Source organism: Dufourea novaeangliae, unplaced genomic scaffold (genome assembly GCF_001272555.1).
Source record: "Dufourea novaeangliae isolate 0120121106 unplaced genomic scaffold, ASM127255v1 scaffold65, whole genome shotgun sequence".
In the NCBI taxonomy this organism is placed as follows: Eukaryota; Metazoa; Arthropoda; class Insecta; order Hymenoptera; family Halictidae; genus Dufourea; species Dufourea novaeangliae.
In genome coordinates, this window is record NW_015373961.1 from 1,037,026 (window position 1) to 1,181,204 (window position 144,179).

The following is a 144,179-nucleotide window of genomic DNA, read 5'->3' on the forward strand; positions in this document are numbered from 1 at the left end:
CCCTCCCTGTTCCCCTTCGAACGCTCGGCGAACCCTTTCATGGGTAATTGCCTCAGGACTCTCTCGAAGTAGATGCTTTAGACACTAAACAATTTATGGACTATTTCCGAAATCTAGAAAAATTGATATTAGAGAATTAGTAAACTTGATGAAGATCTAGCCGAAATTACAGATTAATCGGTACTTACCACAATACTTTCGTTTCTCACAAACCCTACCGTAACTTATCTCTGTCAATAATTCACTCGTCGGATTTGTGATTAAAATAACAGCTGCTGTGTCACCTCGATTCCCATCATCCTATCACTACAATTTCCTCTGTCCCACAACTCCTGATATTATTTCCTCAAGCACCCACTACAATTTCATCTCAAGTATACATACGACACTAAGAACCAACTGCACAAATTTCCATAACAAACATTAATTCTGTAAAAGAAACATGGCACCATACGAAACGAAAGATCATTAAAACCAACGCGAAATCGAACATCCCACCCCGTAACCACCCTCCTCGTAGAAACCAGGGAGTAGAGAGGTATAGTGGGCCAGGAGAGTGTCGTTGTTCACCGCGAAAAATGTGGGAATTAAAGGGTTAACCGCAGCAGGTCGATTCGCATAGCCACCGCGAACGAATACAATAACGCGATACTGGCCGGTGTTACGGGGGTCCGGTACCGAATAGGAGGAAGGGAACGCGAGAGGGTGTAGAGGCGGCGAGTATACGCGAAGAACGGAGCGAAGTGTGGGGGTACGAGGGTGAGTGAGGAGGTGGAGGACGAGGTAGGGCAAGGGTCAGGGGGGGGGGGTCAGTCGTATTAATATCGCATATCGGACAACCCATGGACGCAGAGAAGGGCGGGGGACGTCGGTGGTCCAACAGGCCGATATGAAATCATCGCGCTGGACCGAGGGAGTGCTTCGCAAATAGTACGGCATAATTGGAATCCATCCGGCAAACACGGGATCCGGCCGTTGCTCCAATCAATCTGTCGCCGATGCATTCCTTGGGGTTCGGGCATCGGGTCGCTCGTAAAAACCTCCAGAGAAAGAGAGAGAAAATGAACGCTGTCGCGGAGGAAACCGCGACCAGATGAGATTGGTAATTAATCGGCAGGGCAAGACCTCTGCGAGACGGGAAGGACAGAGCTCGATCTTGGCCCTATGAATTTTATGACAAGCAATAAAGATTGCGCTGCGAACGTGACGAGATATATCCCGTGGGTAGACGATTTCGGGGGAGCTCCATGAACGACGGTCGTTGTCGGATCACGACGATATATCTATCGTCGGGCGGGGACCAGGCGCGCGATGGATACCCCCTTGAACCTCGCGCGCGTCCACCCGCGATCGTGTTCTTATAACGTCTTCCTTTCTCAGCGATTCCCGAAATTAATAGCCGGCTAAGTGGCGGTTAAATTATTGCCTCGTAAATATCTCCGCGACCCTCCGGCGCGAGCGGTCCCCGAGTTTCCGTTTCTGTCGGCGACGGGGGTGCGAACGGTTCACCACCTCACCCCCTTCTTTTACCAATTGTGCTTACTCCACAGTGACGTCTTTCTGTTCGATGCTTGGGGAGAGCTTTGGGATGGTAACTAGAGACTGTCGTATCTAGGGACAGGACTGGTTGGGATACGTGAGGAGAGATCGTGTTACTTTGATAAAACATTTTCGTGAGGGTTTATCACGGAGTTTGGGTTTCTTTCTGTGCTTTGGTGTTCCTTGGTTTTTTGTGCGGTATCGTTTAGAGATGCTTAAATATGGGGTAATAAAGAGGGTAATAAAAAGATTCGTGTCGTGACAAGTGAGAAAGCTTCTCAAATCACCGAATCGGTGTTTGAGTGTATTAACTGGCGCCAAGAAGGTCACATTGGGTGAAGCTGATATTGAAAATATTGTTACAGAGTAACCGGAGAAAAAACGATCCGAAGACCCTCTACAAAAACACTAGAAGTATCAGAATACAATAGAACCCTATTAAAATATACTAAATCTGTTTGAAAACTATGTCTTGATTACTCTATTTAACCGAATATGTTACAATAAGTATCTATGACGTCGTTAATTATCCCCAGAATCGGAAAAGAACTGCAGAAACGCTGGACAAAGCCTACCAAACGTTCATACGTAACCAACGGAATCGAAGGCCTGTGAGACCCGCGTTATCTCCGTCGCGTATATTAAAGCATCCTTTTTTTACCAAGCGAACCAATTAGATCGAGTGCTCCGGGTAACGCCGGCTTAATTATCTCCGTTTCGTTCGATGCTTTACAATCGGTTCACGTGCACGCCGCGTCGGCTCGAAAATGCTACTCTCGCACAACAGACGAGGGGGCACAATGGCCCCGGTTATGAGCGTACCGCCGGTGCTCCGAAAGGAAAACCACTTATTATCTTACTGTCAGGAGGGTCGTCGATTGCCACCGCATCGGCAGGGAACGGTAACGAGCGCAGCAATTACCGCACTCTTTCATAGACCGATAGCGAGAGAGCACCAGAAAGCCGGCCGTCTCTTGGCAGAACAATGGCCGGGCGTTTCGAGCTTACGGGCTCGCTATCGAGATAATTCCTTCCGTCGCTGCCACGCACCCGAGGCTTGCCTTGGCTGTCCGACATTTTCTCGGTACCACCGTCACGGTAATTTCAACAATTATTCCCCGCCTTCTTCTCGCTCCTGTGATAAAGTATTTCTCGATATGAAATTTCACACTGACTCGTGGAATCTTGGCGATTACCATCGGCTTATAAAATGATCGAAGAGGGTGTTCATCGTTTTTTCAGACTGTCGAGTGTTCTGTAGACTATACGTGATAATACACGATTATACATTTTCTATTAATGGAAGTTAGTCGAGGTCTTGAACGTTAATGTGAATTCCTTCGTCAATAATTATCTTGAATCCTATTTCAAAGTTAATTACTCGATCAATTTCATTTACGAATCTGTAGATTTGTCGATTTGTAAATTATGCGACTGATTGTATGCTGTATCTTGTTATTTTGAAGTTGAAAATATTCTTAATTAAATCGAACTATTTTTTTTACTTTTTTTGAAACAACAACTTGAATTTTTCAACCGAAAACGTTGAGGTCTTCTACTCCACTATCAGTGAAACTCTGTGAACTGAATCCTTGCTGACAAAGTTAGATATTAACCGACGACAGAATTTGACGCGCATTTAAAACGAGGGTTGCACAACACTGGCGGTTAAGAAAGATTAACCGCGTGGATCAATAACGTTCAGCATAAACACCGATATAAAAAAACACGCACGAGTGATCCGCCACCCTGAAATAAATACCTCAGGATCCCTCGAAGGGAGAATCCCCCGATCTTCCCACAAGTTTCCCCGACAAAGCAGGCCGTAGAGCGCCTTAAAATCCGCGAGCCCTCAATTACACGCGAGTCGACAGCAGAGCCTCTCCGCGCTGGTCGTCGCGCGGCGTCTCGTGAATATCGCGAGCCGGAGGCGGCTCCTCTCCACCCCCTTTGTGCGGCTGTGGCGGCGTCGTCGCCTTCGCCAGTGGTTTTCTTACGGCGCAACGAAGAGAGGAGGGGAGGGGAAGGGACAATAATTCCAACAATTAGATCGCGGCTATACGTTACGAGCTTTTTTCCAGCGCGAGGGTGGCCAAGAGTAAAGCAGCAGCAGCGACGAGGAACGCGGTGGCGTCGGTAGGGGGAGGAGGGTTCCGGGGAGAGACCGTGGCGCAAGGGGGATGGGGAACATGGCCGCACAGGCTCGACGTCTCCACCTTTTTATTGTGAGCGCCAGAGGCAGAAGGCAGAATGTCTGTCTGCTGCTGCGGGCACACGCTTGTATATATACTCTCTATACGTGTACGGGCGCGTCTCTATGTACGCGCCCCAGGGAGAACGAGAAAGAAAGACAGAGGGAGAGGGACACGATGGGCACACACCATCGCGAGAGGGAATGAGTATCGGGTCGGAAGAAGAGGGAAAGCGTCGAGAAAGTGAAGCGGAACGCCGCCAGCGGGAGCAAGACACACACACACACATACAGATCGAGTAGAAAGAGGACTTTACGGAGAGGAGGCTGTGGCAGCCCCCAGCACCTCTGACTGGCTGGTCGGGGCCACGGAACAGTCCTCCTGCACACTTATTCGCCTGGTCGTGCCGCGGTAGTCGCGTTTATTTATCGGCGGTTGCCGTTGAGTGGCGCTAGCGCGGCATTTTAATTGCGCTCTTATACCACCACCGGAGGCAACGGGGGCCCTCCAGGGCGGCGGTGGCCCCACAGGGCCCCACCTCCCCTCCCTGCCCCCTAACCCCTTTTCGAGCTACCATCCAAGCCGCCTCCGCCGCGACCTCCACACGGTGTCCCCCGGTACGCTTTTATGCGTTCCGTCCCCCTATACCAAATCACCTACTCGGTTCGTTCTCTCCACCTTAGGCCAGTCGCGTATTTCTCTCCTCAGCTTCCTCCGACGTTGCTCGCATTTTTCCTTTCCCGTCCTTCTCGACTGACCGCCGCCGCTTCTGCGCCACTTCGCGACGTGGGAAATTAAGCTGCCGGATCGACAATGGACAACAGAGAGACGGACCGAATTACCGAGTTTTTTTTCTCTTACTCTCCGGTGACTCCACTGGCGCCTCGCACCCGATCGCCCGCGTGTTTGCTCGAATCTTGTCAACCCTGATGCGGTGTCTTGACCGCGTGGTCGTTGCTCCGGGAACTTTCGGAAGGAGGTCTGCGGTTGCGTTGATACATATCTGGTACAGGAGATCGGTAATGCAATTTTTGTGGATTTCGTGTTAATCGAATCGTGGGAAAATCCTCGTGAAGTTTTATGTATTGGATAGCTCGAGCTGCTCATTTTCTAGGCTTAGATATTTGCAACATTTTAACTAGACGTCCATTCCAAACCAACAGACATTAGAAATTCTGTCTTGTGTTATAAATAGTCTGCGGATTAAAATATGCTATCATCCGAAGTTTAGTACAGTAAGAGGGTTTAGAAAGTTTATTTCGAACCTATTAGAACACTTAATAGGGTTAATAATTTTCTTCTCGTTTCCAATTTCCACAAATTAATCCATAAAATTCCACGATCTGCATCAACCTCCCACAGTCGTGGAGGTTAGCGTTAACCACTGCACCTTTACCTTAAAAGTGCACATGCTGGACAATTGACCCCCGGTGACCTCAAACTCGAAACATCTATTGACCTTACGAATATAATTATAGAAGCATTTTGTGAACTTTAATATTGGTACTCTCAGGTAGAATAGTTGAGATTAAACAAAAAATAAATTATGGTAACAAAAAACTTGTTTAAAGTGAAGATATTTTCAAAAATCGAGGTCTAACCTTGGAACAGGGGTTATTTATCGTTTCTATTCACTGTTTACATCAAAAGATCTATCATACAAGCGTCCCTATTTCAATTTAAAGTGTATCAAACTTCCAGAATCACAGGCAACATTCTAATCCGAATTGACAGATTCCTGAAAAAAATCTGGCGAGTAAGTCCTGACCCCAAGCCTATTCCTTTCGCAGCCCTCGTCCATCATCCTCCAGCGGGAGTCACTCGCGTAGGTGTTCACGCTCCTTTCCCTTCTTTCCACGATCGACCGTGTATACCACGGTTCACTCCCCGAAGGCCTGTGTCCGGCGTATTTCAGCCGGGTTATCATCGCCAGATCTACAGGGACTACGCGAGAAATTATTTATTAGCACGGGACACCTCCTTCGTCACCACCGGCCTGAGAGGGAGGGAGGCTAGGGCAGAGAGTTCCTTCCGTCGTAAAAAAGATTAACGAGCGTCCGACGAACCCTGACGAGAGGGAAAAGGACCCCGCGCGGAGATCACGTTGGAAGGGGCCCACTGAACGCGAGCCGAAGACGCGGGGCGCGTCGACTCAAGAGGTCCATTGGGCCCCGCGATTTCCTGATTTCTCGCGATGAATGGAGACGTTCGAGAGGTGACATGGTTATTTCGAAGACGAGATCACGTTGGAAGGGGCCCACTGAACGCGAGCCGAAGACGCGGGGCGCGCCGACTCAAGAGGTCCATTGGGCTCCGCGATTTCCTGATTTCTCGCGATGAATGAAGACGTTCGAGAGGTGACATGGTTATTTCGAAGGGACACGATATGCTCGAGGTTCGTAGGTCGTATATGATTGTTTAAACTTTAGGGTACAAAAATATTTAACGAAGTTCAATGGAGTTTTATTTAGGGTATACAAATATTTAATGAATTGTAATGGGGTTTTCGGTTTATTTGGAACCTTATAGAATATTTAACACAGTGAAGGTGTTTCAGTTTTGATATCACGTTTTGTAAAATAAACAAGACAAATCACAGATATATAACACACCAGAGCCTTCGATTTACTCTTCTCCGATATTTATGCCGATAGAATTGCAAAAATCCAGTAGAAAAAAAGTAACCACCCAAAGATACGCGTGTGTCAGCACAGTCGAAAGCTTATCTTTTACGCCTGGGAAAGTCTGCCGAAAGTTGTTTCACCTTGCGCATCGAGGCACCAGCGGTCGGCCGCTCGAAAGAGGGTGGACAGAGTTGTTTAAAACGTCTCGCGCTTGTGCGCACGGTAATCCCGGTCCCGGAGCATTATCGTCACCCCCGAGGGGGGATGTTCGACGCCCGGGGCAAGAATTTCGTCGAAGGAAAATATTTGTCGGGCGTGTCCGGCATCGTGTATAAACAGATCGACGCCGATGGAAATGCGATTGTGACGGACAGGTACTACCCGCCCGGTAATGTCGCCGTTCATTGTTCCCCTTGTTGTCGACACTGCGTCTTAAAACGGACTATTCCGGCCCATCGACTAAGCCACCTCTGTGAAGGCACTTTAGCTGTTTTTCGAAGTTTTGCAAGAATACATCGGACTCGATTAATTCGTCGACGCGTACTCGAATTCGCCTGAAATAACTTCGGACAGTCCTGAACGGAGATTTTCACTTTGTGCAGCGATTTAGAGATTCAAGATAAGCAGATCATTACGTTGAAATGGAAATACAACGATTTAATTCATTTGCGAAAATTTTTATGCACAAGTCAGGTTGCGAAAATTCTTTGAACGTGTAAAGAGGCCTTAGGCCGAGGGTCGTGCATAGAATACCGTCTTTAGAAAAGGAATCATCGTTTTGATTGACTAACATCATCAGAAAACAAAAAAAATTTCGTTATTACATACCTGCGATGAAGTGTTAAATTGTGATCGTTTATTTTAAACGACTCGTGTCTTTATGTTAAACTTACAAACGAACATTGAATCCTCGGCTCGATTAATGAGTGATTTACTGCACCTAGTGCATCACGCTGGAAGAAATTGTAGAATTGGTATGCTAATGAAAGCAATAGCAACTTCACCGAATATTTGATCGTGCTACTGAATAGACTTGTCTCGAGAAAGCTTCCGGGGACGTTTCCAAGATTCCTCGAACGGTTCCGGTAGGATCGTTAGCTGGTTACGGGAGATAGAATTGTCGCGTCGGGAGTGTGTTTTAACGAGGAAACGCGCGAGATGTGTTACGAGGCATCGGGACTCGCTCGTACGTGGCGCTGGGCTGAATCCTATTAATGTACTTGACTACCTCGATTATAGTCCTCCCGTCGTTCCCGACGATGAATTACAATTATTCCGTGAAAGTACCGTGAAGTGGTAACTGCATTACGGAAACTGGGTGTATAATCTTGGACGAGAGTTGAAAGTACAGGTGTTCATTCGAAGGGAAAATAGACGGAATTCTTCGTGTTCATCCTAATGACTACGAAGACGTTATCGAAATTCTGCTCTCCGGCTTGAATACAATCTTTCCGGATACTTTAAGCTTCCACTTGCTTGTGCATACAAACCTATTCAGATTTATTTCACGCATGTATATTCAGTATATGATTATTCGCGTCATTTATCGTTAAATTATTTAACATACAATTATTCGCCTCAGTACGTGAAATAACGTAGCTTTAGGTTTTTGAAAATATTCTTATGTCTCAATTAGAGTTCTATCGATCATAATCACCTCGGTAGATTCCTCTTCCATTAATCCCACTTACACTCTAAAAATTCAGTACAAATTGAACAAAAGACGTGGTACAAAATCTCAAGTTTACTCCAACAGTGTCAGCCGTCGGTCACCAAAATGGCGGCCGCGCGGCACATGCGAACGAAGCCTCGTTCCACGTCTACCCAGCGTGAAATAAAAAAAAATCAGTCGAAAGGGAGCGTCTCCTCTGCGCCAGTAATTTTCAATCCCAAGCGATCGGAGGGAAACGAACGAGCCTCGAAATTGGGTATCGGATCGTGGGAGCGTCGCAGGAGGATCCTCCCGGCGTGTCTTATAGATCGGTGGACGTATCTCCGAAGCAGGCTGTGACGAGCCGTCAAACATTCCTAGGCGTCCTCTGAACGCCTCTTTTCTCCTCTCTTTGTGAGGGGCGCGCGGTCGCGCGCTACAAATCCGGCAAACTCTCGCGAACGACGTCTCTTGAATAATTCAGCGAGACCGGTCGCGGTGTCCTACGGGAGCAGCCGTTGATTGCCTCGGGAGAGCGTCATCGGCAGGAAATTCTCCACCAAGATCCTCCCCCTTCCACCCCCCACCCCCTGCTACTGCTTCGGAGACCGTTTCAAAAGAATTCGAATTGGGGTACGTGGCGAATTGGGAACCTTTCAGCCATCTTACTCGTCGATTGGGTGTATGGTAATTGTCTGGCGATGAGTTCTTGATCTTCTACATCTATATTTCCGTTATATTTTCCAACGGATAAGTAATTAATGATGGCATGATATATTTCGAAGCATAAGTAGAGGCCTAAAAGACTTTATCGTTAATCTGTGTTTAATATTGCAATGTGGAACTTATACAGTGACATATTTCATATGAAATTGTAAATAATATTGTTAGGCAACACTCGTAATACTCGTTTTTGTTAAGGTTTTTCTTGCGTTCAAGTGTTTAATGAGAACCTAACTTGGGTTATAAATAAGTGTTTATGACTTAGAGATTTGTATTATTGTCTTAAGGAATTTGCAATCTATCTAAAGACAGTGTAAAACTTTACTGAACATATTTACTGTATTTTTCCGACTTCGGTAATGTATCTACACAATACTATTCACGTAACGTGAAACTCTCACGAAGGTAATGCACATTTCTAGTAGACTCCAACCTATCCACCGAACCTCTAAAAACACTGCCTATAAATTTATCAAATCTGTACCGTAAAATCTTCCAAAAATCCAAAAGAACCGCCAAGTCAATCACCGCAGAGACTTCCTCTTCCTCCAACCCTAAAAAATCTCTAAAACCATAACGAACACAAAATCTGAATCTCACAATCCTCCGGAAAAGCAGAAAGATCACTGAATCGATCCCCTAGAAATTTTCTTCTTCTTCAATCACCTCGAAGCACTAAAAACAAAAGTCAATCACCTTGGAGACTTCATTTTCCTTCGGTCTCCCGGGAGGCAGGTTCACCGCACCCGCCTCCACATCAACCCCCGTTTACAATTCCGCCCAGACGGTGCTGTCCGCATGGTTAACTAGGATAATCGTTCGCGAAACGCCCCACGGCACCTGGCTAGGCACCGAAGAAGCCGGTTTCCGTGTCACGCCATGCGATTTTCCCGAAAAGGCGACCTATGAATACAATCGTATCTCTCGCGCGGCAGCTAGGCGCGCGCTCTTCTCGAAAGGGGAGAGCGTGTGATCCGTGAATCCCTGTGACAGAGTGTGGAAAGTAAGGTCGCGGTGGATCGCGAGCTCGATCACGGTTCGTTTGCAATTCTCGAGGGAACGATGCGGAATCCGCGAGATATTTTTCCGCGCTGCTTAACCGCGACGGAATTTGCATTCTGCCGCACAGTTACCAAAGCCTCTCTCGCGATCATCGAATCTACATAATATAGCCTCCGTGTGGCGGATCGAGGCTTAATTTTTTTTCTAACACGTGTAATTCCATAGCCAGGACCGGCGTTAATGGACGTCCCACGTTGTAACGCCGTATGCAGATTCTCGGAAGGAAGCCGATCGCTCCGCTCGCCGGAACGATCTTCGGCCCGAGGGGGGGATCGAGAGACCAGTCCTTCCTGTCAGGGCCCTCCCGTCACGGATCCGTCGATCTGACTAAGCGCTGATTAGCCTCCCCACGCCCCTCATCCCCCGTCGCAGAAATAGAACCGGGTTACACGCTTCCTCGAACGAGTCCTTTCTGGCTGGATTTGATTACCGAAGCGGAAGCAACGCCGTTGCTCTTTCCACGCCGAGGAGATAAAATGACGGGAACCTTGGGTGGTTTAATGAAAATTTGAAAAATCACTGGAGAATTGAAGTTTTAGTAGACTAATAGGGCGTATGGTTTGTATCGGTTCTAATGGGATTGTTCATATAAAGAATTAGAAATGTTGATTTGAATTTTTTCAATATAATTATGTGAACAGCATTCTATTATAGAGATGTTGATGGTTGATCGTTTACAATTTAATGACCAGACTGCGGACGTTTATGCATTTATAGCATCCCTTACTTGGAAAATGCAATGAAGTAAGGATTTTAGTACAGTTTAATACCATTTGTGTGTTTATTATTAACGTAGTGAAGTCTCTAGTACCATATTCAAAATTATGTCCCATTCGAATCTTTAGATATTCGTACCTGAAATTGTTAATTTGCATATAAACTTCTGCGGTTTATTAATCACGTAACGATCGAAATAAAAATACAGTTATTTATTCGTTCGTGTGTTCAGGTGAAAGAGGAGGTCCAGAGGGTGTTGCCGATTGGGGATCGATTCTTCTTATCCTCGTTCACTTTAACGAGATAAGAGAACACTTCCGAGTATCGAGAGGACAAAGAGGTTTCAGCATCAGCTGTTCCATCGTCAACAAGAGTATGATAAAGTTGCTTTGATGGGCGGCCGTAAAAGAAAAAAAAAGTGTCTTGCGTGTCTAATGGACTTCCCCCGCTGGACCGTTATCGCATGGTTTCAATCTTATATTAACTCCTAAAGTATAAATTACGGAAGCAATCGCGAACGATCTTCGAGCCTCGCACGCTTCGTTGCCGTCCTACGCCGCGTAATTTATGGCGCATCGGCTCGCGATTTATCGCGATTTTATGGTTCACCGAGACGACGTTGATCGCGACCCACCGGCGAGTCCAGCTCGCGTTACCCCCAAGGGAAAAACAATTAACCTTAATGACGGTAATAACACGGTTGCACTCTGTACCGTGCAACGGGTCCATTCCGTTGACACTTCTCGGACCGGTATTCCAACGGATATTTGCACCGTGACTCAGTCTCGTTAGATTGTTTACAATTCAGATCGATCGTAACGATACCTTACACGACATATTTTTCTAACTTTAAACTTGAATGAGTAAGTATTTAAGTTCAACATTATTGATGGAACGTGAACAACACTTTTTAAGTAATACTTTAAAAAGAGGTCTTTATTCGTAATGGAGCATTAAACGTAAGCGTGACAAGAATTGATCTGTTTATAAAATTGCATAGGGCCTTATATACCATCGCTCTGTGGGAGGGGGAGGATGCTTGTGGGCCTTCGTACGGGACGAGTATGTAGAAATTGGGACTTAGAGAAAAATAAGATGATTAACTTGTTTGGGACTTGAATGAATCAAAGCCAATAGGCACCTAGGTTGATTATGCAACATTACTATAGGTTCATTGATCGAGAATGAATCATGAGACAGATCAAGAAAATCTTCCCTGCTACGTTACGCCCTTGTTATTGGCTGTAATAGTTATCAATTTGCGTGACACCTCTTTCGTTTCCTTTTTGATCCATTAATACTCGCGCTATCCTGTAGTTGTACACTCGGTGACCAAACCTATCGCAACTTTTAGTCAAAGTTTCATAGTATGTACTTCAGAAGTACTGTCTCTAGACTGTAGAACTCTATGCATTTACCTACCCACAGACTCCAACACTAGCATGATAAACCCATAACAATAAATACTACACAAAAATTCTAATCAACTATTTCATCAGGAATTCGCGATTCGAAAAATTCCACCTACAGCCCTTCAGAAACACCCCGCAGTAAATGTCCCAAATTCCGATCAATTAATAGATCAATTCAAACCAGTTCCATCCTCGATCGAAAGAAACATAATTTCCCAATTCACCAGAGTCCCCAAAAGGACGTCGTCGAGAATCCGTTTACATCGGCGTCGCGATCTCCTCGGGATGATCTAGTCGCCGCTAGAACGCAGGAATATTTCGCGCTAATTGTCAGAAGGTTATCGTCAATCTCATTATACGCATACCAGCTGCGTGTATCCGTTGCGTTACGCGGCCCCGTCCTGCTGGGCCGTCGACGTCGGGCCCTCGTCGTAAGGAAAGAGGGGAGAGGGCCTGGCCCGAGGACGAGCCTGACGGGGGTAGGGTGGAGGGGAGGACAGGGAGCTTGGTGGAGGCGAGCAGGGAGGTTTTACACGGCGAACGTTCCCTACGCTCGTTTAGTTGGTTCGCGCGAACGAGGGTGATGTCACCGTGCCTGTTCGATCCGCTATCGCGAATTTTAATGATGGTGCAAATGTCTCGGCGGACCGGCGCTATATTATCTTGGAGTTTAGGCCGGATGCGAGGCCGCCCACGCTTTGCTCCTCGGCCCTCCATTCCACCGCTACTTACACTCGCGCCACCAGGAATTTCGGCCTTTGTCTCCGTGGACTGGCCGATCCCCTCTATTTTCATCCCCCCTCAACCCGCCGTGAATTTTCGCGCGGACTCGTCCCATCCGATCACCTTTCCGGCTGTGTTGGTTTAATCTTCGCGGATTGTATGTCGCTTTCGAGACCTCGTTCACTTTTGTCTTCTTCTTTACCTCGTTCCACTACCCGATACCCATCCTTCGTACCATTCTTTGTCTTCTGAGTCGTCTTCTTCTTGTATCTCGTCTTCATCCCGCTGCGAGATATGCCACAGGATCTTTTCTTGCTTTGTTCCTGTCTCCTCGGGACTTTACTTCTTTTGCTCTCGCCGATTCTTTCTTCGAGCTTATCGTAAGTTCCTTTAGTTGGCCTCTGTGTTCGTCTTCTGAGATCTGGTTCGTTTTTGTTTTCTTTGGTCCCCTTGATGAAGCAATAATCGACAGTGAGTGTTCGTTATACAGCCGTGAATTGAGTAGACTTCGCGTATGATTATCATGACATAAATATACCATTGAAATATCCAATAACATAAGTACAAACTGTAAGTTCAGGTAATCAGTTCCATTTTGCAAAACAATGACAACAGTCATGTTCTCCAAAGATCCATCCTCAAACATCCATCAGATTAATTTCTTACTTATCCAAACCTGCAAAATCACAGCCAAATGAAATTGATTCCACAAAATCAACACGACCTAACCCCGCGAAACAGTCCATTCGATCGAATCGTCTCAGGCATCTTCGAACGAATCTTCCTCAGGATCCGTCTTCTGCGGACTCTGAAGCGTTGAAATCGTCCTTAATAAGGTATTCTCTCTTCCACTCTTCGCGTTCCTCTATCCACAGCCATACACGAAGACGGTCTCCGTTTCCGGTCGAGAGCACAGAGTGGACGAAGAAGAAGTTGCACAACAATGCAGCGGATGCCAGGAGGGATTAACAATGGGGATAAACTGTCCGCGGGGGCTAAGAGGAAGGTCAGCAGCAGCAACCGATCCTCGGTGACGCCGCGGGCCCGATTACGGGTGACGTTAATTTACCCCCGGGTGAAACGTGTGTACGAAACGAGAATTACGAGGCACGAGAAGGTGCTGAATGAAAAGGGACGAAGAGGCGTATACTATACTCGAGATTCTTCACCGCGATCGTGCCGGGGGCCGAGCGGCCCGCGAAAAACGACCACGAGGACGGACGGCCCTATCACGCGATTCCACCGGCAACTTCGTAAATTTCAATTTATACCCGTGTCCGCTGGTTCAGTTCATCCGTTTAAGTGCCACGCGAACAGCCGCTACTAACGCGCGAACCGAAAGCAGGTGATTCCTCGGAGAGCCTACGAGACATGCTCGACCAAATTCGGTATTGTTGTTTTTATTATTTATCGAGCTTTTGGACACCAAGCGTTTGCATAATGGAAGGTATTGTTCGATACAGTACGATCGTCGGAATTACAGTGATGATCGAAAGGAGATTTTCAAAATTTTATTCTGGTATCACTCCTGGTGAGAAGTAGAGGAAAGGTGTCTAAGACGATCCCTTTAAGGCGTAATTTATATAAAAAGTACGAATGCTCGTTATTTAAATAAGAAGTAAAGTAGTTTTTGTAAGTTAGTTTTTTGATGATCGCTACCATGTACAGTAAATACACAGTAGCCTGCTAAGGGGTCCTATTATTTCCTTGATCGGTAGTCTGAGAAACTGATCAGACCCACGAAGCAATTCAACACACATAAATAACCAGTTCGCAAACCTACAGTCCACCATTAGCAAAATCAGATCTAAAAGCGTCCGACATATAAACTGGACTTAAACACCTGGCCGAGACCAGAAAAGATCCTTCAAGACAATTTAAGCTACCGATCCCCAGGATTCCTTTAAACGACAGACACATTATCGATCGATTTGGACGCCAGAATTGTATCCATAGTGATAACGACTGGGTAATAAAACCTTGATTAAAAACCGATGTCTATAAAAAGTCTATATGAAATACGAAGTCCGCGAAGATTGTACCAAAGTGACGATAAAAGACAGACCCAGTGGTGTGCAGGTGAGAATCCATCAGAATCGTAATTACAATGAATCGGGGTCCACTGGTCACGAAATCGCCTATGGGAGGGGGAGGGGGAAAAATGAAATCTACGATTACACTCTGTGCCAGGTGCTTCGCGGTGACATCGAAACGACACGATTGCGCGGAATGTCTCGTTTAATCAAGGCCGAATGTTTTACGCGCGATCATTAAAGCCGAGTAACCGCGGCCTTGTTATACGCGGATGCATAAACCCAAACGGGAAGGGGCGACACCCGGGGGCTTTACGTCGGTTTTATTTAAATAAACTTTCCGCGCCGTATGGCGACCTCGTCGCGAGCAGGTCGACGATTCTTCGCGGCAGTAATACGTTTTCACCACGGGACAACTCGTCGTGTTGACGAGTAACCCTAGGAAACGAGGCTTCCACGCGAAACGTCAGTAAAAGCTTTTTCTCTGTACACCAACTATCGGTACTCTTCGAGTTTATAATTCTTGACTGAATCGGCTTCTTTTATTTTGATCACGTCGTGTTACTCGCATGTCAAATCGATTGTTATTGCTTTGGGTGAAATAAGAATAGGGGTGGTTTTTCCCTAGACACTAGAGTCCCTACTTTGATTAGAAAAAACATGGAGTAATAAGTTGTATTTCGGAAGCTAATTGAAGAATTATGCAAATTACCTGGTCAAATTTTTTGGAATGGTAATTTATCAAAGGTCATTGTACTGGTACGAAAAGTAAATGAACTTCACCATATCCCCATGAACATAAGATACGTTTGTTCGAGGAGAATTTCCCCAGATTTCACACCACTCCTATTACGTTGACCTAACTATCACCTAATAATCTCTCCTAGTGCCTACACAGTGTTTATTCAAGATCGTCAATAATCTCGTACTATTTACCATAGAATGTTCTTCGATGAAACGTCACGTTCGTAACGCAAACGGCGCCTCAATCGCGAATAACGTTTAATGGTGAAACCATGAAGCTGATCGACGACACGATGAGTAAGAGACCGAGGTCCCAGGCTCCACTTCCCAGGGACCTACGTCGCTGAATTCGCAATGAGAGAAAAATGTCCCCGCACGTCGCGTTCGCGCTAATAATGCCCGGACAGGCCCCGTTTATCGACGATATCGATCAGCACGATCTAACGCTCTGCTCGCTTGTCGCATAAGTAGTCGCCTTTAATACACACGCGACTCTGAGCGTACACGCGTACGGATTTATGCTAAACCCGTTAACGTCACGGTAAGAACTGTATTTCGTACCGATCGCGTCGTTGCCCCGCGTTCTATTCCGCGGGATCGACGTTCCCCATGCAAGAGACACGCTGAATAATTCCGTGTTCTTGCTCGCGATTAATGCAGGAATCCTAGCGGTTTTCTGTTCTGTCGGCGTACCGGAGGAAATCGACGGGAAAGAGGGACTTCTGGTAACCGAGGACTCGGCGAGACAACTTCGGTATAACGATGCGAACTCCGTCGGGGTACATCGAGGCGTGGTGTTTTCAGATTGTATGGAAATCAGTGGAAACGTGTCGAATAGAGGGCATAGAATGTGATCTGGAAGAAGATACAACCCCTCGGGGAATCATAGATCTATCTTGTACGCGATGGTTCGAGAACAGAGTACACGCGAATAATCCTGGAAACAGCTTAACAATTGGAGAAAGGATCTCTCGTAACGACTGTGGGTATATTTGGATCGGCTGTTTATGAAAGTTGAACTCATTTACCCTGAGGCCGACTGGGTCCTGCAAATGGTCCCTCGAAGGACCATGATTTCAGTGATCACAGTTACAACAACAATTACGATTTCTTTGCAGTCATTGAGTGACGATAGTCACTGTCACAGCTGAGTTACAAACTATTAACACTTTCACTGCGGATATCGTATATCCACTGGGGCCCAGAAAATGTACATACAATACAAATACACTGCAACAGAAGAGACTTCCATCCCCGTCTCTATTAAATGTCCAACGAATGAAATTTACATAGTCTTTACCGAAAATGTGCTTAGTTCTTTCTCAAATATATAATTACTGTAGGAACGTTAGAAAAATGAGAGGGCCCAAACGGGATTCGAACTCACGACCCCCGGCGCCGAAAACAGAGACTTACCCACTGCTCCACGGAACCCTCCTATTTTCCAATGACGATATTTACTCGTTTGTTGAGTATGGAGGTCCCGATCCCACAAATATCACCCCACGGCAAGGGTGTTAAAAATGGCACCTCCCATCACAAAGTGTCCAATCATCCACCCAAGAAACTGACCCAAGCGTAAGAACTAGTTAATTCCGCGCAGCACGAGCTAAAAGAAGACAATAAATTCCGTATCAAAAGTCAGTATCGGCGTCGAAATAGATCCGAGACACGTCATTAACGTCACGTCGACGGAACGAAGCCAGAAGGGGTGAGGGATCAGGTTGTTCGTCCAGGCACGGTGACGGACGAACGGACAGTCTCCGGGGCGAGGTCCGCGAGCGAACAAGAAGAGAAACGAACGCGGTATAACTCGCGTGAACCGCGTAGGCCGCTTAACGAGCTCTCCAGGCCCCGCTGGAAGATGTGTACGACGTTCAACCACGGCATGCTCTCGTTAACCAGAGCCCACGGAGGCCCCGACGGTGCAAAACGTGCGTGTGTCCGCCGCGCGTTCCGGGCCCTCTCTCGTGCCCGTTAAAGAGTGACTTAATCACCGGTTCGCATCTGCGGGGCCCAGGGAGAAAAATCTCCTGTTAAAGGTCGCGATCCGTCCGCAACCAACCTGGGCCGAGCCTTTTCTTCTCGATCGGAGAATGGGCAGATAGTTGAAATGTTTGTTAAATAACAGTTGAAAATAGGGTTGGAATTAGGAGGCAAACGAGAGATCAGGGTAATGCTTTCAAATTTGAAAATATAGCGAAGTATGAGTGTTAGGAAGCTTCTTGGCACTGACAAGGAGAGGTCCTCGGGGGTAATTGTTACTTTTTAATGAGCTTTAGTACTGTAAGAGGACTTGGCATTAGTTTATGAAATATTTAATATTCAGAGCCTTCGAACACTCACCGATGATTTACTGTAGATTCAGTAATAGGAGCTTGGCTATACGAAAGGATTGAGCCATAACGTTACACTGTAACAATTCCACCTTCATCGAACGAATCGATTAATCCGCAATCAAAAGATCATAAACCACGCAATTTCCAAAACTGAGGAACGATATAAACCGAAAGGTAACAATAATTTCCTTCCGTCACAATCGCAAGAAGCATTCAATCCCTTTTCTATCTTCTACACCCATCATCTTACCTCTTTTCGATCTCGTCTAGCACCCCCGCAATTACATCGTAAAGAATCTTATTCTTACACGTTTCCAAAAACCTCAGGAAACCAATTTTGCCCAACCAGAGAAACACTCGGTCTGAAGTTGGATACGTGCACCTCAGATAAGGTGGGCCGATAACGAGACCCTAACGCGTCTTTCTGCATCTGGTCCTCGCGTCGGATGCGACGATTATCCTCGCCGATACACCGAGTCGATCGTTAAGGTGATGTCGGGCTCGGCCGTTCGTGGAAACAGCTCTCTCTCCCTCGCGCCCGGGCATGAATTCTTCTCTATACATCGAGAGAGTCGCATCGCGGGGACACACGGTGGCGAACGCGCGCTACCGTTGATTGGATGCAGATTACGGCCGATGGAGTTGTGCCGAGGGACCATCTCCGATAGAGGTGTCGGTTATGAAAGCGATGATGCGAGTCCACGGGATTTTAGCCTTGCAAATGACGATGGGACTGACCCTGTGATGGAAGCATTACTAGCTACCGTCAAAGGGGCCATCCGGGGACCGGTTGTTTGTTTTTTATTCTTTGAAACTTTGACTGCCTTGTCTGTGCACGTATCAGTAATGGAAGATTCGGTTGGGTGTTGATAATGGATCTTTGCGAGGAAATATTAGTGAAAGCATAGGAAGCTGGAGTTTATGAGGTTCTGAAAAATTAAATCAGGTACAAAAAGTGATGTCCAAATAATAAACATGGTAGCCACTTGGATATTCTATATCAATTTTGTCCAGAGAATAAAAAGTGTTTATGGAACACCGTTCCAGTACACAGTCGATACTAGTATCCAGACCTCGAGATTGCTTTCGTCCTAGATATCGGTCACCGTTCTAGATTTCGGGGGTGCTGGTAGAACGAAGCCACCTACCGTCTGCACCGCAATCGAAGTCTTTTCTTCCTGTGCTGGGGGGATGGTGGGTGGGCCTCCTCCCGCGTAATCAGGTGGTAAGCAGAGGGTCACAGGAGAGGATCGTCATTATTTATAATTTTCCGCTTCGTCGAGCTCGGCCGAGGTGGGGAACGCCCTTCTGTTTCCGCGAACTTGAAAGAATAGGTAAGGTAGGGGTGAAGGAGTCCGGATCCTTTTTCTTCTCCGCGATTCGTCGTTTCGTTCCTCGAGAGAGGTCGAACGACGAGGCTGGAGCAGCGACAGTCGCGTTGACGGGCACGAGAGAACGAAAAAACGCGCTGGAACGAACGGATAAAAAGACGACAGGGGGGAGGGCAGTGAGGAGGTAGGATAAGAGAGAGAAAAAAAAAGAGATGAGGAAGCAGGGGGAGGACGAAGAGTCCCGTTCGCCCCCGCAACTGGCAAGAGGCGTCGAGAGATGCCCGTCTCGATAATACCTGAGACAATGACCGACCGGCATCGTTACTCGGCTTGGAAACGCGCATTCGCGAGAGGACTCCAGGGGGGACACTCTCTTACACCTGGAATCAATTTATCAAAGACCGAACTACGGGGACTGGCGAGGCCAGGGCGTCGTCAACGGGATTCCAAGTTCTTTCGCGTGCGTATTGTTCGAGGCCGGTAACGATGGCGAACGCTCAATAGATAGAATCATGGAGGAGGAAGGGGGAACCGTTTCCTTGTTGCTTCCGACGCCTTGACGCGACGGTAGGGGATACAGACTGTATTGACGAACGAAATGCTATCGTCTTGTGACTTACCATTGATATGGGACCCTCTTTACTCTTGAAGAGTTTCATCTTCTTGCGAGCAGTTCTAAGAGTATCTTCTGTGGGAGCTTTATTATATTGGGTCGTTAAGTGTGACACTTGACAAATGTCACAACGCACACTTCGACTTTTATTATGGCTATTGCTTCCCGTGAAATTTCAGTATCAGGTTAGTTTGAAAGATGCATCTTTGGTCTTCGTAAGCCATATTTGTTTGCTGAGATACCTTTATTAGTTTCATTGGTTGAGCAATTTTTATATAGATGCATATAGTAATGTCAACGCTGTGTTGGTAAAGGATCCACTACTAAAGCCACGGTGAACAATTGGATCAAAAAATTCAAAGACTGGATTGTCAACCACACCAATGAGTGACGTGGAAGATCAGAGTCGAAGATCGATAGTGATCTGTGTCTCCCATACCCACCACATTGGCTCATTTGACTCAAGTCGGTAAAGTAAAAGCGTTACGTTCTATTTGTCAAGTTCCATACTTAACGACCCAATATTATCCTGTAACTAAAGCTTCGAATAGAAGATCCTGCGAAAATTTCTGCATTGTTGAGAAACCCTGACGCGAGTAGGTAACTCGTAATGTGGAACTCTGACCGATTAAGTCTCAATCCTTACCGTTCGCCAACAGTGTCGTAAACTCTCTCGGATCTTATATCGAAGGAATTTTTTCAAGAAGCAAATCGAAGAAATTGTAGATAAGGTGAATCGAGAAATACGTCGGAGATATCAGACGTTGCCTCAATACGCGAAACCTCCGATGTATTAACACGAAACGATGACGATTCATTTTGAAATATACGAATCCGAAAGGAAATATTCCAGAAGCAATCGTGCGATAAACGCTCGTCGCGAACGACGTCGATACAAATTCTCCATTAACCGATCTGGTAACGGTACGCGCACCTCGGGTTTACGCGTTTCTCGCGTTTCACGACCGCCTCGGTATCGCGTTAATTAATCTCGACCACTTAGTGTCTTCGCGTTAAGTCGTTCTTCAAATTGTCGCGCTTATCTCCCGTTATTCTCCGCGGAGCTTTCGGTCTCTGTTATCATTTACAGAAAGGACGTGTCGCGTACATACAGCCACGAATCGGATTCGATTGCGATTCCTTTCTATAAAGAGATTCCAGTCGGGGGAGCGAAATCGGTTGTATATCACCGCGCCACGGAATAATCGCTCTACACACGTAACACCGGCTATAATACGGTCGCTTATCAAATCACGAATACGAGGTGTCGTCCCAGCTGCCGTAGATGGTGACTCGACCGTTCCGTGAAGCTATCCTCGTTATTTCGACCGATTATCGAGTGTCCCCGTTGATGATCGCAAAAACGTATCCCCCCTCCCAGTTTCTTTCGCCATTTCTCCGAGGCATCTCAATACCGCTACAAAGAAAACTATCGGTTCGAACTAATTAGAGTCATCACGGCCGACACACGATACACCGGGGATATTGCTCCTGTTTTTTGAGTCTGAAGCTGATCCAGCCTCGTTCGTACTGTCGGCCGGGGATAAGAAATTCTTGGTCAAAGTTACGAGGTGGAGGCTCGAACCGTTAAGGAAGTAATGGCGCTGCTGTCGCCTTCGGACGCGGCGCTCCCGACGTATAATAGCTACCACATACCTTATTAGATATCATTAGTGAGTAAATATTCTTGAGATTGAATTTAATACAATACATGAAATTTTACTTAAGTATTTATCTTTCGTTCAATTTAATCGCTGAGAAGATATTTTCTTGTTCGAGTGAGAAATCTGCACGATACGGCACGGGCTTATCAACGACCGCACCGCGAGAACGGCACTTTAATTTGGGCGAACGTATCCAGAAAGAAACGTGAATAAGGGGACAAAGGGGAAACCGAAGAAACACGATTACAAGCCGCGTTAATGCTGTGTCGCTAACGAATCCAAGGCAACGAACAGCCTCTGGGTCGCCGCGCCCGCTCGTTTTCGGGCACCGAACGGATGAAAAATTAATGAACGGTCGCGCGGAGGAATACCGATCCTCTGGGCATACGGAGGCCGCCGGGAAAAATAAAAGTCCGCTCGGAGGGCCCGTGTCATGTAATCTTAATCGGTAAATGAGACATAACCAGTTCGAGGGCGGTGTTTGTGTCCATTAACCGCATACCCCGGCCATTAAGCCGTGCCCATAAAGGTCTCCGAAACCTCGGCGTATTTCCTCGAAACCAGAGACCGAGCGAAACATGCTCGAAGAGGCAGAAGACCACGTCCGCGGAGGAGGAGGCGCGTCGGTGAAAAGGAGAACGTGGTCGAGGAGATACAGCCTCTCGTCGGCTGTGTTCCCGTGTAACCGGGCCTGATCGCCTTAAAAAAATATTTAGAGACTCTATCCGAGATCCGAACGTTAATGTCCCACCGATCGCGACCAGTTTACCCTGGTAGTAGTGATAAACTTTCGAGAAACACTGAACAGTTATTCGTACATCGGGCGTAGTAGCAGAAAGTATTGTAAGTTCGGATCAATTTACTCACGCCTCGAAGGCAAACGTATCGATTCTTCGAGTATATAAGATACTTACGAACCGGAGATCTGTAGCAATCAGACCGATCTGATCTGGTTGCCGCGACAAATTCCTCGCGATAAATTTTCCCATCACTTCACGGTATCGGAAGAAGCTGGGCGATACGTTAAACGATAAGGACAAATAACGATGAGGTCGTGACGAAAGACCGCAGAAAAGGACAAAACCTGAGACCGGCTACGCGACTCTACCCCGGGAACAAAGCGAACTCCTCCGGACATAGCCACTCTCTCGGATAGATTCCGATACACACAGGGCGTACAAGGTTCGGACGCAAGTAGCAGGAGTCCCAACGATGCGATGTTTCGCATTTATAACGAAAGACGTCGCGAAAGCAGCAAGGTCACATCGAAGGGGGAGGGAAGGGAAGGAGGAAAAGTCCCCGAATACACAGGGGCCAGCAAGCCGTCGTCCCAGCAGTTGCAACCACTCGCCGATAGAGGATGTACCCTCCCTCTTCTGGCACTACTCGCTGGTGATCGGACACCGGGAGTATCCGGCGAGAGGTATTCGAGACTCTTGTAGCCTGTCCCCGGTGGATGGACCACGGGGAAGAACACGACGGTGGTTGAGCACCGAGGCGAAGGTGGAGGGAAGCAGTCGCGGCGCCATCAAAAGACGCCGCCACCAGGATATAGGGTTACCGACTCGCCATAGGTCCAGGTTATTCCTCCTAATAGCCTGTATTGGGTTAGGACGGCTGTATATAGTAGTTTCAAAGCTTGGCCTCTTCGATTCTACCGTTCCTCCCTCCTCTTCACTCCGCCCAACTCTGGACAGCATCCGTCGTCGTTCTATCTAGCCCTCCTGTCCCTCTTCTAGTTTCTTGCCTCCGGGCCCCCGCGGGTATACGCGCGCACGAGACCTAAAGCGAAAAGTAACCTTCTCTCTGCCCCCTTCCTTCTCCACCCAAGGTTTGTATCCGACGAAGCGTGAGCTGTAGACACGACGCGACGCTGGCCCCGACAATGGACCCTTACGAAAGCGTACACCTACTCGGACAGGGCCCCGAGGCCCCTCGACCGCGGCAACCACGGTATATCCACCGGACGGATTTTTTCGGGCGTTCGATGGAAACTCCGGATCAGGTGATTTTCGAACAGGTGTCGAGATTACGCGCGGCCTCTTTCAACGACACTGGTTCCTTTGTCGGGACGATTCCACCGGGGGAGGATGATGGTTTTATCACGGATTATGAATCCGGGTGTCGTGAACAGCGGTCTGGTTTTTGTCGTTGCTATGGCTAGCTTGACGAAGGTTATGCAGCTTGCTTGTTTAACTGTATCGTTAAGAAAATACCGTGCGTTAATTAATTAAATGTTTAATAATATCACGAAGACAACGATACTCGTTCCTTTTACGTCAAATCAACAAAAAACAATGTAACCCCGTACGATTGTCGCGATCCAGTCGCCGACAATTAGTCGCGCGCATCATAATCCCGAACCGGGACCGGTTCACCGGGTTCAATTAACGCTATTTAATAATTCACTCGCGGTGAAAGAAATCCAACCGGTGTGTACGACGATTCCCGTGCGATCTCGATCGAGTCTGCTGTATTTCATTACGCCAGAAGAGAAAGAAAACGCTGGTGTCCGCCGCGTTGCTTACCGATACAGAGGCCACTGATTGATCGGCCGCGGTCAGGCTTGTCGCTGCACCCTTACAAGACGTACAAAAATAGATTACGCTCATTAGATGTATTAGGCCCGATTGTAAGTCACCCGACTTGCGGTTACGGGGACCGCGAGCAACTATTTATTAGCTTCTAGAATCCCCCATCGTCGCCCGTTTACGCCGTTTATGGGAAAGACTTGTGTCACTCGCGGGTGGCTGGGAATTCCTTTCAACGATACTTCGTTTCGACATCGGACAGGCCTTACCGAGGATTCTTCTCACGGAATCTGTTTAAAGCGTTACCCCTTTTCGTGAAATTTTTGCAACGCGGGACCTGATGACGAGTGGAATCTTCAAGGAGATCGGATACTATTTGCGACGGGATACTTGTTCGTTTTTACCATTATCCGTTACTGGTGGTATTCTTTCGATTTGAATACAGAAAGAGAAATTACTTTGATCGGAAGTTATATCGAAATCGGGTGATATTGTCACCGCTAACATCGATGGTCGATTGAATTATAGTTTTTTATCGCAAGAATCGCTTAACAATTTTTAGGCAACTTCGATCTTGCAAAAAAAGACGTAAAAGGACCACAAGCAATTTAACACAATATAGCAATGGAAAATGATCCAAAAAGTTGCTTTGTTCCACAAACCTTCCACAATGGAACGCAACTGCCTGCAAAAATGATCAAGATAGCCCACAGCATCGTCAATACCACGGAATCCATTGGAGGAAGTCTTCAATCGTGCCAAGGAAACCGTACCTAGAAAAGAATGTCGGTAGGTAGAAGTTTCGGGGCCAGGACACCAGATTCGCAGACTCTCCCAGGTGACCAATCTAAATTTAAAGTTCGCTGGATCGTTCGGCGGCGACGTTCGATTTCACGGTGGTCCCCGACCTGGAATTAGTCGAACAATTCAACCAGGCTACACGGTTCGCGCTTCTTCGGTGTCAGCCCGGATAAATTAAAGCGGGCCGAGGACACGGGAAAGAAGTCCGATGGTGTGCCGTCTACTTCCATCCAGGGGCGACCGAATCGTTGTGTTAGAATGACGGATCCCTTCGAGGGGCCATTTAGTCTAGCAGATACCGATCTCGATGGTGTGGCACCCGGGTTCTCTCTCTCTTTCTTCACCCTATCGGTGGAATCTTAGGCGACGAAGGTGCTTTCTGATGTGAACCGCCGCGCCTCTTCCTGGCGACCGTGTTCCTATCGTCCCTCGATGGAATCGAACCGTCGCGGCTCGGATCGACTGGAAAATTTTTCACCTTTGCTGGTTCGATACGGTTCCGAAACTGGACAAATTGGAGGGTTCTCCGTGACCGGATGTCTCAAGGATATTCGTTTCGAACGTCTAACGCGTTCGGGTACGCTTTGTCTTGAACTCTGTTACCGTAACTGCACGAATCACGATGAGACACAGGGACATAGTAATTGCATGGTGTATAGTTTATTATGGGAGAGGGTACGTTAAAACATTTATCGAGGGAATGCATGGACATGGAGAATCGAATAGTCACAGCAGAGGAAATGCAAAAGTAGATAAATCTAAAACTAGAAATGTAGACAGACGAAAGAAGGCCGGAATGATGAAGGATGAATGGGATGAGGAGTGCATGAATGAATTTCGATGAGGGGAGATTGTAAACCAAGTCAATTTTATAACCAGTGAGGCCAAGATAAATGTATATATAATTTATTCAAATAATTTCTTACTACAGTCAATGTCTCACGATAAAAGTAGAGATCTTGCAATATTTGTCTGCCAAAGAATGGCTTTCTGGAGAGGATAACCTTTGATCCTTACAATAATTCCTACGAATATACAAAGTGATAGCACAAGATAAAATTATTTTCCCCGACCCTTTTCGTCATTCAACGTACATCATCAAGAAGTTGATTGTTACCAGTTCTGTTCCAACAAAGCCTGCTGACAACAGCTCGCGATATTCCAAATTAATTGCCGTAAATTCTTATTTATCCGGTAGGAAACGTAGGAAAGATTAGCCAAGGTGCGGGGAGAGAAGGTATAACGATTCTCCCCCGACTTAACCCGAGTTTTACGCACGGCTTTAGGTAAGACAATGGGCGAGGTTCTAGGTTTACATTATTTAATGTGCTGGGCGTCGGGGCGGTGGCGGTGCTCGGGGAAGGGCGTTAATTAGGCGGCGCTCATATGCTAATACGCGGGACTAAGCTCCGCTTATTCGCATAGTAGCTGCCGTGAGCCGCGTACAAGCATACTGCGCTCACTTGGTTACTCGGTTATGGTACACGGTAACCGCCCGCACCCCCGACCCCTACGTGCCCCTGCGTCGCTCGATCCGAAACTAACACGTACACGGTGACACCTATGGGCTCCTCTTCGGTGGAGAAGGCACCTACACTCGCGCCGCGTTATTTGTCCCGCTAATATCTCACCACCGAGCCTTCTATTCCACGCTCGCTCAAAGGGAACACGGGTATAACCAGCCCTTCTTATGCTCGAGAAAGGGACTTGTTAGGCAATTTCAATGTGTCTTGCAAGATTACATGTGCTGTAAATGCATAAATATCCACTGTCTACTTGTGAGTTAATCGACTAATATATTGAAGATTATAGTATTATATTTTCTGGGACACCTGGATAGGAAAGTGTAACAAAATTGCATTAATGCAGAGGCTATGTAATTATAAATTCATGTAGATTGTACGATTACATTTGATGGTGTAGAACAGTACTTTATCACCTCTTGTACTTCTTATTCGTACAAATCTACACACTGCAGTAGACGCATATTATTACCCAAGAATACTAAAAATTTGAATTATACATAATGTGAGTGAATAAGATTAACGAATCCTAAAGTCACCCTTGCAAATAATTCCCAAAGAAGCTCCAATATATTTATACCAATGACTAATAAACAAATTCAAGTACCATACATGTAACATAATTATAACAAATTTGATAAAAAGATATCCTGAATATCAAAGGTCGCAGAAACCAGAGCACCATCCTATAAGAAGAATTCCCCACCCCCTACCAAAAGACACATCCCCTTCGACCGCGTACCGCGAATAAAAAAGTAAAACCGTCAGAATACGATAATTTCTTGAGACCGAAAAATCAATCATTTCTCTCTTTCCGGAGGCGGGTGTGTATTACAAGTCGACGAGTGGTCCCGCGACTCGGTCGATTTTGAAAGTTCGTCGCAGGGCGTCGGGTTGAACTGGTCGCGGCGGCGGCGTCGGCGGCATATTGTCAGGCGATAAAACGAAGCTGGCAGAAGGCGGCGGGAATAAATTTATGAATGCTGGAACCCGAGGCTGGCTGCATTCCACGCGGCCTGTGCTCGACACACTGAATTGTCGCTCTCATTAGCGACTCGGCCCGGTTCTCTTTCTCCTCCGTTCGACTGCTCTTTCTCTCACTCGTTCCATCGCTCCGTCTCTCTTTTATTCACGTTCGTCCTTCTTCCCACATTCGGTTAGCCGTTCGCCGCATCCCTGTCGTCCCTTTGGCCCGACAACCGATTGATATGCGTCGCGCGGCCTTTCGAGTCCATTTCCAGAACCGCACTAATCTCGCCGGCTTTAATGAATTTTAATCGGGTCCTGGCGACCCGTTGCGTCAAGAGATCAGCGCCACGATCGCGATGAGAGCCTGGCTCCCGTGTTAATTGGCTCCCCCCCACCCCCGCCTCCTGCTACCCATTCGACGGGGTGGTACCGCGTGGGCGTATCGCTTCGGTAAATATGAGAGCGAGGGAATGTCGCGGGAACTGCGTGACAAGACCCGCAAGATTGGAGAGGAGGCGATGGTCCCCAGGGGACCGATGGGAGGAAGACGTACATATCTGGGTGACTCTACCATCTCTCGGACTCTCCTGTTCGCGCCAATAAGATTATCGTGTATTAAAATGACGATCAAAGTGACCGATAACGCGTGAACCGGAAATCCAGACGCAGAGGTCACCAGGTGTAGCGCCTGGTATTTTAATGAGGTTCACCTCGGAATTCTCTTCTTGATAGTTCTAGTGTTAACTGAAACAGCGATAGTCTTAAATGTACCAAATTCTTATTACTATTTCAAAGTACGAATCCTATTAACGTTAGAAACACCTGCGTTATAATATGCGTATCGGCCAGGTGGAACAAAAAAAACGATCGTACGAAATATGACGACAGGGGCGATTTATCGATGACGCGTCGCGAGCCGTCGCAAATCTTTGGAAAACGGGGCCGGACAATTTAGAGACGGCCGAGGGATGGCGAACGAGCGTACGAAACGAAACGAACGGAACCCGCGCGTAGAGGCACGCGCAGAATGTTTCGTGTCGAACGAAGCAACCGTACATGGAAAACCATCGACGGTGCAATCTCCGCCATTGTCTGCCCGCCACACGGACCGTGTTACACCGGGCGCAATACACTTCTATAGTCGCGTATGAATTATAGCCGAACAAGAGGCCGTTCCTCGCGGTTTTTGTTTGCTCCTACGGGGCTTTTACACGGAATTCGGCCCGATGGCGTTTCGACGCGCGGCCGGATAATCCCCGGTTTTTCCCCGGTTTCCGCGCGAAACGCGTCCGATCGATCGCGTACACGGGGACGTTATGGCGATGACTTTGTGACAGAAGTCGCGTGATTCGATTTGCTTTAATTAATGGCTTGTCAGGAACCGATTTTTGAAGCAATTAGGTAGATTCTGTAGTCTTAACCCCTTCAATTTACAAGGTATTTAACTTTCTTTTGCTTTTTCTGGAGGGTTGTATAATTTTGTTTTTGTGACAGATTTAAAATCCATTCCTGGATATTGAGCGAAACTAGCACATGCGTTACCGGCCAGAAGTTCATGATCGACGGAACAATAATTTATCACAAATTATTACCAGTCAGTTTCAGCACAATACCTTTATCAAATGTTTTTCTCTTTTTCTCTAAATGATATAACGAACGAGATTTTTTCGATCTCCATATTCGCAATCTCATATTTGTTCAATTAACAGACGCAGTTAAATAACCAGTTCGACGAAGCCTCTTAACTCATCATAAGACGGGAATATCTTGGGGCGAAACGAATGTTCGATCGGGCAGTTTCATCGAATATGCAAATACCCGTGGGGATATCGGGGCACATTGTGCCCGGGCTGCTTTAAAAAACAACCGTGTACAAACCAGTTCCGGTGGAGGTCTACGTGCGCGCATACACACCTGTGCCGGTGGGGGCCGAGGCGATAAAACTTTCGCTCGATAAGTTCCGGCGTTAATTCCGTTACGTATTCGACGACGACTCGTACGAATAAATACGAAAGAACCGATACCGTGGGGTCCCGGGGGTTTAACGGGGGCGCTTTAATAAACTGCGAAAAATCCAAACGGCCAATATTCCCGTGGCCTTTTGCCTCCTTTGAAAAAAAAAGAAAAAATTAAAAAAAACGGGAGATCGCACGCTTAGCCTGAATGCTCGATCGGTGAATAGAATCGTTCTCTCGCGGATATCGGTTTTAACAACCGCGAGACTGTTCAATGAAAACTTATATTCCCGTGTTGTTTAGTGGGTCGAGTAGTCGCGCACACACGCATCGAGTTCAAAGAGCAAAAATCGCCGATATCGTCTCGCTGGGGAATAACTTTCGCTAAAGGGTGGGGGAGAAACGCAAGAAAGATCGGTCGACGGAGATTTGCTCGAAAGAATCAAATAATAGGAGTGAAAAGAAGGTTTCTCCACAAGATGGAGGCGCTTCTGCAGAATGATCGAGGATCAATTACATAGGCGTGATATCAGGATCCCCCGGCGAAAGAAAATCGCCTCGTCTCGCTTTCTAAGCAGGGACCAAAATGGCGTCGCGATTTTCTCGCGGAATAATGCGACTTTCTCCAATGGCGTCTCTTTTTTCATGTACGAAGCTACAATTTACTTGTACTATTATTTATTCAACGATAAACATAAGCTTAGTGCTAAAAACTTGATGAAAAAAAACCAGGATATATTCCTTCTAAAACTTTTGCTATTTATCCAAATAGCAAACGACACACGTACACTAACAGTAAAACGGACGGTAAAATCGCGGTGGAATCGACGACGGTTGCGTCGCCGCGACGTTTCGAATTTGGCAAGGGAGGCCTTGGGGCGCGGACGTGCAGCCGCGAACAGAGGTACACTTCCTCCGGCTGCGGCGAACATCGAATACCTAATCGTACGCCACGTCGACACGGTCCTCCTCTTCGTTCTCGCGCTGGTAGGTGCCAGCGCGCGTTAATGACGCGTGTGTGTATTAAAAACGCGGCCGACTTAAAATAAACGGGCCCTGCGAGCGCGGTGATTGATGAGAGAGGGAACGCCGCGACGACCCCTTTGCGCCGCGACCCTCCCCATCGTGCCAGAAGACGAGTCGAACGGACTAAATCCTGCGCGGGTAAAAGTAAGGGAACGGGGGCGGAGGGATACCCTCGACGATTTGTGCTCGGCTCGTTTGCGCGAGGAACGCACAAAGCGAGGCGACATCGCTCTGGGAATCCTCGTTTTGGCGCGGAGAGACGAGAGATCACAGGAGCTCCGTGAGTCAGCTTGGGTGAAAAGTGAGACCGGTTTCGCGAAGCCGTGTTACTTTGTCTGATAATTGCCCGTTCCGTGGAAGCTTCTCTCGATGTTCGATCTCTGTCTACGACGGGTTTGTCTGTTGGTGATCTTGAAAATTTCGTCGAGCTTTTGGCAGAATTGACGATCTTTAGGTGCGTTTAACTCCTCGGATGGTAAGGTGGGATTTAAGGTCGTGCTTGGTTAGGTGGGGTCGGATCCGAGCTCTTTTTGCTATTTGTAAACATGTAAAAGGTAATTATTATCTTGAACTTGTATTTTTGATTATTTAGATAATAGAGAATAATAATTGAGGGATGTAACATGTAATGGGTATAATGAAACGATATTAATACAAAAATAGAATGGGGACAGTATCATCTTCGGTACTGTGAAGACCGTTAGTTTATTCCGGCGATAGACAAACGATTTGTATGATTTTTTATTTCACATGTGTAAAGATACTTGCACGTGAACTTGCTTGTGTATCTTGTTTTCCGTGTGAAAAATGTGTATATGGGATTACACGCTATTGATACGCCATGACGAGTCTTTGAAACACATGCTTGTCTTGTTGAATTCTGGAATACATACTTGTCTTCTAATGGATTATGCTGTTAACTTACTTCTTGATCTAAATGACTTGAAACTTTCGAAAGTTGGTACGCATCGTAGATAATCCCAAAGAAATTATAGTATTAGCTGTATAAAGAATCAGTTATCGCGAATTTGTCGCGGAAAAGGAAAGCCTCGTGTACTGGGCGCAAACCTGCTCGACCACACTCTATCTTCAAACATGCAGCAACGGTAATTAACACAGAGAAAATTAATGCCACTTAATTTCATGCATTACACACTTCTTAACAAATCTTCTGTATCCTCTTCCCATACTTGCATTCATATGTTGTTGCGATACCAAGAAAAGACGTTCTGCATTCCAGTGGAAACCTGTCTTTTATTAAAAGAGTGAAACGACCTTTATGATCTAACAGAATCTGACTGAAGCCGGTTAAGTCGAAGCAGTCGTTAAGAGAAGATTATTTAACAGGTTTGACAAGGGAGTGTCTCTTCTGGTGATTCTTTGAATACGGACCTTGCTCGTGTCTCTCGTATTTAATTATCTTGTATAAGATTCTGTGAATAAATAGTTTATCGTGTTGGGTTACAACTTTAAATAAGAGAAATAAAATGTCTCTCCATAACGATAATCGAATGATTGAAATTTGGGTCGGGTAATCAGTCGACGGAAGGGGGATGGCCGCGTGGGTGAATCGAAAGGCGCCACCACGTTACTTCCGTCGAGCGTAGGAGCCCACGTATCCGTCAACGTAACGATCTTGGTGACGCGTCGTCCGTTCTTCCTGTTGCCGAAGACGAAGTAGTACGACAGAGGACAGTCGTTTGTCTGGCAGCAATCGTTAGGGCAAAGCCCTCGTGGCTGTCACGAATTATCCCGGATATTTTAACGAATACCCGTCTAATTATTTATAATTAATTGCCAACGGACCGCGTCCGGGTCGAAACGACGGATCGACCGTCGCGAGATCCATCTGTGGTGTGCATCGCCGATATCGCGCGTAATTTGTAACGTCGATCGGCCGCGCGCGAGTCGTGGCCTCCGTAAAGCGCATTAATCTTCCAGCTTTTTATGACGACCGTCCATAGAAAAAAGTCTCGTGGGAGGAACGAATACGTTCCGGTTTATGAAACGGTTCACTATTCTTTTTTTCTTCTGCTTCTCGTTCCGCGGAAGTGCTGATGAATTCTCTGGGTCGATTATTTTGTGCTCCCACGACACCCAAGTGTTCTTATTATTTTCCTGATTACGATGTTCGTTAAGATGATTGATACAATAAGCGTACAACTGGTAACCATTTGTAGGCAGAAACGGTGGTGCACCACTTTGAATAGTCAATGAATCATTTCTTTATGGAGGCAGGATCTATTAGTCGTGTGATGCACATTGGTGGGATTACTACCACGTGGCGATGGAAGAATATTTATAATCGAATAGATCGAAAATAAGAGGAAAGGCACCATAATATTCTACTGGCCTCCAAGAAGATCCGAATGTGACGGTTTCTTCGGAGTTCCGATAAAACTCGAAGAATTAAATCGTCCACGGATGGATTTCTCGTTCGACTTCCATTCATCTCGCGCGGATCGACCAATGTTGATTTATTTAGACGATCTATTTCGCGTGGCTCATACATTTTAACGCGTGCATCGTTCACCATCGACCGGTCGATCCGTCATGCTCCGTGGATCAATGCGATTCCGTTCGCGGTTTCTGTCGACCACTTCACGGAACAACTTCCGAAAACTTTTGAGAAGCTTTGGAACACTCGATAAAGTGTATATATTCCGACTGAAGTTCATCGTTTTTAGGATTTCTGCAAAAGAAACCTATATCACGTAGAGTAAACAATCAATCTGGAGTTTATTAATGTACATTTCAAGATGTGAAATAATTTTATTTTATATTATTTGTGACGTTAAGAAGAAACACACGTCTGAAATCAAAAAACGAAAGTTCTTCGTAAAACTCATAAAGATGATTATCGTATCAAGCTGATTCAAAACACTTTTATTTAACATTTTTTATGAAAAGATTCCCTATTTCTGGAACACACACAAAAATCATCGAGTTTCCATTATTTCTCAACAAAGGTACGATAACCATTCTAATAACTTTTACCTTAGAACGATTAAGAGAATCATGATCCAATTCGAATGTGGAATCTCCCTTCGTTCGCGAATTTCACCGAACCACTAAGAAAATCGCTACGAAAACAGGAAAAGAGGCGCCCCAAGGGGGGGCCTAACGACACGATTCGTTGAAAACGGTCGCGGCTCGTACGAGCAGGTCCCAAGAGGAACGACATCAAAGGCGAACCAGTCTCTCCCCGGTCGGTTTCGTGTGTGGATCGCGCTGCGTCCAGGCCGTTGTGGGAAAATATCATAAATCCACTTTGACGCTTCGCGCCTCGACGCTGTTGTGACGCTCCGATGTCGTCCTCCCTTCCCCTTCGTCGTCGTGTCTCCCTCTCGCTCACTCTGACGATTCTCTCATAATAAACGTCATTTATTTATACACGCCGCGGGGCCGTGAACGCGAGGGTGGAGGAAAGATCGACGGCTACACACACCTCGACGTTCGGCGGACAAAAAAATGCGATGCGACCGTAAATCGCGGCCGGTTTGATATATATTGTGCGGGCGGCGGCACGTGGAAAACAAACATTAATAGAACGACTGTTAGTCACCCTCGAGCGATATACAACATCCACCTACTCCACCCCCACCACCGCCACGTCCACCGGTGTGTTATTACTAATTATGTTACGATACGATTGCGGTGGCGCGCGATCAAAGCGCGACCAAACGGCCCTACGGGGCCCGATGTAACGGCTCTGTTTCGCCAACGAATTCGCTCGACCAGTTAGTTTTGTCGTTTCGTAACCAACGAAACTGTTGTAGCTACCGCGAATTTATGAATATTCCGGGAAAGCATGAATTATATTTACCATTTTACGAGGGAAATGTAACCGTGTGTGCTTACTGTAATTACACAAAAGATCCTGTATTTACCTACGAAGAGCACCGTCACGGACGAGATATAAGGATAGACCTAACATGCAATGTAATTTTCTGTCCCATGCTTCGAGGGCGTTAGAAGTCCCCGTACCATTTCAGAATTCCATTCCTTGCTAGCGAAACCGGGGCAATAATGTATGCATGTGTGCTGTGCGTTATCACGATGTCGAATGTAATTTCTGATATCGGAAACTTTTATGTAGGGGTGCGCTCTAACCAGCGTGATTTTCGTGGGACACCAAGTCCCATAAGATATTATGTCTATTCTTATATCTCGTCTGTGCCATCGTCTCTGTTAAAAGCAATCTAACACAATCCTCCAAAACAAACGCCATACAAGTGACAATAATTCAAAAGAATACGACACAAAAAGAAACACTCGTCTTTCAATTTCCCAAATAAGTATCGATCCACGTCGCGAACAGCCACCGCAGCGTCTCGATAAATAACAAGTCTCAGCGGGGACCGATCCGCTATCTAAATTGTCAGGGAATTAGCATCGGGTTAATCGCGCGGTATCGCATAAGAATCGAAAAGAAACCGCGGAGCTGGACGTAGACGGACGCCGCCGCGATCCTTTAATTGCGCTTTTTACGGTCAATTATCTCGTTAGACGACGGTGTCCTGCTGCTTTCAGAATGTTAATCCAGGGGAGCGATCGGGGACCGATGGCTGGGGTACCGCGAGAACGCAGACGGGTAGTAGCGTCGAGCGTTTCTTTTCTCGATATCGTGGTCCCATAATCGACGGCCAGCGACTAACATGGACCAGGAAGGGGACGAAGGGAAAGGGGGAGGGAAGAGAGAGAGAGAGAGAGAGGGAGAAGGAGCCGAGATCGGAACGAGAACTTTTTCACCTGGGCCCGAACGGAACACCGGGAACCCCGCTGGCGTAATTAACATTCGGCACGTTTAGCCAGTCCTCGAGGAGCTTCTTGCCACCGCCTCGTCCTCTCCGCCCTTGCCCCTCCCCTACGCGATCCCAGTCCTGGCCAGAGACACTGATTGAGACGTGACCGAGGGGATGACGTGCCGACGACTTATACGCTCCTCTGGGTCCTCTAGTCGCGTGTTTATATCCTCTCGCGAAGACAGCTTTCCGGGTCGATGACCATCGCCTATCCTTGAGCCTTTCGGATGTACGCGGGGGAACACACGATTCTGGAGAACACGTGGAATAAATTGTTGATCCTTTGTTCGGTGATGCCCACCACGTATATGGATGAGTGGGAGGGGGGGGGGCGTTAATTGGTAGTATAAATGCGATGATTGTAGGCGATGCTTGGTTGTTCGAATCGGTTCTGCATATATTGATGGGAGACGTGTGAATGATTACGGGGCCGAGATGTTTGAATTCGATTGAATGTAATTGGCGTGTGCGTGGCGAAGTGATGGATTACCTACGTGTGCCAGATTGGTGAATGGAGGATGGAGTTCGTTTGTGCGGTGAGTTTTGTATAGAAAGTTTGTGGTAAAGAGTCTAGAGAGAGGAATGCAGATTTGTAAAGGTGTTGCGACACGAGGATTGTCGTTTGTTTGGTGTGGCGGGGGTACAATTTAATCCGATGACATTGCTACGCGTATCTCCTTATTTAGAAGGTGTCTTTCTAGCTTCGGAGGAAGGGGATCTCGATTACGTGTCGGTATAATCGAGACCCAGTGAGTCAGTGTTCTTTTAATCAGCATCCAGATAACTGGTGTCCTACTGCGCTTATGGCGCGACCAAGGAGAGGCCACGTGTTGTATCTAGGAGATTGTATAACATTTCGAAGCAGTAGTATAAAAACTAGAAGTTATAATTGATTAGATCTATATTCCATTCATGATGATCGGTTAAAGTACGATTCCCCGATTAATTACGAATTCTGTGGAGTAGGACATGTTAAGTCAACGCCAGATCTCGCTGGAACACGTGGATCCTTTTCACTTGTGCCCAAAACAGGAAAAGATTTGGGTTTTTTTTTCCCCGATGCTTCGAGTTGTAACACGAGAAAAAAAGCAGCGCTTAAGGACGGTATTTTGTCCCTTCGTAATGTTCCAGGCATAATGTTTCGTAACTTGACCTGGTCTCCCTCGGTCCCTCTAGGAGGAATGCACGTCTGTTCTTCGTCTATGGTGTCCACATGCCAACGATCGTTGTCTGTTGCTCGCCAACAAAACAGTTCCAAGAACCCTGTGCATCGTCTGTTAAAAAACTGCTCTCGAACTGCGTCACGTAGAAGGAAGCAATAATCTTACTCCAATTCTCGAATGATTTCTAATACTGTTATTTAAACAACTTCACCTAAATTGATATTCTTCGAGCTCGACTGCCAAATCATTATTGTTTATCGGTAATTTCGATACACCAATGGTCCATTACTAACTCCCAAAGCCCACAATTCGAATCTAATACACAAAAACAATTTTATCTTATCCAACGCAAATATATAACAACATACAACAATTCACCACTTATATCAGACCATTCTCGTGTGCCAAATACGTCTAACGGATCGTCTATGAATACTACTGTGCATCGTGATTTCACCTACAGACACAAAGGGACAAAATAGCCCGCTCATAATTCTCAAACGATATTTCTGACCCAGGAAATATAATTGGGAACCCACTATAAACTACACCCATAATGCCCAAATAATATCTTCTAACACCAGCCTCTCAGCATCGAAATAATCACGATCAATTTGAAAATTGATTCAAGCCCTATCAGCCTAAACATCGTCCACACTCGCTACCAAAACGTTTGTTTCGTTTTCATTCCGTCGCGAGTTTTCCGCGAATCAGCCGTCGCTTCCCGGGAGTGGTCGATCGAAGAGGGAAACGATCGGACACGCGCTGCCACTAATTATATCGGCGACTCGTGTTCGCGTTCCAGGAAGCCCGACGGAGGCTGGCCAACTCTACGCTCTCGTGTCCCCCCTTTTGATTTATTTGCCGGCGTTCGCCGGTCGCGGTTCTCCCTCTCGATCGACGGTCCCAGCGGGCCGCCGCGGATTCGGCGGGCAACGGTCTGAAAAAGTGTATTTAATTAAACGACGACTCGGGGATCGATGCGACGACTCCGGGACAAGAACACGAAAACTACGACGTGGAAGATGACTGGTGACTAGTCGGGGGATCGCGGGCAAAAACAGGCTAGCCGCGGGCCCCGATGGATGACGAATCAATCCTCGAGACGTCCACTGCTCCAACGATCCAGGTTGTGCCACCGCTTCGTTGATCAGGGGGACGGTGGGACCTTCGGGATAGCTACCTCCGCCTCTGTGGGGGTCGAAACTCTGGGCGAAAGTAGTACAAAGAATTGAACGTTGCCGATACAAGCTTGGATATACTGGAAGAATGAATTGAATGATTCGATATACAAGCTGGGAATATTATTAATCAGTTGCTGTAAATGAACCGAAATTTCGGAGTATATCGATGAATAATTCAGGATCATTTTTTATTAAAATTAAAACTGATTAGCTTATTTATAGATTGTGCACATCTGCAGGTGGTGTAGAATACACAGGGGAAATATTCTTTAACGTGGCAGTCGTTCCGAGTAGAAAAGAACCGTGAACGATAGAAATTGCGTAAGAGGACAATAGATTGCGCACCAAAGACCCGGGTATTAGGGAATCTTTGACATTTGGAGTAATGGAAGGAACCGCGTCCAGCGTAGGAGTTTATAAAAGTTCGAAAGAGATTAAAAGTCCCCCCCGGTTGTCAGGCTCGCCTCAAAACAGGGAGCCGTCCCACGGGGTCGTTATAATGATTGATGTCTTTCATATCCAAAACCGTCTCCGACGAATGTTCTAATGCCTCGCCTCGCCAGACATCGCTTTACACGCTGCACTGTCCCTTAGGCCTAATCTATGCGCGGCAAAAAGAGGGAAAGCATTAGGTGGCCGGATCTCAATATGTATAACAGAAAAGTCCTAACATATTCGTCGTCGCTGGGACGGAATTAATCTTCACCTCGAAACGATTTATTATAAATGTCAGGAAACGTACCTGGTAACTTCGAAACCTACATTCCTAAATTTCATAACAACGTAGCATAGAGGTAAATTTTCCTAAAAAGAAAAGGTAATTCCTAAAAAAACACACATTTATTTCAAAAGCTTCGAGGAGTATCAATTATAAAACAGTAACGTCAAACCTTATTGGACAACTATGATCAACACTTACCCCGTATCAGTAAACTTCGAATACCTAACAAATCTCCAATTAACGCTACTTCGTTAATTTATTTCAAGCACAACAATCGAATCAGACACCAAACAACCAACCCAATACAGTTCACTTAGATTTCGATTCGCGTCAAACTCCCATGTCCTCCAACTACCACGACAAACCACCAAAACAAAAAACCCCCAAACACGTCGTAAAAATCATCAAACCATTCAGCGCAATCTACTTGCACTTAAGGTCCAGATAAGGTGGTCAGCTTTATAATCCAAGTGTTATGTCTGCAAGTTATTGAACCATTAGAAGCATCCATCTACCCATTAAGATGACCGAGACATCATTATCAGGTTCAAGCGCGTATCCACAGTCCCCCTAAAAACCATCCCAACCCAGCAACACCGAGAAACCCGTCAGCGAAGCGATGGACACATCGGGCACTCTCGCGCGGTTAGGTCGCGCGACGAGTGACAAGTGCATCGACGTCTCGTTAAAAGCCACGACCGGCCATATACCGCGGCCGTGTTCTCGTAAATCGAGGCTAGCCTCGTCGTGCCCGTAACCTGGCAAACATCCGTGGAAGCCTCGACGTTCCACCCCGGACGATTAAATAAGTCATATCGTCGCGGCTCCTAACGAACCGCGCCGCGGCATCCTCTCGCGCTGTTGCCTACGGCCTCGTCGCTCGACGTCGTCTGTCGCGGCTTCTTTTTCCTGCTCTCTCCGTTCTTACACCCTCCCAAGACACCCCCGTGTCCCCACCAACCCCCCCCCCTTCTGCACAGCCGCGTGCTCCAGACGCAGTATTTATAAACAAGCACGAGAGAGATCCGTAGCACGCGGATGGAACTCCGTAACGATACTTCTGCCCACCCCCCTCCATCACTCGACCAGATGCAGTGGGATAGGAGCGATTTTTATGAAGAAGAAATTGTGACTCGACTTTGTAAATGCACGTAGAGGATGGTCATTTGCAAGGGAATGGATAGCTACTGGCATTTTTTTGGCAGTAAAGGAGGAACGTCTTCTTCTTTTATTTTCTAGTTCGAGATGGTGGGGTGGTATTGAGGGATGCTGGACGAACTTCTGATTCGATGTATCTCCGGAAATGTAGAAACTTCGGGGCTGAATGGGATTAAACCTACGCGTCCCAGAATGTACAGTCGATTTTCCTTGAATACGGTGACTGCCACAGTGGAAAAGGTCGTGCCTAGCCAGACACCGTTTATTTCACTTTTTATGTCGTCGATAATATAATAGAGGCTCTTGGTTTCGTTTTTAATTATATCACGATATTAATTTTATGCAAATAGTTTGTAACTATATTTAAATAATCCAGGCTCTTTGCAATGTATGTGCCATACATATTTAGGTGACGTGGTAGTCGAAGTGTTAATAAGAAATCGCGAGATTATTATAATCATTTAACATTCACAACTTTGCCAGTGTACACATTGCATATTTTCTATCAGCGTCCACAACTTTGAAACAGCACCTTTAATTCGATGAAAGTAACGATTCACTAGGATCCGAACCATGTTCCTTATTTTCCAGATTTTCCATTCGATCTCACACCACTCCCCGTTTCTAATCTCAACCGACTACAAAGCACCAGCGTGTAACCACGAGCGATCACAATTTACACTCAATTAGAGACTTCTGTGAACCCATTCGACATCCTTTGACCGCTCGAGACGTTTTACGATCGGGCCGCTGCTGCGCCCGCCGTGCACCTAACTACAGGTTGCGTTATTAAACATTCACCGTCGACACACGCGAAATAATAACAACCCCGGCGGAGATTAGTTCCCATAAAACCGTCCCCCATTCTCCCGAATCACCGTTCTAACCGCAATTGAGCCGTCCAACGTGCGACTCGACGGACAGTATCCCCCTCTAAAACCTAATATCCGAACAGCCGGCCGAACAATTACAGTGACGTAACAATGCTGTCTCGTTGCCGCGGCGTTATCGCTGTCGGTCGTTAATTCAGCTTTTAACGTCCGACGTGTTTCCCATCGTGGAATCCAGATGAAAGAGAGAGAGAGAGAAAGATAGACAGGTGACCAGTTAGACAGGCCGTTAACCGCTTAAAAATTGATTCTATACCAGTGGTCTCCAGGGATCCACAGCGACGGCAGCGTTCCTCTAAACTGTAGCCGCTTTGACAGACTGCCGGCTGGCGTGAAAACGCTCGCCAATTAACTCGCGGTGAATTATGCACCGTCCCTTGCCCACTAATTTAGTAGGTGACTTATGTCGTACTTGCCAGCCGACAAGGCACGGGACGAATTCGAGTACCTCGCTGAACGGTGGAGCCTTCCCTCTTCCTTTTCTTCTTCTTCTTCTTCTTCTTCTTCTTCTTCTTCTTCTTCTACTCCCTGCGTCTCTCCTTCTGGATCGTCCCTCTTTCTCTTCGGTCGTTTCTTCGTTCTTCTACGTCCCAGTCGTACGACGAAGTGGCCACGTAAGAACAGCCGGACATCCGGGCAACCCGCGAAAACCCTCCCTTTGATGTCTTTGAGCGAACCGAATCCTCTTGCAGTGATCGTACGCCGAATGAAATATCGCCGTTGGCCCCTACTGCCACACGTCGTCAACGGAACGCGCTATCTCACTGATGTTCCATACGAGGTCCCGGATACACGGGCCAAGACGGCTCGCGAAGGATTAGTTGGACCCGCAATCGGTTTATTGCTCGGCGAATCTCGCTGGCTTTCGACGCCGAGGCCTCTCGTGACGCGTCTTTGGATTGGGGATCGGGTTTCCGCGAACGGGCTCGCGAATTTGCTTTGCGACGTTTGGGGAAATTGGGAAGATTGATTTGCAGGATTGAAATTTGTGGGGAATGCTTTCTGTGTATTCTCTGTAATACCTTTAATATGTATTAATTATTGTTGATACAAAGAGCGAGAGGATTAACACTGGAATTACCGACTACAAAAACGCATATTTGTTTTGATCGGTTGATAAACGTGACAAACTTTTGAAAATTTACAAATTTATGCATTGAGTGATTTATTCACTTTCGTATTGTAATACAAGTTGCCAAAGATATAGAAGAATGTATTTAAAAATGCATCCGGAATACGTCAAGGAAAACTTAATAATAATGTTACATTTAATCGTAATATAATTATTTTATTGAGTTTCACAAATTTATATGTATTATAGATGAACATAATCTATAGTATATTCGTAACACTCTGCCAACTCCTGGAATGCTGCTTTTGAAGGTCTCGATGACGTAATGGTCCCATCTATCATTAGCAAAGACATAAGTCAAAAGGGATTTCTTTCGCGTGTCTAACGTCGACCCAGGTTTTGTGCAAATATCCTTTTCACGTATGTGTCTGACGTCAGTTCTTGGCTTACTTATCTGGATCCACTTTTAGTTTCGGGCCTAGAGCTCGCAAAATACTCCTTCGTGTATCTAGCTACCTCGGTAACTTATTATTTATCATTTTCGTCGTTCCTCACTTTTTTTTCTAATAACACATAGTCTCTACATCTTTTTCTCTGTACCATTCCACCTATCTACTTCATGGATTCAGTTGAACCATCCTCATGGATGGCTTCCCAAAAGTTCTATTTCTCTTTAATAACACAGTCCCTACATCCTTTTCTCTGTACCGTTCCACCTATCTTCTTCATGGATTCAGTTGAACCATCCTCATGGAAGGCTTCCCAAAAGTTCTACTCCACTCAGACCGCATAAAACAAAATAATTACTTCCCGAAGAGCTTGAATTACCCCGAACAAAGTACGAGCAAAACAGTGAAACGATAAAACCGCGTCTCGATCTATGATCGCCAGGTGAAACACGCAGGAACGAATGGTTTAGGAATGGTCGTTGGAGGATGCTCGTTGTAAAACACGTAACCTATCCGGTCCTTTTTCCTATATCTTCGCGCGACCGCCGCGTCCCGTGTGTCGAAAGGTAGCGTACCCGTGTAGGAGGTGAATAATGAATGGCAGCGTCGAAACAACTTGCTGGACCAGCGTCGAGGACGCGGATCAGAAGGACGGCACAGACCGTTGTGGAGGAACGAAGAGGGGGGAGGTTGGACGCGGGTTACAGCGTGAGTTCCGGGTGAAACGACATGAAAAATTAACGGGCTCGCGTTTTGACGTTGCGTCAAACTTTCGTTGTACGAGTGATAGATCGTCCCGCGACCCGTGTAGATTACTCTCCGGCCGCGGATCGGCCCGACGGAGAACAAGAGAGAGAAAGAGATAGACCGGGAATACAGTGGGAGAACGAGAGGGGAAAAGACGGTTTTGAATTTCTCTCTTAACGACCATCGGACAAATCCGAATTTTACGAGCGACACTCTCCTCGCCGTTGTCCGCTACCTGTCCACTCCACCGACGAATCTGCTCCGTATCCGGCTAAGTATTTACGGGAAGATTTATTGCCGCGCTGGGACAAAAGTCCTGCTTTCCTAGCGGACACGGGATTCTAACGTCGTTTATGCAAGTTTGTAATTGATTTTAAGCGGGAATTTCAAGCGCGATGGATGAAACGTTGACGTATATTTTCCTATTGATTTTTTGTGTATCTGGTCTAGTTCTGCGTCGCATGAATTATGTAGTTTAATATGATATGTATAGATAAATGGAGGAAATTTGTACGTTCAGCCTTTAAACTGAATATTCAGTGTCAAAACGTCGCTCATGATCATTGGTACAGCATAATATATTGGAAGGAAAGATAAACGAGAATATTTATCAAATTATAAAAGATGATCAAAGTAAGACAAATTGGTCCAAATGGGAAGATCGGAATATTAGTGTCGAAAACAAGTTGCGTATTAATTATAAAAGCATAAGACTGAACATCTACTCGGTGAGTTTAAAACGTTCAATGCATCAAGAGATAAAGAGGCCACAGGGAAATTCCATCTCGGCGAACGAGATCGCGAGCTTTTCCTTTTTTTTTTCTTCCATTCTTTCTGGTCCCTCGATGCTCGAGTAACAGCAGCTGAATCGGTAAAGAACACCGGGGACGTCCGTGACGATCATAATATATCGTCGACGTCTGCCTTTCCGATTTGTGGCCTCGGGTATCGAATGTTTGATGCGGCCGCTCCTCTTCGACGTAGGTCCCGGATACTGCGGACTATCTATTGTTCCTGAATAAACCATCGTATGGCCGAATACCAACGGCAGGCAGTAACTCTTCGACTTCCTGCGCGCGATTACTTGAAAAAGTCGCGTGTCCGTTCCCTTCCGTTCCGCTTCTTCGATCGTTCGTGAGTCCGCGAGCCGGCTGAAACCCGCCTGCCGTCGAACCTTATTTTATTTATTGCCCTGTAAAATGTACCTTTAGCCTTATTACATCGTGAAATTTCGTATTCGTTCGACTGCGTTCAAGCCCTACATCCGAACACGATGTACAGAAACCGGAAACCTCGTGTTTTTTGTCATTATTTTCTTCGTTTGAATGACCTTTCATATGTCAATTCAATTTCGAAATTTTTATTAACATCTATTTCGGACTTCTTATTCAAGCATCTTCTTGAGGATAGATATAAACATTCGTGTCTCACCATACTGGATTAGAGAGTCCCAAGTAATACTGATTTAGAATTTATTTAAAGAAGAAGATAAAAAAGAAAACGAGAAATCCACTAATAAATTTCAATTTATTCGTCTTTTGCAGAAAGTGTTGGTACCCAACAAGTTCACAGGTTCAGACCCCCGACGAGTACCAACCCCCCGAGTCCGTCCAATAGGCGAAGCACGTCGCGAGCCCGAACCCTCGATTAAACTACCCAATAAAAAAGAGTTGAAAAGACGCGGAAGCCTAATAAAAATCTTTTCCCGCCCACGACTCCGTTAATTACCATAAGTTAATTACAACGACGTGAAAGCTTCGTCAGGCATCCCCCACCCCTTCCCTCTGGTCGCTCCTCGGCGCACTTCCACCCTTCCCGCACACGTACACACACAAATCCCGCACACAATCAACGCTAAAACGTATACACACAGGTTGCAACCGATCCCCGAGAGCTTGCCATTTGGTTCCCGCACCCCCTCCTCCTCTCCCCCGTTATATTTACGAGGCGAACTTTGCTTTAAGCCTGCCGATGTTTTAACTTTATCGCGACCGAAGTATGATTTTACGAGACGCCCGCGGGCTAAATATGCCCGCGTCGTAAAATTAACGGCGTTTCCATAAAGGAATCCGGTGTGCTTGCGTTAAAACTCGATAAAAGCCAATAAAGCATCGCCACGAGAGGCGCGCAGTTTAGTATAGTTTATCGCCGTTCCCCCGGAGATCACGGTAGAGGCGTCTCACGGGGCTGACCGTCTGCCAACCTGCGCGCCCATTTGCAGTGTCCTTCTCGGATAAGACTTACGAGGATTCCGCGGAAACCACGGGTTCGAGGACCTCGCGACCCGATCCCTTCTGTTATTCGACAACCGGCTTTTAATTTTTATCGCCTGACAACGAACATTGGTTCTCGAAACGTGGGAGTTTAACGGCGAGAGTCCTCGAGACGTCCAGGATCTAGCGATTCCCTGGGTCCATTGGATGGACTTTTCTCTGATTTAGTTAGACGTAGCATCGTTCTTGATTTGAACTTGATTCGATAACCTAGAATAAACTAGAATCGTGTCAGCTGGAGGTACGGGGAATTGGGATTCAATGGATTTCTCGAAACAAGATACCTCTAGCTGCGTTTATTTTCCTACTACAATACCTTGCTACTTTCATAACTGCAGGACAATTGCTCGACAAACCAATTATACAAGATCGACCAATCGGAACTCTAGTGCAACAGTGTTCGTAGAACTTTCCAAATAAATTAAGTGGATAAGTACCAGGCCCTTGCAAAGAAAGCTTTCAGCACAAGAATCGCAGTTAAATTGTACAAAGTGGTTGGTGAACACACCAAAGAATTTAAATTTGAAATTAATCTGCCACCAAAAATACAGCCTCTGTATAGCTGAACAATTCATTCCCAGAATGATGGTGAACAAATGTCAGAAAGATCGACAGGCTACAGAGACCGCATGGGACGATGGGAAGCCATTAATCGTATGTTCCATCGATTCTCAGCACGCTCTAAGGGTGTTCCCACAGTATCCGCGTGTGTACTCGCGAGATAAGCGGTCGATTATCGTTCCTCCCCGTTACACGGTTAACGCCGCTAAAAACTGCATCCCCGTTGGCGGTAGATAGTGTTGTCTCGGTCGGAACCTCCGCGACACGATCATTTTACAACTGGGCTACTATATTGGTAATGGGTCGGTTTATCTGCGACCGGGGTAACTGGTCGCCCATGGACAGGATACGCAACGCCGCCTTCGACGTGCGTCCCGTGTATATATACACCTGCATTTTTCCACATCAGGGGGGGTATCTTTACGGCGGTATAAAACGAGTTTACCGGGCAATTTAAATGCCGTTCGCCGCATTAACGCTGCGTCGTAACACATTTTTGTAATTCTAAAATTAGACGTATATTACGCCACCCCCGCGGGGGTAATGCGCAACGACAAATTAATTCAGCTCGACTCCGTGAACGCGACCGGAGAACCGATTGTTATCCTACTGGCTGTACTTGAAATTCTTGTCTGAGATGGGAGTTCTTGTAATATATAGTTCTAGATATTACAAATAAGGTAACGAAACTGTTGATTCGATACGATCAATATAAAAATAATTCGAGAAAGTGATCCAAAGGTACGAAGTATTAATAAAAAGTACGGTAGATGGACCCAGAAACAACAACGTGTACCGTTCGAGCAACCGGGCAAGAAACTAAACCCGATCGAGTATAGAAACGGTATTCTTCGGTCACATGTAGACAATTCAATTGTCGAGGAGAACATTTATGGTCGACTGGATACGTCAGGCAGAAAGATCGAAATTGAAATATCATTCGAGCCGTGTCCCAACAGCGATTTCCCCCTGACTTCCCGTGGTCCGAAGCGTCCCGTTTTTGGACGTCCGTGGAAGCCACAAGTCCAACGTCGGGAACGATCAGGGGGCACCAGGAGGGGCACGGGTGTCCGCATAACTCTGGGGAATCTATCGGAGAGGGGACGAGAAGGACGGACCCGCACAACCCTTTGAAGGTTTATGCCGATTCAGGAACGAGGTTGATTCATGAAGACGGGATGGACCTCCTTGGGATCCGCGGCTCGGTGCCCCCAAGGCCGTGGCGGGTGGTCCCGCGGCTTGATTTCTTGTTTCCTCCACCACGACCGATCCTCCGGGCCCTGGCGTCGTCGTTTCTCCTTCCTTCTATCCGGGCCCGTGCGAGACGGAACAGAGACGGAGGGAACAACGGGTGGGACAACGACAGAGGTAGTCGTAGCCCGTGAGATGGCAAAGAAGGGAACAAGCTGGCATTCCCTCCGATGTCCCTGGGTATACCTATAGCGATTGTCGATTTAAATGTTTACTAATAACCAAGCTTGTCCCGCAACCACCCAGAAGTCGGTCGCTTTGCATTTTTATAAGTACATCTTACGGGCAGGGTTCCGAGAACGAGGGGGGGACGACGTTTCATATTCATCCGCCCGCCGCCCGCCGTTGACCGGCTGGCTGGGACCTGTGTGTCCCCCGCGTTGCACGGAGGAGGAACGGTCCCCGGGTCCCGCGTATTGTCTCCTACGTTCGGGATGCATGGGGCCCCGCGATTAGGCGGACAACGGCATAATGATTCCGCGGACGAGCACGGTATATACCGGTTGTTAATCGAGTATCTGTGTTTCGTTGATCGTGTGCGCGGAGGATGGAACACGGTGATTGTATTTTAGTGTCTTTGGAGATACGATGGGCATAATGTGAATTAGCTTTCGTGAATGAAGACCTAGAAATTAGCTAGGATACCTAGAATAGTTTTTACTTCAATGTAAGTACAGTTTTGTCACCGAAGAAGTTTTATAAAGTTAATGAGGGATTTAGGATCATTTCACTTCCTATGGATTTTTGTTAGGACGGAGATTGTTTATTTATGATATTCTTCGTCATGTTGAGTGTGAATATCATCACGGAACGGCTTATGTTTGCATGTAAAAATGGGAGCTGGGAAGATGGCAATCGGCTCTAATTGGATGTAGCGCAATGGGATAACTTTCCGCTTGGCAACTTCTCAGCTCCGTATAATACGTACAACGAAGACTGTTCTTGTCGTACTAGGTAGAGATTATCGTTCCATGCGCATGGTTTAAGGAAGATAGATCATCTAATGGACAACTATCATAATACTCTGAGAACGTGATTCTTCGCAGGTTTACTTTCACACATTATTTCTCATGGAACAAGATAAAACGAAGTAGACAATTACGGTAAAAAAAAAAACTGCAAAAAAACCAATTTCATAAAAATTAAATCCTCGGTATAGAACTTTCTAACGGCACCGGTAGGCGTTCCACGTCAACGTACAATAGAACAAAGAAACCGGGAACATTGTCTTCAAGATTACTCACCCTTTTCCGTCCAGAGTCGCTTCTTTTTCTCACCGATCGAAGGGTGATCGATCAAACGCGCCGATGGGGCGAGGAAAGGGGGCGAATGAATGACGAAGCTTCCAACTGTATATTTTTTTTTTATATAATGATTCGTTTATTGCGAAAGGACACAGTCTGCGAGCCATCTGCCAATGTGGCATCAGCGAGCTCGCGTGAAATTTTGGACACGAATGACTAAAAGGTGATGGCGATCGTTCACTCTCGACATGACATGATATGTTGACGGTCGCTGCGCCCCAGCCTGGTGTCGCGACCCACCTCACTCTCTTTCTTTCTCTCTCTCAGGACCTTTTCTTCGATTCTGTTTATTATAGTACGTCTTCCGTAGATGGTGTCTTCTGTGAGCTCTCCCAGAGTAGCTCGGGGAGAGCACTCGCGACAGCGGGGCGCAACGGGCATTCCAAGTTCTGGTGGATTACGGACGAATCTGGGCGCGTTCGACGGGGGAACCCGGTCGCGTGTGTGAACCAGTGGAAATAGATGAAAGGAAAAATTAAAAGGAGGAGGAGGAGAGATCCTTTGGACGTCGACAGCGCCTCGCCTCGGAAACAACGAGTCTCAGATTTCTCAGACGGGGCGGTAGCGTGATCGAGCGAAATAAATAAATAATACTTACGAACGGGGGGAGAGGGAGGGAACCCGAGTCTCTCGCGTCGATCAAACACGTCGATCCACCGGCTGTTCGCCCGTAATCCGTCCCCAGCGATCCAACGATCCATACCTCGTCATGATCGACCGAGTTCGACGTGAATCGATAATATTATAAACATTGCAATAACAATAATAATAATCATAATCATAATCATATAATAATAATAATAATCATCGTTCGTCGTTAGTATGAATTATGATCTCAAATATTATTAATAATAATATCGTTACCTACGTCTACATACAATACATACACTGGCCGGACGCTCTCTACTGGGCCCTCTCTACTATTTACAAACGCATAAATAATTATTATTATTATCGTGTATTTATATATATAGTACTTTATGTATAATATTACTGTCGGAGTCGACGCCTAGGATAGTGTTTTTCCTTTTTTTTCTTTTCTTTTAAACCGCGATATAGCTGCTGCTGCTACGGTGAGGGGAAAGGAGGGTATGGGAGGGGGGGGGGCTACGAGATTTCATGATTCCCAGGACATAGAGGACCGTGGAGGGAGGGATACGAAGGGTGACGAATAAGATCAGGAAGAACCAGGATAAGGACCGACGGGAGGGGCAGGGGGGGGTACCCGAAGAAGAGACTAGGAAATAGGCAGAGAATCCAAGGAGAAGGACTAACGGGGGCTGGGGGCAGTATATCTCGTTCTGTCGTTCTTCGGTCCGTTACTGTACACTAATTACAAGATCGTAGTCTCTTATTATTGTCATCCACACCACACAGAGATGCCGCGTTCGAGCGCGGCGATTCCGTCCTCCAAGTTCGCGATCTAATCGATTCCGAATTCGTTTCGGTCCACGCGGAATCACACCCCCCGGCCCGGGGACTTTAGCTCCTGCGTCGGAGGCAGGCCGCCGCTCGGGTGGGGCGACTGATCGGACCCGCCGGACGAAGCGGTCGACGAGGAGGACGGGGACAGGCCGGAGCATCCGTTGATCGTGAACGGTTTCACGGTGCCGGTGGCCACGGCCTCCGTCGAGACGGAGGACGTCAGTATGCTAGGGGCGGTCGAGGGTGGCATTACGCCGCTTAGCCCGCCCAGGGTCCTCGAGTAGGTCTCCAACAGAGACATATCGCCGGATCCAAGATGGGAGGCGCCGTACAGGTTACGATAGAAGTCCGGATGCGGCCTGACGAACTGCGTTCCCGTGTGCATCGCGGGGTACAGGGGATGATGGGGTGGCAAACGACTCGCCAGAGGACTCACCAGTTTTCCACCGCTGCCACCGCCGCCGCCCCCGCTGCTACCGCTGTAAGGGGACGAGAGCCCGGTGACCGTCGTCGGCGTTGGACTCGGCTGATCGCCGTCTTTGCTCGCCATGTCCGCGAGCGACCAGATCCTCGGCTTGGTGGTCACCCCGCTAACGGTCGACGGCGCACTCGTGCTCGGCGGAAGATGATGACTACTCGGCGACGTGCTCTCCGGCGAGGGATGACGCAGCAATCGACCGTGACTGGAGGCCAGATACGCGGGATGTTGGAGTTGAAGGGGATGCCTGGGCTCCCTTTGGTCGTACAGACACTCGGGACTGTCCGGGCCACTGTCCGCCCGTGACTCGCTCCACTCGCTCTCGGTTCTACCCTGCACACCGCCGGAACCGCCGCTGGTACCGAGCAGCTCCATCCGGTGCGCGGGTCGTTCACCGTCCTCGCTTGAACCGGTACCCGAATCTTTGGAGTCTGGAACAGAGAAGGGAATTCGTCTTTTAGGGGACGAACTGGGCTCGAGGATACGATGAGTTCTTGTTTCGAGGAAACGGAGAACGATACTGCGTAAGATACGGTTATTTTGTATAGTACGCTGAATTTAATTTAAGGCAGTTTCCGTGTACAGTTTATCCACGATTAGTGTCCGAAAGCTCCTAATATATGGGGATATTGCCTTGTCGGTGGCGAGAAGCCTTCGAAGACTCATCGAGAATTTACTGTAATGTATCTATAACTTTGAATGTTTTTTTTTAGAAAACAGCCGAGACTCACCTAGTCGATCCTTCTCGTCCACGCTCTTCACCCTATTTCTAGGCTCCCACGTCATCTTATTCTCCTTCTTCAGACGTCTCCGCGCGTTTGCGAACCACGTCGACACCTGCGTTAACGTCATCTTCGTGATAATGGCCAGCATGATCTTTTCTCCCTTGGTCGGATACGGGTTCTTCTTGTGCTCGTTCAACCAGGCTTTCAGTGTACTCGTTGTCTCCCGTGTTGCATTTTTCCGTCTCGCGCCATTGAGGTCCATACCATAACTAAAATACACAAAGGAAGGACGTTCGTTGAGTAACAGAATTCTGTGAAAGTTCAATGAACATTGCAGTCGATGAATTTAATTATTAGTTCCGAGAAAAAAATATTTCCCAATACTATTCTTGCCTGTAGAATCTCCATTATCCGAACGCCCACGTCGAACGGTTCAGAAATCGCCGGTATCCCCACGGATGTATAAATAAAATAACTTAACATTCCTCGATTCCTGTAAAGACAAGGTCCAGCCCCAAATTGAACGCATTAACCTTCAGCTCGGTAAAGATAGAAGTGCCCAATATCGCGAAGCGAATCGAGGCGGCGAACTGAACAATGTCTTTAATGGAAACGCTCCGTGAGGAGAGCAAGAGGGGTAAGGGAGATGGGAGGAAGTGGAGGAGGAGTCTATCCTTTTATTAAGTCCTTCGACGTTGGCCGTTCTCATCGTCGTAGGATGCACGTGACCCGGATATAAGGCGGTCGGGGACGTACACAAGTCGCGATACGTTATACGAGCAAACTGGATAAAGGAGACACCGCGAGCTGCGGCCGACGGTGGGGGAGATAGGGACGTGGATGAAGGAAACGAGGAAGATGGCAAAGCTTCCGGGTGGAAGCTCGTGTCGGGAAACTTATCCAATCGTGAGGCTCGTTACGCCTTCCCCCACCCCCACCCCCCCCGTCTCTTTGCCCCTGGTATAAAAGTCCGAGTCCTGCTCGGTTGGAGGAACGATATAAGCGGGTAGCTACTACTTTCATCCCGAGAGCAGATCTCTATCTAACGGTTTAAGCTCCTTTCCTTCCATCCTTGGCCAAAGGAGTGGAGTGGAAAGGAGTCGAGAGAGAGCGGAGTGTCCCCCCACCCCCTCGCTCCTCCTTCTTCCCCCCACGCGCCTCGCCCAGCGTGGACCAGAGCGACCGACCCCCTGGGATCCCATTACTAAAAGACTAACCCTTATCAAAGATTAAACTTCGGTATAACTGCTGAATCGACGGGATCGAAATTAAATTTTCCACCGGCGCGGCCCGACTCCGAGGACTCCGGAGATGCTTACTCCCCCTCTTTACGTTTTTTTCCCTTGTTCCACCTCCACTCGACTTCCCTTCTTCTTCGTTGCGGTCCTCTTTTCACATTTTTAACTCTCCCCCCTTTTCCCCCACCGACCAACCGAATGATTCTGTTACTACCCTCCCGCATGAGTTTCTTACTTTAACCCCTTTCCGTTCCTAGACATCCAATTACGGTGGACGCGGTATACTGGGCTCTTAGATGGTACTGGACGGAATGTTTGTTAAAGATGAGTAATAACCGAGGATAATAATAAGTACCACTGGTGTGATGGTTATATAAATTCATATTCTGATTCCACCAGATCTGCTGGAAAGAAATGAACTTGGATAAAAATCGCTCAGGCCATATCAAAATACTAGTTAGAATATTCAAAGCACGAGTTAAGGAAGCACAGGTACCGAAACTTCAATCCAGAATACCGATCTCCAAACAGGAGACATCAAAAGATCGAGTTAGAGCCAGGTCTACGATGTCTAAAAGGGTGAAACTTCGAAACCACATCGATGTACGGTATCGAACTTCCGACCATTTCCAGAAAAATCCCACCCCCCTGCCGTCACGAAGCAACATCCTGAACGACGAGATATCGTTGATCCAAATCCCCTCGGAGTCGACTCGGAAGCGCACCTTTGTCGAGGGCTCCGTGACGGGTAGCCGCCATTATTGAGCTTTATTTTCACCCTCTTTCGTTCCAGCCGTGTAGACTAGGAGGGATAGCATCGGGGGAAAGGGGGATGGGGGGGGGGGCGGGTGTGGACGCGCGCGAGTGACGGTTCCCGGTGTCGGTGGATCGAGGGGGTGGCCGCGCGGCGGAGATGGGAAATTAATAAAACTGTCACTTATCTACCCTTCCCCGGGGCAGGCCTACAACGCGGGTATCTCCCCGGCGCTCCTCTATCTTCCCTTCTATCCCCCCCCACCCCCCTATCTTTCCGTACCGGTTGTTCCGTTCGCGGCCTCCATCTGTCTTTGTTTCTCCCGACGGTGGCGCGCGGGACTCGCAGCAGCTGAAACGAGGCGCTAAACATTTCAATTTGGCATCAGCCGCTTCTATCGGGGGGGATGTAGAGAGACGTTGCTCCTGCTCACACGCGCGTTTCTTCTCCCCTCCAACCCCCATCCAAACCCGCGGTGTTCCTCCCCTTTGCTCTCCAGCCATGGCCGCAGTGGTATCCATCCAGGGGCACGCGGAGGGTCGAAGGCTGTGTGCGAGGAGCACGCGCGCAAAGAGAGCGAAAGAGCCCCCATGGAAGCAAGAGAGAAACCCTGGGAGCCGTTGAAACAGAGAGGAGATGGGAACAGGAAGAAGAGATAGGAAAGAGCCGAGGAGGGCGAGGAGAGAGGAGAGGATGGCTTAACCCCGGTCTGTTTGCGAGGAGCAAATGGCGTTCTGCAGTTATTTTAAAATTCAGCCGGTGGCAGGGGGCGCGGATCGGATTAAAAAATCAGAGTGGAAGCTTGTTTCTCATGATAACAGCCAGCCGCCCCCGAGAACGGGAACTGCTGCTGCTGCTTTCTACCGATTCCGTCTCCACACCCCCCAGCCCACCCCCGCAACCCTTCGCGTGTCGAGTCTCTATCTCTCCGCCTCTTCCGCGTCTACCTATACCCTCGATCCTCTTTTCTCTATCGTTCTCCTTTATCCACCACCGTTCCCCTTTCTACCGGTGGAGTTTTTCGTTCTCTTTCACCGCGTGTGCCGTTCCTCCGACCGATGTCCTATCTCTCACCCAGCCTCCACGATATCGCCGCAACACCGGCATCCTCGACAGCTTTAAATACGCCGGCTGGCATGGTCAAGCCGCTGGGAATACGGACCTGTCGTCTGTCGTATGTAGAAATTGCATTGTAGAAGGTACATACGCGACCTACCGATCGCACGCGCGCAACTGCATTTCCGACGGTCCTTTCTAGCCTCGCGTCATAGACACGATTGCGTTAAAGGATTTGACATTAAGTGTCCATTGAGTTTCATACTTTCTTGACTTTGCTAAGAGTTTCAGAAGAAATTCGATGAATGCTTTTTTCGAGGGGGTGAGTCTGTACACGGGTAGATTTTCGTAGTGAATTATATTTAATGTGTGACATTCGCTTCCTTTGTTCCACTGGCGGAAACAACTCATTAAACAAAAATCGTCAATGTTCTAATTACTCTAGTATCAATTTTTACGCGATCTAAACAAATTTATTAGAATTAATATTAGATGAAAATTAACACACTTCCTACCGGATGCTATTTAATAGGTTTAGTAGATCCAACGACAAAGAGCCAAGTCACTACAAATTACTAAACAGTTCAATCACAGTAACAAATTACAATCATAAAAAATAGCAACAGCTCCATAAAATAACGTAACAATTCCTTCTTTAACTCCGTTCTAAGGGTAAATTCATAGGCCCCTTATCTACAAGCAATGAAATCTATCAACAGGCTTCCGGTCAGTAAACTGTAAAAAAAAGAAATATCCCTAACAGCTAAAATTCCCTCCCTCGAGATCTTCCCCAAACCCAGACCTCCCAAAATCCTCTATACATTCACTCCTCCTCAAACCCAACAACCCCAAACGAGATAACAAATAATTACCCCCATAACACTACGTATCCACCCCACGGTGTTAACGTCAAAACAACTCTTCCAATAATAAGATACAAGCACCCCCCGAAGCACCAGAAGCGATCGACCATCAAAGCCCACCGAAACGGCCATTCCCAGCGAGTCTCTTCCCCCTTCGTACGCGTTTAACGTAAACGCGTCTGTCAAGGCGTAGCCTTTAAGGTGGACAAAACCAAGGGCAGAGGGGGGGGGGGGGAGGGGGGGGGGAAAAGGGTGAGTGACCATGGCCAGTTCGAAACAAGCCAGGTGTGCGGCTCGCACGACTCCGCCCCTCGTTACCACTCGTAACTAGGGGTGATATCCGACTTCTTTCGTCCCTCTCCTCTCTCACTCTCTCTCTCTCACCCTACCGTTCGTACGATCTATCCATCCCCCTTGCTCGCCCTTCGAGCAGCGCACACCTTTCCAGGTAGGGTGGTCGCGGGGTTCGCGCGCTTTTATCAACGCGCAAAGGTGTGCAGCCATTTCGTTGACGGCAGCGCCATCTTCCCTTCAGCAGCAGATACATATGTGAAGGTATACCTGTGTGTGTTCACGCACATCAGTTCGTTCAAGTTCCTCCTGCCTCGTGGTCGCGTTTCGGTTTAATCAACCGCGAAGCCTCCGCCAGCCTTCCGCGGCTCCTTTCATCTCTCCGTCCTCCTGATCCCGCGCCTCCTTGTCGTTACAATTCGAGTCCGGGAGTCATCCCGTTCCCCCTCCTCCCACAGTGTATACTTGATCCACGGGCACGGTCAATTCGAACGTGGCGTACCCCGATTGTTTTAGCAGACAGCGAATTTGAGGCTTCGCTGAACTCACTCGTCGTGCACCACGGTGCTCATTCGTTCGGATGATGAGCCGAGGCACAGTTGGCCCTGAGAATCTGGGTGATGTATGGGTGGTTGTCAACCGATACATATTGGGAATCATTCGAACGCTGAGAATCTTCGAAATACCGATACACTTTTGAGCAGGAAATCACGTAGGTATACTTTATACGATTGTACATCTTTATTGATATTGTCACCGATATCACTAGTAATATAAATTCCGACAAGTATAGTGTTAACCCTTTGCACTCGGAATTTCTAATTTTACATTCATTTTGTCGCTTCAGAGGAGACAGTCGAGTGCAAAGGGTTAACACTGCCACAGAAATCAGGTGTTAACGATTACTAATTAAAACCCTATTAAGATAGTCTTCAATCCAAGCAGTAGTATACTGACCAAAACATGAAGTAATGCTGCTTCAAACTCCTACAATACAAACCTTAAAACCTACCCATCAAAGATCCCAATAAACCAAAAACTCAAGATCATCGAGTCAACCCTTTCAAAAGGTTGCACAATCCACAGAAAACAAAATTCCACCGATCAATTTCTAACCGCCACAGTCACCAGACATTCGTTCACCCCGAATACCCGTTTCCCGGAGGACTCGTTCGCTCGTCAAACTTGAAAACGATCCCTCCTCCTCCCCGTTCCGAGCGCTGGCAAGAGGAATATCCAGGGCTAATGAGTCGGGCCGCAGCGGCGTTCAGGCTCCACGGATGTGTCACGTCCCACCGATGATGTACGGCCGTTTAATGACCCGGTTTTAGTCCTACGGGGGGTGAGGGAGGAAGGGGTGACAGGGTGTGCTTTTTGTTCCCCAGGGGGTGTGCGCGGCAAGGGTTGGAGCGGCGACGTTGGCCGAGTGAAAAGTCAGCGACACGCGTTTTTCGTTAGGCGTCCGCGTACCAGAGGCCTTCGACATGCAGATGACAGCGGTTCGTCGGGGACTGCGGCGAGGCTCACCTCTCTCGCGATTTTCCCATTAGCCTTAATGGAGGCAGATTAGTCCTGTCGGGCGAGCGCAAAGATTTAATGACTCGGCCGCGCCCCTCGTCTCTCTTTCTAGCTCGGCCGACACTCGTGTTAAGGTGAACGCTTTTACGGGATAACGCGTGGCGACCGAAAAGGTCACGCCGCGCGCACAGATACCGCGGGGGAAAAATTGGCCATGGGAATTGTGATTTATTCGCCGGTCGTGTTTTAATGAACTTTGCGCGCTGGTTGCCGCTGCACTGCTTCTCTGTGCAGGAGCAAAATGGAGCATATTCTTTGGATTCTTGTGGATACGGGATCCTTGAATTACGATTCTTGTTCATTGACTTTAATCATTGACTTGAGAATTGGAAATACGAGCGAGTTGTTCGGAACGTAATTATAGGGATGGATCTGTCGAGTTACGTGAAACGACGATAGATGAGTAGACTTTCTTTGAATTTTCTGCAGCTACAAACATCACTACCGTAAGTTTCCTCGATTAATCGTTTTCGTTTTTCTTGCCATTTTCCGAAAATTACAACGACGGACACGCTATTTCTCCGGTGTCGTTTTAACTCGAAATAAACAAACGATTTATCGGTGTATTTTATACAACAGAATTTCTGAGAAGCAGAAGAAAATCGACATAAAATAATATAAACACGGTAATGTATCCAGAACATAACAACCTAATAATTCATATTGATAAATTTCATTTGAAATTCCCGGTACACGATACTATTTCCCTCAGCTTTCGAATGTTTTTCTCTACTCGGTAAGGTGGTTGTTCCGCTCCAAGAACGTCTATCACATGAACGATATGTATCACTGTGAAATCTATACCTCTAAATAAAAGAAAATATTGAATGAAACATAATTTAACATTACCAGCGTCTCGATTTCAAGTGCCACGACAAAGTGTTCTTCCGAGAACATTTGTCCAGGACTCCACAGAGACACACGCACTACCGACCCAGCCCATACACATTGAACGTCGGTTTCTTTATCGAGCGATAAAGGTTCCTGGGGCGCGCTGAAACGGTAGAACAGGGGGACAAGTGTAACACCGGAACGTTACACGGCTCGCGCAGACCGGCGCTCTATCATTCAGGTTTTGTAAATTTTCACGAGTTAGCCATAACAGCCGCGGTCCCGCGTAATCTCGGCTAACGATAATTCAGCGGTTCGCTGACTTTAATCGCGGCTGCTCCGTTCGGGCCCTCTGGTGCCTCTCGAGATGAATTTAAACGATCGTATGACAAAGTAGCGAAACGTGTATCATTTTATATAAACTCTGTTACGTTTACCGGCCGACTGAGCGAGAAAGAGAGAACGAGCCTCGTTGTATAATCTCTGGACCCGTCGGGGCTGAGAGACAAACGGGCTCTTTGTATGGGTGCACGTACGGATCGTGTCACCATGAGTGTTTCTACTCCGACGACGCTCGTATATACACTGGCAGAGACAACCGTGCACCGAGAGGACACACAGAGGCAAAGGGAAGTTTACGATCGATCTGTCACGTTGCAACCAACTGGTAATAAAGTTGGATACGGAACAACCGACTGTCACCACGGTCGCAAAACTTCCTCGCGACGCGTCACGCGCCTCGAGGAGCTTTACAGACGATACGGTGCGCGTGGTGTGTACCGAAGCCACGGTATGTGTAAATCCAGTGACTGAGATTCGTGAACGTTTTTCTGGTTTTTTTTTGTTCAGGGATATAGTAAGAGGATCTGGGAATAGGTCCAATAGGTGTTAGGCAAAGTTTGAAAGAGATGGATGAATTAGTTACCGATGCTCTTGGTGCTTCGTTATCGATAATGACAGCTTCGAAGCAGTTACTGTTCTGGGTTGTTTGAAAAATCATACCTCTGAATCGTGAAGTCCTATTGAATCTTGATCATTGGCAAGAAATTTCTCTGGTCACAGTGATCATTTTCGTTGGACATCTATCGTCTGTCATATGTTCATTACGTTTAAATCTGCCTCGTCGGAAGGGTTAAGTAATGAAAGTCAAAGGACTAATCACCAGTTCCACCCCTAAGTGTTTCTCCACGACCGTAAACGGACATCAACGCCGACAGATCGACGATCCCAGTCGGATAAACGAATCAGTTGCCCCAAGACTCGATACAATTCCATCCCCGAAGACAGCAAATATTTGGCGAGTCGTTCAGAAAGGGGTTGTTGGCAGCGTGCTCGGAACCGTAAATCAAATAAGCGATCTTATCGTCGGAATGTACACTGCTCGTTGGCGACATTAAATGGCCTACGATAGGATCGACCAAGTATTATTTTACTGGGTTGGTAAATAACAGGCACCAATATCGTCGCTGGTAACTTTCGTGCGCACCCCCATCCTTCGAAGCGGGTAGCTTTTTCGCGACGGGTGTGTTGTGAATTTTTTTTTGTGTACGAAAAAAAAGGAGGCTTTATTTAGTCTTATCGGATTCTAGGGAAACAGATACAGCTGTCGATGAAAATCAATTCGACTAAGAGGCAATTTCTGTCGCGAGCAAACACCGAACCCCTCGTAATAACTCGTCCCGCGTTAATTTGGTATCGAACGCAGCCATCGAGAGAAGCAGAACACTCTCTCCTCCCCTTTGATCTAACGATGGGAACCAATGTGTGTGGCTCGTGTGTTTAATATCAGTCTCGATCAGCTGAAATCCCCGAAGGACTGATGTTGACAATCTGGTGTACTTTTAGAATAACCGGAGACTATAAAAATTGTTCGTTAATGTATTTTCCGTATCCTCTTTTAAGGTACACGCGAAATAGGAAGTATCTGAATCGGTTGACGTATTTAAACTGTATTTGCAGGTGTACACGTTGAAATAGAATTAGTTAAGGCTATAGATAGAGAGCTTCATTTGCATGAAAAAAGAAACAAAGACAAATGTATATCTGTAGGAAAAATGTCATATGCGCGGTAGTACAGACGACAACATATTAGTTTTGCTAAACAGTGCTTATCCACGACATGCTTCTACCGAACAATCGTTCGAATTAACCTTCCATTATGTACTTTGTAGCCACGGAACGATAAAGTGACACAAAATGGGTCATTTACTGATCGCCACTGTTTCCTATGGCATTAAAATGGACGTTAAATATTAATGACACGTTGCGCACGGACGCTCGATACTCTATGTCTCTTTCCTTGGTCGAAATCAACTCCGATAATATCGTTCGCTTCGTTGCCGTAAATAGACGTTCGTATTTAATTCTCGATAAGTGATTGCTTCAATCAATGTATCCATAACAATTGAGACCTTCTGACAATGATGTCCTTAAAAATACAATTTCCTGCACAACTATCGTACCTTTATTTAAAGAAAAATTCAGTAACGTTTCCGGAACGAATTAAAAAATAAAGTCAAGGGACAAGTTTCATACGACTGTTAATGTACACGAAGGAATTTCTCAATTTTATGGATTAGGTATTTATTACTAACCACCCAAGTATTTACACGCTAACACGAACGCTCATTGCTTTCATTATTAACTCTACCACTATTCATAAAACGTTAAACATTCCTGTTTAGAAATTCAACGTTCCTTCCTGTAACTTAATGGCGCTTACGACCTCCACATGTTAACACATATCAACTGCCCCGTCGCCCAAATACAGGTGCCACGCACCTACATTCGAAAAAGGTATGATTTAAACACCGTAAAAAAAAAAAAAAAAAAAACCAATAAACTGTGTCTGGCTACAAACGTCCTTTTCCACTGTCGCAACCAACGTGTCAAAGCTCTCAAACATTCATAACATTTATATACAAGAACGAAATCCCAATCTTCACATAACTCTTCTGACATAAAACAGAAACGTTCAACAAAAAGCAACAACGATCGTCGAATAAAAATTCAAGCAGAATGACGTTGTTAACAAACAACTCCAAGTGGGTTCCGACACCCGTCACACGCTTTGATTTCCACGGTGTTCCTCGCAGCTGCGCGGCGACGGTCTACGATTACAATTCACGTGGCGTCGCGACGTCCTTAAACGCGCTCGAGGATCGTTGAGCGTGTGCCGACACATCGGTCGTTGTACGGACACACTTAATAATACGTGTCGACGATCGGCCGTCGACGCGGAGGAAGCGTTAATCCGGACGAGCCGAGGAGCCTACGTAAGGCGGCCCTGGTCATTGTGGTGGTGGTGGTTCGTAACAACGTTAGCCGCGCCAGAGAGCCCGATACACAACCGGGCCGGTTGTTTCTTATTGTTTACCCTATATGTCCCCGGAAGCAGGGCCAATCCGCCGGAAAGACGGGACCGTTAACCCGCACGATCCCGAGACCTCGCGGCCGTGCATGCCAACTCTGCATTATTGGCTTTTTATATGTTAAGCAACCGTGCGCGAGCTCGGCCGAGCATAATGTTCGCGGATCCAAGCACACCTCGTCGATTTTGCACCTTGGGTATATCTGATCGTGGCGGATCATCCACTTCCGTTGAGGATTTCGTGTCTGCAACGTGAGTTATCGTCGATCACCCACACTGGTCACGTTGATTAAAATATTTTGAAGATTGTCGTGGTTTATAGAAAGATGAATACGATGAACTGCAGCGATGAATGTTTAGGGTAATTTTAATATTGTTAATTTTTGTGTTTGACGTAGGGTCACAATCGTTATGAGAATTTATATTCGAAAATTTGTATTCGACGAGTTCTACTCGGTTCTGGGGGCAGGGTAATAGGCAGAGTTACTTCACAAGGTTGTTGATAGTATGTTTAATAGCCGCACGGTGAGTACAATTGTGTTTGAGTCTATTTAGAAACTTCCTTCTGATAATGGGTACAGTTTGTTATACATTTTAATGGAAATGATTGCTAGTTTCAACGTGTTAAACGCGGAGCTAACATTGTTTTACTTTTCATTTACGTGACTGTATAGATATATGTAGCTAGATATGGCACCAAGGAGGTGATAACCTATTGTAGTAATTATACAGGAAAGCCTCATTTTTGTTTCAAACGTTTCAGAAATATCCACTAAAAAAGTGTAAACCTATTTTTTAATATTACGTGGATTATAATATATTATTTTTTAAATTTGATACTGTTGGTCTCCGGGGACCGACATCGCCTAAACGGAAAGTTTATACCAAATATATTAATATAGCGATTAACGTGTCAAATCAGTTACCGAAAGCATACAAGTTACAATTGTGGCCCGAACAGACCCAAAATATACCAAAGCAACAGAATATTTAAGTTCCATCGTCCCCGTCAGACATGTTTGAACCAACAGTACAAGTAGCATATATTATACCGAATTTGTAATTTACTTGGAGCCCAAGTGTCTTCGGTATCAATTCCATCCCATCGTACAAAGTTTCGACCATCAACCAAAACAAGAGAAATCATGTGCACGTATCTTGTAGCTTTCCCCGAAAGATCGTTCTCAATTGCTCAGATATCCTTTTACTTCGAACTTATCGATACACACTTATCGATTATATGTTAATCGTGATTATTAAGTGGTTCGCCGTTCCGCGTTACAAATGCGAATTCTGTCCATACACGATTCGATAAGAGGTTCGCGTTGTTCGCGCGATTATTTCGAAGTACACAGACATATACGCGTTACGTAAGCGCGAGCCGCGAGCGATAGGTCGAGCGTAGTTACGAATTATCGATGCAACAAATGTTGCCGGCTCGGTATTAACGCGTTATCGAGGGAAGTTCGAGGACAACCGTGATCCCCTTAAAACCGTGCACACACAAACACACATACACACCGTCGGGAATGGAACCGAGCGGAAAAACTGAAAAATCGTCGCACGAAACAAAGTACGAATACAATAATTTCCGTGGTCGCGATGTACGCTGGATGTCGGAGGCGCGAAAAAGCTTGTTAATCTCGCGCGACACGCAGGACATAAATCTCGTGCTCGTGGCTTTTTATTATTCCCGAAGAGGAGAAAAAAAGCTTCGATAACGTATCGGCCGGGCTGCGTCGACAAATAGACGGGCATGCAAAACGATTCGCGAAAACGAGAAAAGACACGTCTGCGTTCGTCGTATCGACTCCGATGGTTTCTCGCGGCTATGAAACCGTCGCGGTTATCAGCTCCGAAAAGAAGGCTAGAGTATCCTCTTTTTTAAAATTCGTTTCACGCTCTTTATACGATGCTTGTGACTTCTGGCCCCAAAATAGCAAAGGTGGCTGTTTCACGTTAAATTAATATACGTTTGTTGGAATAAGGTGTTTAAAATATACTTCATTAATAATAATAATAATACACGTATTCTAGCACGAAGTGGAAAAACTGTCTATAGTTTGAAAAAGCAAAAGTGTCTACTAGCTCTTGGCGGCGGTTCAGTCCGGACGCAACTAACTGCGTTGGTTCGTGACATCCCTGGGTCCCTTCCCTCAAGTGGGGGTGCAATAAAAGTCCCGGCTAAGGGAACGGTTGTATTCCATGCTTGTAGAGCTCCGTCTCAGGGCGCATATTATCGGTGGATTCCAACAACGTTTATAAATATACTTTCGATAGAAAATACATCTGAATTATATTACTAATAATAAACGTCGTACAGGAAGGCCCTAGCCTAGCTAAGAAACACAACAGATCGATGTCGCTCGTCGCGGATATGATTGCATATCCGCGTTCAACGTACTCGTCAAATTAAGCACGTAGGTATACATTCGTACGAAGTCCGATTCGCGAAACTTCCTCTTGCGCGTAACAGCTCGGAACAGGTACAGGTGTCTCGACGAGAGGTGTACGTATATCCGTACGATAACACGTAACAGAGCTTATCTCCTGTTTAATAAAAATTCCCCCGTCGCGGTGGATATTCGAAAGACTTGAAAGATCCGAATTGGATCGAACGAAACGGCAGGAACGGCGAGTGAAAGAGGATCGACAGACGATGTCGGTCGGTCGGCCGATATCGCGCAGGGATCTCGAGGCGGGTCGCGCAGGTGCATCTTCCGGTAATTGTGAGCGAGGTAGGAGCCGCGGGTTCCGGTTTGGACCGGGGCGGTAGGTCCCCGTTAAAGGAAGACACCGATGCCCCCGCCCGCGAACAACCGACTAGACCGAATGGATGCTAAGCAAGCTGTAGTACCCGATCGCTTCCTTGCATACGAAGCAGTATCCAGCGGAAGTGCGTCACGCCGCCACTGCCGCTCTATAGGCGTCCATGAGGTGACCCACACGGATCGTGTGTGCGTGTGTGTCGGTGTGTCGTCGTGGCACATCGACCACCGGGTCGACGGATACGTGACCGGGCCCCGGGGTTTTCTTCGGACCAGATAACGAATATTAGAAAAATCGATCGAAACCGCTGATACGATAAAGCCACGTCGGAGAAGAACGCATTATCGCGCTCCGCGGTGGTTTTATCGGAACGTCGAAGAAAAAGGAACAAGGGAAGAACACGCGTAATGTTATATTTGTAGTGGTTTGCATGCGATTTGTTCGCGGAGGAATTGTGTGTTTATTGAATATACGAATCTAACGATTAAATCGCATTGCAACTGTAGACGTAGGCTTTCAGATAACGATTTCATAGAGACCACGCTGTTTTGGCTTTCGTAATCGGGATGATGGTTCTGTAGAAATGTACTTGGACGATAAAAATCGTCGGTTTTTCGAGGAAATCTTATCGACGCGATGTGGGTTGTAACGTTGGTGTTAATGAAAAGTGTCTGCTTTTGATATATGTTCGAGAGGAGAATATACGTGAGATGGAAAATTGAATTACTTTAGGCTTTCGTTTTGTGTCTCTGGGAAGAAGAAAAGTGGTAGAGATTCTATCTCTGCCTGAAAAGTTCGACCGAATGAGTACTAATATAGAGGGTCATTATTAAGTTCTCTGTACCTACTGTATAATCTAATCAATTACAAGCGATTGGAACGTCTTTACTTTCTCTCTACATTCCTGTAACAATTGTCGCTGAAAAATATAATTCACAAATAATCTGTAACTATATACACTTACCCTAAAAGTTAAATATAAAAATCAACAAAATACCATTTCATTTCGACTTAAAGAAAAACTGATAATACTCATGTTCGCTAAATTCCGTTTGAAACCAACTCATCGTTACAAGGCAAAGGGTTAACAACACGGATTTTCAATTCCCTAGATACACGGGTGACGCAGAGTTCCGCGAGTACACGTGTCTCTGTAATGCACGCCTGAAAACCATGACCTCTACCGGAAACGCAGACACAGTGTCTAATTATCGGCTCACCTCGCCGGTTGCCACCTTCGGGATCCACTCGGCCCCGAAATCCCCCTTAATCTCGGCCACGACAACATTACGGATCCCCGATTTATCAAAACGGGCGAGACCTTTCGCCGGTCGCTACGTGACATGCGTTGACCGATTACAGAGCCGCGTAGCGCGAGAATAAAAACGCCCAAGGCGACAGTCCCGGGTCAACGGAGCGCTAATTTATTGGAATGTTTATGTGTTTCTCTCGCTCGTTATCGAGCCGCCGCGCCGCGAGCCGCGCGGGCACATCGTCCGCGCGAACAAACTGACGAACGGACGATCGCCGCCGCCAGCGGTGGCACGTAAGATGTAAATCGGGGATCGGTCTTTTACTGGGCGGAGAAAACATGGAGATTCGTCGAGCGTGTGCTCCGGAGATAATTTCAAAACCGTGGAGAGAAAACTTTCCGCCCGATGTCACATCGCCCGGTGACTAATTTCTCGTCGAACGTCCTCTCCGATCGAAGCATCTAGCCGTCTGGCGTTCGAGATTCGCGGCAGCCTTTTGCGAGGCGAATCGCTCTATTTTCCGTTCCCCAATCTTTTGATCTTTTGTATATCTTGTAATGTAAAAACTACTTCTCAAGCTACGTAATTTTTGCTGATTTTTTTGCTTAGAAGATTATATTTCATTGTTATTCGATGTTTCTGAAGGCTCCTTGATCTTTGGATCATGGGACTTGCGATAGAAAGCTTATTATTTCTTAGATAGGACGTATTCGATTACTCATATATAGTTACTTGTATGTGTTATTTTACAGAGTCGCGTTGTTTGCATGCTTGAAGGCATGCAGTTGGAATAATTATGGTGCAGAGTATATACAGTAACGCTGCAACTTTCATAAATATTACCCGGAATAGATCAAAGGTTTTGCTGTTCTGTGCTAGAACTTGCGTGTTGGAGGAAGTTATTATATTAAATATGAACTGCTTCAGTTGCGTCTTATTCGCTGTTTCTTCAAATCGTGAATGGATGAAAAAAAAAAAAACAGATAACTTATGCAATCTGCAGATTGCTGGAAATCGGTAGACGGTATCTGTTCTACTGACATCACGCGGTATAAAATAGACATAGAATGAAACCGCTGTTTCATTAACGGGAAAATATTTTTCCCAATCTCTCGAACGTCTGAGAAATTGCAAATGTACATAAGATATACGCTGCTCGAAATACTAATAAAACACAAAGTAAATGATCTTTCCACGGGAACTCGGGAATAAACGACTAATTTCGTGTTTCCGTTCAGTTTATTCTTAACATTTCAAAGACAAACTCTGCCTTATCTTGAACCCGTTAGAATAAGACACTTGACTGACGGACACATTCATCCTGAATCTCCTTAACGACAGGAAACCAAAATTTAAACGTCGCGTGGTTAATTACGAAGCCGTCAAGAATAATAATTTCGCTGCTCTTTTGCATGAAACCAAGCTCTTTCCATGTCAATTAATTTCGAATATTACGGTTAAAAATTACCTTAAGCTGAACTTCTTAGAAACGGGACCATTTCACTGATCGGATAGTCTCGATCCGAATATAATGACCTCGTGCAAGAATACGCGATTGAACTATGCAGTTTGTCTTAATTATTCTTGGACATGTAGAATCTGTCTAATGAGTGTATCAAAATATTTCGGTAACTCACCCGTTGAAGGGGTAGCTGGCGAAAGCGGCGTCGTAAGGGTGGTAGACCGATGGATAAGGCCACGCGGCGGCTCCAGCTCCGAGGTTTTCCTTCAGATCCAGACCAGCAGCCTGCAACACAGGGTAATTATACTTGTTAATAACATGGCCAACGCCTTGCAATTAGCTGCAACGTGTACAAGAAAACACACGAATTCCACGGTGGCCCAGTAAGCTGTTCAAAACCGGAGAACTCGTTCCGAAACTGATTACCGGTGAATCGCCAGAAAAACACGAAATCGTTCGTTTGCTCTTCGAACCCGGAGCCCGACTCCCGGTCAAATTAGTCTCTCGTTGAAGTTTTTAATTAACAGTTTGACGCACAGCCCGCAAAATGGGAACAATACCATCGTAATCTCTGCTTCCGCAGTCGCTGGAAAAATCCATTTTTCGATGATCGAGCGTTCCAGTTAATTGGCGTTGCCACCGCCCTCCCCCATCTCTCCAATTCATCGTCGATAATGAGAAAAATAGCTGGCAAAGCGGCGATAATAATAATTAGAATCGATGTGCGCTGCCGGGTCTCTTGTTTGCTTCTCTAACCCGTAACCCCCCGGCACACGGTACGACTCTCGTCGTTCGGCCGACGAGCGTTTCAACCTCCATCAACCGGTGGAATAATAGAACCATAGAACGCGGTCCCCTTGTCCCGCCCTTCCCCACCCACCCATCAGCCACTCTTCTATATGCATTAGTCTTGCATTAATGGCATTAATTATACACCGTGTTCGAATCGCGCAGTCATCGCTGGGCCCGACTGTAATTAGCAGCCGAAAATAGTCAGCGTTGTACGTCAGCTTCGCGAGCGAAAAAGCATGGATTTGAACGGCAGTGAGATATTCCGGGAATATACGGTTCGTTGGCTAATGTGAGAGCTGAATTCCTGGATTCGACAGATTTATTCAACACTCGAACTCGACAGTGTGCTCAAACTGAACATGGAACACACGTCGAATGTTTCTTTTGTTGCCCGGTGATTTGAATATTGAGGGAATGGAATAAGCCCTTTAACGCCAGGACCCTTAAATCGTTGTTTCAAAATTATGAGATTGATATTTATCGTATTATTTTGAAGTCGAAAATATCGATATTACAATAACCAATTATTTTTCATTTATTTCTAGAGGGAACGCTTGAATTTCTCAACCGAAAACGTTGGCGTTCAACTTCAGACAAAAATTACATCCTAACTGGCGACAGAATTTGATGCATTTATTAAAACGAGTGTTGCACCGGTGAAACACTGGGAGTTAATAATTAACAACCGACCGAATCATAATTTTTTAAAGCTTCCAAAATCCCCCGACACGACGTTAAATACGAGGGGAATTGAATAGCGCCACGAATCCGAAATAAACGAAATGAAGTTTCGTCGAGGCAACGAAGAATCGTGGGGGGTCTCTGGCCCCGGTTAGACGAACGTTCCCCACTAAAACGGATACTTAATGACATTGTACGCGATGTATACATACAAACGAAGAGCGAAGGTAGCCCGCCGCGGAAATAGGGAACCTGCGCAATCTGGTGCCTCGTAACGAGGAGAGGCCGCCGCGGCCATACGCTCTCGCCCCTTAAAGCTCGATCATAAAGACCGACGATAACAGGGCCGCGGGGCTCAGCGACGGCTACGAGTGCACGACAGTGTCCCACTGTTACAGCCGGGGACGACGGATTCATAAATTTACGCTTCGCGGCTATTTTCTTCGCGTATGCGCTTTGTGTGTGGTCCGATAACCTCTGTCCTGGCCGTACGAATACACGCGATGCCGATCCGTTTCCTCCCTCTTGCCCCCACTCCTCTCGCGTATATTAACATCACTGTCTCTGAACCTTTAGCCGCGATAACATCTCGATTATTATAGATATAATGCATCGTATCGTTGGATACAACGTCAGAGACAAACCAGCGAATTTTGCGAGGCAACTCGACGTGGAAAAAATCGCGATGAAACGTTCGCAGGTTCTGATATCCGTTTAGTAGAGATCGGTAGAATCACCAGTTTTGTGTTCGTTGGGCAATCGACGATCTTCTTCCTTATCGCGACGGTGAGACCGCGGACGCGAGATAACCGGCCGATTCCTGTGGCAGTTTAACAACGGCTTAAGGCTCGATCGGTGGAGTTTATATGTATTTCGCGGTGGATCGGATAAAAATACGCCTGAGATACGTGTCCCCTCTCAACCTCCCCTCGATGGAATTGCTCAGCGACGACGATCCCCGGGGGTAATAAAGAGGAAAGGATCCTCTTTCGACGCAGTAAAATTAACTTTTAAGACTGCCGAGTGAAACGTTCCGCGGGTACGCATGAACATCCTGAACCGCGTCCCACGGTGACGTTTATTACGCGGTTACGCACGCTCGCGCGAACGGTGATAGCATAATTAAACCGGAGCGCGGGGGAATCGGGCGGAGTGTAAAGATCTGGTGGATTGAATTTCGGAGATATATCTGTGGTTGTCAGGAAAAACGTAGAACGTGTCACGTGTCTGCACTTGTGAGATATCGTCGTTTAAACTTCCGAACACCGATTCTACTTATTAACAATACTTCTTTGTTTTCTTTTCACGATATAAATGTATATTTCCTTCACTTTGTATAATATTCATTTGTGCATTGACGTCGGTTCTTTTTTTTTTTTTTTGTGAAATGCAAGTTACATATGCGGCGTGTTTTCTTACAGCCACAGATATGATGCCGCGTACCCGATCGTTTAGTCGAGATCGCGGTGAATCGTTGATTTCACTATCTGCACACGAGGTTCGTTCGATTTTTCCGTACTGATCAAGGTCGGCGCATTACCGATGTTAATGGTATCGTTACGTTCCAACTAACAGTCGATTGTAGTCGTGTTTCGCGTTTCCGTTGTTAAAAAAACATACATAAGTTTTATCATGCATATTCAAAGTCCAATTATCGAATTTATTACGCCTTCGACGGGGACTATCTGTTTCGCTTTCCTGCCGCTTCCTTCGATATATAATTAACACTTAATGAAACATCGTGTCTTACAACTCAGATTACATAGTCTCGAGTTAATTCAACTCGAGCTGCAATTTACAATCACATTGCATGAAAACACATCGATTAATCGAACTAGCTAGATCAATATCTACCATTATTATAAGAACCGATAATTCTTCCAAGATACAAGAGACAATGGACAAAGAAATTTCCGTAAATTCAATCCTATTACTTTAAATTTGCATCACATAACGTTCACCTACGTTAATAACACAAAGTTCTCTGTTGGCCACAGGTGATCCAACCAGTGCAGCAAATAAGTAGCTCGAATATTGAAAACCCCCTTCACAATAACGTAAATCACGATACAGTAAATCCTCGACAACTGTTCGAAGGTTCCTCGACACGAGACATTAAATATTTCATAAACTAATGGACATACACGACTAAAACAATTATTATTGGCTTCAAAATTCCAAGCTCACATGGTAGAACTCGCGTCGTCAGTGCCCAGAGGATTCTCCGAGCATTCATCGAGGATTTACTGTAATTAAAGATTCTGTTGTCGACTCACCGTGGGCGTGTAGAAGGGCGCCTGTTCGGCACCCAGGCTAGGAAAGTACGCGGCCATTCCCTCGGAGGCGGCTGCCGCGGCCGCAGCCGCGTACGGCGCGCTGTACATCGAGAGCGCGGCCGTCGGTAGCGCGCCGAGCCGCTGATAACCGCCGAGCAATTCGTACTGGCAGGAGCAGACGGTCTGGCCCGTCAACGGGTCCGTGAAGATCGGTCGTCCCGTGTCGCAGCACCGTCCGGTTGGCGTTGGTCCGCCGCCGGTCGTCGGCGGTGGATGACCCTGGGACGGGCTCACCGACGTGGTCGGGCTACCTGGCGGCCTCACCACCGCGCTGGTCACCGCCATCCTCGCGTTCGACAAGCCAGCTACGCTCAGGGGATGATTCGTGGTCGTGCTCGCTGCGCTGACCAGCGAGGAACCGCCTGCGCTAAGGATCGTACCGGAAACCGGCGAGGCCGAGGACGACGCCAACGACGAGCTCACTGTCACAGGACACTGAAACATAGCAATAAGAATTTTTTTAGGTTTGTTGTTTCCTGTTTGCTCTTAACATTTTTATATGAACATTTCATATTCGATAGACGGGCCTTTATTGTTTGAAGACAGTTGGTGGGGGGTTTTAGAACGTCTGAAGAAAGAGGCTTTTGGATGAGGGTCAGAGGATTTCTTGGAGGAATATATGTGCAGGTATTTTTGTTCACTTCCTTTCAAATATACATACGTTGTGTGGCACTGAATGTGTACTACACTCAATAACCTGTCACAAAGTTATGCAGATTTATATATTAATTCGGTATTTAAGTTGAATCTAGGTAGTAGATGTGAAAAGTGACGTCTACCGAAAGACGTATCAGATTTGTTGCTCGACAGTTTGTGTGGGCTTCGAGTAGGCACCATAGTTGTTGAATCTATACGATTCAGTAATATCTAGAGTTACATAACGTGTAGCGTCGTGGTTAAATCGGCATGCATCCGTGAAAGATACATCGCAAGAACGAAAAATTCGATTAGTAGCGTTAAATATTTTCCTGTTGCTGAATAAACGACAGGTTCCCGAGCTTTAGCTCCGAACATCACGTAATGCTATGTCAACTATTAAATGACGCGGTGCTACGTCATCGGTGGTGGTACACGGATTAACACTTGTACGGCTTTTTCATCGGTCCCGTTATCAACACCGGCGACTCGAACACGAAACGCGTTTTGACCGAACAATTCGTTACATTCTGTCGGTATCAAATACAGACGTCAGAGAAAGGAACGGAGATTAGTTCTCGCATATACTCACGAAAAGAGTACATACATATCGGGTTATTTTTCAATAGGTGGTTATATCAACATTTTTTAACAATCAACAAACGTACACTTTTACACTCCAGATCACCTCCGTTTCACGTCACCTTTTCCATAATTCTTTTTTCTTATCAGGAACTTTATATTTGTTTCGTAACCCCGTTCGACCCCTCCTCCATCGATTCACTGTTCGACATCGTGTTCTCCGATTGAGCGACACGTCGGGAACGAGGTAGTTCGCGCTATTACCCGATTACAAAATCGGAAAACTCGTCGGTCGAACGGTGTTTTTGCGTTTGTAGACATTCGTCGGGACCCTGGGGCCCAGTGGTACAAGCGTTGCACGGCTCGCTTCGGCACGCTGGGTACACATGCACCGCGGCCGCATTAACATAGCCAAAGTTTGCTCTCGAGGAGGCTACCGTGCCTCGCCGAGAACTCGCTGACGACATCGCGTCCCTTCGGGGCCCCTGACATTTTAATCGTTGTCCGATCTATCCCAGTGTATGTCACCGATTTCAAGCTGTCTAATTAGATGAAAACTGGTTGAGGAGTTTCTATTTAGCTATGATAGACGAAACGTCGATCTAATTAATCCTAAAGCGACCGCTTCGAGTGATCGTTTGGCGAATGGATCGTGATTGCTGAGAAATTCTTGGAATATTTTTTAGGGGGAAATTCTGAAGATTTCTGAGGTATAGTAGAAATCTATGTGCTAATGTTAATTACTATACTACCAATAGCAACAGAGCGAATGTTGATGTAACGTCTGATGTATAATCGAAGAATGATTCAATCAACGAGTTATTGAATAATCGACGATATCTATAGACCCGGTTGGTTTCGAGTTTTCGAATTGAACCCACGTTTTCACGAACAAAATAGACTCTTCCCGGGTAGAAAACATTCAGACCCGCATCAGTAGAATTAAGTTCCACCTGCAACCAGGTCTATCGCTCTATCGCCTGGTTATCTAAACACGCAGAACAGACGATGTAACATTTCCATAGGTATCGATGGCACGGTTTTCGAACGTTCCGTCTGGTGCGCAGCAAGATCGGAAGCACACCAACAGTTTAGTCCCCGATTTCGCGCCAACCGAGAGACGGACACCTGCCCGATTGTTTCCGAATTGCGAAACAATAAACGCCTCGTCGATAATCGCAACGCGCACGGAGGCAGCTGTGCGAGAGAACCACACCCAAAACTAATCCCCACGATGCTTTCCAGCAGCCTGAAAAGGCGGAGTGCGAGCAGCAACTGCCTAAGTCGGTCGTCTCTCCCCGTTCCACCAACCAGAAAAGGTAAACCGAAAATCAGGCCCGTGAATAATAGCAATGGGGACAGGGGGAGTCCTCATTAATTCCATATCAAACAGCACGGCTAAATAGATTAGTGGGTTGAGTGGGTTTCGCGACCAGGGGCCTAAACAAACCCCCAGGGTTGGAGATCGTGCGACTCTCTCTGTCTCTCCCTCGAACATCAATCCGTCCCGTCCACATCCATCCATCCATCCACATCCATCCGTCGCCTCGTTCCGATGGCCCCGAACATATTGTCGAAAGCCAGCCGCGCGCATTGTGTCGGGACCGAAAAACGTGACCCACCGAGCGCATTATGGCGTCGAGAGCCGTGCGTTAATGCGTGTGTGTCCCGGATCCGCTACTCTCCATCGACCAAAGCCTCGAAACTGCCTCTGCCCGTCCGCCGTTCGACGCCGATCCCATGCGGTCGTGTGTTATAACCGTCGCAGCCGATCCATGACCAGTCGGGCCCCCACCGATCGCCGATAAAACTGGATGCACACGCGGCGGCTCTTTGCCCGGTTTTCGAACCTCGGTTTGGTAATGCGCGAGGATGCGGTAAGCCGGTGTGTTTTGCACCGGTGATATTTTAATCGCGGTCCTCGATGATCAATGGGCGTAGGGACGATTTGTCGGAGATTGTTGCGCGCGTTTTAGATTGCGAATTTCGAGTCGAACATGGCGTCAACTCTTGCGATTATACCCGATCCTTTTTTGGAACAGATGATGGACGATGATCGACGACTTCTACACGAACCTTGCCTTCCCTGTTTCTTGTTTTAGAAGGTAATAAATGTATCAGCTACTCTTCAATCTTTCGATTCAAAGCCGAGACACTTTTAGAGTCATTAGATCTCAATAGCAACGATCAATTCCTAGACCACCCACTCCACTTCCAATCCCAAACACTTCGGTTGTAGTTTCGATTCGACGAACAGAAAAGTCCCTCGTGCCTCTCGCAAAATCCAAGAACCCGCGAAAAATTCCGATCGACGAACGATGTTCGTGGCATGACGCGATTCTCCGCGGCAAGATTCAATACCGCACCTCTGGACGGGGAGGGGAACGGGGTCGAAGACCAGCAAACCACGGCAGATATACCCGTGCCCGGGGCACCGTCTCTCTCTCTCTCTCTCTCTCTCTCTGGCCGTTCTCACCGGGAATCGTAAGATTCCACGGGTTCGCGAGAAAAGCAGGAGGACGGTCGGCAAAGAATGCGCTTCGGGGCTACGGATCGGGCAAGGGGTTAAACGACGAAGCGTGTTGCCGTGTGTCCGAGGGCCACAGGGGCCATAATTCAGCCCTAGGGCCCCGTGGAGGAAGCGCAGCCGGCAGTCCCTGAGTTACTCCACGCGATCGCATCGAGGTGTGCTGTGCACACGTTGCTTCGCAACCGTGCAACCGACTGGAGGGACTCGGCAACTATATCACCAAGGGCCCAGGCGTCGTCGTTGTCGTCGTCGTCGCCTTTAAAGTAGCGCTCAAGGTGTTACGTTGCTCCGTGTTGGAAACAGGGACCTTTCCTCTCTCTCTCTCTCTCACGCACTCGTTGGTAGCACCGACGATAATTATTCGTATACGCCGGGGGATCGATATATCGAGGCATTAGCCCGATACGCTCGCTCGTTTGTTCCGGCGAGCATGCTAATTGCCCTCGCCACGATTTCTCCCTGGGCGGAGCGGTGGTACGTGGCCGCGGGAAAACGGAAGGCGGGAGCCATCGTCACGTATCGGCGGATACGTTATGCTACGGTTACGGACGCCCCGGTCAACTGCTTCGGCACACGGCTCACCGGTTTCGCTCGGAATGGATTATTGTGAGGGAAGGGGAAGCTCGGTTCTAGGCGAGTTGATCAATATGTTTGGTACTTTTTCGAAGTTGTAGGTGGGAGAGGTGGGCGAAAATTTTGCAGCTGGATGACGATGGTGGTTTAAGACTAGAACTAACGACGATAAACGGATATCTATTTCGATCGGTCAATAAATATGACAAACTTTGGAAAATTTAGAGTTAAATAGTTAAATTTGCAGATTCTTTCGAGTACAAGTCACGGAGTCTCGGGTAAATTTACCTAGACATGGACAGAATGATATAATTTCTCAGGAGAAAAATGTGTGTAATTGACACAAGGGACAGATAAGATATCTAGTTTTAAGCTTAATGGATTTCATGGATAGTTTTTGCAAATTCTGAATACGGGCGGTGTACTACACGTTATGCGATAAGAAAGAATCTTGGAGTTTCGGGGAGATCGTGAGACGAAGAACATCCACCTCCCTCGATAACTGTCACGAAACGAACCGGAGCCTCGGTCAGTCAAGCGGGAACTACTTCATTTGATGGTTGTGTTAGTTTCTTCTTCTCAATCATATGAAATTATTATCGTGATATCTTCTACAATTTTCACGTATGTCATTACACAAAACGAAGGTAATAGAATGAATCCGGTACCTTATCCTTCCAATTATCAGAAGCAAAGTATAAAAATTTTACAACACAAAACCTAAAACCCTCTATATCCTTCAATTAGAATTCAAAAATCCCCTCAACAAAGACTCACGACTTCGAACATTCTCATTAAGAACTCGACTTCCAGCAGTATTCTCGCGGAATGAAGAGGACTCGATCTATCGACAGTCACTCGAAAATTCCGTCAAAGCTGTCAAAGGAGGGACTGGTATCGGGTGACACCTTGTTGCACGGCTTTGCAGAAAATTTCTCCGTGATTCCGCTCACGGGCAAGGCCATCGGTAGCCTCGCATACCTGTGTCCCCCGACGAAAAACCGATATATATCGGTAGGTATACGCGCGGCGGCAGCCGAGTCGACGATGGATGATCGATAGACGTGTCCCGATCCCTGGCGGCGGCGGCGACCGATAAAAAACTGGAAGTCCTCGGGTGGAAACGGTCGTGGACGAGCGTGTCTATAGACCCGGCCAGGCCTGGAAAACCAGTACTACACTCGAATGGGCGAGTACCGGGATCTCGGGGCACCGGGTACACGCGTTTTATGACGCGATTTATATGCACAATGTAACAGTCGCGTCGACGTGGGAACACGTAACGTCGCGAATCCTCGTGTCGCGTTCTCCTTTCTTCTGTCTGTCCCCGGTAAGAACCGTCTCCCCACTACCCTCGAAGGAACAAGAACAGAGCGAGCGAGAGAGAAAGACGATCGGAAGGGGCCAGAGGTCCGGTCGGAAAGGCACGCGATCGCGACAGAATAGATTGACCAATGGGCTTTTTCTCCACCGGGGAACTCGAGGAACAGGACCGATCGTTCGAATTTATTGCGTATTCCATATTCAGCAACGATGATCCTCGTCGACTTTAACGCGTTCATCGTCGCCGCAACGAATCGCGGGTTCGGATATCGGAGAGGAAAAGAATATCGAGGCGAACGAAATCCTTCCAGTGATCGGGACCGAATTTAAACTGGACATACGGAGGCAATGTATAGGAGGCAAAACTAAACGCGTCTGCATAAAAAAAAAAAAACAGAATTCGAGAATTCAGAGACGCGCCAGTGTCTTGGGAAATCGGGATCGGCTGCTACGCAATCGGCGTTCGAACGGAAAAAGCCCGCCACGGAACACAGAGTAGTCGGTTCCCCGTCGTTAAGGAAAGTCGAGTATACGCGGGGTTAGAGGACCTCCAGGGTGTTCCTCTCTCTCCCTCTACGATGTTTCACGATTTATAGTATCCGACGGAGAATCGGTTATCCTGTGGACACAGATGCGCGGCCGGTGTTTGCACACGGAGCATTTGTCACGCGTGTCCTGGCGAGAAGAAAGGGGACTGGTCGCGCAGCGGCGGCGGCGGCCTACTCTCTCCCGTGGCTTTATGCTCTCTCGCTCGATGATGCCCTCTTTGCAACGAGGCCCAACCGAGTCAATATTGACTGCGTGGCCAGATTGATGGACCGTCCCCGGGTGTGTGTTTAGGCCTCACGGCACTCACTTATGTTTCCCACCCCTGGCCTCGTTAGTCCCTGTTTAGTTCTGTCTTTCTCTCTCGCCCCCTATTCGGGGCTTCCTTCGTTTCGTGTATATAGGTACCACCGTGTATCCGTATACACGGAATCGTCCCCGAGAATATCCGTGAAAGATATAGCTGGAATAATCGAATGGTTACGAGCCTGTTATATTTTCCAAGGCGCGATCAACAACGAGAAACAGGGGGACCAGGAACCGCGCGAGCGTAAACGGAGCGTTAACGACGGAATTTATTTTAAGGTCGACGAACGACGCGTTTCTGACGTGAACCAAAGCGTTCGTCTGGTACTAACGATAAATGGTAGTGAATTTTGACTATTTACCTGGAAATCTGATGGACACCCAAAAGGAGATAAATTTGATTCGCGTAAAATTTATCGTGAAATAAGCGAGGAACGATTATTTTGATAACACCAGCCGACTTGTGATTGAAGAAAACACCGAATGATTCGAAAAAGCATCGATTCGCGGTCTTATATAACGATACATGGTGCGTGTTATTATTTTTTGTTGATCGATACTTCCATGCGATGTTGCGATTCAACAATAATTACAGAATGAATACACGAATCATTCATAACGATTGGGCGGCCCGATGCAAAATATGAATCGATGATCGCAAACAAATTACCCTCGATCGACGAACAATCCTTGCGAAACCGACGACGCGATGAAAGCGTGAACGTACGGAAATTCACGTTAAATTCCGAGAAAAATGGTTTCATTAAAAAAGTCGAACAATCGATTCGTATATTTTTTTACGATTGTTACGAGAGTCGATATTGCGAGAAGATAACAATTTTTCTTTTACTTCCGTGAAGTAGTAAAGGGAGATAAAGATACAGTTGTGACGATTATCATTACGCGAGTAAAATTATAAGAAATATATCGTTTATTTATACGATCCCATAATTCAAATCAATATTCATGTGTCGGATCGCTTCAGCAGCGAAACACTTCGCATCTTACGTTTTCCTACGAAAGCCGAAGCTCTGTGTTAATGTTGCTAATATTCTTCTGAAAAACCTTGCATGGTTTCCTCTAATAATTGAAACACTCGATTGATACATCGAAAAACCGCCCACCCAGTAGATTCCAATTAATCCTAAGCCTCGAGCAACCCTCGAAAAACCCTTCCACCCAGACACTACAAAACCGTCCCATCTGAACAGCAAATGTAGACAAAATCCGATAAACTCGGCCGTTCTCACGACATAGTATCCTGTTAAATTAATTCGCCGCTCCTTACTAATCGGTACGCTCCGTTGGTACACTCAATATTACCCGAAGCTCCCCGGGGGGTGGAGGTCGTCTGTCGGTTATCGCGACGAGGATCGTTGTGGGGGTGGTTGTGTCGCAGGGGACACAATTGTGACGATGGAAAGATCACGGATGGGAAACTCGAAAAAGGTGTTGCACGCGTCTCGACAAAAGCTCTAGCCAGCGGATAGGAGACCGAGAGAAGTCGTGCATCCGACACCGAAGTTTCGCCGTAAAGCGATTAACGGGATTGGGGACCCCTGTGTGTGCCTCTACGCATTGTCGCGCGATACTTTCGTCCTCGTCGGCATAATCGTATTCTCTCGTTCCCGTGGCCTGTGTACACCTCCGACTCTATTTATTAAACATACACCAAGCGGGGGACGGCGTACCGGTGGAGAACGTATTAAACGCGATACACACCCGCCGCGCTTATCGCGGGGCGAGCAGTTACTTTGTAATCGCGCGGGGCAACGTGTGTTGGATGTTATAAGCCCGAGCTGCCAGGCGAGAAACAAAACACCCGTTTCCTACCGCGATCCTTCCTGACGGAGGGCCCTCCCGCGACTTTTGATCCTTCACTTCCGCGGGAGATTGGAATTCTTTCGAGCGATCGAGCTTTCTCTCGGCTTGGGGATACTCTCTCGTGGAGATTTAGATGGTTTGGGGAGAATTGTGGATTTGTAGATGATAACGAATTTGCAATTGTGGATTTGCCGATAGCGGTAAAATTTATTGGCTTATATCGGTTGAAGAGATTTTTGTGTATATTGAAATATGTGCACCTATTGCACCGATGATTTCCAGCGTTTAGGCATAGGTGTCCTGTGTAGAAAAGACAAGAATAACAATAGAACATCACACAGTTCAGGCTTGTAATCGTATCACCAGTTACAAATAATGCTCGAGTAATGCTGGAATAGTCTCAGTATGTTTCCCATCGTTATCTTTATCCTGTAAGTGTTTAGTCTTGAAGTCGTTTGGTTTCTTTCAACGGTTTCATACTACATATGCTGATTGATCGGTTAGTCGTATGAGAAATAGAATCTTGAGTGGTGACTGACACCGAAGACTGTAAACCCCCAAAATGATCTCATTCTCTTAATCATCGTATATTATAAACAGTTACAAACGTATCTCGCAATCCTCTGGGTTATACCCCTTCCTACAATGATTGTATTATATCTACCAATCTCTGAGTTCCAATCAGTGAGTACTGAAGACACAAACGAGGATCTGGAGAATTTCAATTACAACCGAAACGTCATCCAACCTTCAAACAATTACCTCCAGAAAACCATGCGCTCGACCCAGGATACATTGGAACCGAAAAATTCTCGATTCCTCGTCCTAAAAATGGCGACGAACAATGGAACCGGTAGAGAGGACACGTCGATGTTCGATCAGCTTTCGTCCCCGAAAGAAGTCACCGTGTTCCGTGCATTCTGGACGAGAGGGCCCCTTCAGACCGAACACGTCGATGCAAATTCAACGGAAGGCGAGAGAATGCAGACTCGAGACCGAGATACAGAGGTGGGGAGAGAGATCTCGGTGTAATCGGTGTTCGATGCATTCGGGGAAAGGCGAGACGACGACGACGACGACGGCGCGCGCGATCTCTGATCATTCGCGCGCGGCACACCGTGATAATTTATTGAAATTGTCCTCGCGGCAGTCGTTACTATTTTATCCGGTGGAGATGGAGGCACGTTCGGCCGCGTAACGGTAGTGGTGCAAGGCTTTCCAGCCGCGAATGCCTAATCTTTCTCACGGTATAAATCATTGGTTCACGGATCGGAACGCGATGTGTACCGCGAGAGCCCCCGCGCAATAAATTCCGTCGGTCGCTTGTAAACGGACCATTACGAATTCGGTTGCCCGAGACTTTCCTGTTTCAATCGTTTCCATATTCTTGGTATCGCTTTGAGAACGCCTAGGCGACGAACCATTAACCGATTCGCGGCTGTACGGACCACCCGTTTCTTTTCGGAATAAAATGCTTCGCAGGGTGGCCACAGGAAAGTATTTAGCGATTTTTATGCAGGAGTACTAAATGCTCATAACCATTATGCAGGTCGAGAATGAAACTTTTGAAAATATGAAATTTTTAGTGAATTTAGAGCAATTTTTATACAACATAACTCTTCGAAGGATCACAGAAACCTTTCGGGTTGTGTAAAGTAAGTACATATTGCGAAGCAAACGTTACCTTGGATGCTTGAAATAATATTGTATAATACACTGATCACTTTCAGACGCACAGTAGATTAATCAGAGAATATTTACACACTCTGCGAAGCGAACCGAACGCGCGAACTACGAAGAAATACAGTAACTTCGAGACTGCAATATTTTTGTTTTTAGTCATTCACGTTATATACCACGAATGGCCAAAACATCTCATTGAATAGATAGTTCTCCAATTACATAGATAAAGTGTAATAAATATTAACATCCTTTTTAAACAACACACGTGCCACAAACACATTACGTTCAAGCGTTATTAACAAAGCCACGTGCCCTGCTAGCTGTTTAACGAAAAGGTCGATTTGGTTCGATCTCTCGCGAATTCTACGTATCGGTATCGACGTATAAAATCCAAAGGCGAAAAAGACGGGGGGAGGGGATGAACAGGAAGTCGATTCGACTAATCACGGGGCCGATAAAGGGCGAACGAAATATCGTCGGCGACAATTGGCGCGGTATGTCGAAATGTAACCGGAGTGCCGGAAGTCCAAGTAAAACCGTTCGACAAGTAACAATGTTCCAGTTACGAACGGCAACGCGCGCACCTCCTTGCCGCGCAGAAACGCGCGACCGAAGGGAGGGGAGAAGGCCGAGAGAACCGCTTCGAAAAAAAGAAATATGGTAGAACAAGGGCCCGTAGAGTGAATGAATTCAACGAAGAAACAGAAAACACTGGGATAAAGGGAGAGGTCCAAGGAAGTCAGCGAAGGATTCCTAAAAAAGGAGACTTAAGGGAGTAGAACAAGAGGAGCCAGAAGAGAGACCGGTTGAGGGAGGAAAGTGGTCAAAGAATGGGGTGCCGCGCAGAAGAAAAAGAAAAAACGTTCGAGAGAAGCAACAGAAAATCGTCGACAAACGGCGTGAATGAATAGGAGCAAGAGAAAAAGAAGGGGTTGGAAGGAGGAAAGAAAAAGGCGCAAAACCACGATCGGAGGGGGAAGAAAGAAAGCTGCGCTAGAGACACCGTTTGCGAGTGAATGAATGCAACGGGGGCGAGAGGAGAGACGGAGAGAATCAGAGGGAGAGAGCGTGCAAGAGAGCGAGGGCGGAGGATCTGAGTCAGCTCGATCGGATCGAGTAGCGCCGAGTCAGCCGCGGCGAAACAGCGCTAACTGCTTGGGCCCCGCGAACTGTACTACCGAAGATCGTATCTATATATGCGAGCGTATCGTGGGCTGCGCGGGGTGCATCGAGAGCTGCCAACTTGCAATAATGTGGCCATTCATAATTTTTACGCGGGACATCGTCATTCAGGAATCTTCCGACGGAGGGCCCCTTCCTCCCCTTCTTGCACGCGTCCAAGGCATTCCGATTCGCAGGAACGCGACCGAATTATCGTCCCACCACCTCTCCGCCATCGGGTGGATTACGCAGCGCAACGAGGACGATTCCACGAATTCCATGGGCGAGCCTCGCGAGCAATTTCCAACCCCGTGAAGCCATGGCCGTTTGGGGGCCGCCGCGAGCTTCGCAGAGGAGATGGATCGTGTTTTTAAGGGTCGATCGGATGGACGCCAGCGTTGGACACAATTTTATTCGAATAATTATAGCGAAAGGCTGCAGTATCTAAGGGGCATCATTCCAAGTTTCAAACAGTTAATGGGATTAAATAAGTGCTTGCCAAATGTCGATTCATTCATGAGGTATTATTTTATTTTAAGGAATTGCAATTTCCACATTTGAAGGATTGAAAATGACGAAGTATTTTTTCTATCTTTTATTCGTTATTTGAAACTGTTTGTGTAGATAATGCTTTTGCTCATCTCTGATGGACGCGAACCGTCGGTCAAGACACGACGACGTTGCATATGGAATTTTGCATTGCGATGAAGAGAGTTGCAGTTATGTGGGACAGTCCATTCATTAATTTCTGAATTGATACATGTTATTGGAACCTTAGTCTTGGGGCGTAATTTTGACTAGAGATAGGACGTTCTGGATGGAACTAATGGAGCAGGGATGGGTTATAGCGTAAGTGATACTCTGAAATTCAATGTGTACGATTTTCAGTTTATGTGAGACCTATTCGAATATTCGACGTAGGAAAGAAATTTCTGTTTGACTTTAGGTTCAGTGAATAAATCTTTGAAGAATGGTATTTGCATAAAAATTCGCAGTGTAATAATAAGGGCCACATGAAATACTTTTCATTCATTTTTGAATGTTCATGAGCCATAGAAAATATTATTTTACATACTATGTGTACTACTACAGATTATTAATGCGAAAGTTTAGGAAAAATGACAGTGGAACCCAATCAATATTGTCTCAGGAGTTGTTGCAATGGAGCTTTACTATCTCATGTAGCACCAGATTATTTTATCATTAAGGAACACGTATGTTTAATAGATAAAAAGATTGCAAACTGAAAAATACGTATTAATGAGAATAAACGCATCGGTAAAATCGAACCACCTGGTCGTAACGAATGCAGACAGTAACCACCGTTTCATGAAATTCGCTGTCGTCCTGAATGTATTAAAACGAAAGAAGATGTGTAATATTTTCTGTGTAACAGAAACCACGATGGAGATATCTACAGTTTTTATGTACTTATGAATTTTTTTTAGTAAGCTTTTGCAAACCTTGCAACGATACTTGTTCAAACTCTTGTGACAGGAGAACGCTCGTAACTGTATCTTATAAAAGTATCAAGATATTCATGGCTTACCAGAGGTGTGATAATCCCTAAGACTTTCAAGTAGAAGGATCTGAGGCACTTCAAAAATATTTTCTCACACTCTGGATGTACTGGAGATACGTTTGTAACTGTTTATAATATACGATGATTAAACGTCTATTCTAAAGTCGAAACATTCACGATTTGCTCCTGAAAATCCCTCGAATCTCTGACAAAAAAACCCATATATCAATCGAGAGTAGAAGCAAAACTCAAAAGAACATAAAACGTCTCTCCCAATGGACACGTTGTAATAACATAAAATAAATGCGTGTACTGATCAGGCAAAGTAATAAAACTAAAAATTCCGCCTACGTGACACGTGTTGAAACAACGGTTAATTACTTCCCTCCTATTCCTCGCAGGTACACGTGAAAACGGCACGATCCACCAGTATCTCTCATATACAAACAGATTCACCTCAGCCACCGAAATCCAACTCTCACTGGTCCGCCGAATCCATCATTCATTATCTCAGACAGACATTCCCCGTTCATAAAGCAAAACAGGCCCACGAAGATACATTTCACACCGATCCCGATACAGACTCACCGCTTTAACGTAATCCGTTCCCGATCGCGTACATACGCACTATGCGTGCTCGATAAAACGAGTCGGCGCGTCGGTTGGCTCGAGTCTACAAGAGAAAAATTAAGCAACAGGCTCCATTATCGACATCGACACGCGTGCCTTCGGCCGCGGACGTTATCCTTAATTGCTTTAATTCGCCTGTAACACTCGCAACCCCGTAATCTCGGAGTCTAGTCGAACGCGTAACCAATTGCCGGCGGCGATATCGCAGGGATGATACATATATCGGTCGTACGACGATTCTTCTCTTGCTGGTGTCGGGCGATGCGCTCCGAAAATACGCGTCACGACGGATTAAGAACCACGGTCGGTTCGAAGGGTGGGGAGTCTATCGTTATTTCAATTGCACCGAGTGACGCGGATTAGCGATATGAATTTTCGTGTTCTAAATTTAATTCGCGATCGTCGTTGTTTTATTCCTTTTTGGACATCTCAATTTTTCAGGCGGGGACTTGAAACGACCGTTCTACCGTTTAATTTTGCGATGAAATCATTCTATTCACGAGTAACATGTAAATTATGTGTATTTAAAAACCATAAAACCCTGTCGTCTGATTCTGATATTCTTCGGTTGTGAGTCACTAGGCCACATTCGACTGATATTAATACCAACGTTATGTCACTCGTGTTGTTACCCTAACGTTCGGTATAATGTAATCGCGTACACTTCTAGTGTATTCACGCTTAAAACGTGCAAATGACTGTAGATAATTCGTATGCGTTCGTGGTTTGTTATGCAGCAGATAACCCAACGAAACATTTGGTTTCCACCGAGCGATTCCTGAAACGCGATGTTTCAGTGTGTCGCGTATCAATCTTCGACGCGTTTCCCCCTATCGGGGGGTTCTAAAATATGCGAAAGCAGCGTGGAAATCGTATCGAGGTAACGCACAACGAATTCGCGTGAACAAAGTGACGCTTCCATCGTGATGAGGCAATAAAAGCTGTTTCTGAGAAACGTTCGGGGAGAGTGATAGAGAGAGAGAGAGAGAGATCTGCTGGAAATTAAGAAGCTGCACGCAGGGCGAAAGCCGATGTCGAACACACACCTGAACGCGCTTAACGATTATTAATGATAAGTTTACACGGTCCGTGTGTCCGTACATATTTACAGCCGGGCAAGATCCCCGCGACACCCGTTACATCATCAACGAAACGCAAATGCCAAACATCGCCGTATCTTGGCAACGCGAAACACAACCCACAATTAATAGTTTGTCATCCACCACCGGTGGAAATAAATTCGTGAATAGATCAAACGGTTCGTAACAACTAGACTGCGGATTTTATGCATTTATAGCCTATAGGACGCTGTGAAATACAGTAAACGATAAAACTTTCACCAATCACAACGTGGTTTCTATTTTATTCTTAACCCAGGAAGATATTTATGAAAAGAAAGAAATTCCTACTTTTGCTCTTGTCTATACGAATCATTTTACAAAATGTGATTTTGCATAAAAATCAGCAGTCTAGTAATAACAGTCGAGGGGAAGAAGGGGAAGTAGTCATCGGTTTACGGACGTTGGAACGAAACACTGGGTCTTATCGCGAATTTTTCGCTGGACTATGATATAATTACGATAACGAGCAGTCGCACACCGCTCCTCGTGAAAGTGACGGGACACGATGATTCAACGACTACCCCTCCTCTTCCCCACCTTTCGATCACGCAGAAATTGAATCCCTCGATCATAGCGGCGGCGACGCGGTCTCTTTTCTCGCGATGGTGTAATAAATGATGCACAGTGCGTTACAGAGATCAGCGTTTAAGGTTGACGGGCAACGCAATTCGAAAGAAAAGTGTGTCAACGATAATACAACAACCGTGACTAAAGTGGCTGGCTTGTTTGTTTAACTGTGTTATAGACTGAGCAACACTCATAGATAATAGACCATTAATTTTTATCGACGGTTAAGCAACGTGATACGTGCCGAACCGATTCCACTATTGCACTACCCCGTTTGCCTACAAAGAGAGGAAGTGGGAGATATTAGCCGCCCGTTATAGGAAATTACTAGTTTTATTGAAATATCGGAATGTTTCGTATACACTTTTCACGTTTGTTACGAAAACAGCTACGATCGTGAACCGCGTGCAATATATTTCTGGCGTTTATTTGTAGCTGCTTCTTTATCGAAAAATTTTATTTTAAAAGGAACACTTTATAAAGTGGGAGGGAATCTTTTGTTTTCAAAGGATTTTCAGTTTGTAATGAAACAAGTTTTGCCGATAATGAATATTTGGATATGTAGAATATTATGGTATCACTTTTATAAGAAGAATATGAAGGAAATGAAGTGTCTGAATTCTTTGCAACTAGGTCCACTGGACACCTAAACTGACAGTTCTAACATAGACAACACTAATCCCATTTTACTTAAATTTCCATTTACAACACCAACCTATCCAACGCACAAAAAACTAAAGAAACAATTATATCCACCATTTTCCAAAGACCCAGAAATAATCCCGAAACATATTTTCCAACGCGACTTTTTCTCGAAGCAACAAAAAGCATGCAGAAATCCCAGTAACACCATCGTTACACCTTGAAAATCGCCGCCCAGCGTAAGAGTGTTTCGGCTCCCGTAATCGGCGTCTCCCGTTCCGATTTTCGAGCGGAAAACGTGCCGCGAAAATCGATAGGAAAGAGACCGGTATGTGGTCGCGTGTCTGAAAACGCGAAAATTGGACCGCGTAATGGTAACCGGTTAAACGAACAATGTTAGGCGGCGCGAAACGAGGCACAAAAAGAGGCGTTCGAAACGCCATTTCGCGGAGTGAACGCGGCTGAAGAGGTGGAGGAGCCGGAGGAGGAGGAGGAGAAACGTGGTCTCTCGCGTGGGTGTCGACGAGCCCGGTACGTGGTTGTATATCGTGGCAAAAAGCTTCGCCGATGGGTAAGACGAGATAATTATTCTAGAGGGCGCGAAAGCTCTTCGATCATTTCGGAGCGTTGGTTTAGGCGTGGCAACACATGTTCCCAGCTCGGCGCTATGCACACCGCATAGGTATGCGGCCCGTACACCTATATACGCAACATGTCAGGACACGTGGTACCGAATCTCTCTCTCAGGGCTTGCCAACGGCTATCCATTCTCGCTACGGACAAGATCCCACGCTACAAATTATCCAACCGTTGCCCCACGCGTACCGAAACCGTTTCTTCGGTTGCTCGGATTTTCACGGGCGAACCCATCGTATATTTTGAATTTCAAACGGGAGAATCGTACTGCGAAACGCCCCGTTGCGATCGAGATTGCTACAAGTTGCGCGCACGCGATATACAGAGGAGAATGATCAACGGGAGTGAATTAGATGTTGCAGCGCCATCTCTAAATCTTCCCCCAATCGTCCGGATCGTATATTTCGCGGGCAATGAGAATGTTTCGGGTTAACGTGGACTGTAGCGATTGTAACTGACGGCCCTGTTAGGAGAATTTAGTACGTGACTCGAACTGAATTCGATGGCAATGTGTAACAAATATTTAGCGAGAACACGGAATTGAGCTGTGACGTTTAGAACGCGATTGTTGCGTTAGGATTTGATTCCACATAGGCGCCATCTGTAGATCTTCCTGTCTTGTTTGAACCGTAATTTCAGGTAATCGAATGTGAAACGAAAAAGGTCACTGTTAACTGGAATCTTTCGATATTTACTTCTGGGATGTTATTAACACTCTTGTACGTCGTTGATAAGAAATCGAAAACTAAATTACCTCAGATTCATACAATCTGTACAAACATTTACGGTACAATTAGTTTCGTTTGAACGTCACTGATCCTACACCAATCTTCAACTTCGGAAATAAATATAGATTCCAAGCTATTCATCGATAATGACTTCCATGCAGTCGTTAACTCCCAACAGCCAAAAATGAATTACCAACCACTCAAACATACACAACACCGTCGCTCTAACGCTCAATAAAAAAGTTGAATTCTATCGCCAACTTGGTCGACGACAGGTCCGATCAAAATCAACCACCATAAGAAAGAGGAAAGAACCATCCTCGACGTCTCATGAAAGTGCATTAACAAGGGGGCACCGACTATACATACCCGTGTACCTCGGTGAATAGTCAAGAGTGCATAAACGATTTTCCACGCAGTCGGCTGAGCGTGGCGTACACGCGGAATCCCGCGTACGAGCTGGGGAAACAGATAGGACACAAATAGGCGAGTGGCTTTCGACCGTTGAATAAATTTGACTTTCAAACGGCTGAAATTATATCCGGATTCATAGATCCGAGGAGAACGAACGGGGGGAACGAGTCGTTAACCGGTGAGCAATCCGAGGCCCTGTACTCGCAGTTTCTTTCGATGTTCCATCGTTTTTAAGGCACGCGCGTGCCCACACTTGTCACAAACGTCTCTCGATATGTTTCCGGATTTTTTACCAATGGTCCTAGTGACCGTAAGAGTTCGCACGCGTCCCCGTTTCTTCGACGGTTTTTTGCTCGTCGCACGGCGAAGAGTGTACAGAGGAACTCTTCGCACGCTCGACTTTGTTTTTGTTTTTTCGCAAGCCAGGAAAAAGTTTAGACAAACACGCTTCGTTGTTCACACTTTTTTTCGACGCGTCGAAAGAAACGGGCGGCCGCCGAGGGGGAAAAAAACACTCACGGCTGACCGGGGATTGAAGTTGTTTTTTTGTCGACCGAGAGAACTCCAGTCACCGATAGACGGCGACGATTGTTTTTTTCTGCACCGGGGGGGAAAAAAACCGTCTCACGATTCTACGGCGGGTCCATTCAGCGATCGTGAAACTACTGTCCCGGCTGGACAATTATTGGCCCTGTTCTTGGAAGGATCTTCTGGTCGAGTGAATGAAAGGAATTACTCCAGAGACAAGGAAATTCTACGGATACAATCTTGCTGTGGACTGTTTGAATATTAACACGTGAACTGAACGATTGCATCCACGAATCACACCACGCTTCATTCTTGATATTAACAGTTCGAGGGGTCTCGTTACGTAAAGACAATTCCAGGGTAATTATGATTTTCGTTCGATGGATTGAATCCAGTCAGATAGAAACACGATAATTGTTGGGGAATGAATATTTTAAAGAACAGTTTCCAGCTTCTGTTCCATACAGATATCAGAACCGAATAGGAACGAACCAAAAGTGTCTATCAGTTATTTAACCGAACCCTAACGAACTTCCACAAACTACACCGATTGATTCCAGTCGCACCAATTTGATCGATGTCATCGGGAGAGTGCATCCATCACAGGGGGAACAATTGTGGTGTCGCGCATCGAGTCCCACGTCCCAATTCGACACGAACGGAAACGATAGCTCGTCTAGTAGCGAGTAGAACGTGCAAAATCGGGTCGACGGAAGACTCACCTGTAGATTTGGCGATCCTCGAAAAGAGAACTGTGACATGGTGTGTCGGCCACTCAGGGCCGTGATGGTCGGGCACCGCTACGCGATCATCGTTTCAGGGGCCTGTGCATCCGTGTTTATCAGTCTCCTCACCAAGTCACTTCCAGCGTATAACCAGATAGAAAGAGATATCACTGTTTTAGTCGTTTCCTCGTTTCGTTATCTATGCACTGTAAGCACGACCGGTCGGACGATGAAGAAATAAATACGAACGTCGTCGCGCCGGTGTGTTCCTTATAGGTATCGAGTCACGAACTAGTTATAAACTTGAAAATTCTTCTCACTATAGTGACGAACTCGCGCCCGTTTTATTGCACTGTCTACCAAAGCCGCCGACCGTACTCTCTCGACCCTGGAAGACGATCTTCACCGGGCTGTACACACTTGGGGCACTGTCACAGACAACGCGGGGGCACAAAGAGGCACACGGGGACCAGTTTTCCGTTCCTTCGAGCGACCGCAAAATCGTGGTCGGCCACGGGATTGACACTGTCCGGCGACTATGTTCACGACTAGACACACGAGGGCCGATGACAACCGTACGTCAACAGCGGTGTGCACACGACAGAGTCCACGCACCACTAAATCGTCGTCGCGACACAGGGCACCCGATCTGGCGGCTGAGAAGAAAACACCGATCTCGTTCCAGTGTCCCAGGTGATGTGGTCGCACCGTATGGGTTCGTGAACCGGTCGCGTACTAATTGAAGAGAAGAAAAAAAAATAATTAATCACCGACGACAGTTAATCGAGCGTATTTTACACACGTTCCCGGGATCGGGAACGAACGATCAGTTTCCCCGGCAAACTCTCGCGCGCGCCCGTTGATCCGATCGACGCGCCAGCTATGATCGGTCGCGACTATCCTCCGAATCGTCGTTTCTTTTCGACGGAATCCAGTCCTCCACCGAGAGAGCGCGGATAGGAAGGCGGAGGTAACCACGGGTGCGAGGGAGAGAGAAAGAGTACGACCACGGGGACGGAGTGGAAGTGACAGAGAAAGAGAATGAGACAGGGGCTAGAGGGAGGAGCGAGCGAGAAGAGGAGAACCAAGCTAGAGGGACGGGACACAGAGGCGGCGGGTTTGCGAGCAATAGAGAGAGGGAGAGAGAAGGAAAGAGAGTGGTAGGTCGAAAGAACTCGAGCGATGGTGACGGAGAGGACGGTTTCGTGAAAAAGGAAAGCCGAGGATCGACTTGTTCTCGCGCACACACCGTTTTTCTTTTTTCTTCCTTCGGGTTCTACGGTCCTTCTTCCACGCGCACACACTTATACGCACACATGCACACACGCTGGAATTGCTTCTCACCCCAATGAAGGTATGTGTGTGTGTGTGTGTATATATATATATATCTTTGTTTTTCTTTTTTTTTTCTGGAGTAATTGAAAATCAACCGATCGCCTTGAGTCACGGGGTTTTATAGTGCCCCACCGAACAGTCGCCGCGCACACTTTAAACGGGTAACAACTAGTAACTGGCGCGCTTGTAATGCCTCGATGCTTCTGTCTTCGTCCTCTGCGTGATCCTCGGCGCGCGTGTGCGTCCACATGTATACACGCGTATGTATTCTGCTCACTCGTGTTCAGAGGCGGGGGTCGGAGAAGGAGAGAGAGCGCGTGTCCATACGATGACGACGATGAGTCTCTTCTTCCTCCCTCTTTGCTAGGCGGTGCGGAACCTTACGGAATGAAAACTTCTTTCTAATATTCTTTATTAGGGGTGCTAGTTGTTAGTCCTTGGGATCAGATACGATTATTCGTCGTGTCCTCGTTTATATCCGTTTCCGACGTGATACCGATCCACACGCGCACTTTCGTATAATCGTCACTGGTAACCGAATTCAATCGACGATCACCGAACATGTAGGTAGTACGGTACGGTAGCACCAATGATTCCCCGTAAGTCCCGGCCTCCTCGTCGTAGGACCGTACAACCAGATCCGAGTCCGTAAGTTCTGGTATCCCCGTTCCGCGAGATGACGGTTGATCGCGGTGTTGTAGGAGGAGGCAGCGGTACAGTGACGGTGGCGCTGGCGATAACGATGGTAGTGTGCCGATGGTGGTGGTGGTGGTAGTGACGAGAAACGGTCGGCTCGACGGTGGTGGTGGTGGCGGTGGTGGCGGTGGCAGAGTCGTCGCCGTAGTTCTTTTCCTTCCATGGAAAGGGGGACGATTTTTGCGAGATGGTTTGCCCTCGGTGAGACGGGTGGGAGGGTCCAGGCCGGCACGCCGCGGTGTAGTGGTGGGGGTGCTGGTGCCACCTCTGCTCGGTGGCTTGATGATGCCACACACTACCCGGCACCTCGTCGTACCCACGCGAGCGAATTCGTATTATCCGCGCGGCGGCTTTTCTAACACAGAACACTCGTCGATCGTATAGGCCGAGCGAGCTAGCGCGTTCTCTCTGTAACAGCCGCGATTCTCCCCGAGAGAGAGTCAGCTCGGCATCTTCGTGCGTAGAGAGGATCGGGGAGCACACGGAGCCGTACCGCCGGCGGTTAGCGTCGGCAAACGCGACAATAAAATATGGTGAGTCGACCGTGGGGCCAAGCTAACGCGCGCTGCTCCCTGCCTCTACCCCCTCCCGTGTTCAACTTCCCCGTCTCTTTCTCTCCTTTCGCCTCTTTCCGTTTTGCCGTCCCGCTCTTTCACACGCCAGGCCGATCTATTCTTCTCCCTCGTGCCGACGCTCCTCGTCCCTCGTGATGTGCCCCACCGTCGATGCTTTCTTCCCTCTTCGTTCGGCTTTCGTTTTGGTGGAGGGGATGGGTGCTCGAGCCAGAGGGGGCGCAACCGACCGAGATGCTGCCGTTGCCACCGTGTGCTGGCGGCTCCGGTCTGGTGGGGTCAAGGGAGAGGTGAAGAGAGAGAAAGAGATAGAGGTTGCTTTGCCGTTAGGAGAGGGGCGAGAAGAGGAGGCAGAGAGAAACTACACGACAATTTTAGTTCGATAGATCCCGAAGTTTAGCCTCGGCGGCGCTGCTTTACTTGCCGCTGACTTCTTCCCGGTAGTTTGTTCGGCTGCCCCCTCTCTCCCGTTGCCCGTTCGCTCGCTTCTCCACCTCCTTCTTCGACACGACCGCACACACTCTGACGTTCTTCCCCACCACTACCGATTTCCTACTCTCTTTCTTTCTCTTTCTCTCTCTTCGCCTCCTTTTCCTCCTCCTCCTCGTCCTCCTCCTACTTTACCGCGACGATCGTCAACTACTTCGTAGCCTCCCCCCTTGCTCCTGGTACCACCAGCCCCCACCTCCGAGATCCACCTCCTTGCTACACACACAACGCGACACTTGACTACACACAGTCTTTCTCTCTCTCTCTCTCTCTCTCTCTCTCTCTCTCGTTCTCCCTGGTCGCACCTCCGTATGTACCGTATGTCCGTCCCCCTTCTTGCTCCGATTCACCGACGCAACGTCTTTTTCGCTCGTATGTTTATGTAGCAGCGGAACGCACGATTGCCACCCGACGACGAGGAGCGTATTACACGAGCACGTTTACGCGGGACGAGCAACGCGTACCGGGAATTTAATGCGTTGATGACGCGTGGCTGTCCCATCACGCGCGCCGCCACTGATTGTCATCAGGCCTTTTTTTTCTCGGGAAGCCGCAATGACGAACGACACCCCGCGAGCAGTTTTTTTAATGTATATTCGAGATTTCGAATTCTGTGCACGTCAGGAGGCTCCGGTGGTCGGGCTTGTCACTTAAAATGAAAAAAAGAATAAATCACAAGTCGAACGACGACGCGTGACAGCTCGACCCGTCGGGACCCGTAAGGACGATTATAAAACGACGATGGGCCACGCGATTCCGGCAACGTGCCGACGATCACTAACAATATACAAGTTTGACAACACCGGTCGAGACGGGATACGATGACGACAACGACGAACGGGGGACTTCGGGGGCCGGGTGGCGTTCCTCGCGAAAGTGTGTTTTGCGCAGTTCTTTCAAGGGAACTCGCCTCCTCGCGCTTACTTGTCGCCCTCCTGGCACCGAAGCGCCGATCAAAGGGGCGGGTAGGGGCGGCTGTAGGTGGTGGATCGCGAGCCGTCGACGGTCTGTGGGGTAGGACATTCGCTGCAACTGGTGGGGGGGAGGGCTGTGCGAAAAGGGGGACCCCGTCGACGAGGTGTTCCGCGGGGGTTGGGTAAAAAGATGCACCGACATTTTTCGCTGGCCGGCGGATCGCCGATATACAATACACACACACCTACTCTCTCCGAGAGAGGGTACTACCTGCCAGCGAAGGGATATTTTTGCCGTTTCGCGGTGAAACTCACACATGATCGCGCCTGTTACCCCTCTTGCTCGTAAGAACGGGGATTCCCTTGTAGGAGTAGTAGTGCTGTGTGTGTATAGGGCGCTTCGATATACCGTCCGGCCCCCGACGAAAGAGAGAGACTGCGTCGCGCAGCGCTGGATAAATCGTCCCCTTCCACACTTCTTTCGTCTCCCCTCTAACAGACCGCGGTGGGTGCGGAGCTCGGCTTTTTTCCCCTCCGTGGGCGCGGACTAACCTTGCCCCGCCTCCACCACCTTTCCCGTACCCCCTCCCTTGATCGCACGGCAAGCTGTTCCTCGCCGCCGCCGCCGCCGCGTACTACCACCAAAGCTCTCTCCGTTGGTGCTGCCTTTCTCGTCACCCCGCAGTGTGCGCGGCACGTTGAGCTACTACTTCGCGCTCTTGCTCTCGCCACGGAGGGCCGACACCAGACGGAGGAACCCGTTGCAGGAACGAAGAACCTCGCGCGAGCTCGAGCGAGATAGGAGCATACGGAGGAGGCACACCGAGATGTGAAACATTAGTGTACCGTTTGTTAACACCGCGGTCTACACACAGCCGCGCGCAACTCCGTTTCTCTCTCCTCGATTCCTCCTGCCGCACCCACCCCCTCCCCTTTTCCATGTCTCTACCTCCCTCCCACCCTTCTATCCGACCGGTGTGACTTGAAGAGGCCGCTACTATGCGTATACGCTTTGTAAGCTGACGGCGCGCGAGTGTATGAGTCAATATACGCGCGGAGTGTCATTGCAGTGTGTGCCCCCGTCGTAAGCTTCTCCCTCCTCGTGCCAGCCCCAAGATCTTCTCGTAGTCGTCGTCGTAGTAGTCCCGATCTCCACCCTCTCAGTCCGTCTCGCTTCAGTTCCTCGACTCCACCTTAAACCCCCTCTACCCCCCGACTGATTCCGTTCTATCCCTACATCGGTGACTTTCCGCGAATGCGACACCGAATTTGTCGACGACGACGACGGCGGCACAGATCGTCGACGTTCCGCCACGACTACGCCCAAACGGGCTAAGCCGCTTGACCGATGTCGTCGTCGCACCATCGATTTTGGATTTCCCTGTCTCTCTCACTCTCTCTGTGCGCGTGTAACCAGGAACAACGACGGGGTGCGTCGTCGATCCGGAATCAAGGTGGTCAACGGGGGAGGCCGACACAATAGTGGGGAACGTTGTATACTTAACATTTCGTGTTCCTTTACCGTATCTGCTTACCGATAAATCGAGAGGTTACCGATGTAGCCAGTGAAAATAGAGATTCCGTGAACACGTATATTTCTCGAGAAAACTCGAACCATTTCTCGAACCACGAAGTGTGTGTGTGGTTGTCACCGCGTCACGATCCATTGAATTATTCATCGTGCGACAATATGACAAATCTAAGGATTCTACGATATGTTTCGTAAAAACTCAGTGCGTGTCGATAAACAAACCGGTGATCGTCAGTCATCGATCCCGACGGAGCGATATTCGTATAGCCGCGAGAGATCTGTTTCGCTTCTGACGGGGCGAAGGTGTTTTATTATGATTGTGATATACATATATGTGTCTACGGGGCTTTGAGTTACTAATGCCGTAGATCAACCGACGCGTTTAGTTGTAGTGAGATGAGACAGTTAACTGTACCGCGAGACAAGGCATTAACATGTTAATGCGACCCCGGGTCTATAGAGTCTAGCGCGTACACGCGATTCATGTTAAATGCATCAGCTGTACGCATTGTCACGGTTCAGCTGATGATTCACACTTTGCTGGGAATTTGAATATAAATGGGAGGAAAGACGATAGACGGTTTAACGCCACATCTCCTACCGTGCCAGTAATTTCGACGTTTTGATGGTGTTCGCGTTTTTGGAGCATCGGCCCTACTGACAACGTGACTTGCTTTTGGTGCGACGTACAAGGCGAATTCTTTTAAAGACTCCATTATCCGATAACGTGATTTATTATAGTTTGTAACAATTAAAAAATGCACGATTATCGATAGTAAACCTGCGTTATTCAGAGTACGTTGTCTCTTTAATTGTTCAGTGATGTCTCGTGAAAAAAGGACAGTTCTACCTAATCGATTGCGTGAGTGTTAATTCCGGATATAGAACTCGGAACGTAGCACAATACTGCCAACTCTCACTTGACCATCTGTATTTACAATTACCGAAGATTATAAAAAAACTGTACTCCATTCCGGTGGCAAGCAGTTGAAATCACTTTCTGGAACACTCACGTGCCTCTATAATTTACGTTATTCGGTCTCTTTAATTAAGACAATTAACGAAACATTGTATTCAGTGAATGTTATACCTTTCCGCGCAAGATAGTGCTTCGAAAAATATTTATGCATTGCCTGTCCCCTGAATTGTAAAATAATAAAAAAAATCTATACATAACACTGAACGTTAGACGCACAAGGATAGATCTTATCTCGCGCTTAGATTTAACTCACCCCTGGTCCCAGCGAATAGTTTATAAGCACCGCAACAACAATGAAATGTCAAACTGTACGAAACACTCCTGTACAAATTTTCGAAATATAATCATACACGGTTATCGCGTTCTTCATCACCGGATGTCCCTCACCGGACACACCGGGCCACGTTCCGACCGCGATGGTTAAAAAATTCTCTGATGAAGCTGCGGGGGTGGCACGACGTCCGTGTGCACGCATCTATCACGGAACACGTGAAAACTGTCACGGGCCGGTAGTACCCCGTAATTACAGATCGCGAGGGATAAGGTAAAAGGCGCGCACGTAACCGCTCCCAGTGTGCAACGTTCATCCGACGCTTAACCGGAGCGCGCGCGCGAACGTTCGGGCTCATCTCGTCCGTTGAACCCGTAATTATTCGCACGACACGCGACCCCACACGTGCGTTCTGATATATGTATTTTTTTATCTAACATCCGGAGCTGGCAATTCGTCAAAATTACCTACCACCCCCCTGTGAACTCTGATCCGTTAGGCACCAAATTCGATTTACTCGTTGTCCATCCCTCCAGTTCAAGTATCCTTTATTCACCCGCGACGATATCCAGTCAGATCTACCGCGAGTATAAAAAATCCCAGCTGGTGCACCCAATGAATCACGAATCCGTCTTCTATCCTATCCAGTCCGTTGATCGGTGATACAGCGATCAAGGTTTGAGTGTTAAGAGAGATTCAGCTCAAATCCAAGACGGTACTACAGGGACCAATTGTCTAGCTTTGCCAGGCGCAAAATCGAAGGAACTAGAGGAGAGAGAGAGAGAGAGAGACTTTTCTGCGCAAGATCGACGGTCAAGAAGCTCTCCGAAGCGACACGATCGGGCCGAAGTGGTCTGGGACGACCAGTCACGGGCAAGGTCGACGAAAGCTGGTCGCGCACAGGTGGCAGCACGACTCGACAAAGGACGGTTATAGACCCTCCTCGTTGGCACCCACCCGTGGTGGCATCGTTGCCGTCTGGTTAGGTGGAGGGGCTTAGGTCTGGCTCGTTAGGCGGGGTGGGAGGAGGGACTACCGTGTGTTGAATATACCCGCGCGCACTTCGACAGGTTCTCTCTACGAGTGAGACGTTTCGAAAACGCTAGAGAGACCCTCTCCGGTGCAACGAGGAAAGAATCACGGACGGGTTTCAGCGTGCACTCGGTAGAGTGCGCTCTCGATGCACTTTTCAATTCGATCCCTCGCACCTTAACCGTGGAATGGCCTCGCTGGTTCCTTCGTGCATATTGGAACGAATATTGGAGTTGCGAGGATGTGATTGCACCTTTGTACTCGGGGGCAGTCAGATTGTTGCGGTGCACTAACAACAATTTGTGATTTCCAGTTGGGAACTGTAGTGTTTTTGTTCAGGGCTTGACGCTGTTTCGTTTGAGAATAGGAATTCGGTTTCAATCCTTTACGACTTGCAGGGGCTCGGAGTAGATGTAACGAAAGATTGTACGATGTGGTTGTTTGGTTGACATGTTCCATTGAAGCAAATACTATGAAAGATTATGTCGATTGAAAGACATCTGCATTCCGTCAATTTTAGCATTGCTGTGGCTCGTGATATTGACAGTAATATTACCATTTGAAGACTATTACTTTCGAAGAAGGGAAACACTTCTGTAAAATTATATTAATACTTTTTTTGATAGTCTCCGGGTGTGTTGAAATCTGCGAGGCTAATCCTCTAGTGTTACTACCCTTATACCCCACTGCAGATAGGGGAGTCGATAGTTTAAAATTTTTAAATGTAAAATATTTTCCACTAACATTAACAGTAATATTGATTTGCTATTATGCAAGATCCCCTGTTCGATCAGACAGGTAGGGTCAAGGACAAAGTTCTTTAAAAACTTATAAACGAAAATACAAAACCGATTATCCTTTATATTATACACCCTGTTTACATTATACATAAAAATTCAGAAGACCGCAAACAATTAAAAACAGAAGCTCATTGCCTGGATTATGTTACTTCGGACATCAACCGAAGAGGTCCAGCTCCTTACGTGCCCGTCATTACACTATCCATCAATCTACAATCTCTCAACCACATCAATACACTTCTACAATAAATTTCCCAAATACCCTTAACTAAACACTTATCAAAACACCCAAACATTTCAATTCCCCGACTTTTTCTTCACCGTTACAAACACCGAAACAATCCCACGACAAAAGTCATCTGTATCGAAGTTTTCCCCCGTGGTTTCAACGAAACCAAGAACCGTATGTCCGTCAAGGTATCATACGGGGATCCGACCCCACGGAGGACGTGAGCTCATAAATCAAGACGTTAGGCCAAAGGCGACGAGGGCACGAAAAGCCCCGGAGTCGAGGCCAAAACTAAGTATGCTACTCCTACACCGAGAGTGGATGAAGAGGCCTTCGGTATAAACTTGAGCGATTAATCTTGTCCGGATTGATAACGCTTCCCCCTCGGTCCCACCCTCCCCATAAATTACGTTATAAGGAGGCCCCCTGGATAATTAATACCTACCAGAGGGCCGGCCGTATATAAGCGCGGGGTGTTGTTGCGCAGCGCGCGCGGTTGACACAAGGTGATCACTGCGCGACGGAGTTACCAGAGGCCGCCATTGTCCGCGGCCACCTCACCGTGAAATCCATCCCGCGGATTCGAGAGGATCGCGCGCGCGATCTTGCGCGCCGCCAAATATCGCGGAGTCATTGCCGGCTACTTATTGCAAGCGCGAAGTAGCTTGTACATTCGCCTGTCAGCCGATTGTTCGGGATTATTAATGGGACACAGCTATTACGCTGAGCGTCGATTGTGCTGCGATGATTGGTATTGGACGAATGATGTTGTTGCGTTGGGATAAATGGGACGTGGATAATTAACTTTTGGTATCACCAGCAGGTTACGGGGACGACATTTTTTTTCGAAAGATGGAGAGAAGAAAGGAATTAGATTTATTGTCTGCTGAGTATGTTATAGAATTTTTATGATTTAACATTATTTGCATGGGGGTTGAACGAATGGAATGGCATCTCGCTTTGGAGACTGAAATGAATATTTATGGTATAGTTATGACTTTCGTATTCTGTTTTTTTAGGAAATCTGTTGCGTTCTGTTTCTAATGTAATGAATACTTGCACGGAGAAATGCTTTGTTGTTTTGAAAGGTGTTCCAGTTCTTTTTTATGGTACTTTACAATTTCTATATTTTACATTGGTCTTCTAGATACATTATTCCTTATTTCTTATGATCGTCATGGAGTATACTGTATTGTCTGATACTATAGAGGAAATGTGTCGTACAAGACTTGGAATTCATACGAAAGATTTCAAAGAAGAAAGTTCCCTAAGCACATTTCCTAAAATTGCTACGAAAAATCGTTGTAAGAGTAGTACATGCCCACGTCTAAATTCTCCCAAGATCAGGAACACCTGTTTATTGGAACACTTGGAAATCAATATCTAGTGTATGTATCGTATTATACGATATCTACCTCATTTAATAATGAGGTCAAGCATGTTTGTAATATATCTCGCGATCGATCTCGATTAATATTTCGAACGTAATAACAACTTGAATATGCAATTACACGTAATTAAAATTAACATTCCCGTTTATCAGAATGAAGTTGCAATTCAATTGTAACACGAGTCCTGGTCCTCGTTTCGATAACGTTTACGTAACAAGACGTTCAAAGCCATTACCCGGCCCGGCAATCTCGGGAACAGAAACGGAGACATTTTTCGTCGTCCATTCGCCGATCCCGTTTCAGCAACACTTTGAGCGACACACGTACAAATATGTCGTACCTGATAACGGGGGGCCCCGGTTAGAGCGAGCGGCGGCGAGCGTCATGATCACCGGAACCATCGACGATCGGCGACCGTTATCAACGACAAACGGAGTGCACGTCCATGTTTCGACGCAGATCAAACACCGAATCGACCGATACGCGATATCTTCAAAGGATTTCGGCCGACCCTTTGTCAGCCTAGCGCGCTGATAAATCCGAAATCTGGTCCGAGCAAACATGTCCGCGCGACGACTCGTCATAGGTCGATTGTACTGGATGTATACATAGATGGACGCACAACAACAATTGCGAATTGTTAGGTATATTCTATAATATTACCTGTAATATTAGGTATACAAGGGAAGAATCGGAATTGTCCGACTTCGATTTTAACACTGGAACTACCAACGATAAACGCGTATCTTTTTCGATCGATCGATAAATATGGCAAACTTTTGAAGATTTACTAATTTATAAATTAACTAATTTCTTTAATGTCATGTCGTAATAAAAGTTACAAAAGATCTGAGAAAACGTATTGTTATAACATTTTAATCATCGTTGTAAGAATGTATTGACTGGCTTGGTAGTTCTAGTGTTAACGAGGTTATGTAAGATGATAATATATAGGTTATCTTTAAAACTATGTCTACACCCATATTTCACATATATCATCAAGTTAATATAAACAACATAATTGTCTGTGATTAATCATTTCTCACACGTTAATTATCACATTCTTTGGATTTTTCAAGTAGTATCAATCAATAGAAATCTTTAGAACCTAATCTAAGCTAAATTATTTCAATACATAGTTAAGTTCACGTGTTCCCTAGATTAAACACCCGCAGTTCCACGTTCAACCAAAAGACCATCTCTCGTCAGCCTCCTTGAATCCCGCGAATTCTCCGATCTCTGTGGACCGTTTCCACGGGAGATCGTTAAGCTGTCCGATCATCACGCAACAATTACCAAAAGATCCTCGCGACACGAGAAGCGTCCCGGCGAGCTTTTGTAACCACGCGGACCCGTGTCGACCCTTTGTTCCACGGTCCCTCGAAACTGTCTCGAGAACCTGAAGCGGAAGGGCCGAACGAGGGACGCCGCGGCACCGGGGATTTATGAATCGGTCGATCGACTTTCTGGCAGATGATCGGCCGGTAGAAGAGCGGCTCCTTCAGATCGCGGGGGTTGGCCGGTTTGGAACAAAGGAGGAGAAGGTGGGGCCATCGCGATGGGAGCCAGGGCCGCGGAGAGGGTTGGGAATCCTCACGCTTCGTTTAATTAATGAACGTCGGCACCGAGTTCCTTCTTCTTCTCTTTATAAAGGTGCCCGCCTGCCCGATGATCTAGCCCCGTGGATCCTTCTCACGGCTACACGCGCACACATATACGATACAACGATGACGCTGTTTATGGACCACTCAGCTCGCGGCGATGTATGTATGTATGGGGTTGGAGCTGGAACACGGACGAATCGAACCGTAGGATTTTCTACCATGGGGAATCTTTCATGTTGCCGCTGCCCTGGGATACGGAGTGACCGTCTTTCTTGAGAACCACGGACACGCCGTGACGACTTCGGACGATACTCGGTGACGATGATCGGGCATACATCGAAGCGTTTCTGGCCACTAACTTTCGCCTAGATTCGGTGATATCCTTGCGAACGAACTATGTATCGTAGGCTTTTATGAATATCGCGGACGTCTGAACTTTAACTGTTGGAAAACGAGTGGTAGACAAGGACGTGGAATGGTGAGCGAATGTGTGGTTTTTTATTGGCTCATTAGAAAAATTGAAAAATTTTGTGCTAGTGGCAATAATTGTATTGTATAGTTACGATGACTTAGTAGGATTAACTTAACAGTGTTAATCCTTATCTGTCTCTTGGGTCACTCTGATACCTTTTTTCTCTTAAGAAATGTTATTCTGTTATGCGTACTTAGGTAAATTTAGCCGAAGCTCGTTGACTTTTATTTCAAAGAATCTGCAAATTTAACCGTTTATTTTTTATTCATTTTTTTTATCACTGTCTCAATTTGTCACTGAAGGACCAATGAAGTTGGGAGAATGAGGAACTGCTGAGGTATCCAACTTGCAGTAATTGTGTTGCATCGTTACGATTGCCTAACGTTCTATCTGCGGGAAAGGTATCAGTATCAATACTGTTGACTGAAGTCTAAAAGCGAGTGGGGTATTATACCTCTTATGTAGTTGTTAATGCAGAAGTGGGTTCATACTTTCTAATAATACTACGCTGCTACACGAGAGCATTGTGTAAGTTACGCAATTTCTTATTAGTTTAGATATCGTTCGAATTAAACTGTTTCCAAACAATTACTGCGAACGAACAATAAAGGTGAAAGAGGCTATTACTGGCACGTACACAAAATATCTATAACATTACTCGAGCAAAACAATTACTTAATAAAGCATGATGATATGAACTGTACAAGAATTTTACATACATAATACATACTACGAATCATTCTTGATCATAACGATATATAAATAAAAGTTTTAATTGTCAATTAAAACTGTTACTGTTACAAGCCTGTTAATATGGCGGAAATGATACCCAATATGGTACCTAATGCGCCCTCGGACTCCAAAAAGGAAGGCCGTGTACCGTCACGAAACAATTCCCCAGGAACAAGTGATTTCAAACGCAGATCTCAACCACGACGACAACCGTACTCCATCCGATCCAATTCGACCTAACAAATTCGCGACGACTCGACGACGCAAGTGTCGCGCGCGCGTGTACCTCTCCCGCCGTTTCATGGCCCGCGTGGGCCGGAAAACACCATCGATTCATCACTTACCCGGGACAGTCACGACTTTCTTCCGAATTTGTTCGATCCATTCCGTTGATGGATCGCGATTCGTCGACTGACTGACACGGTGGCTCGATCCACGAAAACCATCCGCCCAAAATTATCGTAAACACCTCTCGGGGTGGAGGTGCATCCGCCGGACTCGTTCCCCAACGATTATCGTCGAACAACGCGAGAACGTCCGTCCCTTATCATGGAACGTTAAATAATTTTAAGCTGAGTAGCTTTCTGAAAAAAACTTCGAGCCGACTTCGTGTCGATAAGGAGCATGATCGATGCACAGGTATCTCGTCCGAGGGATGGAGGACGCCGTTAAAAGACCTCTGTCCCGAGAGGAGAGACATCTCGATGGGACGAGGAATACGGTCCAGATTGCTCGTTCGCGGGAATAATCGACAAGGGATCATTAGCTTCGCCGGAAACGAACGGGACGTATATGTGTCTTCGGTGAGACAAGCCTGAAATTCAGCCACCCCCCACGCCCCTCTTCCCTGGACGATTTTAATTGCGGACATATTTATCGGGATCGGAATCGACGATGCGAAGTGAACGCAGCGAAAAAAGGCCGAGCTAATCGACGACCGGTCGAATCTCGATAATCGGCCCTCGACCCACCCCTTATCTGGGGGATATATTGGCGACGCACGTTCACCCTTTCTCTTTTTTTTTTCTCTCTGTCCATGCACGGTGCGCTTCGAAACGAATCAAACGCACGGTGTGTGCACCGTTACGTCGTTAATGACGGCACTTTACCTGAACCTGGACGCCTCGATAACGCCCAACCCCGCGAGCGATACCATTTTCACGGGAACACGGCGTTCCCTGTGATACCGAGGACTCGTTTTTAGTCTCGAAAAGGGCGAATTCGCGTACACACGCGCTCATAGGAAGTACGATAACACGTTGGTTTATTGGCCGAGGACGTTCGCGGGATATCGTTACGATGCCGCGAAGTGGGGGTTAATTACTCCGTGGGGGCGATTTTCTGCTACCAAACGGTTTGGGGTTTCTGCAGGCTGGATGGGGTGGTTACCATTGAAACGATTCGTATTGGATTGCGTTTGGTAATTCGGTGAGAAATAAGTGTGTAATCGTATCGTTTATGGTACATCTGAAGAGGAGGTAATTTTGTATTGGTTTGTTTGTTTGAATGAAAATGCGGTAATTTGAATTGAATTTAAGGTAAATTAAGATTGAAGGCAGGTTTATATGAAATGTAGATTATCGGGGAATTAATAGTTATGGTGAATATGTTTGAATGAGTTAGCAGACACTATGAATGACGAATAAACGATACGGTTCGTATTCCTTATCTTAGAAGATAAAGAGATCTTGTATTATAAAAATGAAAGTCTTGTACCTTCGTTTAACAGAGAATCATCGTATCGCGAACGTCTTTGGAAATTCCAAACTTTGAATATTTTCGTAGATTTATTCGATAACGAGTGTCCAAAGGCATAGTAATTTAGAACACTTAATTTATTGTAACCGTGATTAGCGATTTTGAGAATTGTTACGCAAATTTTTTAAAACTGTCACCATGGAAGAATTATATGTGCACACAAGGATAATTATTCGGATGCATTTTAATTGTGTTCGCGTTAATAGGACGAGGATATTGTTTTATGGTCTCGAAGCGCGAGATCACGGGGGTTTCGTTGTGCAGGAACCGAACCGGTCGGCATAACTGAACGCTTAAAGGAAACGATAAGCCCGCTTTTAGCCGTGAATTATGCATACGCTAATTATTAAAGTCAGACTTTTATCTGGCGAACGCGTGTGTCGCCGTGTACAGGAATTAGCGTGGGCATTGCCGTAGATTAACTTGACATTGACGCAGTCGATTTTTCCTTTTCATCGATGAGAACTCTCGAGCGTCTTATCGAGTTATACACTCCTCTCGAGCAACCATTGTACAATGTTTCGGACAAATAATACCGATCGATCACAATTCATTCGATGACGATCCACCGTTCGAGCAGAATCGAAGAGATCACGCGAACGACGTGAATTTTCTACGATTACGATGGTTTAATTTTCCGAAATTCGTGAATCGACGTAATAGATGTTCCTAACCCGGGTTGGTTAAATGATCCTTCACAGGTGTAATTATTTACACGGTGGTGGTTCGACGCGATTAAACGAGAATTCTCTGCTTTATCCACTGGCGTTTATTAAGTCAAATATAATGTGTATTTAATATTAATTGTGGCAGACGATTAACGTGGTGCGTTTCGCGGAATGAACCGTACGCACGAACTCCTAGTTGCACTCCAGAACAGGTTGCATCCGTTATCTCGACGATCTTCTCAAAATAATCAAAGCAATTAAATGCCTGCATCGCGGTGTGTGTGTGTCGATGCGTCAGGATCTGACGATGAGAGACAGGTGCGCTACCGTTCCCGTTCCACTCGCTATTAAACGGTAATTAAAGGTAATTGCATGAGTTTGCATCCGCTCGATAACAAAGTAACAATCGTTTCCTGTTGTAAGCTAGATCCGTGGATACGACGACGCCACGTATCGGTAAACAACGATCTGCATTTCTGTGAAATCTGAACGGATTTTCGTATCTGGTACGCGATCACCCCCTCTGTAAAACCGTCGATGAGTTCGATGACGAGTTTGTAACGAGGGTACGTCGTTTTTGCTGTTCTGGAAATCGAGGGCAAACGGAAGCTTGGAAGTAATTATACCAGAATTGATATTTGTATCAGAACTAACAAGTGGTAAAGTTTATAGTGGGCACAGTCACGAGCTCCTAACGCAGGGGGAACGTCCAATTTGTATAACGTAAACACATAGATCGAGATCGACACCAATTTAGAACACTAAATGCTGTATCGATGTTATCCATATTAACCCTACGTTAGTACTTTAGGCTACTTAAACACCATTAGTACTTTCAAGTATTCCAACATCCCATTACCAAAATTTCTCTTTAAAATAATGAACGATATTTTATATTGATACGTTGCTCCATAATATTTCTCATTTCATTCCCGAACATATTAAGTTAAATTCGGCAGAAATGTTTAGGATATGCTACTAGAAACCTCCTGCAAATATAGTTGCCAATTTATGAATTATTCCAAAATTAATTTTTCATGAGGTGTTCAAACACCCCAGAGTACGAACGTAGGGTTAAAAGACGATCTATAAAGAAACATAGTAACCCGTTGTTCAAGTTCAGAAACCCAATTTATAAATCGAACATAGGATCGTAGCACCGTGAATAAAGATTCCTTCCAAGCATGGTCCCCATCGATCGAGCATCAAAATTTTACCGAAAACAGTCATCCGTATCCCCTTTCGAGGCGGGCAATTTAAACGAAGACCCCCCTCGCTACTCCCGCGATTCCCACGATTCATGAAAAATCCCCGAACACCGAGGATTCTCCGATTGGCTCGCAAGCATCCCGTTTCCCATCGGGGTCGAAGTCAGGTTCAGCGGATAAAGCAGGAAGACGAAGCGTTGGTTGTTCTCACGGCAGCTTTCCATAAATCGCGTTGTGCACCGTCGAGTAATCGCGTTGCTCGGAGCTGGCGGACGGCGTATCGTCGCGACTCCGCGCGGCTAGACGAAGAACATGGTAGCCCGAGAGCATGGTCGGGGCCGGCGAACGCGTTGGTGCACACCCGAACCCAGACCAAGGAGAGTCTCTTTGGTCGCTGGTCTAAGCAACCCCGCGTGGAAGCTTCACCACTCCCATCAGCGGAGGCATGGTTTCTCCAGGTGAGTTTTTCTCACCTGGTGCATCGAGGGGTCCGTTCGTCCAACCAGGTCGCACCGTTGCCGGGCCCGACGAGCCAATCCCCGGTGATGATCGCTGGTCCAGAGCCACAGCCTCCTTTCGTTTTTCCCTCTCCGTCCATACGATCAACCGTACCGTCTGACCGTCCTCGTTTCTCCTACGGTTTTCTCGTCCGCCAGTTCACGGTCCCTCATTAGTGCCTCCTACCTCTATCCCTGAACGGACGAGACGTCGTATCCCGGGGTCCTTATATCAACCTGCCGCGTAGGAAAAGGGCGACCGTACCCCTCCAGCCTCCCTAGTCGCCAGTAACGCCCCTTTCTGATACCTGGTCATGTTTCATTATTTTCCCCCGGAATCATTAAGCCCGGTCGAGTCATCTCCCTCCTTGGAAGACTGGACTCCCTCCCCCGTCGCCCCTCTATTGGCCCTCCTCCATGGGGCATGGAGGAGATTAAACGCACACTGTGTCGCGGTTCACGTGGAACACAAACGAATACCGATTCTCTCTCTCTCTCTCTCTCTCTCTCTCTCTCTCTCTCTCTCTCTCTCTCTCTCTCTTTCCGTCTCTCTTCCTATCTCCTCCCCCTGAGCGTTGTTCCTGGGTCTTTTTGATCCTTTTTTCGTTCCACCGAGTACTACCCCTTCCATCGACACTCTATCTCCTTCTCTCTCTTATCTCTCTACCCTTTCGTCCTTTTCTCTCCCGCGAGAGAGGCTTCTATACTGGTATTCAATTCTCTCTATCACACGCACGGTCCTTTTCACTCTTACGACCTCTCCATCGAGTATTCTCGCTCCATTCATTCCGCTCCTCCCTCTCCTCTTCGCAACGAACGTTCCTCCTCCGCGGCCCTGGCAAGCTTTTTAATTCACCGCCGGTGCAGCGTGCGGTGCTGCCATCTGGTACTTGCGCGAACTAAGCGTTTTTACTGCTGTCCGTTGCAAACTCACACACACATACACTTGCTGCCCCACGGAACCGCGACCTGTGTGCATCGGCCGGGTTACATATTGCGTTTCGGGCAGGTGTGCGCGCGCGCACGTTAACCGCGAGTTCTCGCGAAAGCTCGCGATCGTCCGACACGATTTATCGCGAGCGGAACGGCGGTCTGATGAAGATCGATGGCTCCACGACCGGCTAGAGTTTCAACGGCTACGGTGATCTTGGACGAAAGTAGGTGGATCGCTTGCCGGCCCGACGGAAAGTAAATCATCGAGACGACGATAGGACTCACGGAGTCAAGAGTATGTATCGAGTTATAATTCAGAGATTTTGAGTGTAGATAATTCGGGGGACTGCGGTAGAACTGGGTAGAAACTGACTTGGGAATTCTGCATGGTTAATTTCAGTTACGAAATCCGGACAGTTGGAGAGGTTCTGGTAGAAGGTGGTAGACGTGGACTTGGAAATTCTGCTTAGCCGGGCTTTGGAGGTGTAATTTCATGATTCGGAATTGAAGATAGAAGAAGAAGGTGGTGTTAGAGTTAATATAGCTTCGATTAAGGTAATTTTTATGGAGTCAATTATGATTTTTTGTTGTTTAATCGAGATACGTTTATACATCCTTTGAATGTATAAAGTACTTCGTTTATTAAGACGATTCGATACTATTCTCTATTATTTTCTGAGATATCGATAGTATCTTGTCTTTTTTGGGAATAATTTATGAAAAAATTCTACGAAAAATTTGAAGGCAACATGCTAAAGGCAATGATCCCTTTGTTCGATCAAAAATTCGACAGCCTTACGGATTTTTTAATACAGAAAGCTCACGGAACATTGCAGTACAGATTTTTAAATTTCCTCATACTCATAATAAAGATACAACTGAAACCTGCTATTCACTTTGCCTATTATAATAAAAAAGCTAACCGATATCTTAAGAATAGCGATCTATTGTGTCAATTACTATTAAAAGCAGCGAATAATTGCACTCAAGTACCAAAGTTCATCTACCAAAACACATCAATGATCATTCACAATAATTTTTAACCCTCATCTGTCCCTTCCGTTAATTCGACACATTTTTCTCTTAAGAAATTACATTAATCTGCCTACGTGCATGTGAATTTAGTTGAGGCTCCGTGAATTTCATTTTAAAAATTTGCAAATTTAACTATTTACCTATATTAACTTTTTACCACTGTGTCAATTTGACACCGAGGGTCAAATTAAGTTCGAATGATCTGTCGATAGATCTATTAGAAAACTTGCGAATAAAGCTTTCAACTAAAGCCCCACGTTCTATTGGCCTTCGATATCGAAGACGTTCCATCACCGCATCGTTTACCAACGATAGTTCTAAAATTCCGCCGATCAAGTGTATGCCAGAGACGATGAAAGTACGATCGCTAGTCGATGCCGCGATTCGCCGTCGCTGCTCACACGGATACGCGAATAGGTCACAGAATTTCTTACAGGCGGGGGTTGGAATGGAGAGGAACGATGTCCTGGTGCTCGAGCAAATATCGGCGCGACTCGATTTGCATCGACGGTAATTCTCGGTTCATGACACACAGGCACGTCGCGGCGGCGGCGGCGGCGCGTGCAGAATAGATCATAGAATCGGAACTCGAGCACGCCAGCACACGGCTGCCATTTCCCTGATAATGAATGCCAAAGCTGCCATTACGTGTTCCCCGCCCTGATAAACGGCGGCTTATCAGCGATAAGTGTGCACCGGTAACACGGGCCCAGGTATTGCTGCACCCGTGATTGCGCGATAAAACTCCGCTAATGAACGACCGATCCCGTTCCTCGCGAATATTTCAGAGGAGATACTCCGTGTCGATCGCCTCGAATTAACGCGCGTTTAATTATCGATGAAGCGTTTCGATAGAATGTACGACAGAAGCAGACGGAGAAAGAGAGAGGGAGAGATCGGACTGAGCGACGACGAAGATCGAGAGTTATCGCGCGAATTTACCCGAGCATTATGAGAATATGGATGCGGAGAAACTGATACCGCGGCGGAGAGTCCTTCGAGGATTGAGTCTGTAAAGGTGTATATACATAACAAGAATTTACGGGATACGCGGGAACTGATTTGAACGGGCGATTGTCAGCACGAACTCGATAATGGTTGTCGTCGACAGAATGAAAACGGTTACGTGCAGAAAAACACTATGTTGCCATGGGGTAATTATAGCTGTCGCCAGGAGGCGACGAAAGGTGCGAAGGACTCGTTACATCGTTACCGTACGCCACTCCGCGTTGCAATTTTCGCGTTCTTTAACGAACCGAGTCTGTTATTAGGGTTTCAAGCTTCCAAGATTCTCGAGAAGTCTTTATCGCTCGGATAATACGCTGGACGACTTCTTGCGGTTCTTCCTTCGATTAATTATATGGGAAGGGGTGGCTTATTAGATCTCGTTGGATCCAAACCTGACATACGACCGAGATTTTATCCAATTCTGTCGAAAGGAAGTTTAAATATCTTCACATACATTTCATTCGATGCAAGATTGATTCGCAGAGGTAGTTAAAATTATACGAATGTCAATGTGAATTTTATTACCCAGTCTGAAAACAGACGGACTCGAATTCTATGAATATAATGTCAGTCTATTTTATGACATAAATGTTACAACATGAGAGGCTCCGTGCATATATTTAATGTGGCCAGCACATCGCAAATCGTGTCCGACACTATTTATAGAATAATGAATATAAATATCTTGATGGAATCAGGTGTTGCGAATAATTTGTTTAATAATGAGGTGTCATATGTAATTCCACCTACGAGAACATACTTCGCATCCTTTCGTAAAATTCATTTATTATTATGAAACCACTTTCATTTTCAACAGAGGTGTGAACATCTCCTGAATAATTTCCATCGTCTATTGGAATTGAAAGAACGGACCCTTGTCGATGACCTTTTACTTCTTCATCCACAGTGATTAATTTATTTCTTCGCGAATGTTTATAGCCGTTCTTCCTTTACCACAAATCTAAAGTTTCTGATTTCTACGAAAACATTCGAAAGATTTATCGACAGGAATCACAAGTTCTCATCATCAAAATATCGAACCCAAACGAACGAATTGCTACTTCTACCAAATTCCAGTTCTTCTAGTGTTCTCAAGGTTCACTCCCTTGCGATTAACCATCTCCAATCATTACATAATCAAACAAATTCTCGATTTATACAATAGAACAATTTTCCTAAAACAGAACGATGACGTCTATGCTAAATCTATTCTTAATTTTATTAAATTAAATTAATTATTTAAATCCGCGCTCCCATCAAAGATCCTTCTACCCTCGGTGAGCGCCAGCCGTCGTCGGGGCCCGAAGAAGAGAGAGAGGCCCACCGGTTCGAAGCAGTAACGAAAAGGAAAGAAAAAAATGAAAAAATAAAATAAAAATGGTTCATCGAACGACGAAGGGTGCATCGTTCGGGCGCATCCTCTCAGGACTCGTAGGGACGGCAGTACGAGCATTACGGGCTCCGGCAATTTATCGTTATTACCGTTGACCGGCATGAATATCGTTCAGGAGCCAGCTTATAGCCGAGAGCCGATCGGGCCCCGTGATCTGTCTCTCTCTTTTTCGTTCTCTCTCCCCGTTTCGCTCGCCCGACCGCGGAGCGTTGCGCTCGAGGAGACGCTGCACTCACGGCGAGACTTGCACCGTCGGCGAGCATTAACGCTCGAGTTACGCGGGCCCTATCTACATCGGAATAATTATTGCCGCGGCGAGAGCAGGACGCGAGCGAGCGAGCGATCTTTGCGCCGCGTCCAGGTCCTCCGCCCCCGTCCTCCCCCACTACGAGACCGACACTCCGACTGATCCTGATCTACGACCGATGAAACGCATCCTCAAGGACAGTGGAAACCACCCGGGGACCTTTGCCATTCGCGATTAACCCTTGACCGGGAACCATTCCGTCAGATCCATTGCTGTACGTGCACCGATCTCTCTGTTGCTCGATCATCCTTAGCGCATTGATCGTCGGATCTGTGTCCCTGCTAATACCTAGGCTTAGGGTCTTGTTTTAACGAAATGGAAACTGTGGTAAATCGAGATTGTAGAATTTGTATTTTTAGAAGTTTGGAACTTCGGGAAGGCGATTATAGAGAGGAGTGATTCTGTGATAGATTTGTCTATGAAGTTGTATACTTAGAGTTTCGAGGTATTTAAAAGTCTCGTGGAAATGGACGAAGACTTTTGTAATAATCCCGTGGAAACGTCTTCTTTACCGTGTCGATCTAACACCGAGGGACAAATTAAGTTGGGAAAAATGAGGGACGGACGATGGTTAAGATCACCTTTTCTTAAACCCTCTTTCGGTCAGCCTCTTCATCAAACATTAACGCTTTCCCATCCTGTTCCGGCAAATGGATTGTCATTCCTCCTGGTCCTTTAACCAGGCGAACACGTTAGAAACGCAATCGGACCGAAGAGGGGTGCGGGACCATATGGTCGAAAGAAAGAATAATTCCAGGACGAGATAGGGGATGGGGTCGGAACGAATTTAATCCGAGATAAAGTTCGCCAGTGTACACGGGGACTAGACCAAAGTTGAGAGCGCGAACTCGCAGTTCGGGGGCTGTTCCAGCCAGCTTCACCCTTCGCGAAACACGACACGTGCACCACCTCCGATTTCTTCTTCCTCCGGCTGCCTTACGCCCCCCGTTTCCATGCTCTTGCGAGCGACGTTATGTTTCCGTCGAAGCCGAGTTTCCGGCCGCGTATATTCTCTCCCGCTCTTTTCCACCACCCCTCCATCCAACGCGAAAGTTTCGTGTAAGTTTTGCTGCGTTACGACGTTATACACCCACCCCCATTCCTTCTTAGCCATCCACCCCCTTACTGTAGGTATATACGTCCTCAGTCGCTGTTCGAAACGTCCTGGGCCGTACAGTTTGCACAAGTACCTTGAAGTTTTCGTCACGATGTGTGACGTATACAGGACGTGTCGTCTTGCCTGGATGCGACCCGGGCAAAAAGGGGGTTGCGAAACGGCTTGCGATTTTCGACGGTTTCTTGGCAAGTTCGCCCGCCTCCACGACGTCGCCCCGTAGGCCGTCGGTAGTCGTATCTATCATACGATAGATGTTGGACTCCTGTGGAGGGATTGCGAAGCAGGACACATCACGAGTCACGAGTCGTGATTCACGACATATTTGTGCGTGAAGAAAATTATAGATACGTGCTCTCATTCACACATTTCACCAACCACTGCCATATGCCCGCATGCTCCACGTTGTTGCCCGCTAGTGAGTTTGGCGGGCGCTGAGTTGCGCATCACTGGTTTATTGGAATCGTTATTCCACCAGTTACAACGGTCCCCAGCTCGCCGAGATTTCTTTTAATCGTGCTTCCACGGGAAATTCGAAGGGACGCAGTCGACAGGGGACTTGTATCGCGTTGATACCGGCAAGCTACTCGAGTCTTCCCTCGCGTCGCGTTCTCTTAATATCCGCGAACTGCGAAAGTTCCGTCGTAAAAGCTCGCGACAGAGGAAAAGACACTCGGGGTGGGTGTACCAACCAATTCCCGGTTGTTTCGTTTTCTACTTTCGACGGATCGGTCGGAGATCTTCCTGTCTTTAACGGCCGCCATTAAAAGATAAGTTTCGTCATTAACAAGCGCGGACGACGGTTCGGATCGCCCTCGAACAATCTATTCCATCCGCGGGCGAATTACAGCCTCGTTGAAGAAGCGAACGCGTCGCTTTGAATGTTAACGAAGTTCTCGCTTTGTTCCGTAAGACCAGGTGAATACAATGGCGCGCGTACTTCGTGGTCACGCGACTCACGACACGGCCGAAACTAATTAGAAATTCAGGGAGCCTAAAAGTTCGTCCGGAGACTCGTGTTCGTAATGAAAAACAGCCGAGAGGGGCTTCGTTTAATTTTCATGCGTTGATATATATCGCTAATGAAATGTTATTAAACAGCGTTGAAGAAGTTTCGGTATGTTCGCGTGGATGAGCTTGAGTTCCTGTGAAGATAAAGCCTTCGTCGCACAAAAAATATGACCGATCGCGAGAAGATTGTTTGAAACGTCGTAAACCCGATTCTTGCGCGTTCGTGGCGTTATCAAGCGCCGAGGGGGTCAACGAAGTGGCCGTCGATCGATTACAGAAAAATAAAGATCGCGCGCTTCCAGAGAGTTTCGCCCCGGCGGTGGAACACGCTCGACACGGACTTTGGGTTTCGGGGCTCCGAGAGTGCGCCAATTAATTCAACCACGGTTTTATTTATTTATTCGAACGGGACCCGCGGTGGGTACACCGCACCCCACTTAATCACCGCGATCTACGTGCGCTTTGATATCGAAAACATCCGAGAGGGTAAAAAGAGGGTCCACCGGTTGAAGGTCTCCTCGAGGAAGGATAAATCAGCGGCGATCCGCGAGAGATTTGTTCGTCCAGGACAGACGTTCGTTATCGTTGTTCGAGTATACCGACGGAAACCGCCGCGGCCGGAAACCCGTGATCGTTTCTATAACGAGCTCGCGTGTTCGCGGTGGCGCGTTTTGTTTCACGCCACGACACATACACATACGTACGTGGCCGTGGCTAGTGTACCAGTCGAGTCTCGATATGCAGATACCGGAGAGAGAGAGAGAGAGGCCAAGGGTAGAGGGACACGCGTTAGCTAGACGCTCGTAACCGGGGTCCCGCAGGGAGAGTAGCTATCCTTTTTCTCGACTCCTACGCGCCCGCGGGGCTGTCCCTAATGTCTAATGAATGGCCCCCAATAAATTCATAAGCCGGCCAAAACATGCCCGCGAGATGCAGAACACGCCGCGGCGAAGCCGAGCCGAGCCGAGCCGTTCTTCGCCGGGGCGCATTAACCCCGAGGCCCCGAAACCGCGTTTTATATGACCGAAGAGCTGGATACTAAGAGTGTATACGACCCCGGCCGTGGATGGTCTAAGTACCCAACCTGGTGCTCGGGCATCTTGGAAACGTTTATTGGAACGGAAAGAGGATTGGAGAAGGTTTTGTAGAATGGTGGAACTGATATTTTTCGTTGGATGGTTGGTGTCATTGGAGGGTTGAGAGTGTAGGTATGAGTGTTATGAGGTGTTATGGTGAACTGGTATCGTAGCAGGAGGTGCAGCAAATTATCGATGAGTGTTCGAAGGCTCAGACGTCGTCCCTACCACTGGGGAAGTCCTCTGTGGAACCAGTCAAGCGCCCAGTGGTGGGGATTCCGGAGGGGCTTTCCAACACTCATCGATGATTTACTGTAGTTGGTGCTGCTTATCTAGATGTAGTTGTAATTGCAGGAAAATAAATGGTTAAACCTCGCTATGTGGTATCGTTAGTTGGAGTGAAGAGAGAGTACTAGCTTTGAGAACTGTTAACCGAGAACACGAAGTTAAACAACTCACCAACAAGCAGTAAACTGAAGTATGAAGTTATTGCCGACAGACTCTCAGATGTGGAAAATTTCCGAACTTCTATCTAATCATAATGTTCTCAAGAACCAGAATTCCAACACTCAAAGGATCACACAAATCCACCATAATGGTGCCAGAATCAGTTTCGCATATTAGAAACAATTAATTCGGAAACTCCATTGTACTCCAAGTTATATTACACATGGATCAAGATAAGTTCATTCCGACGACACAAAAAGGAATCCTCTGTAATTCCACCCACTCTTTAACCCGCCTCTCACGAGCAAGAAGAATCGAACTGAAGGGGATGAAATGGAAGAGGAACGCGCAACGGAGGGCTGGAAGCAAGAGCGTACATTAAATTAAGTCGGCTTTACGAGGCCGGCGTGGAAATGAATACTCCTGGAGAGACTGCACGCCCTATGCCTACCTCGGTACGCGATACCATAAAGTCCACCGTATCACCGTAACGCGCGTATACGACCACCGGCCACGAAAGCGAGCGCGGTTTCGCGCGTATCTACGCGCCTCCACGCACCCACGATACGCGATGCCGTTCTTCGCGCTGCGCTCTGCTGTTATCGCGCCTTCTGGAGAATGTTACGAGAACCCGAGGCGAAATCGCGATCGTTCTGTCACTGTATCTTGTTCCGAGGAACAGCAAACCCTTTGGTCTTAGAGTACCTTGTATGTTTCAGATCGTTCGCGTAGATTCCAAATTCCAGAACGTATTTCTACGAGTTCGTCGACCATCGTCGGTTATGTATCAGAGGTGTAGAGGTTTTGGGAAATTAATTTGTCAACAGATTGGTAGATACGACAGCAGCTAGTTACCAATTTGAATGCTTCGAAAGTATAATTTTCCTTATTACACGTTTTTTTAATTGATCCTTCACGTGGTTTACTGGTAAATGAAACAATTCCGACGCTAACGATACTCGTAGAGGAATATTTTCAGAACCCTAATCGGCCGAGTATCTTCCCGCGGAGCAAAAGCCACCTAGTGTTGCGTGTCCACGGAAATTTTTAAGTTTCCCTTAATGCCCCAGAAGCATGATAATTGGTCGTTGCGAATTAATTAGACTCGGAAAAAGGGTTGTACTCCTGTTGTTGTTCCGTGCATGCATAAACGTAATAGTTCGTTCGCGTACAACCGGTCGAATTATGCTAAGAGAAATACAGCGTGTGTAGATAAAAAAAGAAACGAACGAAAGTGGGCAGACTGCCTCGACAAAAATCACCTGGCGATATTATATGTCCCACGCTGACAGTTACACGAGTACACCGGCGTGTCGTCATTGTTCCGTCAACGTGTCGCAAGCGTGCACGGGACGAAGACGCGGGATAAATCAATTATTGCGCGAACCGTGACTGTGACCATGACCAATGGTCCCGAGTACCGAGAAGAAATCGTTAGTTTCCCACGAATCAAATTAACCGAACCAGCTCTACTAAGGAAACAAATCGAGACACAAACAAATTCATAACTACAATCTATCCAGCAACTCAAGTCACCTCAATCCTCAACTGACCAATCGAGCTCGTATTGCAAACACAGTCGATCGATCGGGACACGATCGGAAGGTCGATCCAGCACACAGTCGGATGACATCACAGAAACCGTTCCCGTCCTTCGTGGAAGGGATCTCGCGATCGGTCGAGCACCGTTCTAGAATTCGACTATCCCGAGGTACTAGATCATCGTCGATCTCCTGCTTCGAAAAAAGGGGGGCAGAGAGAGACGAGACGTTCGTAGTCCCCGAGTAATGAGAACAATGCGAGACACGTGACGCCCGTGGTCATTCTTATCCGACATTTCTCTCCTCCTCTTCCTTCTGGTTCCATCTGGTCTCATCTCCTCTTCCTCCCTCTAACCGGCCACCCTCTTTTTATCCTCTCCAGAGCTCTCTCGTTCCCTCTCTCTCTCCCTGCTCGCCGCGAGCACAGAACAACGAGGCGCAGGCGAGTTATAGCGGCGCGGATCGAGGTAAATAATATATTAATATAAGATACGAGTGGCGGTGCAGTGGTTGGCAGGGCACCAGGAGGTAATGGATGCCCGGGCTCGCTGGAAGTGACGGCTCTCCACTGGTTGCGTGGCCATTCGTGGTTAAATTCCTGGTTCCTCCGAGTGGACCCCCCGCGGTCAACGGGCCCCGCTGTCACCACCCCCCGCCAAGGGCCCCCCCTCGAAAACTACGCTCGCATGCCTCGGGGCACCGCGTTCCTCCACCACGTTCTCCGCCACGTTCCATCATCCAAGAGCAGAAAACCTCTTTCCTTCCTCCTCTACTCCCTCTCTCTTTCGTTTCCTTCTCTTTCGTGCACCCTTGCCCCGCGATGCTTCAACTTGCTTCGATTTGCCTTCTCCAACTTGCCTTCACCCCCCTTTCTTGCTATCCCGCAGACACACTCATCTCCATTCCTCTCTCTCTCTCTCTTGTCCCGTTCGCCTTTCTTTATATCTCTTTCGCGCGAGCTTTCCACCGGTAATCTCTTAATCTCCAGTATTTCGGGTTTTCTCCGCGTGGACGACGTCGAACCGCGTGCGCGCACCCGCGGAGATTCTTCTCCCCCTTTCGAGTCTGCTGCATTTGGAAACGGCTTTCGGGTGTCGGAGTTATGTTCGGCGGTTTCGCCTCTTTGGAGATCGCGCCATTTGGCGCTGTTTCTTCTGGTGTATTGCTCGTTTCCTTGATTCTATTACAGCGAAGGTTTTGTATAGACGATCGGTTGTCGTTTTTGTTTCGATACGGACACGGTATTAGTGTTATATGTAATTAGCACTCGAAATTGTGTCGTATGTCGTGTAGTCGCTTTGAGAATTTTATTAACCGGTGATCTATTGATAGGCTTTTAAACTGCAGTGCTTGTACGTAAGAAGATTATTAACATTACCCTTAGATCAGGGTTACAGCAGAAATTATCACGTTATTCTATTAGAGTTGTTAACCTATTAAACAGCAATCTGTAGCTACTGTGTTAAAGAGAATAGGGAAGGCTGCCGAATTTTGATCATAGTCTAGATCCAAGCAATTTGGTACAAACCGTAACAAAATCCCTCTCCTCGCAGAGGGAACACCTCCGTCCATTCCGACCGGTAATTCGACCTTGTTTCAGCCCGTCGTCATCGTATTCCTATTCGCCATTGCCCGGGCGAGTCCATGGCGGCTTGAGTCGATAATCAAATTAGGCCGTAGCCCGTTGCGGGGAGGGTCAAGTCGTTGCGATCGTGAGCCGTGGTAAGGGCTGGGTGGAGGGCAGGTGAGAGAGGACCGTCGTACGTATATGTCGAACCTGTCCCGACCGATCGAACCGGACGCGTCTGCTAACAGGGCGTCCTATTACGGCCGGCATAATTGAAAATGCGTGCAGTTCGGTGTAGTCCGTTGGTTGTTGTTGTTGTTTTGTGTTTTATTTCATTGGTTGTTCACGGCGAGCTGAATGGAGCACCGGAGAAGAGGGAACAACACGTTTCGCCGATGGATCGATCGAACCGTCCGATGACGCGTCGGACCCTTATTGTTGGACGGGGCTACGGTGCTTTTTGTGTTTCCAGTTTCGGTAACGATGATTCGTTTTCATTAGATTGTAAAACCTACGGGATTGGCGATGTTCGTCGACGGATATTCGGTATCGGGGATGAGGAGATGTCGATGCTGGAGAGTTTGATGGAGTTCTCCATTATTTCGTGGTTGTATGATCAGAGAACTGTTAGAATATTCGATGTCTTTTAGTTCTGATATTCATTGTTGCCATTGTTCCATACGCTCCATTACACGAGACGAATCAACGTGTAGATAATTGATATTATTTTAACGTTGTGTAGTCGACAATGGAGATACAATCTATTGTTTCGTTAATTATAACAACAAATTCATTAACCTCGCCATAAATAATTCATGCTAATAAAGCACCAACAAACATGCACAATGAAGGTACGTATTACCAAGTTCACATAATGTAGTACAATTAACATTTGCAATTGTATACGGAATGAATTCAACGAATTTGTTCGCATCAATTACGAGAGTCGACATGGCAAACCAATACGCTATATATACATTCCAAACGGTGCAAACAAATTTTAAAAGAACCCAGTCACCCCTAGTCGACGAAGTAGCGTCCGAATGAAATTTCAAGATGCTCGACCTGGGTCGGTCAGTTCGCAACAGAGTCTAAATTGATACAACACTGTCCGAACGATGCCAAGAACCGATTAGGAACACCGATCCAGTCGGGACAAAGGCGGTCCGTAAGGAAGGAGGACGCGCTAGTTCGCGTCGGTGAACGACACCAAACTAGAGAGTCCACGAAAACCGTGCGAAATCGTTTCGATCCCCAATCGCGACCGTGACCAATCTCTGACGGGGGGGGGGGGGGGGGGGACCCCCCCCAGACAAGAAGGCAGGTACGCGCAGGAGGGGCGACAGAACCGCCGAGAATAGCCTCGATACACTAACTTACCCGTTGCTAGAGAGGCCCGCAACGATCTCCATCTTGGAAATAATTAGGGGGACCAAGATCGATGTCCCGGTCCCGAAAAACCACTCGCACAGATAGGATCGGGACGGAGTTGAATGGAGCCCATTGATGCGTCCGCGGGTCCCGTCCCAAGCCTTCGTTCGTTTTCTGCTATCAGCGAGGTCCACGGGGCCCGGGCTAAATCTCCTGACGGTGGGGCCCCCGTTCGTTCCGAGAAATCGAGCGTCCTTTCCGGGACGAATTCTCGAGATAAAAAGGGTCTGAATGAATCAAGGCCAGCCGCACTATACGCCGGCGCGGGGGCCTTCTTCGTTTCCCTCCGTCGTCAGTCCTTCTTCTTCTTCTTCTTTCCCTCTCGATTCGACCGGCCAGAACTTTCTTCTCCGACCGCCTCCTCGTCTTCTACCTCCTCCTCCTTCTCTTCGCTTCTTCAGCCTCCCTTCGAAGCCTGTCGCCATCTCTTGGAGATGAGATCGCGCGATAGAAGGTCGCCCGGTTTTTTTTCTTTCATCGCTTTCCGAGCTACGATTCCCGAGTCGGAAGTCATCTCTCCATGTAACATTGTCTTTGTTTAGACGGCTGGAGGATTTCTTGCGCGGACCTTACCGATTTTCGGTATTAAGTAGTGTAATTTGGATGAATATTGATAAGGTTGCTTGTATACAGAAGTTGTTGATGAAGGAAAGAGTCCCAGGCTTACCAAGATTCTTTTACAATTCTTATATTCAGCGAGTACAGTAAATCATCGATAAGCGTTCGAAGGCTTGAGTGTTCACGTCATCCCCACCACTGAAGGAAGGATCCCCTGTAGTACCAGTTAGGCGCTTAATAGTGAGGATGACGTCTGAACACTCAATGTCTCAAGCCTTCCAACACTCATCGATGATTTACTGTATTTCCTGAGATCGTTCAACTTTCCTATGTCTACAAGAGTTATCAACGGAATTTCGATATCTCCGACACGAAGGTCGGTCTAAACCTAGCGCAATAATCGCAGGAACATAGTTCATTCATTACCGATCCGGTATAATGAATCCTCTATTATCGATACAGTATCTTAAACGTCTAGAGAAACTGTTTCGACACAGAACATCCTCGCCTCCGAGCTACTCGCAGCGTGTTCCTCTCGTAGAATGAAATCTCCGTCGCATCGGTTCTCCATTGAAAATTAATAGAATCGAGCGGTACAGATTCATTTGAATGCGTTTGTCATGCACGACGAGAGATGTCGACGCGTCGCGTTAAGTGACAACGACGATGGCCGCCGGTTGTAACCGATTTAGCTCCGATGTACACCGTCGAACCCTAAGCGACAATAGCCCGCCACGCGAATAGGAAGCGGAGGAAGAGGAAAAAGAAGAGACGACGCGAGCCGATGACGATGTACCTGGTGGGTACGTGACAGGAAGAACAGCCACGTGCCCGCTGCGCGGGTGGTTGCCGCCACGCTCGGTGCCTTATCTTCGTCACGGACTCACGTGGTGGACACACCGACGGACACTGTGAACAATATGCCACGAATGGATAAGCAACCCTTTTTCATCATTCAATACGGAGTGATGCAATACTACCAACTGATGGGACATTCTTAATCAACCTGCTGGACAACGCGTTAATAGGAAGATACACGTATAATAGGTAGTATAAAAGATTTTTCGTGTATTTATTTGTAATTTGTAAATTGTGGATTTTATGGATTTATAGCAGACAGACGTCTATGAGGTATGATAAAATGTAGAGGATTGTTGAATTTGGACCATCGCCTGGGTTAGACCACTACTGTAACAATTCACGCTGTATGATAAATAATATGTGTATGATAGTGGTGACAATGTAAAGTAACTTAGTATATAAGATATATTGTCTATCGTAGAGAGAATGATTAGTGACGTAGGGGAAGGACCTCCTGCGATTTGGTTTCGGTAGTAATTGAAATATATGTCAAATTAATATTCGATTTACCATTTATTTCAGTTTTTGGAATAAATTTATCAAGTTGTAGGAGGTCCTTGTACGCCACTTTTTCCCCTAGCGGAAGCCGAGTTTGCTCGCGAGGGTACACGTAGGAAATCATCTATACAAGACTGCGTATCTGTTGTTACAGGTTGTTTAAAGTTCAGTACGTATTTGAGTTTTCTTCTTCGTAACGAGCACCCCCAGATTATATCCTAGAAATCTTAGAAATCAATTTCCCATTTTCACGTTTCAACGCCTATCAACGATCCACATGGACATCCTTGGTACACACGTTCCTATCATAATAATTCTAGGTGCACCTGACGACGTGCGGTTACACCGGCTCAGAGACACGTCCCTAGAACCAATGATTCACGGCTAGACGAGTCGAACGAGGTACGCGACGATTTTGAATCATCCCACACGTTCTTTGGGTACATACACGGTTTAACGTGACCGACGCATCGTCCACGCGTAAACACCCCCGCCGATGTCCTCTGTCCGGCCGTCCAAAAAGCGACACAAAGTGTGTCTACGGAGGACAATGGAGCAGCATGGTCATTGTTTACACGGAAACAATCGACGCCATTGTGTTTCGAATGGAAAAGAAATCTGTTCGTCGAATATTGTTCATCGTTGCTCGCTGGGTACCAATCGGACCATGCAAATTGATGATGGGACAACATTTGATGAATTTCAAGTGTATCCGAATTACCGTTAAATTTGAATTTCTATGCAGTGGTTAGGATGTTATGAAAGTTTCGCGCTTTAACGGAGAATCGGGATTTTTGGTTGTCCGTAAACCTGTGCAGCATACAAAGATTTTGCTTCGAAGGATATTTAGGTATCAGGATGTGCATCCTAATTGTTCAGAAGAAGGTTGAATCTGAGCAGCTTGCAAAAAAAGAGTTCTACGATTCAATTATTAATCGGTGCAGCTGCAAATTACAAGAAAACGATTAGCCACATTAGGAGAAAGCCACAATATCAATCATAATAAATACTATTGTTCTTTGTTTCCCAAAGAATTAGAACAACTTCCGGTGAAACCACAAAAATACGAGATTATACCGAACAATGAATACTTAAGTATGCCTTTAAAGAAATATGAATAAAAAATATAATTGATCACGTAGCTAAATTTTATTTAAGCCAATGATAAGATAGGTAGACTAACTCACAAAAACTACTTTACTTTTATTTAAATAATGAGCATTTGTATTTTTTATATAAATTACGCCTTAAAGGGATCGTTTTAGACACCTTTCCCCTACCTTAGAAAGTTGTCATTTGCCATCAGGTGTTTGGCGAACGTCACGCGTTCGTTGAATCCTCTGTACAATCGAAACAACGAACGATTCGACGATTTTGCACGAGCAGCTAACTGTCCGCCAAATTTATCGCGCCCGACGAGCCCGCCGCGGCGCAAGAAAACGATCTCGTGTTAATCAGAATGTACAGGTCTTCGGTGGAGGGATTTGTAGCCGCGGAATGGAATTGCGGCGATAAAGTGTCGAAGAACCTCCTGACTGACGTATAATGCTCGTCCCGAGGCAGCGTCAAAGCGTGGCCTCAGAATTTGCTCGCGGGGGCATAAAAGCCACATAAACGTGTGGCCCTGTCCGGGGCAATAAAATCAAGTTGAATTTAATTACGCAGCCGTTATCTTTCCGAGGATCTAGTCCTTTTATCATTAAACTCCTCCTTCTCCCCTACTCCTACCGATCCGCCGCGGAACCATTAAACTAACCCGGGTTTATTAAATTTGTAGTCGATCGTACGGCCCGTCTAAACAATAGAACCGTGTGCTATCCATGGTTCAGAGATGGGTAAATTCACTGTTTAGATAAAGTGTTTAGAATAACGAATAAATACAACAGTACTTCGCCACGTTGACCATGCGAAACGTTACGAAAATATTACCAGTTTTTTAACTTCATTATCACATTACCGAGGAAACGAGGGCGGATCATTTCTTGGTACACCTTTCGTTCTGTGCCTTCCAATAACACTACAGAGTACTTTCAAATATATTATAAATACGATACAGCAAACACCTGCAATCCAATCAGACGTCATGTAATTCAATAATCAGCCCGACTATGAACCCTTTGACCACAAACCACTCGGAAATAATACACTCGTTGTTTACAACCTCACCTTCATTCTTTGTCAATAATTTCATAAAATATCTACCAACTGTAGTCATCGGAAGAACCAACAAAAACTATGCGTATCACAGTTGACATCCAATGGAAGAACGCCTAAAAGCACTGTTCCCAGTCAAAGGGTTAACCATCCCAAGACCCAGAATAAAGAAAGCTCGTCGACCCAAAGATAGCGATGAGTTGCCGGGAGAACGGTCGTCAAGCGCTACGGGCACTCGTTCAATTTTCGTGTTTTCCATTCCGGTCGGGCAGCATCATCGGGGAATCCGAACGACCGGATGTCCCGACGAAGCATCGGGGGCCCCGACCGGGTCCAGCGGCGCGGGGCCCTCGTAAAGCGTGAAATAATCAACCGGACGAAAAGTGGCAATAAAATGTGTCGCCGGCCTCGGTAACGAGCCCGAATGGGCCAACGACGGAGGCGGCGGACCACCCAAAGAATCTCGAACAGGAGGCGGCCATCGCGGCGGAGGAGACCAAGGGAATGGTGGGGGGGGGGGGGGGGGGGGGGGGGATAAGCGTTAATTTAATTAAACGCCTCCTTCTCCTCCTCCTTCGCTGCGCCACCGCGCCATTCATTCTGTTTCTGCGTTCTCCCTCCCGTCCTACACCCTCTTTGTCCCTCGTCTCGCGACCAGATATACCACCGCGGCCCACGGTAATTAACGCTCGTCGCGATGGAACGTTCTCCGTCTCTCTCTTCCCTCTCACGGAGATTGTTACCTCTCTGTTTTTTGCGAGATGAACGGTCAGGTGTCAAGTGGTTTATGGGTTTTCATAGGCGGGGTATTAGTGGTATTTCAGGTGTATAGTGTCCTTGTAGTGTTTTGGTTTCACTTTTGGGTTTAACCCTTTGGTATGGTGCAAACAGTTCGTATGAACGTGTGTTGTTTTCGGTGTTGGTACTGATATCCTGTTGAAGATGTAGAGTGTACTATTAAAAATTGACGGTATTTCAAGTATCCGAGTACACTTCTGTGACTAGAAGGAACAGGTATCGACTGAGTCCCCATCAAGAATAGCAAAAATCAATTGTAGATTAGATGATAATAGATCAGACTCATCTGGTACTCCAAGATGTTACACGAAGGCACCCAAAACTTTACAATTCTTAAAACAATCCTCGATTAAACGATGGAGTCATGAAGCATCATGCACTATATTCTGCCACCGGAGAAAATACTTGTACCATCAATTAAATCTACCATCTCTATTACCTTTCAAAATCCCAACAACCTTCTACCTTCGTCTGCTTCGAAAACGAAACTGGTCGTCCAAGGATCGACAGCTTTCACCGCGACGGAGGGTGAGAAAGTCTTGAAAAGACTCTAAGGTCAGACGCGAAAATCGTGGTCCAAGAAGGACGCGGCGCGGCCTGGTCTTAAACGAAGACGCGTGGCGTGGGGGTATCTCTATCAGAATGTGTTTTACATTAATACTTTAGTGTTTTAGTGGCGATTGCCGGCCGTTAATGCCACTCCGGCTTGAGTGGCCTGGCTCCCGGCTTTACAAATTTATACACTCTCCCCGGTCGCTCGTCCTCTCCGATATGATATCTACGTTCTCGAAGCGGTCTGCGGCGAGAAGAGAGGCGAGTGTCGGCTGACCTTATTCCCCGGTCCTCGTCCACCAGTTCCCGATATCCGTAAGCTGCGACCTCGATCCACTCGCGGTTTGGTCGTTCGTTTGCTTGCTCGCGGAACCGATGATCGATGCGACCCGATAATTTCACCGGATCCGCGGGATCCACGGTAACCATTAAACAAACGGTGTTACGCAACGCCGTTGAATCCACCGTGGCTTTAGCTTAAGTGTCTTTCATCGTTCCTGGGACGCGTCATTAATAATAGCGACGAGTTTCGAAGATAACCGTTCGTCGATTCCTCTTGCGGTCCTCGCCGCGAGAGCAAAGAAGACTTCGGGGATCAGCGAGTTTCGAAAACCGTAAGCTCTGTTAGCGAACCGATGGAGAATCCAGAAGGGGGGGAGGGCGAAGATAGAAGGAGTAGTTGGAAGATTTACGATAACAGGGAGGAATGACGCGACGTGTAGAATGTTCCTCGATCATTCCAGTTGCTTCTAGAATCATGTCCCTCGGAAAGTGGGATTTTCTATCAGTGCCAGACACGCACATTGCATCCGAACAGGAACGGATCGACGATTTGAGAACTATGGTCCGTGTAACGAGAGACTTGTCAGTGAAAATAACCGAAATATTCGCGTGCTATGTACTCCTATTGACTGGCATCTGGTCTCTGTACCTGTTCCATCTAACTGGTGATCATTAGAAGTTTGTGCAGATTCAGAATTTCCGATACCAGTATTTGAACATTTAAATGGAGCAGAATTGTAACTTCTGTACTACAGGCTTTACTATGTTAATATTCACACATAAGTAGTTACTTGGACTATAGCGAAACTTTTATCTTATTGCATATTCCAAATTAATCCATTTCCACCTCCCCTTGTTTACAGTCACTGTATCGACTCGTTGAGGTACATATCTGTTTCTTATTTTACTCGATCGTATCAGACACGTAACGTCTGACGATTGGCATGTTTTAGTAGCAGTTCAGACGCAAACGCACAGGTCTGACGGCGATCGGTACTCCTTGAACTTCAACAGCCGAAGCTCAACAGCTGTCGCGAATGTTCCACTAACAAAATTACATTTTCCCTCTCTACGACTCAAAGATACCAGACAATTCTCTCCAGTTCGTTACAAGGGAGAAACCCTCAAGAAGAAATCACCGACTTCGAGAACCCGAAACGGCAGACCGAGCAGGGAAGAAGGAAGGAAACGTCTTCGCGGTTCGCCGCGATGACCGAAGTAGAGAAGGGAAACGCGGGGCGTGTTGTACCGTCGTCGCTCGGTGATCCGGGAGGGGACGTGGTAGTGGTGACGGATACAGTGGATACGGAGGGACGATGACGGTGCTCTGGTGGTAGTGGCCCGATGGTGGTGGTAAGTATGGTACCCCTTGGAGCGGGTGTCATCATTTATCTCGCACCGGAGATCGGGCCCGCCGATACAGCGGGACGTTTTAATGGCCGAACCATGTTGGAATTAACCAAAACAAAGACGAAGCATCAATTAGGCGACTTTTTCTTCCACTTCTACGTTTCTCTCCGTCTCGCCCCAGTCGCCGTCCGCGATCTTGCTTCTCCCTCTCGGTTCGCCCGTGTCAAAGAAGAGGATCGGAGGTGCATACACTCCCTATACGCGGGGCCCACCTATGTACTCCGACTGGCTCCCTTTGCATCCCCCATCTCCCCACCTGGCCCCCTCCCCCCTTCAAGCCGCTTTTGCGCCGCTCCTCTCTTCCTCAACCGCCGCCGCCGCCGCCGCGTTTCTTTCCTCTCTGCCTGCGAAAGCGCCCTCACGGAACCTCCCCCTCTAGCCTCTTCGTCGATCCTCTCTTTGAACCGTACGCGCCCTTTGGCGCCCAGGTAGCCGCATTGTCTCGGATAATGGCTAATAAATTGCTCGACGAAATCGCGCGGGGCCCGGACCACCGCGACCAGACTGTCGCCGCCGCGAATTGCTCGCCCCCGGTGCTGCTGATCTTTCGACCATCGAGATCGATTTTACCGCTTTGATAGTCGACGAATTTGTACTTTGCGTGTGTATCGAAGGTGGATGTGGAGCGTGACGATGACGCGTGATTTGTTAATTGTGTTGTTGGTTCACCCGAGGGAAGGGAATGGTCCTTTTCAGGTGTTTGTCTTCTGATTCTCTGGGATCGGGCAAGGTTACGAATATCAATCATACTTGATATTTTCTTTCTTTACTAGCTTTCTCAAGAAGAAGTTTTAAAGCAGTTTTCCCTTTCGATCTTCATACTTTAGATAACGTTTTTTTTTTTTGAAAGTTATTCTCGTTTCTCTTTTATATTCTTTGCACTAGATTATCCCCCCTTTGAAGGGATAACATATATGGGAATTAGGAAATTCCGAGTGCAAAGGGTTAATGTAAAGCAAGCTTACAAATGTAATATACAAATGTTAATATCACACCAAAGGATCTTTTGTGCTCGAATCTCTTTCACGGTCGCGAAAGGTGTTCGAAATCAATCGCCCGGAGACTCCGTTGTATCATTCCTCTGCGTTCGATCGCGGCTCAACGGAGAGACCAGAGGTTTTATAGATCATTTTGGAAATTCGATTTACAGCTGGAACCGAGCGATAAATTTGTAGGAGGATCAGGGAACCGACACGTCGGTTCTCGTTTTTCACGATCCTGGGACAGAAGGCCCGTCGGGTCAGGTAAGAAACCGAGAGTTTCACGAAAACCGACGTTAATTATTCGAGGACGGCCAAGGATGGACCCACAGATCCTCTCTCGGTTTCACCGTGATCTCGTAAGGCCACTTCGTGGGACGTCTCGTTCGCACGCCACTTCTGTCCCTCGTAAACGCGGAGGCCTCGTGCCAAAATACGATATTTCACGGTGACGCGCCCCCTAAGAGCCGTGTAATATACGCCCGGCAATTTGTCCGTCTCTATACAGGTTGCTCGATCACCGTTTTCAACTGTCCGTTGGTTCCTATACAATAGAGCTCTCAAAGATATTTCCTTTTACCGTCCCGCCGAGCGATGCAACTCGCAACAGAAAAAAGGCTTTTGCGTTTCTTTGTGCGAAGCTGGGAATGTTGTAAAGGTGGTACGGTAGCGAGGTAGTTAGAGAATAATGAAGAACATTTGACGGAAAAATCAATTATTTTAACCTACCTCAATTCTTTAACAGGTGAAGGTCTTCGAATGATTGGATAAGGGGGCAATCTATCTTAGTAACAGAATTGATCGATAATTTGATTGTTCCAGAGAATAGCAGCGAAACTACGAGGAAAAATGTTCAAACTTGAAAGTTAGCCCTATTGAACAGAAATTATAAATGAAAGCAGAGAATTATTATGATTAACCCTCAGAAACCACACTCCAACTCAACACACGTAAACACCACACTAGTGCGAATTGAGATTTTTACCCTTTTATGATGAAGGACCTGAAGAGAATAAAAAGCAAATTGAAGCAATGACATGTGTTTTAACGTAAAATTTCATCAGAAATGCAATCGTAATAATTCTAAAAGTGAGAAATAATTTGTTATCCTAATGGAAGAAAACCGTTATGCTAGCCAAGTAGAAGTAGAGTAATATTCTACTCTCTCCTTAATTATCGAACCTTGTTGCCATACTTTTATCTATAATAATAGACAGCAGAGGATTACCCTGTCTTCGTTTCAGCCGAACCCAAAAGTCCCCAAGATCCCCTGTTTACCCCTAATTATTTCACCGTTTTCGGAGGCTCGCGACGGACAAGATCGAAGGGCACGCGGAGGGCATAGACCGATGATGGATAGTCTCCCGCGATGGAGGTGGAAAATCAGCCGCGGAAGGGTCGGGCTGCGGCGGCCGCGCCTGTATAAACGAGAAGCTGATCGCGCAGGTGACGCGCGCGTTCGAATCCTCCACTAATCACCATCGGTTTTAGATTATTCTAAAATAATGACAGCCTTCTAACGGCGCGAATCGACGGTGACAAATCGTAGCGTGGGTCCAGCCTGACGTAACGCACGGTTCCACCACGCGAGTCGTGGATATCGAATACGCCAGGTTCTCTCGCGGCTTAGGATTTGGCGTGAACCCATGGGGGGGGGGGGAAACTTTCAGGTGTCGCGTAGACATCCTTGGAACGTCCCCGAGCCACCGTTGGGCTCCTATCCCTCGGACCGTCTCCGTTGAATACTTCGAATTGTTCCTGGCCGCCTCTGTCCGCGGCTCGCGCGCAGGAAACATTAAATCAGCCAGGGGGGAGGGCATCCGATGTGAAAATACGGGTGTCGCGTGAGAACCAGCCTCGCCCCGCAACGATCCAACTCGGGAACTCGGCCATTAACTGTTCAGCGGTTCGCCTATTATCGAATCGTTTCTGACTTACCGAGCGATTAACAGTTCCTCCTCCTAACCCCCCAACCTTGGTCGCTTCCATCGGGTACAGCCTGTCCCCGGTGTTCTAACGAATGCTCGAACGGTGATTTATGTAACACCGCGGACGATTTATGGCGAGAAGAGTATCGAGCCTGACTTCTGGACTGACGAAACAGAGAGGGGAATTAATTGCTAGATAAGAAGAGTTCTCGAGTCCACTGGCGGGAGGGTCTAGCCTTGGTGATGAAGTACACGTATCTTCTTTCGCCGATACACCACCTGAGGTATCCACGGTGATTTATGTGTTTGTTCTGGAGGAATCGGAATGATCTTCGAGATAGTCTCGATAAACGATTTAAGGATTTTATGATGACGCCCGTTGTCGCGAGTCCGCGTCACCCAGAGGGGACTTAAGTTCTGGGACTTTCTGTGTGTGTAGGGGCTATGTGGGTTGCACAGGCGATTCGTTGGGAAGAGACGTCGTTAATTTGTCAGGGAAATATTTGGAGGTCGCGATATTACTTCATATAGGAATAGGAAAATTTATTTGTCATTAATACTAACCAATTGGTAGTATAACCAATCGCATAAAAGTTTGGGTTCTTGGCTACGCTCCAGATAGACAGGGGTATCAGGTTACAGGCCAGAAATCGGGCGCCGTGTTATGAGATTCCTTTTCTCGGTACGTTAATCTAGACCCAGTCCTCGAGGCTTCCTCTAGGTTGGCCACGGAACCATCTCGACCTGATCGATCTTCATAAATTTCATTGCCATGCCGTATATTCCTTTCGCCTCGCACGCACCGGCGAGGCAACGAGTCGCGAACAGCTACGAGATAAGTCCCCCGACAGAATATCGTGAGAGAGGTATTCCTCCCTCGACTTCGTGTGACCACCCTGGACGGTGTCCGTGCTTCCCCCATCCCCCCTCCCCGTTCATTCACGCGAGAACCTTCTTCTTCTTCCCATTGATGGTGGTTCCGTGGTCATCCCGGGGTACCAGGGGCCCTAGGGACCCGCAAGGGAACTCGCGGCACGTCCAAAGGAGGGAAACTATGCGACACGGATGGCGTAACGAGGAAGGCCCACGCATTAATACTCTCGCTCCCTTCCCCCTCATCGGTGTCCACCCCTTTTTTTCTTTTTCTTTTTTTTGTTCGTCGGCGAATCGCCGTGAGAGCGCGCGCTCAAAAACTCCCCGGATCCCTGACGTCGCGGCGGGGCCCCAGAGGCTCCTCTAGGACCCCTCGACGAGAGAAAAAGTAGAAGGATCGGTCGGACGGCAGGCGGACGCACGGTCGCTCTGGGCACACAGGACGTTCCAAGGATGTCGTGGTCACACCTGGTTACGGAATGCCCCCGGTCCAGCTTTTTGGGCCCTCGGCGGAACAGTTTTATAGTAATTGATCGTATCGTCGGCGATTCCATTCTTTGAACGATTCTTAGGCTTGGCGAAGGGGACCGTGGCTGGCGGTCAATGAACGGCTCGGTTGGGAATGGAGACGAATCGGGCTGTGGCTGGCCCTGAGTTCGATTTTGTATAATTGGGAATTGTATTTAGGGAGTCTTGATTCCTTGGGATTATCGATATTGGGGAAAGTATCGAGAGATGAATGGTATTAGAAGGAAATTTTGTCGGTACTTGTATCGAGCACGGTGTTCTTTTTAAGGATGGTGATGGGATTTTTAATATGATTGGAGGAAGATTAGGGACTTTTTGGTGATTATAGACGACCAAAGAAGGCTGAAGTAACTGAAGAAGGTGACTCTGGTAAGGTAGACAGCCACGATGGGCAGAGATGGTCAAGAAGATCAAAAAGAAATGTAGCCAAGGATTTGCTTTTGCTGTTACAACTCCTCGTTACAAGTAATACTATGTATCTAAGTCGTTGTACCAGCCTCGAATCTCTAAAACAGTCCCATTTTCTTCAAGTTTATACTAATTCCTGGCAATTAAGATAAATATTCGCACGTTACACGTCGAATTACATTTCGTCCGTACCTAATTACAAACGTACACACTGTATCGGATAAGTAATCGGTGGAAGCTACTGCAGAAATTTAAAAATTTAATTGGATCTACTGAAAATGTAATCGCGCCTTTGCCATTAAATTACAAGTAATTCTTCAACCGAGGCATTGTGCGACTGATAGATGGAATCACTTACTTCGGTCGAAAAGGGAAACGTTATATCGAAAACTCGTGTCTGTAATTGTCTTCGTTAAGCGGTGGATTTTTCATATGTTACAGATTACAGACGAATAAAAGGAAAACCGAGGCGTGAAACCCAGAGCAGCCACGACGCATGACGCACGGACGAAGAAGAGGAAAGCTTGTTAATTCGATGTAATTTAAGAGCGCGGTAATTATATTTAATGGCGGTATCGTTCGATCTCGAAAAGCCTTAACAAATACACCGTGCCCCGAGCACGAGAGGGAATATTAATCTTAGTCGTAAATTTTGATATGCCGCGGAAAGCCGACTCCGAAGTGGCTCGCCCCGCGAGGTTTATTGTCCTGCGACATGCACGTAACATCGCACCTGAAATCCTTATCGACTAACGGGGGCCCCGGCCGTACCAACTGAGTAATGCGGTGGCTTTCAGATACAATAGCGCGATTCCGCTCTCGCGAAACGCCACTACCACGCTTCTATTCCACCCCCTGCTTCACGGAACACATACTCTGTAAAACGTTCTACTCCGAGAGCGTATGAAAATTTAAACGATCCGTTCAATTTCCTCTGTGACATATTATAGGCTTCGTTGTGACGTAAAATATTCACAAATAACACTTAATTCTCAGCTTATTGTTCGAACAAGTTTTTTGTCGAAAAATTCAATGTACTTTGGTTTCGGATGTCTAGAGACCATTTTGGAACTCACACAAGTGGATGAAAATATTTTTCGTTCAAGACTCCCTTCGGTTAAACTATCTCTAGTATGTCTATAAAAAAACATTCCAGGTGTAGTCGTGAGTGTACTCTTGGAATTTAAAACAGTTTAAACATTTAATAGGAAAGAATGACTTGACAGATGACTGAAATAAGAAACTAGTTGAACCAAGAATTCCTATAACCTCGAATAGTTACGCAGGGGGTTTCGGATCATCCCTAACAAACTACACGAAAGAAGAGATACCATCGAACGTTCGATACACTTCGAAGACAGATAAGAACTGCCATTCCATCGCAATTGGCGCGACGATAATATTCATCTTACCAGAGGTTAAGCCACACCGTTTCCCGCCCACGTATTTAAATTCCGACCGGTCGCCGCTACAAGACAAGGTCGAGGGGGAGGATGTGAGGTTACGGGATGCAAAAGCTCGAGAGGACAACGAGTCCTCATCCCGTTGCCCAGTTCGAACGGTCCTCGATCAATAGGGGGCCCCTCGGAGTTACATTCTTTTATCTACCAGTTTCCTGGTTCTAATGAAAAGCCCCAACACCAGAAAGTATCGCGTGGCTTCCGCAAACGAGATACGGGGCCTGGTCCGCTGCGACTTGTACCCTCTCCCCCACCCTCTCTGATGCTCCGGCGGTTTAGTCGAATAAGGGACCACCCTGTCCACTCGGAATTCGCCGTGGGGACTATCTGTTGCCGCGCGACTAGGTACAAAACTGTCAGGACCGAGCACCGAAAGTGGGCACCGGATATTCCCCGTGTCCCATGGGCCCCTATCTTATCGGCGACGTCGCCCAGAAAAACAACCCTAGTGGGCCCCTCTCGTCGACTCGCACGACACGCTTCTTGTCAGTTCCCTCCCCCCACCCTCTTCCTTTACTGGCCCGACTGTAGGCCCCACCGAAAAATCGTGATTTAAGGTCAGCAAGCAAGGCAACATGGGCCCCGAGAGGGGCCTGTCGCCGGGCCCGAACGTCTGCGACACGGACAGACATTTATTCTGGAAATGAGCGGCCTCGGGGAAAAACAAAGGATCCGTTCCGAGTTAGGGCAATGACAACGCTAGTTACTCGGTCACGGATTGTCCCGGATTAGCCGACAAGACCCTCTTGCTCTTGGACGCTTGTCCGCCTTGCGGAGACGGCTGATCCTGCTCGTTAACCGAAATCACGCGATGCTTCGATTAGAGACGCGGAGGGACACTTTGGACAGTCCTCTTTTTGGGTCTACGAATGGGGGTTTTGTCGTGACTGTTGAAGGAGTATCGACGATTTCTTGCTGGGAATTGTGTTTTGTGGCGGAATGGAGGAAGAGTTTGGAGTGAAATCGATGAAGGATGTATTTGTGGTTCGGTGTTATGAGAAAAGTTGACTGTTGGAATTGAATGAAAAGTACTAGCTGTGCTGAATATTTTGGGAATGAAAGGCTTGAAGGTGTTCAATGGTCTAAAATGGTGAAACATTAACATGGTACTGCTTGAAATTCTAACATTCTATAAACGTGAAGTTAGATACTTTCTTGCTATATTTGATCGTCGATGTTGATAATTTATGTTGAAGACATTTCGAACTTCTGAGAAACGCGGTGGACCTTCTAACACAAATATATCGGGATATATTTCAAGTAGACTTTAATATAATAAACTATATTTAACTATCTACCGAGCTACTTTAAGTTTCAACCTTATGGTTCTTACCTAAATAATCGAACAGTTCCCAAATTCCATTGAATATACCTACTGTCAAATACGCGAAGGGTTCGTCGAAAGTATCTAAAGTAGAATTTAACGCGGTGAAACATTTACGTCTCTCCGAAATAGATTTAGATACCACCGGGAATCTCTTTAATGAATGATATCGATAAAAGCTCTGTCAGAATTTGCAACGCTCTTTAACCACACTGATAATTTTTCATTGCGACAAGACTCCAAATGGAACATAATTTCTCTATTTATTATTTAACCCTTGTACTTTAAATAATCGTATTAGCAAAGGTCAATAATCTCTCGTATCAAAACTCCAGAGTAAAGTTCAAGCATTCAATTCCATCGATTCGACGAAATAAAAAAAGAACGTAGAAAACCTGGTAGTACTCAGTACAGCGCCGGGATTACGGAAGATTAAGTCGCGTGTAGAGTGACAGGGACCAATGCGACAGCTCCAATCAATAGCGAAAATCAATTATCGGCTCCGAAGATGACCGTGTCCCGTGATTAACCCAGCAGAATCTTCCCTCGAACGGCCTGACACTGATTGGACCTGCGGCGATAATGAACTTATTTAGTAATAATCGAACGCTCTTGCCGTCTCCCTCTCTCTCTCTCTCTCTCTCTCTGGAACGATTTCCGGTGGTTGGTGCGTCGATACGTCGCGTCGGCCTGGTGACACGTCCACGAATTATCCGACAGAGAATTTCTGTGGCGGAACAACGAAACGGAGCGCGGCTACCCGTATTACCACGGCCCCGCGGTTGTATCGGTCCGAGCTCTCCTCTAAACGCCCCGCTATCTCGGGACATTACGTTTTCGTGAATTCCGTCTGGTACGGTCGAACGAAAATTGGGATTAACGAACAAGTCTTTCTGGTTCCCGGGGACGTGTCTTATCGTAATATATTAAGGCCATTTAGATACCGCTATCCTTGACTCTGTCACCCTGTTAACTGAATGAAAGAGAAGCCCTCACCCGGGGCCCCCTCGATTCATCGCGAGGAGAAAATAAAGAGTCCCCTGGTTAAGGACACGAGAATCCGGAAAACAGTTGTTCTCGCTTATAGAACCGGATACTACTATTTTAGTTTGAAGCTTTACGAAGATGAGAAGTGTTTTCTTCGATTCGAAGAATGAAGGTACAGGTGTATTCTGCTTGTAACATTCGACACAGTTTGAAATCTGAACGATAAATCTGTGATTCGATTCAAAAGCTATAATTCAGAGCAATTAATTCTTCGAATTTCTGTTCTATGTAAAAGCCTACATGAGGTTACCTCGTTATCTTTTAACAAGCACAGTATCTCGAATATTTCAACCTAAATATGTACGCGAGGCCGTTTTTAGCAATCCCACGGAGACAATGTTCGTCATTGTCGGAACAAGAGCAGCGGTGTGTAGACCCCGACAGATTCGATAATCGCGGCGAAAAATCGTCGAATGGGGAGGGGTGGGGACACGCCTGTGTAGAAGACCTCCCGTGTCCAGTCCGTGGCCATGAGTTTTCGGCTCGTCGCGTCGCCGTCGCGGACGGTCCCGGCCCGTGTAATTTAATTTAAGTTACGAGCACCGATAACGGCCGAGCCACAAATCAATTAGAGTGGCCCGTTTCTTTTGGGGTGATAGTGATAGCGGCGGCGCAGACCGCGCTGTAAACATCTTTACTGCCAGATAAGTGCGCGGTGACCGTTCCACCGCCACGCGGCCCAGCCTCTCTTTCCCAGGTTCGGCCGCTAGAAAATACAATCGAACGGGCTCTCTTCGTGCGTCGACATTGTTCGTTCTGGTCGAATGTTTCGAGCCGTTGGATCGTCATGCCATGTACACGTAGGGTAAAATTAAGCAATACGTCACGGTTGACGAAACGATTCGATACTGTTCTATGCACACAAATAAGGACACTTGGACTTGGAAAAATCCAAGCGTCACATCTGTCTTCACAAATTACTTAGAAAAATCTTATGTCGGTTACTACGTCACTTAAAAAAATATACAATAATATTGGTTATTAATAAAATAGTAGTGAGGCATTTTAGTAGTAAACCAGTGCGTATTACTTAATTTTACACTACATGATCGCTGTTAAAATAAAGTAAAAGGAAATGAATGAAATTCTCGTCACGTGTCCCAGTCAGATCGAGAGACGAGCGAGCTTCAAACCAGAATTGAACACGATATATGTATACTGTCGTCGAAAAAAAGGGTACCTCACCAAAATGGAACTTGACATTCCAGCGCAGCGTGAGCTGACTCGGTCTCGTCCTAGTCCCGTGCACCCGCTGATCCACTCGGGCCGACTCCTAGACAACGCCGCGCTGTCGGGGGTGTCCTCCTGGCCACGTCGATTCTCTTCTTCCTCGATGACTCCATCCGGCTCCACCAGGACGACCGTCGCCGCAGCCGCAACCGGTTCCAACGCACAGGTTTCCCCATTGATCGCTGGCGGCGTCTTCCGCGAAAACCTGCGGGGACAGAACGATGGACCAGGCTTGGAACAGTTGTCGTCGCGCGAGCCACGGAGCGGACGAATTGATTAAATCTGTTGAATAAATGGCGAATGGTATCGATAATGTTATGGGAATAGTGAAATTTCATTTGGAATGTATCCAATTAATGTGTACGAAAAATTAGTGAGTATATTAGAAGTTAGAAATACTAAAATGAAAAAATTTACAGAAAATGGAAATGATTATCTAGGCTTCTGGGAGGATCATATTACATTTAGTGGGCTCTGAATTATGGAGTAGTTGGAATAGGGACTTTATACAGGCACATATTTTCTTCTGTCTTTTTTTAAAGACTTAGGGACGAAGAAATATTCTTTTTTAGATACGACAATCTTATACAGAATAGTTAAACTGTGTTTTGTACGGTAGAGTTGAATAACACGTAGGAATATACTTTAGGACCTGCTGCAGATACATAACTAGACTGCGGATTTTTATGTAAATAGATATTTTCTAAATTCATACAGACAAGAACAAATATACGAATTTCTGTTTTTTCTTAAATATCTTATTGGTGTCAGAATAAAATACAAAATGCATATACGATTTATAGTCATGTGTAAGTAAATTAAGCTGAGGCTTCGTGATTTTTACTTTAAAGAATTTGTAAATTTAACTATTTCTCACTTCATTATATTAATTTTTGCCACTGGGTGAATTTAAAAATGAGGGACGGATGAGGGTTAAAAAGTCTGAGCAAAATGATATTGAAAGTTCTCGTACTCCGCCACATTTAACGGTTTTGTAAATAATATTCGAAGCTTCGAAACGGTTTCGACGCTGGTCCCCGATTGAAATTTTCGCCGGGAAGAAAAGGACCGATCGATCGTTTCGTTTTTCTACGACGCCGCGTCGCGCCAGCGACAATCTATTCGCTATTACTTGTCCGACGCAGCGTGCACGGTACCGACGTCCGATTCGATCCGATTCGCGCCAGTGCGCAACTAGTTCCGCGATACAATGTCTGATCCGATCTGATCCGATCCAATCCGATCAAATCCGGCCCGATTCGAACCAGTGCGCGGACTCGGTTTAATCACGCACACGTTTTGCATACCTGGCTTCGCAGATTTTTGACTCCGATACCCGCGGCGACTGAAGGGAACCGACGCGGATCTCGTGACACCGCGCGAGTGCACCGTTTCGCGAAACCTGACGCCTTCGTAAACGAGATTTTCCAATTAGACGTCTCTGTAATCAGTCCTATTGTGGTCGACGAAAGCTGCGCCATAGTTTAAGAATATATAATATTAACACTAGAACTACCAGCGATAAACGCATATCTTTTTCGATCGATTGAGAAATATGGCAAACATTTACAAATTTATAAATTAAATAATTTCTTTAATGTTGTATCGTAATAAAAGTTACAAAAGATCAGAGAAAATGTATTGTTATAACATTTTAGTCATCGTTGTAAGAGTGTATTGGCAAGTTATTTTGACTTGCTTGGTAGTTCTAGTATTAAGGGCTGCAACGAAGAGATTGTTCAGGGTAAAAAAGCCACTACAATCAACAAGAATAAAAGAACAAATATTCGTTGTTATTCCAAGAAAGAATAAACATCACCCGAGCTGTCCTAGAATGATAGTGTCTTCTGGCAAGCTCTACAGTAGCTAAAGAATTAATGAAACCTTTTGGTTATTCCCACTGTTGCTAAAGGATTAATGAAAAATAGCCTATGTGCTTCTGAATTCTAAATGATCGCCGATATAATTTGTCGATAGACACTCTGTAATACCTTTGGAGTCCAGGAACCACAACTCTCCGTTAATGGTTCCAGTGCTACGATTAGGTTTGCAGACCCAGGCATCCAAGATTCGGAAGATTTGAACTTTTATGACACCCAAACCCAAGTATAGATAGTAAGAATTGATACTTCTGAAGATCTTTTCTATTTTCTTTCTTGGTAAGGTGCAAATCCGATCGTGGAGTCAAAAAGCAAAAGCAGAGGAAGAAAATGGTGACCAGCCCGGAGGGGTGTCCGCGCTCCGATGAAATAGTGTCCGTAATCCGGCGTAAGTTAACGCGGAGCAGCGATGTCCCACGGCGAAGTTGGACGAAGCCAAACGTACTGCTGATCTTCGTTGCCCTCGCGAGAGCTGCGTGCGCGCCCCGTGAATACCCGATCGCCTACAACGCGATGGCTCGCGGAAAGTAATCACGGAAATAAAACAGACTAAATCGCCGGAGATTTACGACGGAAAATTTTGAATCGAAGCTTCCTTGGCTCGCGAAAGGAATCGTGGATCTGGATAAATGTCGACAATTGACCTTACACGACGATCAAGAGAATTAATCTTTCTTAATTACCGAATGTAATCGAAAATACCCCAATGAATACTCGTGGTAAAAGATTTGTTCGATAGTTTGGGAGAATAGGAAAGTACACATTTAAAACTCGAGTTTCTATTTATCAGAAAGTGTAGCACGTCTAATCCATTTACTTGTAGGTTCAGACATAAAAAGAAGCAAGTTTGTTAACTGTCTCGACTTCGTGTACTTCAAATGAAAGAAGTACACAGAAATGTACATATTTGTACATACATTACCGGCACGTCACAGTGAAAAATGCACGATACCGGGTCGGTGCCGTTCATTTGAATAGATAACGAAATAAATAAAACATGTCTTACAATTGATACAGCAAGGAAACCGGCGTTATCTCGAACAGTCGTCGCGCGTGTATATTTTCAGCGCAAGCCCTATCTATTCACCTGGTTTCGTGAAAGACAGAACGAACTTTTCGAAACCAAGTAAAATTATCTCCAGTCAAGCTCCATTCCACGCAGATCCACGTGAAAAAAGACCCAGTCACGTTGGTCGACTAAACGACTCATTTGTTAAACAACCCGCCACACACGAAACACGTCCATATTTCACCGGCACAATATAAAGACGATATTTCGAGAGCCACTTGTTCCCCACCGGGGACCACGAGCAAACCACGGCAAAGAGCATCGGGTCACGATATTCGGGATCAGGAGTTCGGGGAACCGCAAGGTCTATCGGGCCATGGAAAAATAAAAACCGTCTTACAAATCGAGATATCGGGAGAGGGGCTAATTTAAGGGCACGTCGAAATAAAACCTGTTTCCATGGAAACAAAGGTTCCGTTCGTTTCTTTCCCATCCAACGTGCGCGCTCTTGCTGAAACTGTTGGAACACGGTTGCATGGGGACTTCGGGCCCCAGCCGAGGACGCGAATACGGCAACGATAGGCGATATTAATAATAGGAATAACAACGAGCAAGAAGGACCATATCGATAACCCCGTGCGGAGCGAACGGACATTACCATAAATTTGAATGTCCGCGGGTTCCTACTCGGCTCTCTTTCTCTCGAGGGGGCCCGGGGGCCCGTTTTACCGGCGAGTCCGCGTCGGTTCTTCATCGCGCGCACAGCCACGGGGCCGTTCCACTCCACGGTCGAATCGTCTACGCCGCGACTGCAACCCCTTTTACGGCTTACTTTATGGCAAAGACTCAATTTGGCCGCGGCGGTTGGTGCCCGTTCCAGGTGACTAATATACCGGGACGCGCCGCGTGGGGCGCAGTCATGATGCATCGTTCGCGTTGACCCACGTATATAAGTCCGTTCCCCCTCTGGGCCCCATCCCCCTTTGTAAGCGAGATCTCTCGGAGTGAATGTTCGTTCTGGAAAAAAGTTCGTACGAAGGCGAGAGAGCATTCGGGAGAGCTTTGATCGAATTCGTGGGGACTGTTGTTGATGAATCGGATTCTGTTGGTTGGTCGATTTGCTCGATGCATGAAGCTAAAGAGTTTGTTTTGTGTATCTAAAGAGGTAGTAGGTAGATTCTTTCGAGTTAACAATTCAATGGAAACCTCGAATAAGGGTCGACATCATGTTTTGGTCGGAGTATGGTCCGGTCAATTTGACCATAGCGCTATTTAAAATTTAAAAACGCGGTTAATTTTATAGTTGTGAATTCATGCGCCAGTGTATTTTCTCATATTCTGAATGTCAGTCGACTGGTAGATGTATTGTTGTGTAGTCGTGCTACTTATCAAGACGTCTAATTACCGAAACGTAAGACTTGTTACTTTTGTCCTGTAAGAAAAGAATGAAAAGCATCACATGGTTGCATAACTTGCCATAAACCTGTGTGCTCACAATGCTAGAGACCTATTTGCAAGGAATGCGTATGAAATTATCAGCTTATTTTGAAAAATCAAAATCTGAGAACGAGAATACAAAATACTTTGAAGACCAAATTGAGAATATAAAATCCCTTTGAGCTACTGTCCTTATCATCCAGAACTAGGCCTACCCTTCATCAGGCCCAAAGCTACAGACAGCTAATCTTCCCTGAAACCCCATATTTTCGCCACAGAGCGAATTTTCAATCGTTCCAAAACGAACCGATCATATCCAACCACCATCAGCAGAAGGAGCTACAGCGGCATATTGCCCGACTCCACTTCGGAGGCGCGTTTCCGCTCGGCGCGTTCGTTTCCCAAGGCACGCGCGGCGCACGCGTTAAATCATCGCAATACGTCGGCCGGTTTCCCCTCGGAGCGTGTGCGCATATTCATCGAAACGACGCTCGTTCGGTCGGGGTCCCCTCTGGGATAGGTGTGTATGTACGTATCGTGGAACGGTTAACCGCGGCGGTGCGCGTAGCGCGAAAGGTTTCCGCGCACCCGCGGAGCCTCGCGACACGTTCAACAGCCGGCTGCGAGAGATCTCATATTTCTTTGGGAATGATATAAGGCCCGGCGTGGGTTCCACGGTCGAGAGCCACACTCGTAAACCGTTCGCCTCTTCTGCCTCCACGCAGTTTTGCTGCGCGGCGCGCAGGGGGCGCCACCGCGGCGAACGAGCCGCGAGGGAGAAAGAGAAAAAAAAAATGAAGGGATGAGAGAGGTTATGACTTTATAGCTGCAATCGCCACGAGGTGAATGCCGCGATTCTTTGTCTTAGCGGATTGTCCCCCTCCGCCCTTGACCGGCCTTTGTTGCCCAATTTACGGCTGTTAAGGGTTTTAGGACGTGGCTGCGGAACCTCTCGCGCGGCTGCAGTACAGGGGTTATAAGGGGTGCTTTTATTACCCTCTTGAAGGGATTTCTCTTTTTGCTTCTTCTTTTTTGCTTTGCCCTCGGGATGTCAGTTCTTTGAGAGACCTGACGGTAACCGAGAAATCTTGGGATGTGTTTGGTTAATTACTGGCGGAGGTGGATGGTCTGAACGGGGGCGTGAATTGGCTTCTGGGGTTGGTGGAAACATGTCGGAAGAAATAGGTGTTAGTGAAGGATCTGGAGGGATTATTGTTTTAATCTGTCGATCGATGGTTCTTTGCTAGGTCTTTGATACATAGAGGAATAGGATGTATACATATTTGTGTGAATAGGACGAAAACTGGGTACGATAATATTTAAGCATTCCGAGTTTACCCAACTGTTGCCCAACTGTGAAATATTTGAAGTACGAATCAGTCTACATTGTGTAGAAACAGTAATACATACACTGTTAGTAGATACTTTACATGGTAAAAAGATGCATGTTCTGTTTTATTTTTGCTTTTCCGATATGTACTATCAGGTCCTCGTTACAGTCGGTATACCCGAAGAAACGCCTATGAAGACATTACCATTTATAACTTGAAACGAGTGGTGAACGTATTCGCCAATTGGAATTCTGTACAGACCACTATTAGAATTTGTCGTTTTCTTGGGAATACATTTTCCTGTCCAATCTATAACAATTACCAACGATACTTGCATAGATACCCTCTATTTACTTCGAAAAAAAAAAAAACCGAAACTGCAATTCTTTACCGTATCGCGTCGATCTCGAACGATTCCGTAAACCCAAAATGGCGACCACGAGGTCTCAGCGAAAACGGTCCCGAAGAACGAGGAACGTAATTTTTCATCCCTGGAACGGATTCCAAATGATTTCGTACACGCGAAAGCATAAATCGTTGGCGACAAAGTAGACAATTCCATGTTTTTCGCGGCGAAAAAAAAGAAACGAAGAAGGTGGAGGAGGGCCCCAACGAAGGAGAGCTTTCTCCGAACAACGCGCGACAAGCGGCGAAGTGATTTATACGTCACGAGGCGGCTCGAACCTTGAATCTTCGTGGGAAGTTTTCGCGCATAAATCTGATCTGTAAATAATGCCACGGGCGATCAAAGCGACCGTGCGCGAAGCAAACACGAGGTGAGGGATGGGGGAAACGTCGAGTGTACATACGCGCAGCCCTCTGTTTTCACCTGACGGTCCCGTACGATGAAAACCGGGGCGAAATTGGTCCGTAATGAATTTGCGACCGTCGATAATTGCCCGATTACGTTTCACCGACGGCTGCTGGCGTGCGCTCGTGGCTCGATCGATTCGCGTAATTATTTCGAGGCCGATATGCTCGATCTTATCGGGACAGGAAATAATGCTACAGTATTATTAACTTCTAATTTCCATATGTATATAGACTTTATGTAAACGTCCGCTGAACTCGAAAATTGCACGCGATTATTGGAATTAATTTCGTACGGACCCGTTTTTTCCACCTTTACCTGGATATTCGGTGCGTAGAAGGCAGATCGTTCGACAGATGAATGATTTCAGGTATCTACCATGGTTTGTAAAATCGACTACTGTAATTATTAGCTGTAACTTGGCATCGTTTTTTAAGGGAATGGGGACAACACGTGTACTCTATGGTTCTCGAAAATTCGGACGGGGGTAAAAGTGACTTTCCCTTTACCACAGTCAACACATGTGTAGGTAAATCACAGTTTCCCCTAGGTTTTATTATATACTTAAAAGTGTTCTTCGAGCAAGGTCGTACCAAGGTCAGTCGATCCCTTCAAGAGCAATTCAGATAATCCTGCTACAGACTTTGTTGCCATACTATTATACAATTCACCAGTGTAATAATCAAATAAACAATAATTACTTAATTCATATTATTTCATGTAAAGTGAACAGACAAATCTCTCAAATTTTATGCACTTATTTTCGAAACACCCTGTATAAACATCCGTCAAAGTACATAAATGATTATTCCACTTCGAACACAATGCAACAATTCATGCGTCCTGTATTCCGCTCATTCTAATTTTACAGCCGATAAAACGAGAGAGAAAAAACGCATGACGCTTCGATCAACAAAATGAAGCAACTCGTACGGTAATTGCGTGTCCTTGGCAGTAAGGCTTCTTAAAAGGAGGGAGGCTTATTTCTGTTGGCGCCGTAAGAACAGGGAGAGGCCGCCGCCGCGATCCATTGTCCTTTCCACGAGAGAGGGCAGCGCGTATTTTCGTTGGAACTCCGCCCACCGCGAAACTGCCATTGTTCGAATATTCAAAACGCAGACGTTTTCGCCCCGACTCGCGGAATGTCCAAGACGTCGGTTCCTTCGGTTGTTTCGACGTCGCGCGTGCCTAGACTCCGCGAATCGCGAATTCCCGCCGCGCGAAAATACCCGTTCGCCCGAAAATAATCGTCGCGCATCGGCCTTGGGCCGCTCGAACGCGTCGAAATTCGTCCCGTCCGACCGCGCTAGAATGCCAATTATCCGGATTTAGCGAAGAGTGCCACTACTACATGGGGTCCAGTGAATCATTAATATTAGTGGCATTTAGGGGTCGTGTGAACGCGACGTAATCCCTCGTATGCTCTGTATTACGTTAATTTAGATGTCTTTGTGTATAGTGATCGTTTTTTTTCTATCATCTTTTTGCGACACGAATGTCTTGATGGTCGACTCAATATAAAGGATGTTCGGTCATTGGTGTCAGAAACTTGAAGACGTGATTCTATATGTCAAAAAAGATCGAAAATCTGCGTTTCACACGTTTTATTTTCGAGTTATTAGCAATCAGAAATTGGGGCCAAAAACGCCGGAAACCAGGCAATCCGCGTACAAGCGGTGAGCGTAAGGCACGAGAGCGCGCACTGGCGTCGCGTGAAGAAAATACACGTTTACTTTATAGCCAAGACAGTGATGTGTAACAACTGCACTCGAGCCTGGACACAGGAATCGTCGCACGACATTAAAACTGGTTACACATTTAAATTCACAAGGGAGAAAAACTGTGCACAGAATAAACACTAAAAAAACTAACTTGAATTACAACTTATTATAATAAATTAGATTAGTACTATTTAAACACCGATCTTCTTTGAGGACTATTCTGCGCCGACTAGATGTACTCGCGTTGACGACTACCGTCGAACTAAGGAGACGTTTCCCGAATCTCACCCAAAGGACAGAGAAGTAATAAAATTTTGTAAACAGCGAGTGGATATAATACTATATACCTGCTTTCCCGCAACGTCATCAATGGTTGCGAATGATCTCCAGATGTTGGAATTGTACCTAGGGTTTGCATCGCATGTTTGGGTAAGAAGTAGGGACATGTATTTTCTTCTAAGGTAGTATACCTACAGGTTTCTAGCTTTTGAGATCTCAATTTCTGATTGTTAATAATTTGAGAACGAAGCTGCGAACAAAATGATGTTTTTCTTGATTTTCGTTATATTTTGCATTGTGGAATCACCCTTTAATATTTCTGGCAGCAATAGCTGAACATCCTGTTATCGCGATTACTCGTCTTCTTTTGTTGAGATATTTATTTAACCATGCTCATATTACTCCAACAGTTTTATTATTTGGATATCAATGTTTCTACACTTTTAATGT

General features: G+C 46.7%; 1 protein-coding gene across 1 annotated transcript; it reads right to left on the bottom strand.

The window, feature by feature from the left end:
- Window positions 1-49,209: 49,209 nt before the first annotated feature.
- Window positions 49,210-88,365, bottom strand: LOC107186460 (iroquois-class homeodomain protein IRX-6). The gene is made up of 5 exons (XM_015574323.1): window positions 88,327-88,365; window positions 69,593-70,087; window positions 66,019-66,128; window positions 50,385-50,647; window positions 49,210-50,084 (listed from the first exon to the last, which is right to left on the bottom strand). Exons 1-5 carry the CDS (start codon window positions 88,363-88,365, stop codon window positions 49,210-49,212), a joined length of 1,782 nt encoding a protein of 593 aa, XP_015429809.1.
- Window positions 88,366-144,179: the final 55,814 nt, after the last annotated feature.

Bases quoted from the DNA above. Each gene is read 5' to 3' on its own strand.
- LOC107186460 (XM_015574323.1), bottom strand. From the start codon at position 88,365: ATGTCACAGTTCTCTTTTCGAGGATCGCCAAATCTACAG. The intron at 70,088-88,326 runs GTGAGTCTTCCG...GCTATGTTTCAG, and splicing joins GAGGATCGCCAAATCTACAG to TGTCCTGTGACAGTGAGCTC. The intron at 50,648-66,018 runs GTGAGTTACCGA...TGTGTATTTTAG, and splicing joins GCCAGCTACCCCTTCAACGG to TTATGGTATGGACCTCAATG.